Source organism: Pogona vitticeps, chromosome 4 (assembly GCF_051106095.1).
Source record: "Pogona vitticeps strain Pit_001003342236 chromosome 4, PviZW2.1, whole genome shotgun sequence".
NCBI lineage: Eukaryota > Metazoa > Chordata > Lepidosauria > Squamata > Agamidae > Pogona > Pogona vitticeps.
The window spans coordinates 37,910,917-38,021,442 of NC_135786.1; the positions used below are offsets into that span (position 1 = coordinate 37,910,917).

General features: G+C 41.9%; 3 protein-coding genes and 1 long non-coding RNA gene across 10 annotated transcripts; 2 read left to right on the plus strand and 2 right to left on the minus strand.

Moving 5' to 3' along the window:
* Positions 1 to 5,497: 5,497 nt before the first annotated feature.
* Positions 5,498 to 18,810, plus strand: PTPN7 (protein tyrosine phosphatase non-receptor type 7). 5 transcript variants are annotated; one of them, XM_020782543.3, is made up of 10 exons: positions 5,498 to 5,621; positions 7,213 to 7,452; positions 8,642 to 8,825; positions 9,239 to 9,323; positions 10,785 to 10,861; positions 10,957 to 11,094; positions 13,001 to 13,111; positions 14,714 to 14,871; positions 16,192 to 16,305; positions 18,120 to 18,810. In XM_020782543.3, the coding sequence occupies exons 2-10, from the start codon at positions 7,322 to 7,324 to the stop codon at positions 18,211 to 18,213; spliced, it is 1,092 nt and encodes a 363-aa protein (XP_020638202.3). In that variant the 5' UTR covers positions 5,498 to 5,621; positions 7,213 to 7,321; the 3' UTR covers positions 18,214 to 18,810. The 5 variants fall into 5 exon arrangements, with proteins under 5 accessions (XP_020638202.3, XP_020638203.3, XP_078249451.1 ...); XM_020782544.3 differs by having other exon boundaries at positions 16,197 to 16,305; XM_078393325.1 differs by lacking the exon at positions 16,192 to 16,305.
* LOC140706549 (uncharacterized) lies at positions 16,117 to 35,918 on the minus strand. Its single transcript, XR_013545087.1, has 3 exons — positions 26,754 to 35,918; positions 20,825 to 20,875; positions 16,117 to 16,502 (listed from the first exon to the last, which is right to left on the minus strand). It is a non-coding gene; the product is annotated as an uncharacterized LOC140706549 (long non-coding RNA).
* On the plus strand, positions 26,489 to 62,757 carry ARL8A (ARF like GTPase 8A). The gene is made up of 7 exons (XM_020782546.3): positions 26,489 to 26,805; positions 44,468 to 44,548; positions 45,977 to 46,050; positions 54,709 to 54,802; positions 57,754 to 57,821; positions 60,244 to 60,314; positions 60,759 to 62,757. Exons 1-7 carry the CDS (start codon positions 26,683 to 26,685, stop codon positions 60,806 to 60,808), a joined length of 561 nt encoding a protein of 186 aa, XP_020638205.1. The 5' UTR covers positions 26,489 to 26,682; the 3' UTR covers positions 60,809 to 62,757.
* An 8,747-nt stretch (positions 62,758 to 71,504) lies between these two features.
* On the minus strand, positions 71,505 to 87,689 carry GPR37L1 (G protein-coupled receptor 37 like 1). 3 transcript variants are annotated; one of them, XM_072997113.2, is made up of 4 exons: positions 87,615 to 87,689; positions 87,251 to 87,401; positions 82,260 to 83,112; positions 71,505 to 73,754 (listed from the first exon to the last, which is right to left on the minus strand). In XM_072997113.2, the coding sequence occupies exons 3-4, from the start codon at positions 83,034 to 83,036 to the stop codon at positions 72,945 to 72,947; spliced, it is 1,587 nt and encodes a 528-aa protein (XP_072853214.2). In that variant the 5' UTR covers positions 83,037 to 83,112; positions 87,251 to 87,401; positions 87,615 to 87,689; the 3' UTR covers positions 71,505 to 72,944. The 3 variants fall into 3 exon arrangements, with proteins under 3 accessions (XP_072853214.2, XP_072853216.2, XP_072853217.2); XM_072997115.2 differs by having other exon boundaries at positions 87,621 to 87,670; XM_072997116.2 differs by lacking the exon at positions 87,251 to 87,401 and having other exon boundaries at positions 87,615 to 87,649.
* Positions 87,690 to 110,526: the final 22,837 nt, after the last annotated feature.

The following is a 110,526-nucleotide window of genomic DNA, read 5'->3' on the forward strand; positions in this document are numbered from 1 at the left end:
CAAGAGAACGCTGCTTTGCCATCAAGCGTACGTCTTGTTTCAGCGGTGGCTCTTTCTTCATTTAAACAGGCTTGAGATAGCAGCACAAAAAGATATGTGAACCATAACAATCAGGATAAGCCCATGTTCAAATGCTTGTTTGAAAAATCTGAACAGCATGCAAGAGTTAATTTAGGCCAGGATCAGCTTGGTGCAAGACACGGATGCTGCCTATACAACTTCATCACAGAAAGGCTCACTTATACAGGGGAAGGAACACATCCCTCCCTCCCCCTTTTCAGTCACAACCAATGCTGAGTTTTAATGACAACTGAAGAGCACGTTACAATCTAGGTATAGGTTGTTTGCTTTAAAGTAGCCACAGATGGATAACTTGAAATTAATATTTTGTATTCCTATCCATAAACTGGCATGCATATTCTCATTCAGAACACTAGGTCATCTTAATCGTATACGATAAAGTATATGATGCAGTTTCAACAAAGGTAAAACCAAAGAATATGTTATATGGTGTTGGTCTTGATCTGAAATATACTTCAAAAGTGTGAGGTTTACACACAAAGCCCAAAATTATTGGAGAGGTCAAGAAGTGCCTCTGTCCCTCTGATCAACTGACAAGATAATTTATCTAATCAAATATTCCTTAATTTAAAGCACCTTTTAAAACAAAATAAAAAATAAACACACACAACTGTCTTTTACTTGCCCAGCTTTGAAAAATGTTCAGATGTGTACAGATCAATGCTAAGTATTCATCTCCCCAAATTTAAGCATGGACATTTCTGCCTCAGGGCATAATCCCCAAAGAAATAAGACAGTAAATTCACAGTTGGTTTTAATATTAATGTAGACATATAGTTGTCAGCTTCTTCTAAACCCCTGAGTTCTGTACCACTTTGGGCTGTGTGTATGCTTTTCCAGAGTTAGGGTGGCTATGTATCTGGGTTTTACCTTTTCATAGGATAATTCTCTCTTCTCCAAGTCTAGTTAAAGGCAAAGAATCGGACAGAGCAAAGGCCTTGTAATTGGCTGTCAAAGTTAGCACATCAGCAACAGACTAGGCAAGTACACAGGTCACTTTCATAGAATCATAGAATTATAGAATAGTGATGTCAGAAGGGGCCTGAAAGGCCATTGAGTCCACCCTTCTGCTAGATGCAAGAATACAAATCGAAGGATATCTGCCTGGTGGTTGTCTAAGTTTCTCTTGAATGCCTCCAGTGTTGGAGCACTTGCCACCTCTCAAGGCAATTGGTTCCACTGTCTTACAGTCACTTTGTTCCAGTCACCTGGTTCTCTGCTATATTTGTATTTAAATTATAGTAAATAGTGCCAAATGTACATCCGTGCATATACAAGCATTTGTCCATATGTAAAGGTAACTAAATATTTTATGCGAATAAGTATCCTATGTGTTTCCTTGACTCTCTCTCTCTCTCTCTCTCTCTCTCTCTCTCTCTCTGTGTGTGTGTGTGTGTGTGTGTGTGTGTGTGTGTGTGTGTGTGTGTGTGTGTGTGTGTGTGTACACATGCGCATCGTAGGTCCCATGTCTAAAAAGTTCAGGAAAAACTATCTTGATAAATTATTTGATCACGGGAAGTTCCATAATTATTAATCTCACAAAGCCATAATTTGAGACAGACACAATAAGCCAGGAAACTCCCCTCTGAGCAATGCTCAGCAGGTGACGTGACTTTATTATGGTATCATCCAAAAAGGGTAATTTGATTATTTCATTATCAGTCCCTGTGTGTGTGATGTATCCTAGCACTTTGAATCCTCGTTAGGGACACTCTGCTGTCCTTCAGTTCTAGGGCTGTGAAATGCACCCGTTCAGAGTTAGTGCCATTTTCCTTCATGTTTTCAACACCCAATCTTTGTGTTATCAGTTACTAAATCTCTTTATCTTCAGACATTGTTTATTCATAGTCATGTTTCTGAAGGCACGATTCTTGATTCTACCTCTAGGCAGGGTGAGGTGGCTGTTTCAGACAGTGGGTTCTAAGTGTCAAGCCTGCTCAGTAATTATCGTTACAGTATTATTATTTGCTTCTACTGCAAGGGAAGAGAGGGAACTTGTGAGATCTTCTGCCTCATGAGCTAAAACAAATTATCAGGCATTGGGTGCTAAACTGTTTTGCCTCAGGCAGCACAATCTTTCAGACTAGCCCTGCTGTATAGGAACTTCCTCATCTCAGCTTCTTCACAAATTTGCATGTAATGCTTAACTTGTTCTACTTTTGGATTTTATTCATTGGATCATAAATTAAGTGTGGATCCAAAGGGAAGGTTTCCTAACACCTCCTCCAACTGAAATTAAATGGATATAGATTTGGAACTATTTTTTGATATCTTGAAAATAGCTGCTTACATTCCTGCCTTGCTTTTTGGCTGAAAACATTTTCTTCATGCTGCTACCCACATCCTTTTCTAGGATGGCTGTGGCTTGTTCAGAACTCAGTACTTTATTGGTCACAATGGAAAGAAATCCTCTAAATAGTCATTATCTGCACTAGATCTTAACTGCAGTAAGTTTTAACTGTCATTGTGTTTGTTGCTCAATCATGGTGCTATGTAATACTCTGTGGACTTCCTTTGCCTTTTCCAGGCAAATAATTTTGTTGCCTCATACCACTTTGTTTTGTTAGTATATTGCTCTCCTGCCTTTCTCATATTCTTTAAACTGTGAAGAAAACATAACCTGGCCAAAGAAGCAATAGTACTCCAAGCCAAGCCAGCTGAGTTTTCTTCCTTACTCACAACATCTTCAAATTCAAAGAGGCAACAGTTTTAAAAACTGCTCCAACAGGCAGGGAATCTTTAAGGAATGAAACTTCCTAGAAAGGAAGTGGAGATGTCTAGCAAGGAGCTATTACATTTTTGGGGGGATGGGTGGCTGGCTGGCTGTAATCTTGAAATTACAGATTGAACCACAGATTGCCTTAAAGTGTAGATTTTTTTTCTCAAAAACCACCTCATTTAAGGATGTGTACAAATGAACTCATACGGTATAAGTAAACAGACATAGGAATTGACAATCAGGGTTATTCCAGATGGAATTCGTTTGTTTGGTTTTATTTGTTTGTTTGTTTGTTTGTTTGTTTTTTGTCTGTCTGTCTTTCTGTATGTCTGCTTAATATATTGCCTGATTTTGTGGAAACCCTCTGGGCAGTAAACACAAAAGAAATGAAACCACAATAGCATCATCACCCCATCCTACATAGTATAAAATAACAGAATAATATAAACAGCAACAAACACAAGAAAATCATGGCGACATCAAATCAAGCTCCAAAATAAAAATAATGAATTCCCATCTCAGAGGAACTTCTAAAGTTGTGCCTTAACAAGTTTTCTGAAAGTAAGGAGGGATGGAGCCTGGCATACATCCAGTGGAAGGGCATTCCACAGGTATGGGGCCAACACTGAGAAGGCCCAATTCTTAGTTGACATTCTTCTGGCCTCTCTCAATGTGGCCACTCTAAGAAGCAACGCATTGGAGTAACAAGTAAAATAGGTAGCAATTCTTTGGGAGAGACCGTCTGACAGATACCAAGGCCTCAAATCATTTAGGGCTTTATGTATCAGCACTAACACACATATATAGGAATATTTGTTCTTCTATATATCAACCTGATTGTGCACTGGTGATATTAGTATTTTCCTGCCATCCAAACAATGCAGGGTTTAAACAAATACCAACAGTGACAAAAAAAGGACAACATTCTGGCTTTTCAGGTATTTTTAAACTACCTGAGGGTGTGTTTCAATTCATGCCTCAGGTGGAGTTCAAGCAACAAGAACTTCTTGCATCAGAGGCAACTTCCAAAGAAGTAGTCTGTCTCAAAATATTTATTTTCTTTTGCCAGCATTGAATTAGAGATTACTTATCTACTAGAACAATAACAAAATAAACTCTTTTTAAAAAAGAGTTCACGAGATGTTTTAAAAGGTGATTTTGAAAGATATTAGATTTCCAGAATGGATTAGCAGAGAATATCCTCTGCCAAGGGTTCCCATCAGAAGCTTTTAATTTAACACAAATCCATTAAAACAACAGTTATAAAAGCTAAAATCCATCACAGAAGATAATTTCTAAAGTTATTCCAAGATTTCTAAAGATAGGAGATTTCCAGATGAGTAGCAGATGTCTACTACTGTACTTAGGGCTCCCACTGGAAGCTTTCAGTTCAGTGCTAATTTGCAAATTGTATTTTCAAGATTGGAACAGCTTCTTGAAGAAGAGACCCTGGTTAGATCTGGCAGCACCAACTTGGACAAGGAGACAAGAGTAAATGGACGGCCTGGGTGAGCCCTTAGCCTTGGGTTACTAGCATAAATGCCAAGGGATTAATTAATCTAGTTTGCTTTTTCAGACTATATTGGGAGTGAAATCAAAATAAATTTGCTCATACCTTTGAGATTTATTAGAATGAACTTAGAATGCTGCTGTTGCTTCCTAAATGCAGTGGTATCTGAATAGCTGCTTTCATTAAGTTTTAGTTTTCATCAGGGAATCTTCAAGTTTTCCTCTGACAGGTTTATCATGGGACTTAGGTATTTCAAAGGTCTTTTTCACACATGAGTCCTAACCTAATTTTGTTTAAATCCATTTGTTGACATTGGTTTGTTTAAATTGGCCAGCATATGCCTTATATTAATAAATGGTTCTCTTTAGTATTCCTATGATGATGATGATGATGATGATTAATCACATTTATATGAGACATAACAAGTATGTAAAGCTGTAACTTGGTGAACACATGTTCTGTTTATAGAAAACAACTGTCTGTTTGAAGGTATCCTCTGACTGAATGGCTGTTCAGGCCAAATCTCTTAAAAATAGTGAACCATAACAGCATTAAAAAAGGAGAAAGGAGGAGTTGAAAGAAAATGTAAAGTCACTCATCAGCAAGCATCTGGTAGGATCTGATCAACAGGCTGAGCAGGTACACAAGCCACCTGGTCGCAACCTGAGTTGTAGTTCTATTAATATCACATGAATTGTATCTATATATAAAAATTAGTGTATTCCTCTCTCTGCATGTGTATGTGTGTCTTTGATTATTTTGGATAATGCATAAGAGGGCACCCTAGGCTGCAACTCAACTGCGTACTCATCTGAGATTAATCACTATTAAATACAATGGGACCTGAAAGGGTTGGAAGTCCTTTTTAACACCTTGTTTTAGGAGACAAAATATGAAGTGTTGTTTAAGATTTAAGAGTACCACATTTCATAGGCATCTTCAGATGGTGTCTTCAACCCATTAGTGTCTGGAGAAGCAGACCGTGATCTGTAAAAGCTCACAATGAAATACATTTGTGAGCCTTGAAAATAGGTGCAAAGATACCAAGATATAACCTATTTTGTCTGGCTGCCTCGAAACAGCTCGCCAAGGGGCTGAGCGGATGGAACAATGAAGTTTGCGGCCAGTGCATGTGTGGGTGGCTGCAAGGGTGGAGCAAAAGGGGAAGTGTCAAGAGCAGCCACCAGCTCAGTGATAAGGAATTTCCTGTCTTCAGTTTTAAGAAAATATTTCAACCTGCCTGCACATCTCTGACAGACCCAGTGCTTGGCTTACAAACAGCGGGGAAGATGGAGGTGCTGACGCTGCTAGGTGAGTGAATTTTTAACTGGGAGCACTGAGAAGGGAATGAGCAGAGAAGAAAATCTAATCCAGCCTTCTCCAAATGGGTTGGACAACATTTCCTGTGAAGCCCTTCAACACACCTGTAATCTAGCATATCTGATGTGCACCAAACTGGCGAAGGCAGGTTAGCAATTCATTGGACATGTGAGGAAGGAAAGGAGGAGGAAGTGCGGGGCTGTTACCAGGGAGAGGATGGCACCTTTTTGTACAGTCTGATAGTTCTGTCAGCATCTGAAACAAGAAGCACAGATTAAATCCTTTGGCCTGTGCTTCCCTTGAGAAAGAAGACTGGAGTGACATACATGTATATGTACCTTGAAGTGAACCTGATTGCCCAGTTCTCTGATCTTTTTGACCACTAGTGTACCTAAACTAGGTTGTTTTAAGCTGGAATGCCATAAAGAAGCCTCTGCATGAGCGGGGTTTGCCATTTACAGATTTTAATTTGGCCAATGAGTTTATGTGATGACATAACCCAGTGTGTGGCGGCAGTGAAGAAGGCCTATTCCATGCTAGGTATCATCAAAAAGGGTATTGAAAGTAAAACAGCCAACATTATAATGGCATTGTAGAAAATGCTGGTAAGGCCACACCAACAGTACTGGGTACAGTTCTGGCTGCCGCACCTTTAAAAAGACATAGTGGAACTGGAAAAGGTGCAGAAGAGAATGATTAAAATGATGACTGGGCTGGGGCATCTCCCTTATGAGGATAGTCTAGAGAAAAGGCTCCTGAGGGGGAACATGATTGAGACGTATAAAATTATGCAGGGGATGGATAAAAGGGATAGAGGGAAGCTCTATTTCCCTCTCATGCAATACCAGAACCAGGGGACATCCACTCAAACTGAGCGTTGGGAGTATGAGAACAAATGAAAAAAAATATTTCTTTACCAAGCTTGTTGTTAGTCTGTGGAACTCTTTGCCACAGGATGTGGTAACTGCATCTGGCCTACATGCCTTTAAAGGGGGATTGGACAGATTTCTGGAGGAAAAGTCCATCACAGGTTATAAGCCATGATGGGGATGTATAATAATCTCCGGGCTTAAAATGAAGGTACATCAAAATGCCAGATGTGGGGGAGTGCTATCAGGAGACAGATATCTAGTTGTCTCGTGTGCTCCCAGAGGCATCTGGTGGGGCCACTGTGAGATACAGGAGGCTGGACTAGATGGGCCCTTAGTCTGATCTGGCATGGCTCTTCTTATGTTCTTATATAGCTCACTTTTTTACAAGCTGGAGCTCTCGAGATGTGTTGAATGACAGCCCCTGCCATATACAGTATATCCAGCATGACTGTTGAAGGCTCTTGGGATGGGAAGGGTCCTAACTTGGGGAACACCAATGGAACCAGTAAGGGTGGAGGTGGAGGCAGAGTCTTGTTCCTCATGTTCCAAGGAAATCCACATGCTCAACATTCTCCGTGTGAGACTCTGTCATGTTTGGTTTACATGGTGCTCATATTGTTGTCGTGGTTTGTTAGTCCCCAATATAAGCTGGATGGACATTAGGTCAATGTTAGACTTCTGTGATGAATGGTCTGTGTTATGGTTTCCAGGTGCCTCTCCATCTCTGAGGACTCGCTGACCTTTTAGCCTCTGCTCTCAGGGCTCCTGTGACTACCAGTCTTTCCTGTCTCCACCTAAAGTATCCTCTGCTGACACAGCATGGTATTGGCCTGTTCAGCATGCCCCAAAATAAATAGTCCCAGCCTGCAACCTGAGCAAGTGAGGGCAGGAATGGAGAACGCTCCCAGCAACAACCAGAAAGTTAAGAAACATGTGCATCTGCAGGAGAGGTATGTTGGTTTTGCTTAGGTAGGTGGAAGCATGTACAGAGTCTAGTGTGCCGGTTTTGTGTCCAGAAGTCATGCTGTCCAATACCAGAGGAAAATGTGCACATTAAGAAGGCATTGTGTTTTAATAAGGTGTCTTTATGGGGGAAGCTGTTTCTAGTGGTTAATGCATGACATAAAGGACTGTTGTCCTGAATTTATAGTTGGGTAGTGTGGCGCTGCGGGCTAAACCGCAGAAGCCTGTGCTGCAGGGTCAGAAGACCAAGCAGTTGTAAGATCGATTCCACGCAACGGAGTGAGCGCCCGTTGCTTGTCCCAGCTCCCGCCAACCTAGCAGTTCGAATGCATGCAAATGCAAGTAGATAAATAGGGACCACCTCGGTGGGAAGGTAACAGCGTTCCGTGTCTAAGTCACACTGGCCATGTGACCACGGAAGATTGTCTTCGGACAAAAACGCTGGCTCTATGGCTTGGAAACGGGGATGAGCACCGCCCCCTAGAGTCGAACACGACTGGACAAAAATTGTTAAGGGAAACCTTTAACTTTAACTTTAAGTGCACTGATTACTGCAGTATGTTCCAGCTGGGGATCTCCCTTGATGAGTGTAGAAGAATTGTAGCGAGTGCAAAATGTGTATTGTTTGAACTGTATTACACCGCTCCTGCATCACATGCATTGACTGCCATGTTGTTTCTGGGCATAATGCACTTGTTTGTTAGATATGTTGCAGGCTTTTCTAGCCTCTCCATCGCTTTATCTAATCAACCACACAAATGATATAGATAAAATTATCCTCTCATCTCCATTCAGGAAGGATAGGAAACAAATTTATACAGAAAATATATCCTGCTGGCTTGTCTTTCAGCAACTGGTTGAGTGACAGCATTTTCTATGCTGTGATAACTTTTAGAGGAACAAACGTATTATTTTGGAGTTACAGAGAAGGAAGGAAGTAGAGAAACAATTTGTGTTCATGCTTCCAGTGCAATATGTATAAAACCAGAGAGAAGCCAAATGACTTTAAGCACCAAATATGACAATGATAACGATGCCTACTCATTTTTAAAATACTTTCTAATTTAATTTAGTTCAATTTTAAAATTTCACACTATATTTTGCCTTCTTGCTAAATGCAAAATTATTTATTTCTGGGGGTGACATTCTGCGAATTCAGACTTTTCTGCCTTTCAGAAGGGGCTCCAATGTGTCTCTGGTGCTGGACATGAGTTCCCTCAGCAACACTGAACCTATTTTATCAGTCTCCACTCCCAGAGATGTCACAGTGCAGCTCCTGAATACAGCCAGTCATGTTCTTAGTCAGAAGATCCTCCAGCAGAGGACCTGGAGTCTGGAGGAGCTTCAGGAAGAGTTTGCGGTAAGTAAGTTCCAGCTCACATATCTTGACTTGATCCCAAGTGAAATTCCTCCTGTAGTCTATAATCCCTCCACCAAGGCCATCCCATGAAACTTTGCTGTCAGAAGAAGAGAATGGCTGTCACAGCTGCAATTTGTCTCCTAGAATTTGGGGACTGAGGCATCTGTCTCATTTTACTTCATGATAGGGCCAGCTCTGCCCTCTGGAGCTAATTGGAAAGGCCTGAATGGGATTTCTACATAGCAGTCATTTTTTGTGAATGATAGCATATGTTTGAAAAGGAGCTCTGTGAAGCAAGGGCATCTGTTTGAGATGGTAAAAGGTGATCATAATCACCCATCCCTAATTGTTTATTGTCTGTGTTATAAAAGGGGACATGGTTTCAGTGTTTTCCTCTTTTTTCTTCTTAACAGAAAATCCCCTCAAATTTTATCAGTCCAGAAGAGCTGAATATCCCTGGCAGAGCAGCAAAGGACAGATATAAATCCATCCTACCAAGTATGTTTATATTTATTCTAATTATGAACAGAAGGCTGAGGGAACAGGAAGGGAGGGCAAACTACCTATCCATGAGTCCTTATTTGAGAACTGAGAAGCTGTAATGTGGTAAAATAGAAAATATTCTCAAGGCCTGAGAAGCAGGACAAGCTTTCGTAGAGGGCAATGAAACTGCCTAACAACAACAACAACAACAACAACAACAATGTACCATTAAGTCAATTCTTACTTACGGTGACCCTTTCCAGGGCTTTCCAGGTACTAGAAAAGACTCAGAAGTGGTTTACCATTCTCTTCTTCTGGGGGCACCCAGAGACTGTGCAGCTTGCCCATGGCTACACAGGCTGGTTCTTCTCCCAGGAGGCATAATGGGGAATCAACTCCCAACTTCTGGCTCTGCAGTCAGATACCTAAACTGCTGAGATATCCAGCCAACTTTTGTGAATGTAATGATGGTGATTTATTTGGGGAAAACAACAAAAGACTAGAAAGAGGAGTAAATGTTCACATTTGCACTTGAGATCCATTGATTCATGTGGGTCTCATGACTCCCTCATTTGAATTCCTGCTTTTGTTGCCAATGATGTACTTCAGTTCTGACATGAATGTTTAACAGACAAATTTGTTATATATAAGTACATGGGCATGATCCTAGAAATGCAAGGCCACTAGAACAATAAAGTAGGAAAGACTGATTCAAGTGCTGGGGCCAAATACTCAAAACATTGCTTAATAAAGACTGTAACACACAGAATCTCCCAACCAGCATGATCAGTGGTCATATTTGCCAGGAGATTTTTTTTAACGTTAGCAAAAGAGTTTTATTTCTATACAATTGTGAAATACACATTTGTCCTTTTGGCACTGCAGGCTCTGTGTTAGTTGTTACTGAAACTATATGACTTGAATGATAGAAAATGAAGCTTAGAGTCTTGGATGATTTTAAGACAAAACAAAACTGGAAGGGAACAGAATATAGTTAAAGTTACTTTCAACAGAAACATGAAGGAGAACACAAAAGTCAGAATCAGGGTCTCTTAAGAAGTAAGTTCAGGACAAGTTACATTTCAGTTTAACCAATGAATTCATCAAGTGCACTAAAGTGTGCACTGCAGCACAGATGTGGCCATCAAGATATCTGTACAGACATGATTTATGGGATTTATAAATTGGATTGCATTCAAGATGGAAAAAAGATGCATGCAAGTTTTATTCTGAACCAGCTGAAGCAGTGACACATGATACTTGGAATACAGCTGGTCTCAGGGTTCTGAGCCAACATAGATGTTATATTTGCAAGTACACCAGTTATATTTGCCAGGAGGTTTGATGAGTTCTAGACTCAAAAAGTATTTTTCCAAGCATTTATCTATGGGAAACTCTGGACAGCCGCAGACGTGACGGGGGATACCCTTGTCTCAGAGCACTCAAGTGCCACATCTAATCCACGTATCCCTCTAGATCCCCTGAGTCGTGTCTGCCTCAGATTTGCTGACTGCCAAGAGGATGGGTGCTACATCAATGCAAACTACATTCGGGTGAGCCAAAGGGTTATTTGCAAATAATAGTCTTGAGAACAACAACTTGAACACTGCTTCTTATTCATAGGTACTGTTTCTGTCCCACCTTCTAGGGATATGCTGGGCAGGAAAAGGCTTACATTGCTACACAGGGGCCCATGCTGAATACAGTCAATGACTTCTGGATGATGGTGTGGCAGGAAGAGGTTCCTCTCATTGTTATGCTCACCAAACTGAAGGAAGAGAAGGAGGTATTTTAGCAATCTGTCCATTTGCTATGAGCAAGCATGAATGAATTGCCTGCTGGTGGGAGTAGTGTGAACTTGAGGATTTCTTCAGAGCCGAAGCACTTAATAAGCATAGTTGCATACATATGATCAAGGGACACATGGAAAAAGCACCAGACACTTTTGTTTTATTTGAGACCCCATATATAGGACGTTTTTATTATTATCATTACCATCATTATTAGTACTACTGGTAGTCCATAGGCATCCTTCAGTCTCGAGAGACTATGGTAACATGCTCTGTATCGAGGAGTGTCCTCTCCAGAGCATGAAGTCTGGGTAAAGTAATATGGAGGATAGGCTGTTAGCCAAGCAGCAGATTCCCCCCTCTCCAGTGCTAAGGAAATAATATTCATTGTGTTGTTAACAGCTTCTTACCTCCCCCAGTGCTAAAAATTCCCAGAGTGCTCAAGATTGGATTTCCTTTGCATATAGGAGAGTACTGAAAATGTATGATATTTATGTAATATATGTTTATTTACAAATATACAATCACAGAATACTGGAAGCAACAGACTCTTAAGGTAGCAGCAGAACCACTGATTCTGCATCAGGTTCACAAAGGCAACAGCCATTATCTTTCATGCCCACCTTAAGATGCTTCCAGCCTATTTAAAATTCCAGCCAAAATTCTCCCTTTTCTCTGCCTCTGCATCCATATTGTAAAACTGTTTCTCCCTTTCCCGCTACACCAACTTCTGTGGAACGGTTTATGTTAGTCCTAAACTGATAGTTAAAAAGCTCATTCAAAATCAGGAACACATCTCCACCATTACCTGAAACTCAGGAAGCGCAACCCATCTTTAGCAAGCCATCCGAAAGATGGTCTTCCAGGTATTTAGGTCATGAGTTTAAAGGGAAGTTTGGCAACATGGATTCTAAACTATATAGTTTTTGCGTCCACCACTGGGGATACAATTTAAAAAAAAAAAGATTGATCCATTTGCGTTAGTTCAGATGTGTGATCCTTGAACTAATCCAGAATAGGCCCACTCTCATGGGAAAAAAAGCTTGTCTTAACCCCAGAGCATTTCCTGCATCTTTAATTAATGTGGTCACCTTTTCGAAATTATAGAATACTTTAAAAAAGTTTCTCCTCTGTGGGCAAGAAACCTCTTTCTTTTTCTCTGTCTCTCTCACTCTCTTGCTTTTTATTTATTTTTATTTTTTTACATCTTCTCCTCTCTCTATGGACTTTTTGTTTTATTTATATTTATTTATATTTATTTATATTTATTTATTGGACTTATATACCGCCCCATAGCGCTACAAGCACTCTCCGGGCGGTTTACAATTTTTAATTATACAGGCTACACATTGCCCCCCCAGCAAGCTGGGTACTCATTTTACCGACCTCGGAAGGATGGAAGGCTGAGTCAACCTTGAGCCGGCTACCTGGGATTTGAACCCCAGGTCGTGAGCACAGTTTTAGCTGCAGTACAGCGTTTTAACCACTGCGCCACGAGGCTCTCTCTCTCTCTCTCTCTCTCTCTCTCTCTCTCTGTGGACAAGACTCCTATATATCTTTTTATAGTTTAAGAAAGAAGCTTCTCTATCGGCAAGAATTTTCCTTTAAAAATAATAAACTGAGGAGATGAGGAAGGGAAGCCTTGTTTAGGTTGTTCCTTTGTAACAGCATCACCTGCAGGGCTGTAACTTGAACTGCAAACAAGCTGCAGAGAAGGCTCTCCTCTCTGCCTGCATGGCCAATCAATGCAAAGACACCCAGGCACACCTGAATTTCCTGGTGCATCTTCACACCAAGTGAATGCAAGTGAATTCACATTACCTTCATTATGTAATCACACCCACAGTCTGATATTTATCCTGCCACTTCTATTTATTTGGCTACCTGTCCTTTTGATTTCAGAAATGTATCTGCTACTGGCCTGAATCAGAGGCAACCTATGGACCTTTCACCATCCAAGTTCAAAATATTTGCAAGTGTGAAGAGTACACAACCCGTAGCTTTACCCTTCAGGTAGGCCAAGAAAAAAAAATTACTGAATGTTCTTTATGTATTATATGGGAAGTTAAGAGGAAAGAGAAATTTTCTGAAAAGGTTTGGGCAATATATTCCTGTCCCAAAAGCCAATCCTTTTAGTAAGGAGATTAAAACTTTGCATGAACATATTTCTTTTGGAAAGCATTTGTAATTAAATGCTGGTAGCCATTTTTAATTTTACATGTATTGTAAACTTATTTTGTTCTCTTTTTTACATTGTTAGTCACTTTGGGTTTCTGTTACAGCATAGACCACTGCATTTTTTTTGTAGTCTTCCAATACCTCCTGCATTGGATAGTTTCATTTTGACTATATAAAGAGCAGCAATTGGAAACACCGGCTGAAATCCTGTTGCATATTTGCACAAAGGTAACTGAACTGTCATTAAGAAATCTTCATAGGCTTTAGCTGTTGCACACCAGGATGAACAACTCAGGCCTGAGCCAGATAGCTGAAGTAGAGTGGGCTTGATTGGGCTCAACAGGGTTGATTAAGGTCTGGTATGCCATTTGGTGCAATCCTTGAATCCACATGGCATACACACTTCAAGTGACATTATTTTGCTTGCCTCCCTTGAAAGAAAGAAAGAAAGAAAGAAAGAAAGAAAGAAAGAAAGAAAGAGAGAAAGAAAGAAAAAGAAAGAAAGAAAGAAAGAAAGAAAGAAAGAAAATTCCCCTTTCTTGCCTCCTCCTGTCTTCTCCTTCTGAGAGGAAGCTTTCAATTTTCTTTTTCAAAGACACAGTGCATCAGCACTATCCTAATAGGCTTTTATAAAAACTTTGCTTTTCCATCTGCACCTCTACAGAGATGTTTCTACAAAGTGAGGAAGCAAAGTTGTTTTAGCTTTTTGTTTTTGTTTGTTTGTTTTGAGAAGAGCAGAGGAAGTTTTTAATTTCCCAATATCATTAAGTGGCTAAGCTTAACAATACTGGGAAATTGAAACCAGATGGGAAATGAAATCAAGGAAGCTCCACTACGGTTCAGTTCCTGCAATCCCATATGTTGGAAATGAGACAAGAAGGAATGATCCTACGAGCATCTGAAAAAGGGAGCCAGAAAGGTGTAAGTAAGAATGCTCTGAAGATGGACTGGTTTGTTGTGGCAGTCATGTCATCTGGTTACAAGCAAGAGATGCGAACCAGCCCATCTCCACAGCAGAATGAACAGCAGGAAAAATGCCCATGTAATCATCATCTCAGTATGCAACAGACACTGTCTATGAAGATTTCTTAACACTGTAAAGTTACACTGTTTGCAAAACTGCATAACAGGGTTTCAGCTATTAAGTGTTGCACTGTGAAGTCCTCCACATTGTTGTTCCAATGAGTCAGCCATGTATTTCCTATGATACCTTCCTCTTTCCCACTTAGCACCCCCCCCCCATTGCAATGATTGGTCAATATCCCATGGCTACTGATCACAGCTTATTTTTACAGGGCTGTTTTGGAGGGTGGGGATATCTCACCTTCATGTTTGGTGTGGAGGTATATTCTTTTGTATGTGGGTGTTGTTGGTTTGACTACCAAAGCAAAGGCACATGGGGAATAATGATGCTTTTGATCTCATCATGATTCTCAGTTCAAAGATGAATGTCGCACCGTGAAACATATTGTCTTCTCATCCTGGCCAGACCAAAAAATACCAGAATCGGCCAAAACACTTTTGCACTTAGTTTCAGAGGTGGAGAATATCCTGCAGGCTGCAGAGAACAAGGGACCTGTTGTTGTGCATTGTAGGTAAGAATCTTTCCTCATAATCCTGTAGCACTACTCGTCAGCAGCCTGGAGTTTTCCAGACCGAAACCTTCACAAACTGAAACCTGCACTCCAAATTTATATACCTGCTGATTTGACAAACACTTTCCTCCTATACAAAGCATGTGATGGTGTGGCTTAACTGTTGAACTGGGACTTAGGAGCCCCAAGCTTTAGTCTCCATCAGGGCAGGAGACTAACTGGATGACCCTGGGCTAGTTTTTCTTTTCCTTGAGTTATCATAAAGGTAAAGACTTGAGAAGACGACAAAGTGGGAAGGGGAAAAGACTCAGGTATGGTGTCGCTGAGGATTAAATGTGAAGGGCAGAGATGTATGATACCTTGAGCTCACTGGAGGACAAGTCATAAGGTTACAACTACCTTGACAAATACTTTTTGCTCCAAAACTATCATGGCTGAATTCAAAGGATTGTGGGAGTAGATGTTCCCTTTTATATATATATATATATATTTCAGGAGAATAAGGGAGAAAAGATTGTGGGAGTAGATGTTCCCGTTCTCCCCAAACAACATGCCCCATCTTAATGTGTCACCATAACACCACCCAGAGTCACTCCCTCTTCCTTTTGTAGAACAAAGCAAACGATCATACAGGGAAACACTGTTCAAATCATCCCAGCTTTTTAAAAAGTGATAGCCCCCAGGGTCAAGAGAAAAAACACTGAATAACAAGCAAAATGGGCCAGGCTGATTTGCAGTGGCTATTGTATCATGTGTTCATGGAAAAATACATTGAATTCAGCCATGGTAGTTGTGGAGCAAAATCTCAAAGTATTTGTCAAGGTAGTTGTACCAAAGGTAGTTGTACTAAATATTTAACCAAACAACTGAGTTTAGCATTGGATCACATTGTGACTGCATAGATACATCAGTTTAGCACTAAATCACCTAGATATGACAAGAAAGGAGAGCTGTGGATTGCCAAATGGTATCAAAAGAAAGGCCGGGGGCTGTGGGTGCATATCAGATTGCATTGGATTGAGAGCCAATGTGGACGCTAGCACCCAGACAATCTGTGTTCTTTGTCTATTCACTTAAACCAGATATACCCATAAAAGAGGCTGCAAATCAAGCTCTGGCAAAGCTGAATTGTCGGTGTAGTCACACCTTAATTTAGGAGAGAACCCCCTCCTCCACTTCTTTAAAGTATGAGCCAGTTCAGGAAGGACAAGATATAATTATATGTTAATAAATATTTGCTAGTAGTTCTGAAACAAGCAAAATATATCATTTAATATCACCAGATTTCTGTATGTGAGTGTGAGCATGTGTTTCATTCAGTGCAGGAATTGGTCGAACTGGCTGCTTTATCGCTACGCAGATTGGATGCCAGCAACTAAAAGACAAAGGAGAGGTAGACATTTTGGGGATAGTTTGCCAGCTACGTATAGACAGGTATGTACTAAGTGACAAACAGCCTTTTGAACCTGTTCATTACATGTAAAACTCTTGTACAGAGTAGAAGAGGAACTCCTGGCAGTTCTGAAGGAGCTTTTCCCCCAATCTGAAGGCCTCCAGATGTGTAGAACTTTGGCTGCCATCATTGGCCACACTGGAAGGGGATAACAGGGTGACCCAAACCATCTGGAGAGCTGTCAAAGATACAAAACGAACATACACATAGATATAAATACATACTTAATATCATTTGTGACAGAATTTCACATGGCCATGAGATATAGAACAAAAGATTTAATAACTAGGTTGCTTTGTTTTGTTTGCTATAGAATAGAGCAGCCACAATGTGTTCTGAGATGTAACAATTACTCTTTAAGGTAATATTTGGGGGGGGGGGGTTGGCAGGGGTGCTGTTTTTGTTTGGATAAACGATAGTTTTGTTCTGCTGAACTCTCTTTAGATCATCTTGGTGATTTTCTATATCCTGAAAATCAAACTAGTAAAGAATCATTAGTATCTATTCCATGGAGTAAAATTATTTCCTACACAAGTTCACCAACTTCAACTGAAAGCCTTATTCAATGGTTTTGATCTTCTGCAGTGTGCTGGTACAGTTAATATTTAGTTGTGTTCTTGTAGGGAGACATGAGAAATTGTTGAACCCCAGCTTTCCCCCTAACTCACCCATTTTGACCCCCAGATTTTTGTCTGATTTTTCTTGCCTACTAAAATGTTACTGTGCTATAATATGAACTGGCAATGGGGGGGGGTTTAAAAATATTCTTGTTGATGCATCTTTCAATTTTTTAAGGCATCAGAAAGTGTTAGAAGAGAAGGCGGTGCATATTGGTGATGTGCTAAATGGTTTTTAGTCCTTTCATGATTTCTGGATAACAAACCTTGTAAGCAATACTATCAGCTGCTGTTTCTTGATCAGTTTGTAAGCTGGTGAAATTGCAGTAGCTGGATTTAATCTTTTTGAAGTTTCTGTTCTGTTAAAAGAGGTACAGCACTATATTGAAACAACTGTGTCCTTTTGTCTTTGCAGATTTCATTATGCTACAATTTTTGTAATTCTGTAGGATATATTTTCATCTCATTTTATTTACACTCCTCCTTTTTTGGTTCATTTGCATTCATATTTTTGGTGCACTCTTTATTTGAATTGCTTAATGTTTGTGTATTGAGCAAACAAGAGTAATTTAGTAATTGACAAACATGTTTACTTAACCAGGATGATAATGTTAAGAGTATAACATTGTGAAAAAATAATCTCTGTGCTTGAAGAATGATACAAAATGAATGCCATTGGTGACCTCTCTTTTTGACAGAAAATTTACAAATGAGAAAAATGCCATTGTTAAGACAAATAGTTCTGAGAGAGGTGGGATTGGGTAGACTAAATTTCATCTCTGGCAAGTTATCCGTCAGGGGCTTCCAACCTGTGGTCTCCTAGATGTTTTGGACTTCCACTATCAGAACCCTGAGGGATTGACCATATTAGCTGGGATTTCTCAGAGCAGGAGTTCAAAACATATGGAGAACTCATGGTAGAGATTCACTGTTCTAGGATATACCTCAGTTCATGTGCTGATGGGTGTGTGTTCTATTTTACAGAGAACAACATTGTATTGGTAGGTGTTACCTGCATCTGGATTGTTTATGAGCAACATGTAGTTCTCAGTGTCCCTTTGAGTACTTTATCATAAATTAAGAAAATACTACAATTCAGGATGCTCTTTGTGTAAAAATGGCATTGTTGCTGCTGTTAATAAATATGTTGTTGATTTTTTTTTTTGCTTGTATTCTAGAGGTGGAATGATACAAACCAGCGAACAATACCAGTTCCTGCACCATACACTAGCCATGTATGCTTCACAGCTTCCCAAGAGCACAAATTCTTGATGCCATCTTGTGTTAACAAGAGGAAAGGCCTGCTACTGGACACCTGACTTGAAGGAACATTTTTTTAATGCCAACATAGAAAGAAGTATTTATATTTTAACCATTTGGCATGTAGACTAAGCAGAAGAAGAACCACCTTCTTGAATACCGCATATAACTGGAATGTATTCTTCCTGGAAAGAGGTGTTCAATTTTTTAAAAAAACTTTCCGAATGTGTATAAAACCAAATCTTCTTTTCACATTATCTGAAAATAGTTTGTTCTGTTTATGAGCCAGATCCATGGCTAATAAATGAATTCACTATCCAAAAAGCTATGAAAACGTTGAGCTAGAGGACTGACCTTGCTTATCAGAGAAAATGCAAAATACTTTTTCTGTAGCCAAAGACTTGATGGCTAAGGTAACTAAAGGTGGCTAAGTTAAAATTGTTAATGACAGAGGAGAAGCAAAAGTAAAAGAAGAGAAGACTCACCGGAAAAGACAAGATTCACTAGAAAAGGCAGTACAGTAGTGTTGGGAAAAGTGGAAGATAGTATGAAAAAAGGACACTCTGATGTGAAATGAATTGCACATTAAAGGAAGCCTTTAGTTGGCAAGACCTGAGTCAGACTGTTTGGGGTCCTTTGGCAGGATCTTTTTGAAGTTCATTAATTCAAAATGTTGCTGTAAGTCAAAATAGACTTGACAACACATAACAAAATAACAACGTGTTATTTGTTAACTAGAAGGCTTAACTCTGGGAAGTTACTAACTAGCTGTTGCTGTTGCTCCCGCTCTATTAAAGTAAGTGTGAATTGACTCTAGACAGTTTGGCAACAGCTCTCCAGGGTTTCACACAGAGATTTTTCCCAGAGATTGAATCAGAGACCTTCCGCAGATACTCTTCCTTTAAGCGATGGCTTTTATTATGTTGTCCTGACAATGGAAAGAGTATATCCAGTCTTACTCAAAGAACAAACTGCCCTGTGGTGCCAATGGGCCTTCTTCCTAATTTTTCACAGTAAGACCAGAGGTCAAAAATGTTGCACCACTTTTCACCAGAAAGATACAAGAACACAACCAAGTCTTGTGGTGCCTTCCTGACTAACTTTATTTGGCATATATTTGTAGTCCACAAAGGCTGCACCTAGCAAGGCTGTTGTGAGTTCATGTTTGCAATGGGTAAGATTCATGTTAACTATTTAAATGATTCTGCACAAATGGAAAACTTAAGACAACTTGTGTACTCCCTACAGTGTGGTTGAAGGAAGGGAGGAAGGCATACTGTTTAGTCTGGAAAAAAAGAAGGAAACAAACAGCCAAATAAAGCCAGATGCGGCAACCAAAATGTGTTCATCTTGAAAACTATTTGCAACCCCACTAATGAAAAGTGTAGTTGGTTGTCCCCTTTGTTTCTCTAGAGATCTATTACACATACAAACACATACACACACCCCTTCTAAAATCTGAATTTAGTGGACTGCACACAAAATATTTTCTGTAGATATTCTGCCTTATTCTGTGTACGGTCAGGACAACAGCTGCAGCATTTACATGGCTATGGAAGTGCGTATTTTCCTTCTGCCTTTCCATTTCCAAATCTAAAGAGTATTTCACTTGAACTGCGTTTACTATGCTGACTGTGCATAAATAAACTAGTATTTCTATTTTGAAGCTGCTCAGAGAAAGCAGTTGCTACTTATACGCTACTCATACATTTCCCTGGGCGTGTTTGGATACTATAATAATGTACTCTGCTGAGTTGCTTAAATGGTTCAGAGCTTAGATCAAATTATATATTATGGATGTGGAAAAGAATTAAGTGTTTAAGACAAAATCTGCCTCCCCAGTCAGTCCACTATTTCCCCCAATTCATGCTTTGAAACATATTTCTGGTACAGCAATGACTTGACATGAACTTCCATGAATTCTGAACACATGGACATGAACCTAACCTGAAGAGTTCCAAAGTAAGGGAAGCAGAACTCATTTCTGATCATACAAGAGCTGTCATTCCCCTGTAAAACCAGCCATGTGGTCTAGAAGATGCACCACACTTCCAACACTTAAAGCCAAAGTTTTGCCCATTGTTATATTCTCACTTCAGCCAAAAACTGAACTTGATGTTAAAGCTGATTACAGGGACTGTAAATGCACTTCATTAAAGGCTATGGTGGTGCTCATCTTGCAAATGAAATCATCAATGGGATCCTCTCATTCTTTATGATAGTCTTGTGTATGTACGTTAAAGATAATAGACACAGGCTGTTTGGAATCTAGAAATTCAGCAGCATTTCTTGAGCTCTGCTCTCAATCCATCGGATGAGTAGAAGATTAAAAAAGGCTGCAGTGCCCCCTCAATTTACCCCACCCTAAAAAAATTCTTTTTATTTTTCAAAGATCAACATGTTTCCATCTCATTTTAGTCCTTTTAAGAAGCAACAGTCAGTGAGCTTCTTGGATGCCTCACAGAGCATTTGAGAAACAAAAATAACCATTGTTACACAGATTTTTATGTATCACTGAATCCTGTCATTCCTTATCAGTGGCTTTCAAATGTGTTTATTAAAACCTCCTGGTGCAGTCAAGGCTGAGAATAGGACATTGTCTCAATGTTTGCTTTTCTATTACCTTCTTCTTCTTCTTCTTCTTCTTCTTCTTCTTCTTCTTCTTCTTCTTGTGCTAGAATGTGAAATAATTAAGAAATAATGGTCACTTTTACCTCTGTATTTGAAAGGGAAACATAACCTTATGTCATAGAAGTTGGAACCTATAATGGTAAACATTTGAAATCATCGACTTTTTGCCAGAGTACCTTTACAGGATCTTGGCATAATCTAGGGCCAAAATTCTTATTCGGCAGTGGTTCCTTGGTTATGGAATAACCTACCTTCAGAGATCCGTATGGCCCCTTCGCTAGGTATTTTTAAAAGCCAATTAAAAACCTGGCTATTCAGGCAGGCCTTCCCTCTGAGCACTATTTGATCTATCTTCTTTGTCTTTTTCCATCTTGAATGATTATTTATTCTTGGATACTGATGTTATTTTAATTGTTTGTTTTGTCTGATGTACGCTGCCCAGAGTAGTCAAATGACTAGATGGGTGGGATATAAATATAACAAATAAATAAACAAATAGATTAAGATCTAGAGTGGAACCACAACAGACAACAGTGGATTAATACCACCTGCCCCATGTGCTAAATAACAATTGTGCACTTTCTAGTTGGTTCAGACTTACAGCAGCCCTTCTCAGGTTTTCTAGATATAAAGTCCTTAGAAGTGGTTTACCATTTCCTTCCTTCTGGCGAGATTTGGAAGTATGTAGCCCACCCAAGGCTACATGGGTTGGCTTTCCTCCCTCTGGGCAAACTGGGGGATCAAACTCCTGAGCCCCTGCTTCACAGTCAGACACCCCAACTCTGCATGAGCCTAGACTGGGGGAAAAAAAGTCACAATTTTCCCTGGAATTGGCATGGGTGAATTTGAAGTATTTATTATGATCACACAATGTAAAGATCATCCCCTTTTTTCCCCTTCCAACATGGACTTTCTTCTGCTGTTGCTGGGGGCTTCTTCTTTTTCTAATCACAACAATGTGAATGGTGTTTTGCTAGTTTGATCATTTGCTTCATTCAACAAAAGGTTAGGGGTATGACTCTGGGTGGTTTTCTGGAAATGTAGTATGTTGGGGTTGTGATGTTTCGGGACAACCTGTCAGCAATCTTTTTTCCTAGTTACCTACGTATTTTTTTATTTTTTTAAATGAAGTATTGAGTCCAGTTCTAGACCATCTTATTATTGTATTGCTACATTAGTTTAGCATTAGATCACTTACATAAAGACAAAGAGAGAGAGAGAGAGAGAGAGATAAAAATCAGTATAAAATCAAAACAACTCCAACAAACTCCAGTAGAATACAACATTTCCATGTTGTATATGTGTCTTTGTATATGTATGAAGAACTTTGGAAGATGGTTCCTTTTTCCTTACCACTCTGAAACTCTTTTAACAGTCCCCGTCAACATACCCTCTAATGTTCAGCCCTGCTGGGCAGGACTCCGCCTCTTGCACACACTTCATTCCTGTGTGCACGCACATGACCCCACCTCTCCCATGTGCTGGGTTCCATTGTGACTAGAACCTAACATAATTGCTGCATGGAGGAGGAAGACAGCTGAACACAGCGAGGCAGAGATGCACATGCACAAACATATGCTCAGCTTAGCAAGAACCTTGGTCCCAGTGGCTTAACCGCAGACCATAAAAGGAGAGCCAGGGAGCAGCACGAGAGCAATATCAAAGGAAGCAGGGCTGTGGATATGGATTGAATTGCATCTGATTGAGAGACCAGGATGGATGCTGGCACCAAAATAACCCAGAGTCTTAATCTGGTTACCTAAACCAAGTGCAGTCACAAAAAAGACTGTGAACCAAGCTGATGCAAAGCCAAATTGCTCCCGTTTGGTTTACCAATGTAGTCGCACCCTCAATGAGCTATCTGGCCAACTATTCCCCATGTAGAGGTTGGAAGAATTAGCATAAATATAGAAAGATGGACACAGAGAGAGAATGGAAAGTAACAAACAATGTACGAAAGAGAGTCAGGAAAGAAAGAGGGGAAAAGAAAGATAATTAACAAAGAAAAGATGTCTATGAAACCAGCCCCAATCCCCCCATCTATGAAAGTGGGCTCTCCACCTCCTTGAGAGTCAAGGTGAGATTCCCTATCCACATTTCACCTGTGGACTGAGGCATTGGCAGCAGAAATGTGGATGATGCCCTCGAGGCCACAAGTGTAGCATTGGCTGAGATGGGATTTAAGGAGGGAAGTGAGGCAGGAGAGGAGGCTGTTGAGCTGACACTGTGGACTGGGAGGCATTCAAGGCTCAGGATGTACTGTCATTGCTGGAGCACTCAACGCATGGCTAGACCATCCACCAATGTGATCCTAACACCGGACACTGGATGGAGTTTCTGGTGCCACCTGAGGGGCGAGGCCAGGTGATGTGAGGATCAAAATCAGAGATGAGCATGCCACCAGCAGAAGAAGCAGCAGGGGCAAGAGGCCTCACAGCAGAGACCTCCTGGTCAGCCTACTCACAGCCACTCAGTTGGCCCTGCTCCTGCACCTCCTCCCTCTTTGCCACGCTACATCAGATAGCCTAGGCAGGTCCGGGTAGAGTGTGGCCATGCCTCTTGAGAGGATTACAGCATCTACAGGGTGGCTGCCACTGGTGGGGACTATGGAGGTATAGCAGGGGAATTAGCCCATGCTACCCTCCTCCAAGAACAGCTGACTGCAGGCATACAGCATCTGTGTTGCCACATTCCATTCCTGGTCCACCTGAAAGGTGTCATCGAACTGGTAGAGGTGGTGGGGCACCACTCCTCCCAGTAAGAGACTGGGAAAGATTGGGAGTGAACTCTCTGGCACTTCACGTTCTTAAGTTTGTTTTTTGGCCCTATTGGCCCTTTAAGGAGTTCTGTTGCTCAAAGAGCTTGTTTCTGCAAGCACTTGTCCTGTCATTATGAAGTAGGGAGCACCGGAATGTTCACAAAGTGTCATACCAAAAATAGGCAATTGCAGACAGATGTTCTTGGACTAAAATACCCAGAAGCCTTCACCACTAGCTGTGCTGGCCAGGATTTCTGGGAATTGCAGTCCAAGAACATCTGGAGACCCAAGGTTGGAAACCACTGAACTAGAACGTGGCAACTTGGGCTTTGCCCAGGGTGCCAGATTTAGAGGCAATGTTCCTTTCCACAGAAGTCCAAGATTGCCCTGTCCTCTTAGTGTACCACCATAGGAAAAGATATTAGTAAACCAGGCTTCCTGGGCAATTTTATTTGTGATATTTGTGGGGCCGGCAAAGCAAATTGCTAGTAAAGAGCAGAGGAAAAAAATATAGAAAAGTGGCTCCCACACCTGTCCAAATTTCTCATTCATGTATTAGGTCATAACTTTCAAAGACCTCTTAGCACTGCAGAGCTAGAAGGGACCCTGTGGATCATTGAGTCCAGCCAAGGAGGCACAATGGAGAATCAAACTCTCAACATTTGGCTTGGCAGCCAGTTACATAACCACTGACCTATCCAGCAAATGTATCCACTTTTGCCTCCCAACAATCTAAACTAAGTTTTTATGGGCTCTGAAAGCCGAAAGGACATCATTAGGATCTCATCAACCTTATACCTGAACACAAAAAACTGCTTCCACTTAATAACTTGACACTGAGCCCTTGATTTCACATAACAGTGAAAAACTTCTCGCATTCACTACTGTGTTCACAGTGAAGAAAGAGAGGAAAGAAAAGAAGTATCTGTGATAACAACCGAAAACTGATGTGAAAATAGGCAGAGGAAGTTACTGTTTGAAAAATGTGGAAGTAACCCCTTACAAAATGTTTACGAGATCATAAAGTGTGTAATGTTAATGATTATTAACAGCAGTAATGAAAACTGTGTATTCTCCCAAACACTGAATGTTTAGATAATTGTGTTCATTTTGATGTTGGAAAAGCAGAACAGAGTAAATCTTGTCATTTTTTAAAATTGCTGTGCCTGTGGAACCTAGGCACCAATTACTTACGGTACATTCATAAACCAAAATATATGTATCAAAGTTGAAATGAAACTGTTATAGTAAACTGCAAAAAGTTATGTGACTTGGCATTTTTCTAAACTGAAAATTAATAGATACTAAAAACCGGAGGCTTATTTCCTATCCTCTGATAAAGCTAGGGGAGGGGAAGAGCCCATACTTTTGGATAGGAAGGCAAGAGAGACTGGTTGGAAGGGAAAGCTAGGTAAGAACTACAGTGGGGTGGTCCCTGGAGCGTTTTGAGTAGCACGGACTATGAAATCATTAGACCACCCTCTCTGACTTTCTGGTTCCCTCCTAGTTTAGGTACAATCCTTATAGTTGTTGGAAGAGATTTTTCCAGGATCTGTTTTATTGGCTGGAATCCTACTGGTACTGTATGTGTATAAAGCATAATTTGTCACAGCTAATTGTGGCCAAGTGGTGAAGTGCCAAGATACAATTTATTTTTTCTTCCCCATCTTGAAGAATTGGCTATTTAATGTAATAATTCTGTTTTATATTTATTGTTTTATGTGTTTGTAAGCCGCCTAGAGTGGTCGCAAGACCAGATAGGTGGGATATAATAAAATAATAACAACAACAAAACAACAACAACAATAATAACCAGGCAGATGACTGAGACTAGTTAGTCTTCAGGGTGTCACAATGCTTCTTGTTAACAAAGCTAACTTTCTAGTATTTGATGTTAAACATTGGGACTAAAGAACTCTGCTGCAGGACTTTGTCTTGAATACATGAGCAGTGTTATCAGAACTTTTGCTTTCCAAGTTGTTTCGCCGCCGCCACCACCATCATTGTTTGACAATATAATTTTAGCAAACGTTGGAAACATTTATTTTTTGAACAACTCCCAGGATCCCTAGCAGCCACATTGGCTGGCAGATACTAGGGGTTGTAGTGTAAAGAGGTATATTTCAAAGATGAGGAATTTTATGGCCAGGGTGGGAGACATTTTGTTCCTACCAGTGATGTTAAACTAGGTAAGCGCTAGTGATGTAGTCAGAGATCCCCCATCAATGTGCTCTAATTCTTCCAGAGGTCTTTTGTTAGACCTAAACCTGCCTTCAACTTAACCTAGGTACACACCACCTAGGTTTTCAGGAATAAATAGTAACGGGAGAGGCGCAAGAATTCTGCACGCCCAGATTTGCACAAATTGTGCCCCTTCCTGATCCCTGCCATTCCGTACTTGTAAATAAAAGTAGGCCCCATTAAACTAAGTGAAATTACATTGAAACAGATATGCACCCAGTGAGATGCAGTCAGTACAATCATGTCTTGGGACTCAGAAGACATGGCTTCGAATCCTCCCCAGCCATGAGCACTCGGTGTGTATGTGTGTGTGAAGCCAGTAAAACCCTTCTTTAAACATCTCACTTGCCCTGAAAGCCCCATGAGAACAGAATAGACAGGTAGAGGATTCCATCGTCACTCCTTTAATTCAGCCTAGCGACTCTTCTTTGGAGCTTTCCGAACTTCTGCAACGAGCCCTAAGGGAAGTCAGTCAGTACTCAGGGCGATCGCCTTTTATACTTTTATTAGCAGGCCCACAAGGGCAACGTTACCCGCCTCTGCCCTACCAGGCCTTCCAAAGGGCAGATTTTTGAGGCGCATCTTTTCGGTCCTCCCGTCCTGCAGAGGCCGCTCTCGTCCTCTGCGCCAGAGGCCGCCGAGAAGCGAGTCTCCACCCCGGGTCCGGGTATAGTTGCTGACTGACCCCACCCATCAGCAGCTGAGCTGAGCTGAGTGTGTGTGTGTAAGAGAACGAGAGCCCGGAGGCAGCGGCAAGGCCGGCTCGTTCTGGGCGGACAATAGCGAGGCGCTGGGGCCTGGCTGCGCTGCGCGATCAGGGCCGGGAGCAGAGGCAGGGGGCAGGGGGCAGGATGCTGGCGCTCTTCACCAAGCTGCTGGACTGGTTCCGGGCGCTCTTTTGGAAGGAGGAGATGGAGCTCACCTTGGTGGGGCTGCAGTATTCGGGCAAGACCACCTTCGTCAACGTGATCGCGGTAAGATGCCAGCCGCCCTGGGGAGGGGGATGGAGCCGTGGCGGGGGGGGGGCGCCCGGACACCGGGAGGGCCTGGAGGAAAGAGCCCTTCTCCCTCCCTCCACCCCCACCCCCAGCCGCTTTTCTCTTTCGTGGGCATCTCTCCGCCCAGGCAGAGCCGGAGGCCTCCCTCCCATCGAGGGCCAGAAGGGACGCCCCTCCTTAGATCATGTGCGTCCCTCGGGAAGAGGAGGCATTGCAGCCTCCGTCTCCTCCCGAGCGAGGGTTTTTTGGCTCCGGGTCCCGCCTGTTTTCCTGCCGAAAGGAGGGCTTCTGCTCTTCTGCCTGCCTCCCCAACCCCCCTGCTTGTGTTTTGTCTTCTCCCCGCTCCCCATAAATGCCAGTAAGGGGTGGGGGAGATGGCGTGTGCAATGCGGGTAAAGCCAAGCGAGCATTCTCACGTTACCCCCTTCTCGTTTACTGGCCTTCGTGGCAGCGTTTCTGGTGGCCAGAAGATGAGGCAGCTTTTTCTTTTTTTTTCTTTTTCCCAATTTCAGTATTAGTCTTGGATTCGAAAACCAATTCGGAGTTCTGGGCCCCTGTGTCGTTGAATCGAAGTGCCTGACAGGGTTTTGAATATCGTTTTGGGAGGAGGTTGGGGTCTGAGTGGAGAAACTAGGCTCAGGATATAGGTTGGGTCCCTGGTGGGGTGGAAAGATGCTGTTCTGCCTTCTGTGATGGATGGCAATTTCATCTTCATCTCTTCTGATCAGTGTGGCAATTAGGGCCGCTTTGCATGTATATGTGTGTGTGTGTGTGTTTTACATTAGGAAGTAAATTTGAAATTGTAATAGGATTTTCTGTTGAAGCATTGCAGAGCAACTTAAGAAACCATTTTGGGCAAGCAGCGAGATCCCAGTGGTGGAGAATTTCCCAGACAGAAAACCACATCTTACTGAGCCTTGCATTTTTCCCTCCTCCCTACTGTGCCTTCTGCAGTAATGGCTTCAAAGTGTGTGCATTTAATGAAAGATCAAGACAGCACATGGCACAGAGAATCGTGGTCCTTGGGGACAGTGATAGCTGACCATTTTAAGGTTTCTGCCCCAAGGCTGGAACTGCTGGAACAGTAAGAACTATGCTGTTGATTTAGTAAGGCATATTGTTCTAGGTGAGTTTGCGGAACTGGAGTCCTTCCATCTTCTGCTCTTCCTGGAAAGAGGATTGCAGTATGGGTCAGGCCACAATCACATGGCACCTTCTCTGAATACTAAGCATTTTTGTTGGTAGAAGGAAGTGGAATGCAGTCATGAAGGTTAAAATGGCCTATTTCTTCTTCTAATCAAATCATTCCTATATTTGAATCTGTCTTTTCAGTAGGTTCCTGCTTCATTCCACTTTTAGTGGGATGTTAGTTTGGCAGAATTGGGTTTGTTTGTCTAGTAGCTTTCATTTGTAAAAAGAATGTTTTCTGTCTCTCACTATCTCTCTCTAGACAACATCTACACACAATGAGTAGATGTTGTCTAGAAGGGTGGGGCAAAAATCGAATAAATTTTAAAAATTGCAATTTTTTAACCTTTAACTGATTTTTTGAAATTAATATTGGAGGTCTTAAGCACTTTTGACTGTAGTACTTCAAAATCCAATGTTTGCTTTCTTTACCTTGCAGTATAAGATCTGAGGTTCCCATTTGCTTTTGACATCTTCTGTAAAACTTAGGAAGTGGGTGTCTGAAGGTGATGTTTCATATTTCGTCACCTATGTTCTGTTTTGATTTCTGAGTGCTGAAGTCATGACACTGCAGATTGGTAATATGGTAAATAGTTATCCCCTGTATTTAGTCCAGATGAGATGCTCTGTCACTGGTCACTGATTCAGCATTGTTTTCTAGGCAGAGCCATAGTACTGGCACATGGTTTTTGAAGGCTTCAGGAAATCCTTGATTTGAACACGGGACTCTTGGTCCTTCACTTCTGAGTATGTCATTTTTGTCTGCTTTTTAAATTCCCCAACCAGCTTATGGTCTTAGGGTAGTTAAAATATCCATGCCAAGGCACCTGGTGAGTTAGCTGAAAAAGACAGGAATTTGCCCCTGAGCTTCACACTCCAGCATTCACTTGAACTGGAATTGGTTGACCATTCCTTAGGTCCAGAATAAATGGGTAAGGGCAAAACAACTAATTTTCAAAATAAGTTTAACCTGGTAGGTTTTTCCATCTTTTCACCTAAGCCTGTTTCAAACCTTAAGCACTGCCGTATTCTTGATGTCATTGGGACCATGATAGGGCTTAGAGGATATGATGCTCACAATAGCATTGTGACAAGGCCTAGAGGCCCCCCAGGCCTTGCTGTAGGCTTTTAGGAGCCCTGGTTTCCCTCATGCAGGGAGAAGGTACTAAAATGCCTCCAGTTTGGCTCTTCATTGGTGATTTGAACTGCAACTCCTATATAATTCTACCTCATTGGCCGTACTTGTAAGCCAAAAACATCTGGAAGGTTACAGTTGCCCATTTCTGCCCTAGATTCTCATACTACGTGGTGTGCTGGCTCACTAAGAACCACAGGAAATACCCTTTTGAGTGTTCCCAATCGCTGTTAAGGGATTTCAAGAACCCTGGAGAGTATCTTTCCTCATACTTCTTGATATGATTGGATTTTGCAGAAGCATATTGTGGTTGCATCTGAAGATGAACAGAGTTCTTGCTATTGTGTATATTTGAGAATGGAAAGATATGCATTTTAGTGATTGTCAGTGGAGTAAAAATGAACTCATTTTTATCCAGGTTCAGTCTTGGGTTCTGGACTTGGTGTAGATTGTATGTACTGTATGTGTGTGAGAGAGAGCACTAGAGCAGTATGAAAAACTGCATTTTGTCCCTCTCCTGCCACATCACTTATTTAAATGTGGTTCTCTCATCATCTGAAGTTGGCAACATAGTGCCATGGCTTCCCTGCTTCTGATGGGGCTGCCCTGTTTTTTGAAATTTCATTTGCTAAATAGCAGTTTCATTTGCCATGTTTTATTAACATTTTCCCATTGGAAAAACCTGTGGCTTCTCACCAGAAATTGCAGGTGAGAGAACATCAGCGTAATGTCCAAATCAAATGAGCCGTCACTGTTTCCAAAAAACTGATTGTAAATTGTGAAAAATGAGATCAGCGCATAGCGGGGACCTTGCAAAGTACCTTAGCATTATTAAAGATGTGGCATATGGTAAAGTGAGCCAGCTGGCTTATACAAAATGGAGATATTTGGCAATGAATGCTAATTTCGTTATTAGGGATCAATTAGAGCATTGGAGGAAGCTTTTAATTAGCCTGTGGTTATAGCTGCAGGCTCCTAAGGCTGAGGTGGGAAAGAGGAGGATAGACAAGTGCCCAGGGCAGGGAGGCGACTCCCAGTCCCTTGGGTCCTGCCTTTGTGTCTGTCTTCAGGAGTCTTGCTGCTTCCTTTCTGCACAGGCTCATCTACCCTCTGCTGCCTTTGTCTCTTTCTCCCCCTCCAGGCATTGTGCCTTTTGCCATGGTGCTTCCTGTAATCCTTACCAGTATTTTATTTATTTATTTCATTTGTATCCCATCTTCCCTACAGGATCCAAAGTGACTTACAAAAAACATATTACAATAGTAGAATAGTGTTAAATAGAATACCGGGTTAAAACAAATGCACAATACAGTTTAAAGCCATTTAAAAACTAGTCATAATTCTTTAAAAGCAAAAACACCAGCTGCTATTAAAAAGCTTTCATCAACAGCTAAGATCTGTTTAAATAAAATCTCTTGGCCTGTCTCTAGAGCAGTGGTTTCCAACCTTTGGTCCCCAGATGTTATTGGACTAATACTCCCAGAAGCCTTCACTACTAGCTGTGCTGGTCAGGATTCCTGGAAATTGTAACCCAAGAACATCTGGGCACCCAAGGTTGTGAAGCACTGCTCTGGAAGGAGAATAGGAAGGCTTCCTTGGTCAATTTATTTCTCACCCTTTAAGTAATGCCATAGTATTTTTTTTGGGGGGGGGAGCTCTTTTCTACTTCTCCATCATTTTCTCTTCTTTAACCCATCTACACAGCATGTCAGTTTCCGAATCTTCTTTCTGGCAAACACAGTTTTCAAGGGACTGTCCTATATAGCAATTAATACATACAGTACATACATACTTTATTGCTACAGCATCCAGCCATAATCAAACAAAATTGAATGCAGAGCTTCAGGTACATATACTGCAAAAGCCAAATCAAATAAACAAAAAGCAATAAAACAACAAATATAAGACCAATGTCTAAGGGTTTGGCTATCTATTCTGACTACTATGGCATGCCGCCCAAAATTTCGCTACCAGTTCTGTAGTTGTCAGATTTTGATCAATTAACACTTGGTTACAGTAGTCTGTGTCCGATTGGCTTGTCATGTCTTTTAAGAGAGGTGTAGCAACTAATACCCTTGCTTTAGCATAACTGAACAACTATTTAAAAAGAGTGTGTCTTGCCCCTGATCCACTGGCTAGGTCCATACAGATTGGTGCCCAGCCTACCTTGTGTCCCTGTCTACATCCTTGCCACTATTTGTGCATTTCTGCTTGAAAATCTCATCCCATCAACGAGGAAATGACAAGACTGTGTTGTAGACTGAATTGTTAAGCCAGGCCAGTCAAGGCTTTCTAGTCACTAGCTGTCTGTTGAGCTGAGCACTTTGCTTTATTTTTGTTTGTCCCCCTTTTCCAGCTCACATAAGCTTCCTAAGGCAGCTGCCTAGAAGGGGTTGAGTGGAGGACCTCAGAAGGGGAGTTGATTCCTCTCTGAAGGTCAATGAAGGCAACCTGGCCTTTTCTACATTTGTTGTCCTTTCTCTCCCCCGTTTCTTGGAAAGAGAGGGGGAAGGTACACATCCCTAATGTTTAGGATCAGTAATAACATCCAAGCCTTGCCTCCTGTTGTCTTTAAACATCTGATATATAATGGGCACTATAGAGAATGATTGCTTTGTTTCGTTCACTCTGAACCTTTGTGGTATTATAGAGAGAGGAGATTTGCTGGTGCTTCCCTGTAAATGTGTGAGTTGGGAAGTTTAATAACTTGTTCTAAATGTACAAGATGGATAATTTTGGGGAAGCCGCTATCTTCATCCTACCTTCAGGCAGTACCGCAATAATGCTGAGCTATTTACAGGATTGTTTTAGAGATGACTAAATATGAGTAATTTAAACATCCAGGTTGAAAACCTGTTGCTTACCATAGTAGATCACACTAGAGTAGGTCCACTGAATCAATGGAGATTTGATGAGTCAATTCCTTCATAAACCCCATTGATTCAAATGGGCCTAGTCAAGTTGTAACTTATTCTTGCATAAAATAAATACTGTTTTGAGATTGCTAAACATGAGTAGCTCAAACATTCAGCTTGAAAATCTGTTGCTTCGTATAGTAAGCTTCCGCTAGAGTAGGTTTCCACTGATTGTAATCAGTGGAATGTACAGAGGAGTTGACTCATCAGATCTCCGCTGATTCAGTAGCCCTGCTGTAGTGCAGCTTACTATGCCAAGCAACAGAATTTCAGCCTCAGAACATAAGAACATAAGAAGAGCCCTGCTAGATCAAACCAAGCACCCATCTAGTCCAGCTTCCTGTATCTCACAGTGGTCCCACCAGACGCCTGTTGGGAGCACATGACACAACTAGATACCTTTCTGCTGATACTCCTCCCCTGCATCTGGTATTTGGAGGTACCTTCCTTTGAAGCCTGGGGATGACACATCCCCATCATGGCTTGTCACCTGCGATGGACTTTTCCTCCAGAAATCTGTCCAGTCCCCCTTTAAAGGCATGTAGGCCAGATGCCATCACCACAGACTAAAACACGCTAGGAAAAGAAACATTTTCTTTTGTTGGTTCTCACTCTCTCAACACGCAATTGGAGTGGATGCCCCCTGTTTCTGGTATTGTATGAGAGGGAAAAGAGCTTCCCTCTATCCGATTTATTCATCCTCTACATAATTGTATACATCTCAGTCACTCCCTCCTCAGGTGCCTTTTCTCTATAGACTAAAGAGCCTCAAACACTGTAGCCTTTTCTGATAAGTCAAAAACAATGCTGTTACTGTCATGAAGATGTAAAGATCAGATGTGACCAAGGATGATCTCAAGACAGTCTAATTGGAGACAGCCATTTTACAGAACAAATGGGTGCTGCAAGATACAACTCCACTACAACTGGCCTGACCAATATTCCAATTGGTTGCTTTGTGTTTATACAAGAAAAAAAGCCATCTCAGATAAGTCACAAAAGCACTTTGGAATGATTTTTGAATCTCTTGTGGGACTATATAAATTATATGGTAGTTGAAAGTGTTTTATTTGCTTAGAATGATATCTTTTAATTGTTAACACCGAGCCTAAAACAGCCATTGCTCTTGGGCAGCATTCCCTGGCACGCAGCGCTGTATTGGGGGTGCATGGCAGAGCCGCCCGTTTCCTTCCAGTTGCAGTTGGAACCCCACATGTATGAGGTGGACCCCCACCCAGCACTCCAGAAAATTAGAGGGAATGTTGCTCTTCGGTCTTGTCAAATAAAACAGACATTAAGAGGAGGATCAGACCATAGGATAGTTGTTAGTAATACAGTATATTCATTAATAAGGCATTTGGTACCATGGTATTTTAGACAGGTGTAATTAGGTTTGTGTCTTTAAGATATAAATAAACTGGTTTTGAGCCAGGCCAGAAATGCAAGCTTTCCTTCTCTGAGTAAATCAGGTTTTGCTCTTTTAGCGTCTGATGTCATGTTATTTGTTCTCTGCTTGTCCAGCCTGTTTTCCTGGAAGACTCTGCACAAGCCCTGCATGTTTAATGAGCAGAAGGGAGTCATCTGGAGGAGTAAAACCTACAAGGTTCAGGCTAATCTTAGAAACAAGAACACTATTGGATACACAAGTGTAAAAAAAAAAAAAAAGAAAGAAAAGAAGTCTTATGCCCTTGTAAACAGGACTTGCTGAGAAATTGAAACAATTGCTTTGTTTTTCTTTTGTGAGACAGTGCAGGGGTCTTGATCTGAGGCAGGGCAGTAACCCAACATATGTTTAGGCGAACCAGCGTTGTATATGCCATGACAGTAACTTCATCCCAGGATAGGGTGGTGGCTTCATGTAAGATGGAAACAGTTTGCTTGTGAAAAATGGGCAATGTACAGTATTTCCTGTTTCCAATCTACCACTTGTGCTGTTTCTGTATCATCTGTATAGAATTTTTTTTTGGGGGGGGGGTTAATGTACTACATTTTTATTCTACCTTTCCCTCAGGAGTTTAAGATGGTGCACCAGGTTCCTGCCCCTCATTTTATTCTTGCAACAACCATGTGAAGCTCAAGATTCACACAGTCAGTTTTGTGGCTGAGCTGGGGTTTAGATCTGGGTCTCCTTGGTTCTTTAACCATTATGCCACACAGGCACTCAAATTGGCTGAGATATCCCTGCTTTCCCCCCCCCCCAGCAATGCTTCTCTTAATGTTGTATGACTTGATAGTGCTATGCTGCACCATCCTGTTGCGGGACATGGCTTTTCAGACTTCCTCACTGTATCTCATCTGAGTCTTCTAGGGCCTCCAAGCCTCTTCGATCGCTTTTATCGCCTTAAGGTAGAAAATGCAAAAGAAGCAGGCTACATCAGTCATAAGACAAATTCCAGTCTTTTGGGGGGTTTTTTTGGACCAATAAAGGTATCAGCACAATATGGAGTTGATGTTGCATTTGCAATAGTTAGCATCTGAGAGATGGTGTACCATACTGCAACAGCTCCCAGACATGGTGTTTGTGTCTAAATCAAACTGACCATAAGGGAGCCATAATTGTTTTTAATCTTGGGAGACTCCAGCATTGTGTGAACAACCTAGCAATCCTGTTTTCTAACACAGCTCCTTATAAACCACCCAAATTCCTTTTGTGGTTCCCCCAGAAGCAAAAGGTTGGGGAAACAAGGAAATCTGGGAAGAGGTAAAGCAGAAGACATGAAAGAGGCTAGCAGTGAAGGGAGTAGAGGGCAATGGAAGCCAGAAAGGACAGTGTCACCTTACAGCTGCAGTTTTTGTTCTGTGTGAGGGGGACCCAGGAAGCAGCAGGATATGATTGACTTGGCAATTTTCAGTGTACAGTATTGGGTGATGGCAGCAGCAGGAAGAGGACTGAGAGAGGTGGCTGGGTGGAGCTTGGCTTGGCTAGATAGCCTTGTTCTAGGATTCAGCCCAGTTTCCTTGGAGTAAAGATGAAAGAAGGAACAGCCTGACTTGTTGAGAAGCTTTTTCAGTAATGTTTTTAAGTGGTAGTGGCTCCACTGCTGTGACATATTTTAGGTCAGATCCAGTAGTGTGAATGGATGTGGAGGTGTTCCTGATGTTGTGAGAGTAAAGTGCTTTGCATCCATCACCATCTGTAGTGCTGGCAATTACTGATGGAAATTGCAGTCCAGCAACATCAGGAGGTGCCCATCCATGCTGTTGATTGTTGGAATCAAACCAGACAGAACCTTGGAGCTGCTTCAGATCAGAACTTGACCATGGAGATTGTGATGTGTGTACTGCCCTGAGTTTTCTGGATGATAGGTGGGGTTCAAATTGGATGAAAGATTTGCATTTGGCCACTCTTCATTCATGGCAGGACCTGAAACAATTTTTAAAATACTTTTTTGGAGGAGTCGCTGCATACAGCTGCCTCGTTCTCTCCATTTGCCATCTACTCTTCTCACTCTTCTGCAGAGCTATGTAATGGCCTTGTCTTGGCTTTCTCACCTGTGAGTGGCAGTAAATATGGAATGAAGTTTGTGTTTTTTATTTATGCAACAAATAAAAGAAAGTGTTTACGCTAATAACTGTGAGTATACAATACTAAAAAAAACAATGAATAAGCAACACCAAAACACATTCTATGCAGTAAAGTACAACAATCCATTAAAAAACGCCACTTGGTAGCCTTTCACTCAAGGAAGGCTTGCTTGAAGACAGTGGTCTTTGCCCGCTTGTGGAAAGACAATAAAGATGGGCCCAGTTTAGTCTGTTGTGGGAGCATTTCTTTAGTATGGCACTGAACTCAACACGGCCCTTTGTCTGTTCTTTCTGAAGGGGGGTGGTGGTCACTTGGAGAATAGCCACACTTTCTTTTATTTGTTGCATAAATAAAAAACCAGCTTGGTGTTTCTTTTGAATGGTAATAGATTACTATCAGAGTGGAGTTGCCTGACCTTTCCCTAGAGCTCTCTTGTCCTTCAGAAAAAGACAGATTCCTTTCTCTGCAGGAACTCAGGGGAGATCCGATCTTTAGAATATTATCACATGACTTCCCACACCAGGAGCTGTCTTGGTAGGAAGAGTGTTGAAAGTATTGGTACCTGCAATAGATGTGTGAAAGGCACAGCAACGGTGGGGGCTAAATAACTCCTACCAAAGTGCTCAAGACAATTCAACTGAATTTGCTTTGACACATTCATTAGTTCATCCTGCCTGCTAAATTTTGTCAATACTGTATCTAAAATAGTTTATGAAGGATAAGAGATGCTAATCAGGCTATGGTCATCCTGCAAGTGACACTGTGTGTGTGTGGGGGGGCATGTGCCTGTTCAAAACAGGTCAGTCTGTACTTTTAATTCAAGCGAAAAGATCAGTTTGTACAGGATAGTCCTGTGTCCTTAGTTCCATAATTTTCTTCAGTGGCAGAGCTGCATGTAAAGTTGTTTTTGCAGTTTGAGCTAGAAAACAGTTCAAATCCTTGCAGTCCTTTCTCTCTCCCCTGCCTGCAGCAACCTGCAGAGAGATACAGAGCAGCATTTTCTGTATAAAGTCTTTCTCTCCCAAGCTTGTCCTTGGCTCAAAGTTATCTGCAACTGAGACAAAGCAAAGCTGTGTTACTAATCACCCATCCATTGTAAGTTTTGTTAGGTTTCATTGGTTATCTGGGCATGTAAATTACAGTTTCCTGTGATTTATGCGAATAATTACTGTTACCCAGAATATAAATGGTCATGATGGTGGGTGACCATTGTTAAGCACAGCAAATTTGTCCATCATAATTCATGAGTTGAAATCTAAATGTCTAAATTTTTTTAATCCCTGCATTCATTTAAATGTGTTACAGTGGGGTCTTGACTTGAGAACTTAATCCGTATTGGAAGGCGGTTCTCAAGTCAAAAAGTTCTCAGGTCAAATCTGCATTTCCCATAGGAATGCATTGAAAACCATTTGATCTGTATCTGCTGTTTTCCATCCATAGAAACTAATGGGAAGCTGCTATTCCGCCTTCGACCACTAGAGGGGGGATATTTTGTTTCTTTTTTTCTTAGATCAAGAAAGGTTCAGGGAAGGCAGGGAAAATACAGTCCAGGCAGTACAGTACCAGGCAGTCTGAAGACTGTCTCCCAATCCACTCTCTAAATGCTGGGAGGAGTGAGGAAGCAGATAGGCACCCTTTTCACTGGCCAACAGTTAACTGAAAGTTCAAATTTTGCACTTTCCCTGCCTCCCATGTGGTTTTTTTTTCAGTTCTTAACTCAAATCTAAGTATGTAAGTCAAGTCAGTATTTTCCTATGAGAGTGGTTCTTAAGTCAAAATGTTCTTAACTCAAGCCGTTCTTAAGTCAAGACCCCACTGTATATCCTTTGCCATGTGTATTCAAGCTACCAGACATTTCTAGCAAACTATATTTGTAATTTGAATATAAAACCTTCTTGATGGTAGACTGATTCAGATCAGATAGTGTAGTAGATATACTGTGCTCAAATCCTAGTTGCCAGCAAATTGAAACTGCTGGGGCAGGTATGAGCGGGAATGACATCTGAAATTTGATACTGTCTGCCAAAAATGGAAAGATTGCATTATTCCAATGGCCTTTATTTAGCACTGTAGACATTCACCAATACAGTGGTGCCTCGCTAGACAGTTACCCTGCATGACAGTTTTTTCGCTAGACTTTGGCTTTTTGCGATCACTATAGCGATTCGCAAAACAGTGATTCCTATGGGGGAATTTCGCTGGACAATGTTTGGTCCCTGCTTCGCAAACCAATTTTCGCTAGATGGCAATTTTGACAGCTCCCTCCGCACTCACAAACATGTGTTTTTGGGACCTAAGCTTCGCAAGACAGTGATTTAAACAGCTGATTGGCGGTTCACAAAGCAGCTTTCCTATGGCTGATCTTCGCTAGACAACGCCGATTCTTCCCCATTGGAACGCATTAAACAGGTTTCAATGCATTCCAAGGGGAAATGCTTTTCGCTAGACAATGATTTCACTAAACAGCGATTTCAGTGGAACGGATTATCATCGTCTAGTGAGGCACCACTGTAATGGTAAACTCTTTGGAAGTGAATGACTTTCTAGTTAAGAGTTCACACCTGTCCTTAGAAACTTCCATTTGAAGGTTATGAAAAGCCATGAAAAGCTGTGGTGGTTAGACTGCATCACAGAAGCCCCTAAGAATCATGTTCATTGTTCAGGGATTGGGAGAGGTATAGTCAAGCACATTGGGGCCACAGGTTCCCATCTCAGTATCTTTCTAACACCCTTTTGGTTTAACTGTATTTTAATATTAATATCTTAATTTATTGTGATTTTAAATATATATATTTTTCAGTTGTGTGTGACTTTGTATCCCTCTGATGTCAGAAGGAATAGTTATATGCAGTCAAGTGAATTCTAACTTATGGCAACTCTTTTCAGGGTTTTCCTGGTAGAGAGATGGGATATAAATAAAGTAAGTAAATAAGTAATAATGGCTAGTCCTACAAGGTTGGGTGAACCCACACCTTTCTTCACATATTCTTTCAGCAGATATGTGTATGGAGATATGGTTTATAGAAACTAATCATGGCCACTGGTCCCATCACTTCCTGGCAAATAGAAGGGGAAGATAAATGTGTGACAGATTTCACTTTCCTGGGCTCCATGATCACTGCAGATAGTGACAGCAGCCACGAAATTAAATAACGCCTGCTTCTTGGGAGGAAAGCAATGACAAACCTCAACAGCATCTTAAAAAGCAGAGACATCACCTTGCCGACAAAGGTCCGCATAGTCAAAGCTATGGTTTTTCCAGTAGCGATGTATGGAAGTGAGAGTTGGACCATAAAGACAGCTGACCGCTGAAGAATTGATACTTTTGAATTGTGGTGCTGGAGGAGACTCTTGAGAGTCCCCTGGACTGCAAGGAGAACAAATCTATCCATTCTGAAAGAAATCAACCTGGAGTGTTCACTGGAAGGACAGATCCTGAAGCTGAGGTTCCAATACTTTGGCCATCTCATGAGAAGAGAAGACTCCCTGGAAAAGATCCTGATATTGCAAAAATGTGAAGGCAAGAGGAGAAGGGGATGACAGAGTACAAGATGGCTGGACAGTGTCATTAAAGCGACCAACGTGAATTTGACCAAATTTTGGGAGGCAGTGGAAGACAGGAGGGTCTGACGTGCTCTGGTCCATGGGGTCACGAAGAGTTGGACATGACTTAATGACTAAACAACAACAGCAATGAACATTGCTTGTGTGGAGATGAGGTCCAAGCATATCTATGGAAAGTTTTGTAGAAAAGTATTTATTGACTCTAGGATAAAAATGGTAGGTGTTAGGCATGTTTTTTTCTAGTACAGCAGCATGTTGCAATGTTCAGCTATAAGCTTGCAGTCTGAAGTCTAGACTGTGATTCCCAGGAGACTCTGAATCTGCCTGAGACATGTGGCAAAGAGTTTGGTTTATTAAAATTATATCACACCTTTCTGCCAATAAATGCTTAAGGTGGCTTCCAGTGGTATTGTCAGATAAAAAACAAACACAATTAAAACAAATGTTTAAAATGCAATTTTAGAAAATAAACACAACAAACACACTGTTGCCCAACTAGTTAAAAGTCCTGTTCAGCTACAACCTAGCTTAGATGCCAAAGGCTTTTCTGAATGGTCTTACTGCTGTTAGATTAGGGTCTTATCTATATATATTCATCTTGATTTGATCTTATGAATTCAAATTAGGTTGTAATTTTATTGATCTAATAAGTGATGTGGATTCCACTGAATAATGTCTGTAGCCAGAATTCTGTCCGTTTTAGTTCTAGAAGGAAATAGGAACTACTGTATTAGACATAGGAGGGTGTGCTCTGCTTGAATTCTGATACCTTGGTCGTATTCAGAATAATCTATGGCTAGGTCTCTGATCGTCTACTGCATTTGTCTTAGCAACTTAGCATCAGTCAGGCTATGTTGAGTCATGCTGTAGTGTGTGGTGTGTTACTGTCATTAGTGTGAAATTGTCTAGAATTGTGTTAATAAATTTTGCCTCTGTTTTCACATATAGAGAAACACAAAGGACAATCAAGTGCTGCTGGAACTCTCCTGTTCTGCATCATTTTTTGGAGTCCTACACATTTGGATTAAAAGAGTTTTTGACACTGTATTGCAAGAAAGCAAAGATGTGTTCCATGTTTTTCGTTCTGCCATAAATTAACCACCTGACCTCTGTTAAAATGCAGCTGCATAAAGAAGCGCACATGAGAAAAATGATATGAAATAGCAGGTTCTTATCCTTCAGCCTTGGCTCATACATAGAGAAGGATAAATGAGCCAAGGCTGAATGGTGAGAGCCTGCTGTTTCATATCAGTTTTCTAATACAGTGCAATATTTAGCTTTTGTTTGGCCAGCTTTGATAATACTGTGATCTTGGTGGACTACATAGTCCTAATGACTCTGATGTCAGATGTTTGTTGAATAAATTTTTAGAGTTAGAGCACTGTAAGGAAGTTTTCACCCTTCACATGTTTTGCAGAAGCCTCACCCTGCATGGCCAGTGTTGAGGAATTTTGGGGGATGTAGTTCAAGCCTTACAGAGAACTACTTTAGATCAACCTTGGTGCACACAAGTGGACTTCGAAAGAGGCACATTTGTACTTTGAACTGCCAAACTGTCAATTTTAAATTATACTGGTTTGTTTTATAGCTGTGTTGTAAGGATAAATGAGGCAAGGCTTGAAGGAAGAGTAGGATAGCAGTAGGCAGCATGAGTTATAAATCTGAAGATAAAAACTTGAGGGTAGAAGTGGCACTTCATTAATTCCAACGGTTCAAGAGACATATTTGACTGGAAGAAAACTGGGAACCTCTTATTTTCTAAAAAGCACCCCAAGGTTGTGGTTTGGAACTTGTTCTAATGGACCCCTCTGTAAATGAAAGGATGAGAGGACAGGCCGAATCTGGGGAAATATGTGTTGAAGAAGATGGAATGAAAAATAATCAATAAAATCATGGTTCTTAGCATTATTCCTCAACACATTACTCAGTGGTACACAGTGGGGTTGTTACCATAGATCACTACTCCTCTTTGAGCAAACATGATATGTGTGTGTTATCTCAGCAGGGTGTGTTTCTACATTTCCTGAAGTATGGTCCACCCTCGACTTACGAACGTCCCTACATATGAACTTTTCGATTTACAAACAGCTCTGTAGGCAAAAATTGGCATCGACTCGTTAACGGAGCCTCGACCTACAAACAAGGTCGAGGCTCCATTCGCAAATCAATGCCAATTTTTGCCAACGGAGCCATTCATAAATGGCTCCCTGCAAAAAGGCAGGGAGAAAGGGCCGGAAATTCAAATTTCCCGCCCTTTCTCCCTGCGTTTTTGCCTTCAGAGCTCTCAAAGGGTTTCCTCTGATGTTCGGCGGAAAGCCCTTTGAGAGCTCTGAAGGTGCCGATTGCGGCGGCGGGGACCCCCAGGGAGATCTCCCAGGGCTTGCCCGCCACCATGGGAGACCTCCCTGGGGGTCCCCGCCACCACGATCAGCACCTTCGGAGCTCTCAAATGGCTTTCCCCCCTACATTGGAGGAAGCCGTTTGAGAGCCCAGAAGCCAAAAAGGCAGGGAGAAAGGGTGGGAAATTGGAATTTCCAGCCCTTTCCCCCTGCCTTTTTGCCTTTTGAAATGCTGGAGCGGATTAATTCCGTTCCCATGCATTTCAATGGGAAAAGGTACTTCGACTTATAAACTTTTCAACGTATGAATGTTGTTCCAAAATGGATTAAGGTCATAAGTCGAGGTACCACTGTATGAATTAGCCCTTCAGAAATTTTGGAGGAGCTGTATTCTTGTATGCACAAAGTGCTGAGTATGTCATACTTCCCACTATTACACAAAATCATGCAGCGATATCTGTACTCTATACCGTATTTTCCCATGTATAAGATGCTACTTTTTCCTAAACTCATTACACTAAAAATTGAGGGGTGTCTTTTACACAGAAGTAAGCTGAAGCTGAGCAGAGAATAAAACGGCCTGTACCTTGCCTCTGTAAACAGGCTTCCTTCAGTCACAAGGCTTAGCTTCCTACAGTCAGGAGACTTAGGTTCGTCCAGTCATGAGCCTTGTGGAACTGACGTCAGCTGATGCTGTACAAACCATTTGGAATACACCTTGTTGGAGGTGGAGCTTGTAAACTCAGATTCAACAGGGACTCATAATGTCTGATGTTCAGAGCCCAGAGGCTGAATACTCAAAGTTAAGGGTTTTTTTAACTTTTGGGTTGAAAAAAGGGGGGTCTTATAAACAGGGGCATGTTATAAACAGAAAAGTGCGGTAGTTTCTGATCCTTGTCTTCTCTCTCGGTTTTTGCAAATGTTTGCCAGTCTTGAAAAGTCCTTTTTAGAAAAAGATGGTTAAATCAAAACAGAGGGGAAGCAGGGACTGCATGAAAAGGTAGAGGATTTGGTTAATAGTTACATTTCCAGTAAGTGCATGAAATCAGAAGGAGAAATCCTGTGGGCACAGTTACACCAGCATAAACTGGATCTGGACACCAGAAATGATTAATTTAAATGAATGTAAAGCTTCTGTTCGCTTTTTTTCAACTTCTGAGGCTCCCTTTTGCCTGGAGAAGCCTTTGGGGCACCAAGATGGGGAGGGCTCTTAATAATAATTTAAAAATTGCTGCCAGTTTGCCACTGGTGGTCCCAGTTTGTTGTAAATTTTGGAAACATATTGCTGTTTAAAAAAATCTAGAAATTTGATACAGCCACCACAAAAGCACAACTGAAGTAGAATGTATGTTATGAAGAGTACGCAACACATCTAATCTAAAGATGTTGCTTGTAATTCTAATTTTGAGAGTTGTTTGGAGAACCAAAGTAAGACATGAAGATCCTCTGTCTTTGGTAGAAACACAGGCATTCTTTGCAAAATATGTTATGAAAACATGTTCAGTCCACAGAACAATATCACCATTCTTTTGTATTAATCCTTCCTTGGGAGAAATATAGAGGGTAGAGTTTGTCTAGAACCAGCTTTTGAAAGGGACAGCCTCTATTTGAGTAACATTTCCCAAAATAAATGCCTAAAATAATTTTCTTCATAATACTGTATTGTAGCGCTTCAGAACCCCACCTTTTATTTATTTATTTTTGCAGTGTTTCTACAGTCTGGTAGCAAGTAGGTTGAGCTGAGCTAAATTCTGTCTTTTTTCCCAGCACATTTCTGCTCCTCCTGCTTCAGTTAATTGTGAATGTCATGAAACTGTGTAGGTTTTTAAAAATACTGTACCATTTGCTCTTTTCGTTTTCTTGTAGGAAAGACCTTTTGTATCAACAGGGGTGCTAAATGCTTGGTATTAGAGTAGCAAGCCTGAATTGAGTATGACTCAGCAGGTTGTAGTGAGTCGCTCCAGCAAGACAGGCTTGATTTCATTTATCCCCTTTATCCCATGGGGATGAGAAATGATGAGGAAATATGCTAAGAATAAGCACAACTCTGTTGGATAATGTGTGTGACCCTGTCAAGGAAAACATCTTGTGTTTTTCCTCCTCTCATCCCTGATATTTATTCTCTAGAGTACACTTCCTTCAGAAGGAATTGCTGTACTTTAAATATAGGTTACATTTACATTTGAATTGTGCTTCCATTCTGCATTAGTATTCATAAAGTGCGCTAAATTATAGTGACTAACATCTTTAATATGTATTGTCTTGCATGTCAGTGGGCTTCAGAAATAACCCACAACTAATCAGACCCACAAAGCTTCATATAAATGTAATTCAGTTTGAGGCCTGCTGAGCCTTATTCATCCCCACAAGTTTGTGTGTCAGTGATTAAAATATTGCCCTGCCGTACCTGGAGGGGAAGTAGCAGATTTCCTGTAGATCAGAAAATGAATGCGATCTGGGACAGGTCCTGGATAACGTTCAATATGGTGGTTCTGTGACTGGAGCTTTCTTCTTCTTCTTTTAAATACTGTATTTGTACTAGTGAATTTAGGGTTTGGACAAATTGGCTGAGTGATTCTGGAAACTGGAGTCTGAAAAATTAACTTTTGCAAATTTTAGTGAGCCATTGTGAAGCTACTAATATGGAAACATCAGGCTGTATCCCCTAACAACCAAGAAGCTACTTCTTCAGGGATTTTGACACTGGTTCTCTCCCCCTCCTCCATTATTTCTTTTGTGGTATAAATATCAAATACATAATTCAGAATGTGTGAATCTTCAGTGTGTACCAGGCAGGCTTGAAAGGGCTCTCCGGTAGCTGCTATTTTCAGGTTGGGTATAAGTGTCAGGCACTACTCTGATTTCCCTTGTAACTTTTTCTGATGTAAGGGAGGTTTGACTGCTGAGGTACTACATGACAGACAGAAAATGACAAACCTTTCAATGACTGGTCTTTTTAATTTTGTTCTAGTCGGGGCAGTTCAATGAAGATATGATCCCAACAGTGGGCTTCAATATGAGGAAGATCACCAAGGGGAATGTTACCATAAAGGTAAGATGCAAGTGTCTCCCTCTGGTAAATGAGCTGCTAGATTTGTAACTCAGTTTTGGATATAATCTTAATTGTCTAAGGCAAAGGTCTCCAAACTTCTCACATAGATTTTTTTGATATTTTTGAGGGCTGAAGAAACATGTATGTGTGTATACATGCACACTGCTGCACACACAAACTCCCACATGCACACACTTCTGCCCACCTGTACACACACACACACACACCTCTGCCTGCCCGCGTGCATGGGCTGGGTAAAAAGGCCAGGCAAGCCACATGTGGCCCGCAGGCCATATTTTGGAGACCCCTGGTCTAAGGGCTTCCGGGGAGATTATGCTGAAGTTGAAATAAGTTTTGAGTAAATCTCCTGCTTCTTCTATGTGCGGTAATTTGGTGGTTTTGGCGGTGTTGCAGTAGTTCATAAAAATATACTCAGTCCTCAAAACATGGTATAGTAGGGGACATTGGAGGTTAACCCCCTTAGCCACAGTTCTTTCAAGACTAAAAGGAGAGATAATTTGATTAAAACTGGAGGCTGGGGTGTTTAGGGGGAGAGCTTGTAAATTCATTTCACTAAAGGTCTTTTATCACTCATTCCCCTTGTCTTCTCAGTTGATTGCTGCTTATTGCAGTCTTTTGTAAATTTTAAAACTCTCTGTAAACTTGTAGAGTTTAAAATGATAGGCCAGTTGTGTGTAGCTAAATGTGAAAGGACTAAGTATAAAAGAAAAAGTTATTCTGGGTTATGTTAATGCGATTTTCTGAATGGTATTTGATTCACTCAAGTTGGATATTCCAGGGCATCGGCAGGCAATTTGAAGGATTAATTCTGCTCCTGTTAGAGAGAGACAGAAACAGAGAAAGAGAAAGAGAGAGAGCAAGCAGGTGTTCAGGAAACTCTTTTCACAATTCCCATTAAATGAAGAAGTGACTGAAGAGTCCTTTTGCTTAATAAACAACTTCAGTCATAGAAGCAGACTTTAATTTCGTTTTCTTCCATATGTCTTTTAATTGGTGCATTAACTTTACACAGGTATGTTTCTTTATATTTTCCCTTGTACAAAGTCTAGTAGATTTTAATGTATGCAGTAATTTTAATACACAAGCAGTTGTGTATTGTATACTTTTGTGGAGAACAAGTGAATGTGTTTTTTGTGGGGTGGAAGTGGGATTCTCTTGGTCGCCTTTCAGATTGTTTCCTTGGCTACAGGGTGTGTGCCTTGGAATAGGTGTAGATGACCCTGTCTGAACTGGAGACATAGGGGAATGTAGAGTAGGCAGCAGCTCAAGCATTTTTGTCCAGCATTTTTGCCTAGGAGGAAGTGTAGAGTAGGCAGTATGTGAGCCAAGGCACACACTTGGGTTTGCAAATTTTCTCTTTCTCCTTCTCATCTTCATTCTGTCTTGCTACCTCTCCTTTTTCCATAGCTGTGGGACATCGGGGGCCAGCCACGTTTTCGTAGCATGTGGGAGCGGTACTGCCGTGGAGTCAGTGCAATTGTGTAAGTAATTCTTGCCAACCCCATAGTAAGGCTACAAAGGCAAGTAGGAAAAGTACAAAGTTTGGTCTGAGTACTGTACCTCTGTCAAAGAAGGTTTCCATCCACTCCAGTGTCAAAACTAACTGGAACCTGCAGTTTTTGCCAGCTCTGTGCTTGCTGAACACAAGCTAGCTAAAGGTGGTGGCTTCTCTCTGCATCCACTTGTTCAGGAGCAGAACAAACCAGAACACTTCCGTTGTCCTTGGTGCCTTTGAGCTGGAGGGGAAGATGTCAGAGACACAGATGCGAATCAGTCTCTGCTATGTAGTTAGAACTTCTGAACACACATATCCAACGTGCAGTGGGAAGAGAACTGCCACATCTTCCCTCACTGATTTTGGAACCAGGGGACCGGGATGGCACAACTGTATTACAATTTCTCTGTCTGGCGTTCGAACCATCGAGCTGGTTTAGGGGCAGAGAGCTCTCTTAAAAACCTTATTGGGGGATGTCCTGTTGCACATTTTTTGATCGGCCACCCAGGCCACAGGAAGTGCATTGACGCTCGTTTTTAATGTGAAAAGGTTTGATTTTTGTGCACCTCTAAATATGTTGTGTTGCGTGTAAATAAAAATAGTTTGTTTTAGGGTGGCCAGTTTAAAAACCCAGAAATTGGAGACATGTGGAGTTTCTGGAAGGTTTCTCTCAAGGAAACATTGTAGAGACAATAAATTCAAGCTTCTTTGCCTCTCAGTTTTCATATTTGTCTTCTGTTCAGTTTCTTGCATTTTTATTTGGCTGGTACACATGACCTGCAGGTGGATGCTTCCTGAGATGGTATAGCACAGCGCTTTTTGGCGTGACTGATGTTAGCATTTTTAGATATTCAAATGATCAAGTAACTGTCCTTCACGAGATGACACACAAAATGTGTGACTATAACTTGAATGCAAACACAGTGAATGCAGGGCAGATCAATTGCTGTGTTCAAAATACAGTGGTGCCTCACAAGACGAATTTAATTCATTCCATTGTTAATGTTGTCTTGCGAAAAATTTGTGTTGCAAAACGCGTTTTCCCATAGGAATTTGGTTTACGAAGTGTTTATTAAGTGCTCTTTAACGCCATACATATTATGCATATGATTTCAAAAATTTCAATCAAAAAACTAACTTTTTAAACATCATAGAAACACATTTAAATATCAGAAAATATGAGGCAGGAACAAAAAATGGAAAACATTCTTCTAGCAAAGCACAGCCATAGGAACATATGTCTTGCGAGTCATCAGCCCCATCACCAAAACCATTTGTCTTGCAAGTTTTTTGTCCTGCGAGGCATTCTTCTTGCGAGGCACCACTGTACATTGTGTTTTATTTATTTGCAGAATAAAAATAGGATTATGTCAGTCAAGTTTAGGGAAAGTCATTACTTAATAGCAGATATCAAGCTAGAAGAATAGGAGTTCTTAATGACAGTGAGTCGATCTTGGCGGGTTTCCAAGATTATTTATTGCAGGGTGGGGATCCTTTCTCTGCACTACATTCCCATCATCGTTGATAATTGACCATGCTGCTTAGTTGATTATGGGAGCTGGGTTCTAAGAATCATCTGGAGAACTGCAGGTTCCCTATCCCTGTTTATCCTTGATCATATTCTTGAAAGGAAGGAGTATATTCCCTAAATTGAGATATCCATGGATAGTTTCTGAAAGGGTTGAAGCCATTGAATCTGATGCTACAGTTTGAAGACATGGACTTCTTGAGCTATATCATTAGATTTGCAAAGCTGTAGTAGAATTGACTGATATGCATAACCACTAGGAGAGAAACAAGGATGTATATACAGTTCCCTTTCACTCAGTTTACTCAGTGTTTTTCTGTGATCTCAAAGCCATTTTTGGCTTTGTACTTCTGAATATTTCTTCTCTAGAGATGCCAGGTGGAGACTTAATTTCATATCTTTCATCCAGAAGTATTTTCTCGGCCGTTCTGAGTGAAGGGCCCTCTCAATATAACTGATGTTGGTTTCATGCGTGAGGTTTATGATTATTAACGTTCCCAAGCACTGATTTGATTTTGGCCCTGCAGTGACACGTAGATCTGCACCTAGAAAATCTTCCTCTAAGTGATGTCTTTCTTTCATGTCTGTTAGACCAGGAACAGGTATCTTGACAGATCACTCTCTCCTTATTTAGAATTTGATGTCCCCATCCATTGACATTTTGGTCAGATTTTCAGCATTCCATCTGTAACTTGACTTCTGAATTGAGATCAGGTTTATCTGTATTTTGCACATTGATATGGTCAAGGTGGATAACAATGTTTTTTTAAAAAAAAATCACATGGATTTAAATGAATTTTAAAATTTTAAATAATTAAATAACATTGATTTTAACAAAAAAATCAATTTTAAAAAAATTTAATCCTCCCAAATTCAATTATTTGATTAATATAATTTAAACTGCAATTTAAATAAATTTACTCTGGATATGGTGAATCTCTACAATATGCCAGAGCTCATCTGCTCTCTGTATTATGAAGGGGTGCTGATAAGTATTGAGCCTTTCCCAGAAAAAAATGAGCTAGGAAGCTATAAATTGCAGGGTGTATTGGTCAATTTGTCCGTATTCAATGGTGCAAAAATCAACTACAGTGGTGCCTCACTTAGCAACGTTAATCCGTGCAGGAAAAAACGTTGCTAAGCGATTTCATCACTAAACGGATTTAAAAAGCCCATAGAAATGCATTAAAACGCCATTAATGCGTTCCTGTGGGCTTCAAAACTAACCTTAAGCGAAAATCCTCCATAGGGGCAGCCATTTTCGGTGCCTCTAAAGCGAGGCAACACAGCGGGTGGCCATTTTGTTTTTCCGGCGACCATTTTGAAACCACCGATCAGCTGGCCGAAAATGGGGGCTTTGTGATGATCGCTTCCCTGCGATCATCGTAAAGCGAATTTTCCCCATAGGGACCATCGCTAAGCGATTGCTTTTGCGAATGCTTAAACTCCATCGCTAAGCGATTTCGTCACTCAACGGAGCGATCGCTAAGCGAGGCACCACTGTACCTATGATTTTAACTTATCTTTCATGTTCAGGTCCAAAGTGAATATGGCAGCATCTCCAGAAAAGTTCATTGTGGAAGAGCATAGGACCATAATCAAGTTCCTGTTTCTCCAAGGGAAAGGTGCAAGGCAGATCCATGATGAAATGTCACAAACTATGGGTGACAGTGGCCCTTCATATGCAACAGCTAAATGTTGGGTTGTCAATTTTTAAACTGGCCATTTCAGTGTTGAAAGTGAAAAACCCAGTGGAAGGCCTGTTTCTGTCTCTGTGCCTGCAAATGTGAAAGCCATCCATGACATGATCATGGAGGACCACCAAATATCAGCCAAAAGTATTGCTGTATATATGAGAATATCACGTGAGAGAGTTGGTGTCATTATCCACAATGACTTGGAAATGAGAAAGCTGGCAGCAAAGTGGATCCCCAAACTTTTGACAACTAAACAAAAGAAGAAATGTGTGGAGTCATCGGTGGGTGTTTTGGAACATTTTGCAAGAAATGAGTCAGATTTCCTGGGCAAACTGGTAACTGGTAATGAGACATGGATCGACTATTATGATCCTAAGACAAAGGAACACTCTAAGGAATGGAGGCACAGTGGTTCCCCCAGGCCAAAGAAGTTCTGAGTGCGAACATCAGTGCAGAAGCAAATGGCAACAGTTTTCTGGGATAAGAAGGGAGTTCTGCTGGTGGACTACCTCCCACAGGGTTCAATCATCAATTCAGAGTACAGTGGTGCCCCGCTAAACGGGATGGAAAATGCCATTGGAACGCATTAAACTTAGTTTAATGCGTTCCAATGGCTTCTGTACTCACCGTTAAGCGAAGTTTTCCCCATCCGCAGCCATTTTCGCGCCCTTGGTAAGCGAGGGCAGGGCGCAAAAACGCTGTGCGTGGCCATTTTGGGCATCCGGCGGCCATTTTGAAACCGCCAAACAGCTGATCCGCGGGCGTTGCAATGCGAGTTTTGCCCATTGCGGCGGTTGGGATGCCTTCGCATTAGCGATCCCAAAAAAGGGATCGCTATGCGAATTCATCGTTATACGGGGCGCTCGTTAAGCGAGGCACCACTGTATTACTGTGCTTTATTGACGAAGTTGAGGCAAAACATCAAGGAAAGCTCTCCAAAGGTGTCATCCTGTTGCATAACAACGCCTCATCACACACTGCAGGTGAAATAATGGCAAAACTTATCTCCTTAGGCTTTAAAGGGATGCCCCATCCACCTTATTTTCCTGACCTCGCTCCTTTTGACTATTATCTGTTCCCCAAACTCAAAAAACACCTAAAGGAACAACGATTTGGGAGTGTTCTGGAGGCAACTAATGCTGCAAATGAGTGGTTACACCAGCAGTTGGAAGAATTTTATTTGCAGGGACTGAAGAAGCTGCAGGACAGATGTCACAAGTGCATTGACTTCCTGGGGAAATATGTAGAATAGTGTGGCGATTACAGCTTCCTAGCTCAATTTCTTTTTCTGGGAAAGGCTCAATACTTATCAGTATCCCCTCACAGTAAGTGCCCTTAGTGGTTTGGTGTCAGTTTCAGTATAGTTTGTGATTGCCATTAGATGCCAGTTTTCTGCGCTGCTCTCATGGGTCACACGTGATACACAATTTCTGCATCAGGCCACTTTGATACAAAGAGTTGTTTGTATGCTCCTCTAAGAGGCGTGGAAAGCAGTAGGAGGAATCTTCTTCAGGCTCCCATTCAGTTTAGACTGATTGTAGGCCAAGCCAGGTTCTTAATGACAGCTGCAGACATCTATGCTGTAACCGAAAGATTTCTTGTCCTTGATGACTCTTTCATTCTTGTTATCTTTGCTGATTTAAGGCACCTGGTACAGGTGAACAACATGACTTGAACCATTTGGCTGCTTCCTGAAAATTAAAAGCAGCTCCGGCTGAGCCCCCTGAACCTGAAGATACAGCTTGTGAAAACCATCATTGTGTTATGAAAATCATTGGCCCTTGACGTGGCTGTTAAGAAAGTCTCCTTAAACTGCAACTTTAACTTTATTCACTTGTTTGAGAAATCTGGCCCTTATTAAACTAACTCCCATATAAGAAAAATCCAAGTACAGTGGTGCCTCGCTTAACGAGCGCCCCGTATAGCGATGAATTCGCATAGCGATCCCTCTTCCGGGATCGCTAATGCGAAGGCATCGCGTCGGCCCCAATAGGCGAAATTCGCATAGCAAAGGTCGGTAAGCATTTCGCTTACCAACCTTCGCTTCGCGACCCACGGATCAGCTGTTCAGCGGGTCCAAAATGGCCGCCGGAACACCCGAAATGGCCGCGGGCAGCGTTTTCGCGCCCTTGGTAAGCAAGGGGAGGGCGCGAAAACGCTGTGCGCGGCCATTTCGGGTGTTCCGGCGGCCACTTTTGGCCCGCCGAACAGCTGATCCGCGGTCTCGCTGCGGCCGAAATGGCCGCGCGCAGCGTTTTCACGCCCTCCCCTCGCTTACTGAGGGCGCGAAAATGGCTGCCGGACCCGGAAAACATCACTGTACGGTGAGTTTTCTGCCGATTTGGAACGCATTAAACGATGCTTTTTTTGATCCGTACAGCGATGTTTTCACATAGCGAAGGTTAATCCGGAACGGATTAACCTCGCTATGCGAGGCACCACTGTACTTCTATATGAAATTACATACAGTATATTAATGTTTTCACACTTTAAGGTATGTCACTAGAGGGCCAAACTATGCATTTTGATCCTGCAGATCAGAGAGCAATCAGCCCACAGTGTTCAGTTCTTTTGAAAAACCAAAATGGTGGACTCCTTGGCCATTCTCTTGTCCTTTGACACTTTGTTGCCTCTTGAATAGGGCCATGAAGAAGAATTAGCCAACTGTGCAAGATGTCAAGGAGCTTTGAGGTAGTTGAGGAAGAGATTCATTCATTCATTCATTCATTCATTCATTCATTCATTCATTCATTCATTCTATTTGTACCCCGCCTATCTGGTCAAAACGACCACTCTAGGCGGCTTCCAGACAAATAAAAATACAGACACAGATACATGAACACAGAATGAGGATGTGGTGTGGGAGGTGAGCAAGCCATCCCCCAAAATTCCAAAAAAAAAACCTCTTGCAGAAAGAGGCACAAGTTTGCCCTATTATTTATCATTCTGAACTTGTTTGCTCTCTCCATCTGTGCCTGATGATGCTTGTCTTTGAAAGCCCTCTCCTGAAGTATTGTTGAATCACTACCAGTCTTCCTTTTGAGAAAAGATTTCTTATCCTTATTGCAAACTTTGCATTCCAGTTGCTTAACCCCAGACCTTTGCTAGTTTTACCCAGGTCTTGCAATAGAAGCCAGTATCTTAGAACCCTGCCACCCTTCCAGATTTCCTTCCTTTGAGCTAATATTTCTCTATAAAGCAAATATATTTTTGTATCTAGTCAGTTGGTTTACTTATTGTTTACCATTTATGCAGTTCTTTCTGATCCCCCAACAGATTTCAAGCAGTACATGCAATCACTCGGTGTGAATATAATTTGGTGAGCTTCGTCTGTGTTAAGATGTATTATTGTCATGTTTCAAAGCTCTCTTACAGATGTGTATTCCCAGAACATGTACAGGTTCATACATGTGGTCTGAGAGTATAGTGAGCAACAGATTTATGGGAAGAATGTTTCTGTTGGAGTTAGTTGTGCAGCAAAGTTTTATGGGGAGTCTCTGTTGACTCTTGATGAGTTATGTCTGGTCTCTGGCAGAAGGCATCTGTCCCTCCCCAGTAACTCGCAGCGTTGTGCCAGGTGTGGGGACAGTAGCCCTATCCATATAGCATATGGCCCTCTGACATATTACCTTAGGGGAAAATGTTGCCTTCAAAAGAAAAAAAAGGCTCTCCATTACTTTATTGAGGTAATGTTTGTAGTTTCATTAATGTATACATGAGAGTTTACAAAACAATGTTGTCAAAAAAGATTAGACTCCTTCCCATGCAAAGAATATGTAAGCTGAGCTCAGGGTTATATTGCATCTTGCAACTGGACTGCTATAATTCAGCAGGAGTTGGAAAATGCTAAGATGTAGACTGAAAGTGTAGTCTCTAATCTCTTTAGACATCTGGGCTTTCTGTTTCCTCTGTATAAGGTTCTGGTCAGTTCCCAATTGTGCCTGACTACTCAAAATCTTTCTTAGAAGCAGCATAACCTGGATTCAGTTAGAAACCCTGACACTGCATGTTCTATCTTCCATTGATCTGTAGAACTGTATAATACTGAATGCTCCTTAGATCCTCAGATGGTTACCAGTACCTATTATAATATGAAATAACTTGATGTAGGAAATCAGCACTCAGCATTCCATCTTTGCTGCTTGTTGGAATTCTGGGCAAACTACCCTAGCACATTTTGCCTAATGAATAATGCAACATAAATGTAGTTTTCTCTCTGATGAATGAAATCCGCACTAGGAACCAGCAACAAATAACTGCATTGCCCAAGAGCATATGAGAAATTCTTATTGAATGTCAGGATGGGTGTCATTTTTGAGGTCTAAATTTAATCTGTAATAAGGGATGGCAGAGGTGTAGGTAATGAGCAGAAGTTGCAGTTTAGGAGTCTGATAACGGGTGGTTAGTGTGTTGAAGAATTTAAATGTATAGAGATACAGAATGTGCCACTAACACAGAATCAAGTAATGTGAACAGCACTTTCCTCTTCCTGATCCTCATGCATTTAAACATGGGTGGGTGGGTTGGTTAGTAAAATCTGTGAAATAATGCTCCTCCTACAGATCTCTTTTCTGTGCTTTGCACATTTTTGTAAGAATTGCACTTATTTCCCCAGTGGCCTGATGATAGACATTGCCATTGTTCTTTAAAGGTTGTTAAATTGTTCCCAAATACACATGCAATGGCCATCATGTTAATGTATCAACTGAATAAAGGTAAAGGTTCCCCTTAACATTTAGTCCAGTTGTGTCTGACTCTAGGACGCGGTGCTCATCCCCGTCTCCAAGCCGTAGAGCCAGCGTTTGTCTGTAGACAGTTTCCATGGTCACGTGGCCAGTGCGACTAGACACGGAATGCCGTTACCTTCGCCCACCATGGTGGTACCTATTTATCTGCTCTCATTTACATGCTTTCGAACTGCTAGGTTGGCAGGAGCTGGGACAAGCGACAGGAGCTCACTCTGTTGCGTAGATTTGATCTTACGACTGCTGGTCTTCTGACCTTGCAGCACAGAGGCTTTTGCGGTTTAATCCGCAGCTCCACCACTCCCCAATCTATTCAACTGAATAGATTTCTTCAAATTTGATGGAAGTGTAGCAATAACATGTGGTGTCGTCATTTCAGGTCTTCGTGAGGTTTGGGGCCAAAATGAGTGGAAAAGAGTGACTATTGTAATGTGAGCTGTTTTTAATCTAATGAATTATACAGTGTGATTTTTTTTAAGTACAGTTTTTAAATCTTAGTCACTGGGAAATGAAACCAGGCAGTAAATGAGACTTTAAACCATGTAGACTGCTGGGGGCTGGTCAGGTGTGTGCAGAAATAATTTGGCTTTCTTCCTCAGGAGCTGTGGCTGCTCTGTGCTCCTGTTTCTGTCATCTTGAGTTCAGTGCTCACTGCTGTCCTTGTGTCATTCCAGATACATGGTAGATGCTGCAGACCAGGAGAAGATTGAAGCCTCAAAGAATGAACTTCACAACCTGCTTGATAAACCACAGCTCCAAGGCATTCCTGTAAGTTGACCCAGTTCTGGAGAGGCCAAGAGATATGGAGCAAGCAGACAAATCTGAATATGTGCTGCTGTATTATAAGTAGCAATGATTGCTTAGTAGAAAATGTTGCGGGCCTGATCCTGGAGTAAATCCTTCTGGTTTTGTGTGGTCTTATGCCACCTTGCATTGTTGAGTTGTCTCATTCCAAGATACAAATGTTTAAGCTTGGAGAGGTCATTATTTAGAAGGCAACATGATTAATTGGCTACAGAGGCATTATAGAGAGATGAAAGGTCTGTCTAATTTGGAAAATAAAAATACTGTGTAGTGCCTGCAGATGGATCCCGAGAAGTCAGGCTTGAGTTTTGTATGATAAATAGAATAGTTTTTGACATATCCATAGGTTGTGACATGGATTTGAGGGAAATCAGGAAATAAAATTCTATATATGTGTGCACATGTGCTGAGACTTTGATAGATACACACGCATGTAGCTTTTAACAACTCTGTGCTGTTATAAATTAGGACTCATTCTTTCAGGCTTCTTTGCCAGGCAAAAGGATAGCCTGGCTGAGATTTAAACAGCTTCTATAGCAATAAAACCTGCTGCCAAGTAACTTGTTGATTATCTTAATAGGTAGAAGGAGCCGACAAGTACATAATATATAAATATATAGAGTGGTCCCCCACATAACGGGCGCCCCGTTTAACAACGAATCCGCATAGCGATGGCTTTTTTGCAATCGTAAAAGCTATCGCATTGCGATGATTTAGGTAGTAAAAAATCACTTTGCGATGATCGGTAAGCTGTTTCGCTTACCGATTTTCACATAGCGATGTTTTTGGAACAGCTGATCGGCGGTTCCAAAATGGCCGCCCACTGTGTTTTCGCGCCCATTCCTTGCTTACCGGGCAGCAAAAATGGTGGCCCTATGGAGGATTTTCGCATAACGGTGAGTTTACAGCCCATAGGAATGCATTAAACGTGTTTTAATGCATTCCTATGGGCTTTTTGGTTCCGTATAGCAACGAATCCACATAGCGACGATTTTTCCAGAACGGATTATCGTCGCTATGCGGGGCACCACTGTAACTGTATATTTATATTTATACAGTTACAGTCTTTATTCCTCCTTCCTCACAGGATCTGGGTGCTGCAAACAGCCTATATAAAAGCGTACATTTGTTATGTAAAAAAAAAAAAATCAAACTACCCCAAACTTTTATTTCTCAACAAATAGGCACCTGAATTGACCCAAAGAAGGGGTAGGTACCTGCGAAATAGTTGCAATAGAAAGCAGCTGGTATTAATTTTGATTACTCACCTTTAATCTGTATATTTTACTAATTTTTTCTTTGTTGATTTAAAGACTGGTATGGGTGTAGGCATGGGATTTTTCAGTTCTTTTTTTTTTTTTTTTTAAGTACAGCTCCCACAATTCACCACAAACTTGCCCCGTCTGAATTCTGGCAGCTGTAGCCAAAAAAATCTAGGTCCTCAGTACTCACACCTGAGGTCCATCGTGTTCTTCTCTGCAGCAAAGGGAGAGAGTGGGTGGGACTTGTTAAGGTCCATTGGAGCTGCGTGTTGTGAGGTTGGAAGTCTGTCTACTTATTAGGCTTTTTATACACAGTGATTCTCAAATCATTACACCTAGACAAACAAGGTTCTGGCCTATATGTTCATATCTGTCACTTGAATTTGCATGGTTATCAATTTGTGGTGTTTAAGATTTGTGCTTGATTAGAAATTAAACTACTGCAGAATAAAAGATGTTGTTCTTTTAATCTATTGTTTACTTCATCAGAGCAAAACACATTGAAGGCACTTATTTTGATAGAAACAAATTCTTAAGAAAGGTCTTTGGGCAGATTCATTTTGCCTATCTAGATGCTTCTCTGTCTAGCTGCTACAAGTGGAAAGGAACAATGGCTCCTTTCCCACATTTGCTGTGGACCAATGAAAAAACTGGAAGCTTCCCCTTTCTGAACTTCCCTTTATTCATGCCTGGGAAAAATACAGCAAAGAGTGTTTTCTACATACGGCTTTGTATGTAAGACTCAGGTACCACCATCACATTAAACTACTTACTGTCCTCTCAAAGATGCAAGCCTTTGGCCCTCTACAGAAGATAAACCTACATGTGGTTAGAAAACTGTGACAGAGAGGGAGCAAGGATGAGCCTTGTGACCCTGCTCCCTTGGTCATGGCCTTGCTCCCCATTCCTGCCCATTCTCTTGCGTCACCATCACTTAAACTCATAGCCTTAGAGGAACAACTTTTGCAGTATAGAACTTTTTCTTGCTCTTGTAACTTCTAAATTACACAAGAAAATTGAGATTCTAAATTATTTAAGAAGCCCATCCAGTAAGGAGGAGGCCTGCTGCAGAAGTTATCCTGTCTCTGTTCTTTCCCTTCTATGCTTCTACTTGCATGAGGATGAGCTTCTGAATAGGACTATTGAGAAGGCCTCTGTGGGTTTGAGATCACAAGTCTAGAACAGCATAAAATAAGGGTGGTCACTGTTGTACGGAATCCAAGTATATTTCACTATGGAATAGGACAATGCTCTAGTTTGCTAGCTATGCCTGCTGCTGGTAATTCCTCTTTAGCTCTGAAATCCTGCTTAACAGGATCCTGCTGCTGAGGTCCAAAGTACTGCTTTGTTCCTTTTTGTTAGAGATGCAGACATCCATAATCGATGACCTGTCCAAGGTTCATGGCTGCTCTTATTTGTAGGGTGGATTATTAAAGAGACTTGCATTGTATCTACATCCTTCTTGAAAGCTTCTCCTCCTGCCTAGGAATAGAGCAGACTTTTCTGACTTTTCCACACTTGGCAGGTGCTCCCTTAGAGTACTAAGAGATTACCGAATTCAGAGAGTGTCTGTGTCATTGAAAGTGTATGGATTTACCTTACTGACCAATGGAGCTTCCCCAGATAGTTATAGAGGTGGTTCTTCTTCTTCAGGTCCTAGTTCTTGGAAACAAGCGAGATCTGCCTGGAGCCTTGGATGAGAAGGAGCTCATTGAGAAGATGTAAGTACTTGCTGTTGTAATTGAGCTGGGCAGGTATTTGATTCCCCTTGGGTTCAGCATGCCAAAATAAACCTTTCTTTCAGTGTCATATTTGTCTATAGAATCATTAGATTATTCTGTGTTACACAGGAGAAGGGCACTGTTGACAGATCATGGTGTGTACTATGCTTGCAGGTTAATACACATTTGATAATGTGGTTCATATGATTAGGGGTTGTAAGAGTGCTGTCTGATCATCATGTGGGTTTATTTCAGTGTCTTATGTCTGAGTTTGTGCTAGGTGACCCAATATTCTGGTGAGTATGTAGTTATTTTAGATTTGGGTGGCCTCTAAATGATACGGCTAGCATTCAAAATTTCTGGGAGAAGAGCTATTCTGATGGATTGTAGTTCATTCATAGTATGTTTGAGTGGTTTTAAAAGTGAGCTCTGAATCTGTGGTCCTTCAGTTGTTTTGGACCCCAGCTTCCTGAAATCTTAGGCAGCATAGCTAGCTACAGGGCATTCCGGAAGCAGAAGTCCAAAACATCTGGTGAACTAAGGTTGGAGAAGGCAAGTGGAGTTAAGCCATTTCTGGACCTCCTTCAAATGAGTCTGTTTAGTGGATAAAGATGCCATTAATGTATCTCAGGTAGAGGTGAGGCCGTTGGAGACCAGATGTTTTTCAGCTTTGGTCGGAGAATTCAATTTATGTGTTGGCATACTGTTGGAGACCATTGTTGTGGGACCTGAAGACCCTGTAGAAGCTAAAGTAGTTTATGATAAAGAGCAAATGGCAGTACTGGTAGCTGGATGTGCTTGGCATATTATTTTTATTTTGTTCAGTATTGTGTTCATGGTAAAAAGATCTACCGATTTGAATCCAATCCTTGCCCACTTAGTTGAGGGGTAATACCAAGTAGCAATTTCCAGTAGCGATGTATGGAAGTGAGAGCTGGACCATAAAGAAGGCTGGCTGCCAAATAATTGATGCTTTTGAATTGTGGTGCTGGAGGAGACTCTTGAGAGTCCCCTGGACTGCAAGGAGATCAAACCTATCCATTTTGAAGGAAATCAACCCTGAATGCTCACTGGAAGTACAGATCCTGAAGCTGAGGCTCCAATACTTGTGAGAAGAGAAGACTCCCTGGAAAAGACCCTGATGTTGGGAAAGTGTGAAGGCAAGAGGAGAAGGGGACGACAGAGGACAAGATGGTTGGACAGTGTCATTGAAGCTACCAACATGAATTTGACCCAACTCCGGGAGGCAGTGGAAGACAGGAGGGCCTGGCGTGCTCTGGTCCATGGGGTCACGAAGAGTCGGACATGACTAAACGACCAAACAACAACAAAAACTACTGAGTTCGTCTAGGATTTACACACTAGTAGTCTTTTGGTGAATTTTGTCCTGGCAATCATGAGGCTGTGCATGCTTGTATATATCATGTAAATAAATACCTAACTGACAGATGGGAAGACTATCGTTTGTTGTCTGTGTTAAGGTGCTACAAGGACTGTGCTCCCTTTATGTTGTCTAGACAATTGAATGTTAGTAGGGCCTCCAGATTTCACTGTCAAGGGGGAAAAAGGGGGGTAACAAGTGTTACTTGTACAGTATTTAGTACATTTAGCCATATACTGCTTGTGCCACATGGTGGTGCTAGAGGCAGGCTATATTTGTCATGTTTCTTTTCTCTGAGACTGGGTGGACAGTTCCACTGAACTGAAGCACTACCGAAGACCTTGGTGACAGTCATGGGCAAAAATGGAAATACGGTTCAAGAAAGCAACATTTCGTTGAGGGTCGGCCATTTAGAAAACTGGAAGGGGTCAAGAAAGAGAAGGAATAGACTTTCCCTTTGGTTCTCCCTGTACAGCCTATACAGCCAGTTTGAGGACCAAGCTACTTTTCTCTCGCTCCTCTTGTCCTGTAGAATTAGTATTTGGAGAAGTTGAATGCCCTTGTTAATCAGCGTTCTGCAAAAACGAGCCCCTTTCACCACTGAGGAAACTGCGAGCGGAGGTGATTTTTATCCACAGGACATCACAGTTTTTGGCTGCCCTTGCAGGCCAAGCCACAAATGGGAATTTTCTGACCCCTTCCTTTCCTAATAGAAAGACTAGGCAAGGAGTAGGTGTTGTAGAGCACCATTACCCGAAGATGTCATAAGCACTTTTGAGACAGCCACGTCTAGTAAGGTTTGTCCATGCAGTTCTAAAGAGCCTAGATATGGGACAGGGGGAGGGTGGAGGGTGCATGAGTGTTCTGTCTCATCATTCATAGGGAGAACTATATTCACTCTCTTGTCTTAGTGGCAGGGAGGAGGGTGTCTTGTCTCTTTGCTTATTCCACAAACATATCCTGTTTGTGTGCATCATTTTTCCCTGCACACCGTTTTCTCCCTCAGAATTCTCATCTCCCATGCTTCTGTTTTTTCTAAAGGAATCTTTCTGCCATCCAGGACCGAGAGATCTGTTGCTATTCAATCTCTTGCAAAGAAAAGGACAACATTGGTAAGTATGGAAAAGAAGCAGGAGATTTACAGGATCAGAGGTTTTTAAACATGAAGGGTAACAGTGGAGTTTAAATGTCCCCTAGTTTTCCACTGAGTTATTCTGTTATTCTGCCATGATATGAGCAACATAACTCATAACCATAACTGGTTTCAAAATGTCAGTGAATGTCCCTAAGCCTCATGCCCTCTGTACATTCAATGGTGGGACAAAAAGGATTCCTGTAGTCCATGGGATGGAGAACAGAATCCAGTCTGTGCATCCTTGTCCTCAGGAGGAACATTTTCAGCCATGACTTGCAGGAATGAGTGATGAACTCAGCCTGGTATTTGGGAAATGCTCTGTCTTTAGTCCCCTACCTGTTACCTCCAGCTAACCTGCAGACAGATTGGTATGTCCTACCTTTTTACCTGACAATAGTTAATTCTATCTTGTACTTCACAGACATCACCCTACAGTGGCTTATTCAGCACTCAAAGTCCCGGCGAAGCTGAGAGCCCTTTGGCCATGACTTGGATCGGGAAGATGCCATTGTAAAAGCCCAAATGCACCTCCTCCTTACTTTTTTCCCCATCTCCTGCTCTTTCCATCCCTCTCGCCCACCTCCCTTTCCCTAGATGGGTATTTTTAGGGGATCCCAGACTCCTCCTCTGCTGAAATTGAACTCCTGTTTTTATTGTAAAGAAACTGTCTGCCCTCTCCTCCTTCTTGCTCCTTACTCTGGTTTTGGCACTGTTCTGTTGTTGTCGGTGTGTGTACAGTATATATATATATATGTATATATATTATAATTTTTTAATTTAAGCAATTACGCTGTTACTAAATGGGGCCTGTGAGCTCTCGAGGGGACAGCGGCAAATGGAAGGAGCAGGGAAGGACCAAATGCAGTATTGGGAATATCACAAGCAGCCCCAGGACAGTTGGGCCCCTGCTGGGGTGGAGCATGGCTTGGTTTAATACCCTCCCTACAAGAGACTTCCTCTCTTTAAATCTCCCTTCTCCCTCTATGATGGAATCTAGGGCTCCGCCAACTCCGTTTCCTTCTCTGCTGCCCCAAGATGCTCCATGTTACAGATGGGTGATGAGCCCCCAGGAAAGGCTCATAGTGCAGTATTGTTTTCATGTTCAGTCTTCTGGTCTGAGGCTTCAGGGCAGAGTATCATCTCATTCCCCCATCCTTTGAATCCTGGGGAGACGAGGACCAATTCCAAGCAAACAGGGCATAATGTTCTGTCTAAATGAGCTTTAGCCTCTCACTCAGCATGCTCCTTGAGAACTCTTGCGACTGTCCTGCACAGACCTTAATCTGGTGTATGCTGAGTATCTTCACCCTATGCAAGCCTGCTTGCTAGCCTTCCTTCCTGGAGGAGTCTTTCTGTAGGAAAGGGCTTCGCACCTGAACAAAAGTTGACCGTGTGTGACATACACAGTCCTTAAGTGTGTAAAGGCAGAATCTGGACCTGGAGTTTAATGTCCTGCGAAAGAAACCCGATTTGGAATGCCACCAGCTGTTAAGGCCCTGTTCCTAGACCTTCCGTACAAAGATATTTTTGTAGATTGTTCAGCTTGCAGGAGAGAAGAGTGGTTTAGGGACAGTTTCCCTCCACAGGCTTGGACAAGGCATAGGCTGGTGGATGATTGTCTCAGATTCTTAACTCCCATCAGTGTGCATTTCAGAGCAAAAATGGTAGAAGATGGGAGCAGTGCTCAGTTTTAGATCTTTCTCTGGAGTACAACTAGGTCTTTAAGAGCAAGGTTAAGTTAGGCTTTGCTTCTGGGATAAGATATATGAACAGAAGGCAAAGTGTTCCTGTTCTCTCACATACAGCTGTGTGCACATACATACACAGTTGTATGAGACGATTGTACTTTGCAACCTGCTGAACAATAAGGTGCTTAAGTTTCTACCTGTAGGCTGGGGTAGGAAGAAGGGAATGTACTTGACTTATACAGGTTGGTGCAGGCTGGTGTAGCTTATCGCTGCCCTGTATTTGTTTTTGGCTCCCCCAGGATTTCCAGCAGCTACAACAGGATCCAGGAAGGGGATTGTGGGAAGGACTAGAGGGCTTCATGGGTTTGCCCCATTTTGAAGGGCAGCTGACTGCAGGAGACATGTGATCATGTCTTCCTTTACCCAGCTTAAGCTATAGGCAGGCATGAGACTGCAGAGTCCTTCCTGCTGTTGCCTGGCCCTGCCCTGTATGGAGCTGCTCCCCTCGAGGAGGGGGCTTTATAATTGCATATTATTTTTTTCTCCTCTTCATCATCAAATTGCACAAGGAGAACTCTTAATTTTTTAATTTAATGAATTGTAAAATGACATTTATTCCTTTTTTAAATATATTTTTGGCTCATATTTTGACCTTTGTTGGGAAATGAATCTTGTAATAGTACTTTTTTTTTTTGCTTCCTAATAACAATAAATTAACAATTTTGTGTTGGTCGTGGTTGTACTGTGGTTGTCTTTCTTCTGAACTGGTTTGCATTTTCTCTCTTCCTCATTCTGTTCCTTGCTCTGTTTTAACCTGCTGCCTGCTAGAGATGTAGTTTGTTTCCTTTTGGGGGGACTAGAATTGGAGAACTTTCACGGCTTATGCAGAAGGGAAACACCAAACTAAGGAGAGCAAGCTTGTCTTTAGATACTTCCAAGTGTCATTCAATAATTACTAAAAATATTTAGCTGACAGACATGTATGTTGTTGGAGTTTCTAAATTGACTTAACCACCCATCTTACGGCTACAGTAAGATAGTAGTTAAAAGGCAAGCTCAGTATTGCAAACTATGAGGAAATGAAACTGCTGCTGTGCTAATACATCCACATACATCTATGGTATAGCTGCATTTGGAAATATTTGTCCAAGTTATTATCACTGTGTCAAAAACGTTATTACAGTACTTGTAAAGGCGCTATGAAGACCCACCAAAGATGCTATGATTGGATAATTTTGGCCTAGAGGAAGGAAGAAGTAATGTACAGTATTTAATTTTCTACAAAGGTTTATACGGTTATATTACTAGAATATGGGAGAAGGGAATCATTCAAAGAAATTGATTTGTGGTGATACCACAGCAAACAGAAATATTTCCACCTAACTTATGGCATTCATTGCTACATGAGATGCATAGTGGCCACCATCTTAAAATAGGGTTAGATGCATTAATCAAAGACTTTAAAAGTACTGTCACATTTAACCTCAAAGTATATGCTTTGCATGTCATGGAAAAGCCCTTTATTTGCTGTGCAAAGCCTTGAAACAAATGTATGCAGCCTTCAGTGTTTAGAGCCATATGACTAAAACCATCACTCATATTCTAGCTTATCCATCTCCATCATGGTGCATCCTTACAGCTCCATGATGGAGTCTACATGTGCTGGAGTGTTCCCTGCAGAAGGGAAGAGACAATATCCCACAACATGCATAGTTCAAAGTACAGTTGCACAGTAGCTGAAAACTTCTAGAGAACATGTAGCACACTAAGTTTTGCTGAGCTACAACTCCTGTAATACTTCATTTGTGGACAGAGTGATTGGGGCTGATGGGAATGGAGTCCAACAATACTTGCAGAGTTAGAGGTCCACCAACTTTATTCTAAAGGCATATAAATCTCAGAAATGGGTTGGTCGACTACAACCCAAAGTTCAACTGGACATAGCTACTTATCGTTAAATGTAATGTGGTATTCTCCTGAAGGAGAGGAAAAATATGTACTGCCTACTCATATACAATTATTAATGTAATTTACACATTAGCTGTTTCTACCTAGCTTTTCTGGTGTGGCTTTTCCCTACACGAGAGTTTCATTTTTGACGCCCCCTTTCATCCTAGCAGTAAGGAAGCAACAAGCATGTTATTGAGACTGAATGAAGTAACTTCTTCCCAGTAACACTGTACAGTTATGTCCCTGAGTGTGCACTCATACTCGTTGTACACTTCTTTCTCCACTTCTGTAGTAGTTAAAATCTTTGGTTTCCGATTCCCCTTTCTGAAGGGTGTTAGACATTCTGAGGCTATCACAGACAGAAAAGGGGCCAGACACCACTCTTAATATGAGCCAGAGGCTAATGAGATGAGAGCTGTTTAGCAGGAACAAGGAGACAATCCTTGAGCAAATGAACTGATGGCATTTTGGTGGGAGTTGAAGGCATTGTGATTGTCTTAGTCTCTAAGATATGTCACACTTTGCCAAAAATGTCCATGTTGCTGCAGACAGATACAGTTAGCCTTCTGGAATTTAGTTTACCTCAGCAATTCTTTTCTCATATACCAGAGAGACTTGGAAGTTATAGCGAAACCCGTGAGTTTGACCTTCATATTTTCTTGTAGGTCAGTTTCTGATCCATAGTAACTGAAGAGCTAAATATATGAAACTGTGGCTGGATTAGGCCCAAGATTCATCCAGCCAAATGACTGAGAGAATCACAAGTGAGACTTGATACAGCCATTGCAAGGGTAGGTAGCCTGCAACCTTCCAGATACTTTGGATTACAACACTCATAGGTCCAGTTACCACAGCCACTGACCATGGATGATGTGACATATAGTCGAGCACATCTGGAAGGTATAGGGTTGCCTAACATGTATCCTGGGCCTATGGAATGTGTGGTCTTCTCAGTATCTTTGGATACATCCTTGACTATTGCTTCTGTTGGGTAGGCTGATTGGGTCAGAGTTAAACAACATCAGGAGGGCCACAGGTTCCCCATTACTGCATTTAATCCTCCATCTCTTGGTCTTGCAAAGTGCTCTCAAGGTTTTGATCTTAAGGGAATCTTCTCCCTATTGACATAACAGCAGGGGTTCCCTCACCTGGAATATGTAATGAAACCTGCTTGCCACAAAGGAGTGTGGGTCACGTTCCTAGCCATACACTTGGGCCACATGAAGCACTGGCCAGGCCTCACCACCTCCTTGTATCACTCAAGTATGTATGCCATGGAACACAACCAGCATTGCCCTGTAGTTTGGTGCTGCAATGGAAGATAAGCTCTTTTCAGAATTCCTCCGCCTTCCTTGAGCTGCCCTCATCAGAGGCTCATTTGGGACCTACATAATGAACTCATCGGGCGATGTATATTTGTTGTCTTCTAGGTGTTGCTGTTGCTGGTTCTATTTACAGTGGTGCCTCGCTTAACGAGCGCACCGTTTAACGACGAATCCGCATAGCTATCTGTTTTTTCAGATCGCTAATGCGATTGCATTGCGATGTTTTCAATGGCAAAACATCGCATTGCAATGATCGGTAAAGCGTTTCGCTTACCGATCTCCGCATTGCGATGTTTTTTAAACAGCTGATTGGCGGTTCCAAAATGGTCGCCGGATGCCCAAAATGGCCGCTGCAACCATTTTCGCGCCCTGCCCTCACTTACCGAGGGCGCGAAAATGGCGGCGCTATGGAGGAACTTCGCTGAACGGTGAGTTTGGGGCCCCATAGGAACTTCGTTTAATGCATTCCTATGGGGGTTTTTGATCCGTTTAGCGATTATTTTTGCATAGCAACGATTAATCCGGAACGGATTAACGTCGCTATGCGGGGCACCACTGTACTCAGTGTTATAGCTTGATTGCTTTTACTATTTTTGATAGTGGTTTTTCACTAGTTAGCTGCCCAGAAGACATTGTTAATGGCATTATATCAGTAACGTAAGAATAGATGAAATAGTGATATGCTGCTAATGATCTTACCAAGGAATCTGTAATAAGCTTCCAAATTTTAAAACTACTGCTTTAATTGTTTAAAAAGTTTTTTCTTGTGCTTCAGCATGTGGGCAGACAAAAGACCTAGAAACAGTAGTTTTCAGCCATTCATTCTCCAGATGTTTTGAAATTCAACTCCTTGAGTTCTGAGCCAGCATGACCAGTTGCCAGGTATTCTGGCAGCTGAAGTCCAAAATGTCTGGAGAGCCAAAGTTGAAAATCATTATACTGGTAGATCTCTGGGCCATTTGCAGAAGACTGGCTAGAATTTTTTTACAACAACTAAGTGGCATGTACCCATCACACTACAATTGTATGATGTCACTGAAGAAAACTTAGGATAATTAGGATTTTTATGTTGAATGATTGTGAGTTCTGTTCAGCTCTTGTGCTAAAAACAATGTATTGGGCTTAGAATTCTTTAAGTGTTCGGCTTAAGAGGTGGCAGCAACAAAAATCCATCTGCAAGTTTGAAATCTGCATTTCTTCATTGTAATGTACAGTTTCCAATAAAATTTAACTGCCTTTGATTTTTGTTTTCTGCATTCATTCACACTGTATGTTAGGAAAAGTGGCACCACCGTCAAACCCCAAAATCGGAGACCTAGCTGTTATTCTTCCATTTGTGTCTCACCTAGTGAGGTCACCCAAATCTTCCTTCCTCTACCAGGAGCCATCTGGAGTCCAGCTCCCAGTGGAAATATAGCAGCACAGCATGCTTGGTCCTCTGTCTGGCATGCTTGAGTGAAGGAAGCTACCCCTCCTGGCCTCAGCATCTTTGAAATGTTAGACACACTCCCTCCCACCCCCGCCGCTATCCCCCAGCACCATAGTATTCCAGCCAATCTTGGTCTTGAACTCTCCCTCCTTCTTCCATTCCCTCCTGTTATCCATTCTCCACCCCCAGCTCCCTAACCAAATAGAAGACATTGCAACAAACTGAGCATTGTTCTTCCTTGGCATAAGCCAGCAGGAGGAAAACACTGCATGAATAGCAGTTCCCATCTATTCCGTCCTGTCCTGTTATATATTCAGGTCACATCATCACTTAGGCTGCATACAAGCCCCTACCCACCCTGGTCAGCCTTGGATCAAGGGCCTTGATTCAAGTCAGTTGCCACCTCTCACTGTGTATTTCTGTCGTCATTGTTCAGACTTGCTTCATGCACTTGGAATGTTTCCAGGCTTCGTGTAAGGGTAGAAGCCTATGTTGGCAAAAGTTGTCAATTCTCTGGTGTGTAGATCAACATCGGAGATATGGGGGAGATGTGGTTTTCCTCATGTTGTTCAACTGCAGTTCCCGTCGTCCCTGAATAATGATTGTACGTACTGGTTGAGACTGATAGCAGTTAGCATCCAAGAATGTTTGGAAGGCTACTCATTGATTATACATCAGGTTTTACATAAACTGTCACCAAGGAACCCAGTCAGGTGGAAAGATTTTTCTCATATCTGCTCTCCTTGACATTACTGTCAGCTAACAGTACTACTGTCTACCATGCCCACTGAAACTTTGAATGGGATGAGTGAACCGACCAGCTTGTCATTATTTCTACCCACTTATTTAACTTGGCTACTTGTGTAGCTTGTCAGGTTTCTTTCTCATTCACATGTGCAACTCCTTTCTCTTGCCTTCCCTAATATATGAGCTCAGAGAGGACTGTGAACAAGTGAATTGGCAAAAGAGGAGAAATTGGGAATGAGGTAGAGGGGTTATTTTAAAAAAACAAGTTTGCTTTAAGAATATGGCAGGCTCATGTTAACAACAGGGACAGAATCAGTGGGCAAAACAAAGTATGAATTTAAAAGGCCAGAATTTTGAGCACTCGCCAACGGTTTGCATTCATAATTAGGTTCTGTTCATAGTTTTTGTTTTGTTTTTTTTTGTTACACATACAGGAAGTGACTAACAACTACCTCTTTGAAAATTGCCTCAAATCAATGTTGTTTACCATTGGGCTTTTCATGAATGTATTCCAGAGTGTGGACCTGTTTTCTATACCCCATGGAGGGTGAGATGGGGAAACTCTCTTCATTTCCCTTGCACAATTTTGGCTCAGGTTGTTAGTGCTTGTTTATAGGACAAAGTCTTCCAGAGACCACCAGGTTGGAAAGAGTGCATTGTTTTTTTCTGTAGAACCTAGAATGTCTCAGAAAACACTGATTTTTAAACTGGGTTTTAATATAATGATCTAATGTTATTACCTGTTGATTTTTTTAAAATCACATTGTAAGCCTCCTTAGGTCTATTGGAACAAATGTGGGATAAAGTAAATAAAATAGCCTCCTGAAGCAGGGATGGGCAACATACAGGCTTCCAGACCCCAAGGATGTTCTTCAGCACCACACTTCTCCCAGAGTTAACCTTCTTTTGTTCATTGAATGGAAATGCTCAATACAGGTCTACTCATTGACTTGTCAAATGCTGTGCAGGTTAGAACATTTCCCAGAGTTCTTTGCAACATGGGATTCTGTGGAAGATTCGTGGGATTCCATGGCAGACATAGAATCATAGCCAGCATTCAACGAAAACAGAAAATCATTTTTTTTTAAGAGAATGTAAATACATTCTTTCAGAGAGTAATATAGGAATCAGCTGTCTCCACTTCCAACTATTGTAGTGTCTACCTCTTTCAGTGCCCTTTGGCCCTTTTGTCTCAAGCCGGGTGGGTGCTGAGGTTATTGATGAGAATCTGCATCCATTGTTGAACCCACAGCTTCTTTCTCCATTCTGTCCCTCCCCCACCTCAATCACAATGATTAATAGCTCCAGTGCAAAGGGGCTTGTCCCCCTGCCCAAGGAAACAGAAAGTGCCACAGCTGAGTCTGTCAATGAGAGAGGTTTCTTTGGGAGATGCACCAAGTGCGCCTGCCCCAGGACTGCTCCTGTTTGCTAATGGGGGCAGCAATCCAAACATCACTTTCTTTGTATAAAGACCGAGGCTTTGTCTCCATGGCAGCAGGCCCAAGAAGGAACTGTGGGTGTCATTCTTTATACAAAGCCCTCACTGATCCCCCTGCGTTGCAACCCATCCCCTAGCAACTGCTTCCCTCTCTCAGTGATGTTTTCGCTTCTGAGGGTGCAATCCAAAGAGAGCCAAGAACAAGGCACTTTAACAGTTCTGCACAAACAGAGCAGGAGTCTTGCTTAACATAAATGTGAGGACAGGCATAGCTGAAAGCCAAGCCAGCAGTCCTGCAAAGGTGTTTGTTTTACGCCACACCAACTATCCTAGGATGCTGCTTGAACCATGTAATTTGGCATTTAATCTCTGACACCAGGACCTCTTTCTTTCGGAAAGAAACTTCTGTTTTCTCTGAAGACATTAGAATGAAGACAGGATGACCTTTTTATGAAAATACCTTTTTATGTCAAGCTAGACCATTAGCCAATCACTCCTAGTGCATCCTCTAATGATGGTGGGTAGGTTATCAACCAGGGGTCTTTCCCATTAAGGGCTACCTAACGTCCTTTAACTCAGAGACCTTATATGAGTAAAAGATGTGCTGTAGAGGTACCGACATTTGTGTGACACTGAATTAGTGCAGAGTAAAAATAACAATATGGATATCAGAAACATGGGAGGTGTGGATATGCATAGAACTTCCCAGTTGCTTTGGTCAGACATATTCCTTGCACTCCTCATGCTCCTTTTTTACCACCCATTTTCCTTACATCTTTGGTACAAGATCTCTTGATTGTGACTGGAGTACAACTAAATATCCTAGAGAGCAAAACTATGCTGTATGTACACATGGACTTCTGTACGTGCCTTGGGAAAAGTAGCCTACCGTCATTGGCTTCACCTTAAATCTATTTGAGAAGAGTAGCTCACCATTAACACCACCATCTCACAGACCTTCAAAAGAACTTAATAGGTACATGTATATGTGTGTGTGTGTTTGTGTGCATCTCTTTTGAAGGACTGTGGCCTTTGACCTTTTTCTTGAGGGAAGCAAGGAATCTTAGCCCTGGAAACTTTCAGTAGGTATATCCATTAAAACATGGCTTGTTTGCCCAAACTGATAACCCCAACCTTTCAAAAAGGCCAAGCTGATAAATAAACTCTTGGTTCTTCTCACTGTTGTGTGGATCAGAAACATTTGTTCAGACCCAGCTTATGGTCCCAAGCGATTCTTTGCAAGAGGCAAAAAGTATAATTGATTTTTTTGTAATCCCAGAATGGCCAGCCTCAGATGCCTTTGTGTCATGTTGACTTTGAGGAGAATGGGAAGCAGGGGGAGTGACAAGGGATCACAGTGAGCTCATGTGGTAGCATATGGGGATAAAGTTCTCTTATCTCACCAGGAACTCCAGGATAAAATCTATGTCCATAAGGACATAGATACCGTATTTTTCACACCATAAGACACACTGTTTTCCCACAAAACGGGGGTGGAAAGTCTGTATGTCTTACGGAGCGAAGAAAACAGATTATATTTTCCTGTTTTCTTCTCCTAAAAAATTGGTGCGTCTTATGGAGCGAAAAATATGGTTCATTTTTCCCCTTGCGAGCAATTCACCGTACAGCACAAGTTCCAATTCCCAGCTAATCCAAAACATTTTACGTCTGAGAGAGAGCAGTAGATAGTGCCCTCACCTAAGTTGAAGTGCATGGCCACCCAAGTTCTTTGGCTCATGAGGCAGAAGCACCCACCAGACCCTTTTCCATCTCTGTAAAAATTGTATCATTCAGTACCCCTGTAAAAAACGTCTGTGTTGGCAAAACATTAAGGGCCTTTAAGAAGAAGATTGAAGAACACCTTTGCAACATCAGGGATAGAAAACAAGTGCTCCACTGGTACAACATTTTGTGGAGAAGGGACATAAAACATCAGATTTTCAATTCTGGGGCAGTTGACAGAAGGGATAGATGTAGTAGTAAGATCTTTTTAAGAAAAGACTGGATTTTCAGATTACAAATTCTAATCCCGAAGACAGCAGTTCCCAAACTTTTTCAGTTTGTGGCTCCCCTTGATTTACTGGCCACTGGTTGCAGCTCCCCCAATACAATGCTTTGGGGAAGCAGGGGGGGAGGGGAAAGCCCTGCCTAAGTAGTGATTCTACAGAAGTATTTCTGAGGATTCTGCAGTGCCCCTAGGTGAGTTTAGGGGCAACCTGGGGCAGATGGTGCACTGTTTGAGAACTGCCACCCAAAGGGACTGAATGAGGACTTCTATTGCCTTCCTGTTTTCTGACAAACTGTATAACGTCAGTCCAGTATGTCTCTCTAGAGACAGTCCAAAAGCCCTTCGGAATAGATAATTAAAAAGACTTCTCTTCCCATGACTGTTCATTTCAAGGTCTCCACCTACATCTGGTTTAATGTAAGAGTTATTGAAATGGCAGCTTGACAACCATCTCACGTTCCTTGGATTTTTTTTGTTAAACAGATCCAGCTGGACTTCTAAACTGTAAGTCATTGTATTGAGGTTTTTGGTCAGCGTGATTGTATTATAATTGTTCTGTCCTGACATGTATTGTGAAACATGTTAAAAATGTACTTTTATTTTATCTTTAGCCCCCGAGGAAGGCCACAAAACTTAACAGAGGGCTAAACTGTGTTGCATTGTACAGAATAAATATATTAATTAGACATTCTAAGATATTTTTTTTCTTCTGGTTTCTGTCCTTCTTGAAGGAGCCTCATTATTTCTTGGGGGGGAAGAACACAATATTGGGGCAAGGAGCAGACATGATATGGCAGTAAAATATTGTCAGACAGATGGAAGTGTTCTTTAAGTATATACTGTTCTGCAGATTTCTATGTGGCTTTGTGTATTCATCTCCATTTGGGGAACCACTAGCCAAAAGCAACATCTAGTATAGAGGGAGGGTCTGGCAGTGCTGCTGAGTATTCCTAAGGGATGAGAAGGTGTCTTGCCCATTGCGAACAAGGAAGAGACCCTACATTTTCTCTTCTGGGGAATTTGATTACAACACCCAGAATAACCCAGAGCTGGCAGAGTGATTCCGGGAATTGCAGCTCAAAGAGCTAATGTTTGGTGCTCTGGTCCGAATTTTATATGATAATTTGACCTCTACAAAACCTATGATGGTTTTGTAGAACCTACACCAATGTCTTCGGGAATCTTTCTCTTTCTCACTCACACAAACACACACCTCCTTAAAGATGCTGTTAACCCAAAGAAGAAATCTCCCATTGGTGCCCATACAAGTTTGATTAGACACATTGTTGTTTAGCAGTGAGACTTTGCTTAAAATACCCAAACCTTTCCAATGCTTTTCTTGTCAGAGTGTATATATATAAAATACCTTTCAAGAAAATCATGCTATTCTCTTTGCAGGAAGGGAAACTGGAAATTTTGTTCTTTGTTCTAGATTCTGTTTGAGCTCCTCAAACATACAGTATTCACAGAGCAACTAGCCACTTTAGAATACATGAATGATGTTGCCACAGGAAACATGTTTGTTCTATCTAGTTTATCGGTTTATTGATGCTAGGGTAATGCTTAACTTGTGTATATGAGGTTGTCTGGGCTAAATTTTGGAAAAGTGTGACACCACTGGAGTGGAGAAGGGGATAGTGAGATTCTGCAGCAGAGGTTAATGTGTGCTATGTCCTCTCTAAGGCACTCTGAATTCTTGGTCCTTGAGAGGACTGCAGATGGAACTTTACTCAGCACTTCCCTCATTGGAGGTGGCAGCATCTCTGATCATGCCTAGGACCTTGGGGTTTTTTTCGAGGCATTCACAGCCTTGAGAACTAACTGTTCGGCAGATAAGAGAACGGTCTGTATGGTCTCATCACTAAGTCACTCTTATTGGAGCTAGCGTTGGAACAAACTCATGGGTGGCACCAGCTGCATCTCCAGCCAGTTGATAACTAAAGAGAGAGAAAAAAGACAGCTTTTGGTCTCGGGAGAACCTGGTGGAAAAATGCTAATGCTCCCTGGATGGACTGATTGAGCTTAGCAAGGGGTTCCAACGGCCCCTACAGGGGGAGGTGACTCTCGAGGCTTGTCAAAGAAGATCGAAGAGGACATCTCAGTTTTCAGCTTGCCGTCAGAGCCAGCCTCACTGGAGGCAGCTTCCTGATTACACTCCTCACAACAGCAACAGCAGCAGTCCATGAAGGCCTGGCCCAGAGGTTTGCAGAGGCACAGAAGCAGCACAGGTGTCACTGAGCACTTGAAGAACAGGAAGAATTGGTTCACGAGGCTGAGCAGGTCCAAGGTCTGTTTAGCCATGTCCGGAGACAGGTAGGCTACAACGATATTGCTGACGTTCTCAGGAATTATGCAGAGACCGTAGATTACTGTTAAGCCAATCACTGTGCAATTGAGTTGGTTCTCACACTGCCCGTGCTTCCCACCACGGCAATCGGTCTTATCTGTGCTACTGATCCTCCTGGTGACTAGCTGGCAGCTGACAGTGAAGAGTATGGGCAGACAGAAGTAGCATCCAAAATACCACCACATCCTAGCATTTTGGTAAGTAAGGACCAAAGAGTATATGGACTCAGGTAGCTCCTGGGAAGGTTTCATGGTGCAATAGTCGGTTACTACACCCGAGATTGGAGAGGTATCCTGTGCCAGCTGCCACAGCATGATTTCAGGTATGGAAAGGGTCATGGAACCCACCCAGATGACAGCCAACTTGGCAATAATAGAGTGGCAGTGCTCAATGGGCCGGAGTTTGGCTTGCGGACTGGTGGCAGCATGGAATCTGTCAATGCCCAAGGCACAGAGACTGAAGGTGGTTACTCCCAAGGAAGACACCTGCGGATCACAAAAAAACAAAAACAAAAAAACAAGCAGATTGTTACCTGAGGGGGTTCAGCCAACAAAAGGGGAAGCTAGTTTTAAAACAAGAGGAATATATGAAAAGAACCAGAAGAAACACAAAGTAACATTTTTCTATAATGGAGAAGAAGTGGAAAGTGGGACACTTCCCCACACAGGATAGTCACCTGATGTATTATAAAGTCTTATAGAAAATATCAGAATTGCATAAGGAACCAGAAAAGATAATCCTAATCTCAATGCTCCCTGTTGATTGAGACTAGAGGTATGTGGTGTGTGACATTAGATTGCAGGTGAAAACATTTCAGAAAACTATTTTAAGCCTCGTGCCTAAATGAGGGAGACAGAACCCTTACGTATGACCAAATGATTGAAAAGAGGAATCGTTGAAATCCTTTGTGACTCAGTGCCAGAATAATTCTGTATCATTGTCAAGGATTCTACCAAAGCAACTTGGGTAACAGACTCTAGTGGTTAAGGAAAGCAACCATCTGGTACTCAAATTAGTGCCTTCTTTCTCCCTAAGATGTTCTTAGGCTATTCCATATTAAGCTGACACTAAGGACACTGTTTTGCACTAAAATGTATGCTAGTGTTAATCACCTGGGTATTGATTTCCCATAGCCTATTAAAGTATTGGGCTTCTTTTAATACCACAAACTGTTTTGGAAAGGCGTTCCAAATTGTCTGTCTAAAACCCCCTTTGACATCTGCATAGAATTACAATGACTAGGATTACTTTCAGGGTATTTATAAGAGATTATAGTTAATATTGTGCTTTAATATTACATTTGCCAGGTGGATACTGGTACTCTTGTCTTTCTGAAATATTTATCAGAAATAAAAATTATCAAGTATTCCTCTAAGTAGCATTTTCTTTTTTCCAACCCAATGCACCCAACTGCCTCAATTTCTTCTATATTTTCACCTTTTTGAAGTTCACAACTTCAGTACTGTTCATTATATTCTACCTTAACTATAACTACAGGTGCTTTTCTTTCCATTAGTCAACAGGTGGGAAAGAAAAGGGATTATGGAGTTGGTTGTTGCTTGTATGTTATAAACATCTGTCAATTAAGAAACATTGTGCAGAGTCAGAGTTAATGGCTAAACTCCAGTAGTAAGTTGCAACTAGAGTAGGCCTAGTGAGAATTTTACAAGTCAACCATTATCCTAAGTTCCATTGATTCAATGGCTACTCTAGTTGTGACATTACTGGATCTCAGCCAATATCTTGTAACAATGCCTCCTCCTTTTCTTTGTCAACCTTCAGTATTCTGAGGAAATTGGTCTCAGGGCTGGCTTGCCCATGCAGATGAATGTGGTGGTAGAAATTAGACTATATCACCTCAAACTACACTAAGATCAGTTTCAGATATTCCTCTGCATATTCTTATAATTGAACAAAACATAACAAAAAAACAGCATAGCAGCCAAAGGCCACAGTTCTGGTCCCCACACTTCAAAAAAGACATAGTGGAACTGGAAAAGGTGCAGAAGACAGCAACTAAAATGATGACTGGGCTGGGGCACCTCCCTTATGAGGAAAGGCTACAGCATTTGGGGCTTTTTAATCTAGAGAAAAGGTGCCTGGGGGGACACATGATTGAGACATATAAAATGATGCAGGGGATGGATAAATTGGATAGAGGGAAGCCACGCAATACCAGAAACAGGGGGCATCCACTCCAATTGAGTGTTGGGAGAGTGAGAATAGACAAAAGAAAATGTTTATTTATCCAGTGTGTTGTTAGTCTGTGGAAATCCTTGCCACAGGATGTGCTGATGACATCTGGCCTACTTGCCTTTAAAGGGGGATTGGACAGATTCCTGGAGGAAACATCCATTGCAGGTGATAAGCCATGATGGGGATGTGTCATCCCAAGGCTTCAAAGGAAGTTACCTCCAAATACCAGAGGCAGGGGAGTGGTATCAGGAGACACGTATCCAGTTGTCTCGAGTGCTCCCAAAAGGCATCTGGTGGGGCCACTGTGAGATACAGAACATTGGACTAGATGGGCCCTTTGTTCTGATCCAGCAGGGCTCATCTTCTGTTCTTGTGTTCTGAGGTCGGGGTGCGAGGTGGGGGGAATCTCAAATGTCTCTCTCGTTCACTATTTTTCTCTCTGCAGGAAATTTACTATTTGGAGTCAGGAAAGTGTTTAGTTATACTCCACCTGTATTATGAAGTTCTACCTCAGTGGTCTCTTTACTGCACTTTGCTACATGCAGGCCAGGCCTCACTGAGCCACTGGTTTATGCTCACAGACTGAGCGATTAGATAAGAGGGGAAAGCCACTCTTGTGGTGCAGAGACGATTCCCAGGCATAGCAAGTTCTCCCTTGACAAGCTTTTGCTCCTTACATCCTCTAAACAAACCACCCTACCATTCTGCTTTTTCCAAGCAAACTGCATCCGCTCTCTGGGCACCAAATGAGTTCAAGTAAATTTGTTGATGTCCTCAACCAGTCCCTGTTAATTTCCGCTGCATTCAGAACCCCAGGAAAACATTCCTGTGTGCCAAAAGGGAAGAGGGCAAAGTGTGGAGAAGAAAATGCCAAAGGCTGGGTGCATTTGAAAGACAATGAATAAGTATCAGTTGGGCCTGCTTTCTCCTCCCCCAGTACTCTCCATTACAAACACCCTGCTTTCCTAAGCCTCAGGAAACACAATGCCCCCCCCCCCCCCCCCCCCCGGTTTGGACTGCTCTCCACAGATTGCCCAAGAGCTCCAGGGCCCTAATTGCAGGCACCCGCTCACTTCTGAGGGGAACAAGGGCCATTCATTGAGTGTAGGAAGCCTTGGAAATTGGGAAGAGAAGCGTGCTTTCTTTAAAAACCTTCCATATCCTTTTAACTGCAGCCAAATCTGCACACAACAGAACAGTTCCAGGCTGTAGCCTGTGCTTCTGAGCACCACTTCTCACGGTGTTTTTAAAAGATATGAGTAGATTGGCCTCACAATCTAAATGGCACCAAAAATTCACACAAGGTTGACAGTACCCACATTTGCCTCCAAGAGATCACTGAACTGTTGGATAGCTCAGCAATTTAGGCATCTGTCTGTGGAGCCAGAGGTTGGGAGTTGGATTTCCCACTGTGTCTCCCTGACAGGGGCTGGACCTGGTGATCCGTAGGGTCCCTTCCTGTTCTGCAGTTCTAAAATTATTGAGAGGCTCAGGAAGGTTGGAAGTTTAGAGAGTTTCCTAGCAGAGCCGGCATACGGTTGGCTCAAGTGGTTGTGCTTCTCTGTATTATTGTAATAGGACTCAAAATAAGGAACAAATAAATTGTTTTAGATCAAGTTTATTTATTTATTTAACTTATATGCCACCCACTCTACCCAAAGGTCTCTGGGCAGCTGAAAACAAGTAAAATACAATAAAAAGATAAAACAATTAAATACAATTAAAATATATACCCTAAAAATTGCCATCAGGGCCCATAGTTGATATTATTACAATTAAAAGCCTTCTGGAACAGGAAGGTTTTGACCTGGCACCAGAACATCATCAATGTGAGCGCCAGACGAATCTCCCTCGGGAGGGCGTTCCATAGTCTGGGGGCAGCTGCCGAAAAGGCCCTTTGTCTACATGCCATCCCTCTTACCTCCTTGAGGGATGGCTCTTTCAGGAGGGCCCCGGGCTAGATCTTAGCTGCAGGCTAGGTTCATATGGAAGGAGGCGGTCCTTCAGGTATCCATGTGATACCTTTTCTTTATTAAACTATAAGTTATCCCAAAGGATAGTTTTATTGAGGCATTGATCATATGCACATTTAGTTTAAAAAGGGATCATTGGGTTAGCTGCTATTAGGATATTTTTAAATTAAGACAAATGATTTAATCAAAGCAAGACTCTATTTTTTATTTGTCTTTGGGCCAAACTCTGTGTGTGCGTGCGTGTGCGTGTGCGTGCGTGCGTGCGTGCGTGTGCGTGTGTGTGTGTGTGCGCGCGCGCGTGTGTGTGTGTATGGCAGCAGCAATATCTGTTTCTACATGTTTGTCTTGTAAGGTTGAAGGAAGCAGGAAAAAGGAAGACCAAATACTGTACAAGATGGATTGACTCTCTAAAGGAAACTGCAAGGTTGAGTTTGCAAGAGGTGAGCAGGTCTGTTGAGGACAGGACATTTTGGAGACTGTTCGTTCATTCATGAGGTTGTTACAAATCAGGGGTGACTTGATGGCATGTGACAACAACCTGTTCATTTAGAGCAGAAAATCTAATTATACAACAAATGGTCGGGGAGAGGAACACAATCCCCTTGCCCCTTCTTCTTGGCAGTCTGTTCTTTGAACTCCATTTTTCCCCATCTGAGATTGTATCATCTGAGTCAGATGGATTTGGAGAAAACAAGTCCGTCTGACTTGTGGAATGTAGGGAGCCCCACCACACATAAACAAAGTAAACCAGCGAACAAACTATTATCTTACACAGTTTGTCCCTCAGAAATCTATGTGAAGAAATAACCCTTATCATTCTTGTATTAAGAATAATATGAAGAAATAAGACTAACTATTCCTTCCCCTGGTGCGAAGATATCACTATGCTTTTCTCGTGTTCTCTTGTGGGATACATATTTTTCTAATCCCCCATTCCCCCTGCCTAAATGATAAATATAAATGCATGTCCTTACTAGAAAAAAGCAAGCTTTTTGTTTTTTTTATCATGGAGGGAATCAGGTTCTTTGATATGTAAGAAATGAAAGCTTTAGAATCATTGCTTTGGACAACCAGGCATTTTGAAAGGCCAGAACTGTGAATCCCAATGTTTTATTCAAGATGCAGCCAGTCCTTAGAATGAGCACTAACACATTTCCATTTCTAGCAAAGGCAGCATTTCCTAGCCACACCTGTTACTTTGAATGAACGATACCCTTTTTACACTGTAATTTGGGAAATGGGTTTCCTCTCTATGGCCTGCCAACACAGTTTTATCTAGGCAACCTGCAGGATCCCATTCCACATGCATGGGCATTCACATGCACTTATGGCCCATGTTCTAAGCTGTTGGTGGTGTTCCTCTAGCAGTAGCAGCATGAAATTGCCCTGTTGTGAAAACAGGCTGCGGGTGCCTGCAAAATAACATTGGTAAGAGCAGAACAATTCAGCTCTGGAAAACAACATCAACAACAAACCACCACTGGCTGCAAATCAGTTGAGTTTGTTAGTCAATGTAAAAATGGAACAGAATGAAGGCGGCTTATTATTTAACTTTCACAAGTATCAATAGCATTAAGCATCTTGATGATCTGGCATTTAGCAAGAAAATCCCACAATCCGTGAAAACATTAAAATGCCTAACTTGGATTCCATCACTTTTCTTTCATCGTAGTGCAGGTATATGTAGGATGGAGAGTAGCGAACAGCAGCAAGCATAGCCCACTGAGGCCTGTAACATTTGGATTTTCAGATACGGGCAGCTGTGTTTTTTTCCTTAAGCATGCAGCAGTGGCCTCTGGCAGGGATGAGATGTGGGGATTGCATGAATAAGAGCTTGACCCATGGCTGCATTTCCCTATTTTCCTTCAGAAAGCCCTTACTCTGCCCAACTGCCAGTCCTCCTGCCAAACACTACCAAGGGCCCATTGTCTTCCCTGCCTCCTCCATGCACTGAGCTGTTCCCACAGCCAAGCTCTGATTCATTCACAGATGTTCCACCACCTGCGTTGCTCTCATCTTGTCTTGAGCAGAAGAGCTACAGAGTGAGCAGCGAGGTGGCAGCCAAAGTGGCACGTTCCGACCAAGGAACGAATTGCATTATGTTGTGCAATTAAGAGAAAACGAACCTCATGCGATGGGTATCCTTATCGGTATCCCACATGCATCATTTAATATAATATTATGCCAAAACAATGCTAACAAACATGCTAAGTGCATTCCATCTTCAATTCAATGTTTTGTTGTAGACTGTAAACTCCAGGGGGAGGGGGGGCAGGGATCTAGCTTTTGAAGCGGTCTTACTCTGGAACGCCCCAGAGACCCCAAAGACATCATAGCAAAACAAAACAAAATACTCAGCCATCTTTTTGTGTGTGTATGTTTCATCAGTGTATCTTTAGGATCATGACACTGCGCAAATGGATATAAATAATGTTGCCATCATCTTTACTATTAACCTTGCTTCTACAGAATGCTGTATATGAGAGTTGGGGAAGCTATTACAGCCTCTATATAATGTTGGACTCCAGATGCTAGCAACCTCAGCCAGTATGGCTGATGGACACTATGTTCTACAGAGTGTTCATACCTTGCAATTTTACACTGTAGATAGATAAACGTTTGTGCTGGCTTGCTTTGTATGCTACTGGGATTGATTGACGGTTGTATGGGGGAGGGATGTGTGCCAGAAACAGCAGTTATGACAGTTTAGAAATGTGGAAGAATGTGAGTTGATAGGTCTGTGTGGTCCCTAACTTGAGAGGTTCTGCTTGGTATATAAGGATGTGTATGAGAGAGTTAGTAAAAGCTGTGTGTTAGTGACTTAAATTGTGGGTTAGTTACAAGTTTAGGCTGAGTCTGTTTTCGGAAGAGGCTGTGAATAACTGTGCGGTCTGTTTTGATACTTGTGTCGAGTATCTATCGGAAAGTGTTTTATGTTAAAAAGAAGAAAAGTTGAAGTGTTATGGCTGCATGATATTAATTAATATTAATTAATTAATTAATTACATTTAAAGAACCTGACAGCTTGAAACAATTTTTTTTAAATTCTGCTTTCCACCTGCTAACGGAATCTTTTCATTCATTTTTAAAATAATGAATAACTTCTTTTTGATTCACAGCCTGTGTTTATTATTTGTAGGAATAACAATCACAAGGTAGCCCTACATATACATCTGGCGCTAAGAGACTGAGTATATGTAATGTCACCAAAGTGAGCAAGGCTATGTGTCTCCTACTTGTCACAAAAGAGCAGTGTGATGTCAGCCTTTAGCTGTAGTGGTGTCTAAGCAGCAGCATAAGAGTTGGTGATATGGACAATCCAGGAAGAAGTCAATGTCACAGGTTTTAAATGGCAACCCCAAACCTCGTGCAGGGGTTTCACGGTAGTTTTCATTTTGGATGCAGCACATGCCTCCTCTACAAAATAGAGTAGTCAAGTCTCTGGCCCAAAAAGCTTACAATCTAAAATTTGTGGGGAAAATCTAAAATGACAGAAGATGCAGAAAAGAGGAAACTTCTAAAAAGAGAAGTGATGTGGCTGTTCCAGCTGCTTGTGCTTATGTGTGGGTTACATTACAGTAAAGCAGAGATGGGCAAAGTCTAGACCAGGGTCACAGTCTCCCATCCCAAAATAATTCCACACCCAATGCCATTTTCTGCTTCCAAAAGACTCTACAGTAGATGTAAGCAGATACAGGACCCACCACCACCAAAACAAAAACATTTAAAATGAAATGGCAAATGGACATCTAGGCTTTCTGTTTATGGTGGCTGCTGCTGCACCCCCTAGAGATCCTGGGGGCAGTAAAAATTAGATGGTAGCTCAGCTAAGAGAAAAGTGACACCAATGGAAAAGGTTGTAGAGTGGAAGATTTAGCATTTCCTGGACCTTTGCAATCCTTTTAGTTTACAGTTGAGTATGAGGAAGGCCTGTATTCCAAAAAAACATAACACAGTATTTGGTCTTTCACTAGTGCAGTTTCACTCATGGCAATTTCACTAGTGCAGAGAAGCAAAGACAGACAGACAGAGCACTCTAGGCCTGTTAGGCATGTTCTGAAAGACAGCAAACTGTTTTAAAAATATTTATCATTCCACAGCCACCGATTTGATGAAGTAAAAGGGCCCCTTTATTTCAGAATAAAGCCGCTCTAGAAGGGATCCTCATTTTTGCAAATTTTACCCAGTAATTCAGAATCTATGGTGTTCCAACTATTTTTCAACTACAACTCCTATCATTGATGAGTCTGAAGAGATTTGGAGTCCAACAACTTGAAAAGCAAGAATTTTCCACCCCTGCAGCAATCCTACAATACTGTGAGAAGAAAAATTGAGATCTTAAAGAGCAAGGATGGCCCCTGCTTATTTTTGGTGGCCTTAAAAGTAGGTGTGATAGACTGGCATTAAAAAGCATTTTCCAGCGATGGTGAAACCCTTACGTGTTGGACCTCTATAGATGCACCTTTTAAAAGATACAGGTGCCCAATCAGAGGAAAAGGTGGCAATTTGAGTGGGAATAGAATTCCTAAGCATTGAATTGGATCTGTTTGCCTGATCTTTTAACAACAATAATTAGGAAACAGGCTCATGCTTGCATCAGTGCCTTGAAACTCTTGACTTGCTCGCTTCTGCACTGTAAAGCTCTGTTAAAAGTTAGGAGCAGGTTAGCCCCACAGTTAGACTGTAAGGGACTGATTTGTTTTGGTCAGAGGTCAGGACAGCTCTTCACACAGGGTGATAGTATGGCTGAATACCAGTGCAAAGGGATCAGTCCAAACATACAACTTATAGCACAGAGAGGGCAGCAGATAGGTCTCTTACCTCCATGAAGGGCACAATGCGACAGGAGATGGTCCCCAGAAGCCTCTTCTTGGTCATCTCATTGAAGATGACCACAGGCAAGCAAAAGAAAAGGATAAGGAAGTCCCAGAAGGCAAGGCTGGCTAAAATGGAGTTCCAGGCACTTTTCATGTAGTAGTTGTGCCAGACGATACACATCACCGAGAGGTTGCCGATGATGCCCACAGCAAAGACGATAAGGGACAGGAACATGACAGCATAAGCACTGTAAGAGCTCTCCGTCACTGGGTACAGAGGGTTTTGGATCTGAGGGCGCCTTCCCAATGCCACAGTGATGTTGTCTTGGGGCTCTGTGCCCTCATGGACTGCCGGACTTTTTTGGTGGCGTTCAGATGGATCTGTGCTGGATGGCACCAGGGCCTTGGTTGGCCGTAAGTTGGCAGGGTTCGCAGGCCGAGGAAACTCAACTTTGACTCCTGGAACATATTGCTGAACTGGCTTTGATTCTTCATCTTCTGTTCCCCTGCGTGTCCTCTTCCACTTCACCAGGTCTTCCGAGAACAGTTGCCCCTTATAACTGCCAGTAGATCCCAACCATCTCACCCTGTCCAGTTCTCCTATCATGCCGTCTTTGGAGATGAAATGCCTTCTTACACGGCTGTCTGCAGCCCTTTGCTCTCTCCCGGAAAACGAATGATAAGGTTCTTGAAGAAATGAGCCAGCAGCGCCTTCCTTCCCACTGGTCTCCAGAAGTGGTAGGAAAGTCAGCAAAAGTATAGCTGTCCAAGGCAAAGACATTCTTCTTTCTGCACCGAGGGGGGGAAAGGAGCACAGAGAAGCCGACTTGCAAAGCGAGTGGAGGTGGCACTACAGACTGTGAGAAAAAAAAGAAGAAAAGACGGATCCCCACGCTTTGACTTGGGATATTCAGAGGGCAGAGGTGGGAGTTGACCCTGAAGTTTCAGCAGGGATTAAACCATGACAAGGGAAGGGGTGCTTCAGCCCGCCTCTGTCAGCTTCACTGCTGTTCTGCATTCCCTCAGATGTCTGGGCAGAATTTAAAAAACAAAAAAACCCAACGTTTCCCCAATAATTCACTCCAGTGAAACTTTTGTTGAGCCACAGGCCCTCTGGTGGCCAATGGGGGAAGATGCTGGCTGCTGTGGGAAGATAAAAAAAAACCCCACATTGCCTGAGCTCAGAGAAATGAACAGAATAAAGAAACCACCTGCCTCAGCAATAAACCTCGGTGGGATGTTTTCACCCTGCAGGTTAGGAGAGTCAAGGAACTTTGCTTCAGAAATAAGCATAATCTCCGAATCCTTTCATCCCCCCAGCAGGTCAAATTCATTACAGGCCACAGTATAATTCTTAAAACAAACTGCTCATTAGCACATAACTGTGTTTAAAAGAAGAATCTATCAATGTGTTTAAAATAATGACAAAATAGAAAAAGACTCACAGGTTACAGTGCCAGCCAGCAATACCCTCCAGATGTTTGAGGCCTACAACTCTCTAAACAGCATAGACAATTGGCAGGGATTGTGTAAACAGCAGTAAAAATGACAACAACAACTGCATCTATATACCTTCTTGGTTTGGAAGTTTTAGAGCAGGGATGAGCACCTTGCAGGCAATGAAAGCATAATGGCTTCCCTTTGAACTGACTGGGGGAGCCCTGCACTTTAGAGCAGTGGTTCTTAACCTTTGTTACTCAGATGCTTTTGAACTGCAACTCCCAGAAACCCCAGTCAGGACAGCTGGTTGTGAAGGCTTCTGGGAGTTGCATTCCAAAACTCCTGAGTAACCCAAGGTTAAGAACCAGTGCTTTAGAGCATGCTGCCAAATTTCAGCAGCGTCCTGGGGGAAGGAAGTGGTATTTTTCTTTAAAACAAAGATGTATGTAAGGCTTCTGGGGAAAAGAGTCTTTTAAAATAAGATACTCTTGATGTTAAAGGAAAACATAGGACTTTTTTGGTGGTGCTTGCTGGTGTGGCAGCACATTCTGAGCAGTCATGATGGCCATCCATCCCGGATGAGAAGAAAGCATCACATTTGGCTATGGAGAAGGTGGTGGTGAGGACAGGGATGAGGTGTGTGTGTGTGGAAAAAAACAAGTATGGTCAACCCGCAGCCCACAGACCACTGTTGTCTACTTCTTCTTCAGATGGTGAAGCGCCCATGGGATTTCTTTAACACACCATTACAGCCATTTCTCTACTTATATTTATGCCAGTAGGGAACTACTGAAAGTAGGTTGAACTGTGATGACACAAATATAGCTTGAAGTTGCATGAACAAATAACATGCCAGGGATAACAACAGTGTTTGGCACCCTGAAGGCTGAAACATTTATCATGGCATAAGCTTTCATGAGCTTTCAGCCCACCATCAGAAGTCTTGCCTGAAGCCAATCTACCCAGGGTTTGGAGGGCGAGAATGATAAGGTTGTCAGAGAGTGATGAAATGCAGTGCATACTGTCAATTATGTGAAAACCTAAATATATACAGATGAGTTACAGTGGCCATTAACAACTAGTGGTTGTTTTTCCTTTGCATAGGAAAGAAAAAATTGAATTGGAAAAAAATTCTATGACACTTGAAACAAAAAAAGAATGTTTAAGGTCTCACTGAAGGATGAATAGATGGGGTAAAGAGAAAAAGACAACCAGTGCTTGATTCAGAGGCAGCATTGTGTGATTCTGATAAGTGTGCGAGGTACCTCTATAGTACGGGAAAATACAAGTATAACAACAACAACTCTTTGCAAGGAGTTTCAATGTCTGAGAGTAGCCACCATGCAGACACTCTATCTCATGTCTTCACCTTCCCTCCAAGGATGGTAGAATCAAAAGAAGGGTCCTTCCTGCAGATCAAAATGCCTGGACAAGCTTTTACAATAGAATTTTTTCAGATACCTGAGCCTAGATTATCATTCATTCATTCAATTTATATACCACACATCTAGCCAATTGCTACTCTGGGTGGTGTACAGCAAAAATATAAATCATATAATTAAAATAAACAGTAGATAATACCACAAATTAAAAAGACAGGCAGCGCTAAACATTACAAATCACAAATTACAATATTTTTCTCCTCCTTTACGTACTGTCCCAGCTACTTGGGGAGAACCTGCCTAAAAGCATCTGTTTTTAAACGTTTTTTGAATGTGTGAAGGGAGGGCAATTGCCATACCTCCTACAGGAGAGCATTCCACAAAAAAAGTCCCACAACTGAGAAAGTCTGGTTTCTAGTTGTCATTTTCTGGGCTTCTTGGGGTTTCAACACTTCCAGGCGTGAGGTCTTTGAGGACTGAGTCGAGTAGCCAAACTTGGCAGAAGATGTTCAGGCAAGTACCAAGGTCCCAAACAGTTTAGGGCTTTGGACATTAGAATCAAAACCTTAAACCTGGCCCAGAAGTGGGCCAGTAACCAATGCAGGTAAACCAGAGTTGGGGTGATATGGTTGAACTTCCTCAACACAGGAACCAATCTAGTCAACACATTCTGGACCTCCTAAAGCTTTCATAACATGTTCAAGGGAAGCCCCACATAGCATGTATTGCAGTAGTCAATTTTTTAGACTATCAGAGCATAAACCAATGTTGTACAACCAGTTGAGGGGACTCCAACAGCACCCTCAAGACCAGCTCGTTTAGCTCAGGAAGGGAGGCTGTTGGTGGGTGGTACACCAACTTAATTCCTATTCTGTCCGGGGCTCCTGCTTTTAGAAACATGCATTCCAGCCCAGGGAACTGGAGAAGGTGACATCTGGTGATACCCAGAGGTAGACATGTAGACAGTGCAGTCATTATAGAAAGTGAGTTACATGCTTCTTGTACTCTGGCATGTAGTCATACTATTTCGGACCAGCTGATATTTCCCAAAGAGTCTTCAAAGGCAGCCCCCTGTAGAAGGCATTATGGTAATCCAAACAGGATGTAACCAAGACTTTTTGGTTACCGTATGTTATTGCTGAATATTTAAACTATTCTGTACATTTCACTTCTGGTTATATAAACAAATGTGTAAGCAAAACTGGATCAAAAACAACAAATAGGCCAGGTGAAACAAAAAATTATTTAATTGGAATCTGTTAACAATTCTGACACAATTTTTTCAAGCGATGAATGTAAAATTGTAAATTCTCTCAATATAAAAAGATCTGGTCTCTCCTACAATGTAGCACTTATTAGTTATGCTTTAATGCTCCAGTCAAACCCAGTATCTTTAACAAAATTTGTGTGTGCTTTTCTTTGGTTTTTTATTTCAATTTCCTTAACTTAGTTTCCCACCAGCACATGAGCTTTACTTATGAATTCATTTCCTCATGCATGTACCATTTTGCTTTCCCACTGCCTAGACATACATCCTTCCATGTGCTAGAAAGGTTTGCCCCACACATGCAATGCAATTTGCAAAACGTTGCAATTAGAAATCTGTCAACTGCACAAGGAACCAGCAGCTCTCTGAAACATGGGGCAGCTCATAGTGGAGCCAAAAAACATGCTGTGCCCCCCTCTCCCCTGATGGACAGTGAGGTATGTGAGAACAATAGCATGGGCTCACTTCTTGCAAACAGTATTATGTTATTTCATATCAAGGGGAAAGAGAGAGCAGAACAATTGGGACTGAAAGAAAAGGAACAAGTGCAGCTAAACTGAAAATTGTTTCTGGCTACTGATTCGTCCAGGCCCTGAGATTATTTTAGCCACCCAGGAGATTATGCAGGTCCAGCCAGGCATTCCAGCTTCTGACACAGGAATTTTGGGATTTTCTTTCATTTCCTCACATGGGCTCCAGTTTTCTGGATGACATTCTGATTTCTTAAAGGAGCAACACAAGAATTTAGCCAGGTCATAGAGAGGGGAAGATGTAGGTCTTTTCCCCACCACATTCAACTATGTTGCTCATTAAAAATAGTAGGCCATTGCATATGAAAGGTGGCTATTTAACCTCTAAGATGCATCAATAAGGTGGCCTAATGAAAAATATGAAAAGTTCCTATACCTTTAATAGTTGCTGGGAAGTTGCAGAGTTTCAAATTTTTAGTGAAATTCCTTGTGCTGTACAGTAGAAGTACAGGGATTTACAGAGCAGAATAACTTCAAGCTCCCACAAAGTTCTCATTAGCTGGCACTTGCAGTTTCAATAATTCATTCTGAGATATTAATAAGAGAAAAAATTTAAATTTAATTGCTTACAATTAAACAGATCAAATAGCAAACATACAATGACTGCTTTCAGCAGAAGACTTCAACAGACTCACTATTTTCAACTGACTTTTAAGCGAGAAGGAAAGAGCTCAGAGATGCAAGCTGTCTTTGAATTCAGAGGCAGGAGGAAATTATTAGTTAGTGCTAGACAGACTCACATTCACCTCAGCCTAGAAAGTTGCCTCCCAGCCAAACAGGCAGCATGCGATGCTCTTCCCAACAAAAAATTCCCGCAGGTGCAGCTTTTAAAGCTAGCTATTTCTGCTAGATTTTTCTCTTCCACACAACTATTAAAGGTACAGGAACAACACCCTTTTTTTCATCTGTTCATTCAATGCAGTCATCTTCTGCATTTTGGGTGAACGGAATGCTTTACTGCATTTTTCAGCAGTAGTAATCCTTTATGGCAGGATGTTCTATGCTATCAGTGTTTACTTTAATCTGTTTTATAGCAGTGTTACAGCGTTTGGATTCTGTTAACACAAACACACTGCTTTCAGTCAGTAAGACTTTCTGTCTTATTATTTCATAAGGGTAGAGTGACCATATAAACAAACAACCTTGCTGTTGGTAAATAATTTGCATCATTTTTCTGTTTTGCTTAAGATCTTTCAGAAAGAAAGTTTTACAATACCTAGTTCCTAGTTAAGTACAGTACTAGAATGTATCTAACGTCTTTTGCTATTCATACAAAGCTGTAGTAATCATCATTATGCAACCCTTGGTTCTGAAATATTCTGCTCCTTCTTCAGTATTCACTTCATTTGTTCTCCCTTCCACAATTTTATCTAGTACTGAGGATGATTACATCCTGTATCAATAAGAGTAATTTGATAATCTACAGTTATATAGATTATGGGCCCAAGCCCTCACTCAGGAAAACACCTGGCCCCCATCTGAATGTCCGCAATGCAAACTTTCCTCCACTTACTACAGCCAAAACATGGGCAAATAACTGTATTTTATCTCCAAATGAACAAATAATACATTAAAGAGATTAGTAACACAGACAAAATCACAGGTATATTTTAAAGTTCTCATTTTCTCCAGAGGTCTAGATATGCTGATAGCATATCTTAAGAGTGAATTCAAGGATGCAGCCAGTATGTTTTTCTTGTCTTCTAGAAAAACATATGTGCCTTTTGTTGGGGGGAGTCTAAATTCCAGAGTTCTGCAATAACGCCCCAGGCAGAATTCTGGGATTTCTAGTCCACAAAACCTTCTACATATAACTGCTGTTTCACTCACCTGGCATGGGCCTAGGCCTCCTTCCAGGCCTTCCTTTCCTGCTGCAAATCTTTCTCGAGGTACTAGACAGTCTTGTTGTCCTTTATGGTCTATAGAGGGCATCTTCTGAAGAATGCCATATCCCAGCCCATGGAAGACTCTGCTAGCTTCCTCCCAGAAAGCATTTCAGCACAAAGTGAAGGTATGGAAGGAGCCTTGTCCTTGTGCAGGCGAATGAAATGAAGATATCTGTAGGAATGTATTTGTGTGTTAGAAGTCCCAGAATTCTGCCTGAGGAATTCTTGGAGAATTCTGGCAGGAGGAGTCCGAACAACAAAAACAACAACAGCAACAAAAACACCCACACCCACACAAACACAAATGGCATGCTTTTTTGTCTGCTACTCACAAATTTACCTGTTGTGTACAACAGTATGTCTAACTTACGCCAGCAAAACTTTGGTTATTGTGCAATAAAGAATATAACCAGCAGGTGGCAGTACAGGGCTCCTTCAGTTCCTTTCAGGCTCTGGAAATATCCAAGCTGGGTCTTAAGGTGTGGGTATAACTCAAAACCTTGCATCCTTAAGGTGACTTGAGCCAGGAGAATCTTGTGTCCAGTAAAACCCATTAGTTGTCAAATTGCAATAAAACTCATTGAGGTTTTTTAAAAAAATACTACCACCCTCATAGCAACCTTTCTTTCTCACACTCTAGAACGGCCTTTTTAATTTGTTGCTCTCCAGCTGTTTGGGGTGTCGGTTTCCACTGGCTGCTGCCAGCAGGCGAATGGGCCAGGAATGCTGACAGCGGTAGTCCAAAACTTCTGGGAAGGCACCAGAAGGCTATTCTACAGTTTACAATAAAGGTAGCCCTGAACCACAGAGGTGTGGTTGGCACGATGTGCTCAAACTGAAGGAAATACGGAGTCCTGATGGAAGTTAAAAACTTCCTATCTTCTCTGTTTCTCAGAGGTTAATCAGTGATCTCACTGTGAAACAGAATGTGCTAATAGTGCCTGCCACAGTCTTATCTTTTATATATCATACATTTATTACCACAGACCTATTTCCTGCCATTACTGTCAAAGAATGTTAATGAACTTCAGTATATAATACTTGAGCTGGTTTGCTCCAAAGTTTCCCTCAGGATAGTTGGCAGTCATTCCCCTTCTGCGATTTTATCCAATAAACCAAACGATAATATCATGTATCAATAAAGTTGATACTGTTGTGACCTGCTCCCCAACATTTCCCTTTAGAAAACCCTGCACTGGGTGTTGCTCAAAAGCATACTGTAGTTCTGCCTCCTCTTCAGAAGCAGTGAGATTTTCCAGATTCAGCTTCCAAGCCCTTCTGAAGTTTGACACTTGCTGAAAAAAAAAGGAAACAATGTTCTAATAGGAGACTTATAACATATCTTATAAATGGATTACATTCAATAATGCATTTCTCTAAGCAAAACTCAGACCGGAGTTTGGAAAAGTTACATTTTGGTATTATTACAGCACCCAGACTCTCCCAATCAGCATAACTTCCGAAACTTTGGATCAGACAATCTTTAATTAACCTTCCACTTATCAAATGGCCATCTGACCATGGATTTTCTACACTGTGCTACTATAAAACATGACTCTTTTATAGCACCCTTTGTTCACAGGCCAAAGTTCTTACATGTTTGTCTCATTCCTTGTCTCATTCCTGTGATTACATGATCAAAAATGAGAAAGGGCCTTAACATACATCCCAGTGGTGTCTTCCAGTGTGTTGATCGAAACTGAAATAAACAAAGGCAGGCATCCAAATAAACCTAGCAGGACAATCTAGCTATCATTAACTAAGCAATAAAACTCTCTGTGAAATTTAATCCTAGGAAAAAGGAAAGAGATACAGTACTCTTATAAATGAGAGCAAAGATGTTTAATAGTGTGATCTAGGCTATTTATGGGACTAAGATCTGCCTTTATTTCCCAAATAAAAGCCTTTCTTGTACACAATAATTTTGGCCATGATGGCGGCAACGGAACAGATGTAGACTGACTTTAGCTGTTGCTCAATCTTTAGATAGTCAAAACCTTGGTATTATCTCAACCAAAGTCACAAACACGCCCTGCTCTGGCAAACACCAGGGGTGGAAATCAAACCCTTACGTGCAGATGATTTATAAATGGATGTGTCATGTGGATTAAAATTAATCTTTGAAAGGTTAACAACATCACGTCCAGGGGTTATTCTGCTCCGCAGTCTGCCTCTGTGAGGCGGAAGTCAACAGGGTTGGGTCTCTCCTCTCTTCTCTTTGCCATGACTAGAATGCTGCTGGTAAACAGCAGGGGTGGGGAGTGAAGTAACCACGTCAGACAGCAGATTGGGGAGGGGGCAGCTCCAAGGGCAGAATGCTGAACTTTACTGACTTTCCAAGCTAGCTTGCTGCTGCTGGATGTGGGTCTTGGAGCAAGATTCAACCCTAGCCTGTCGGACTGGAGTGAAGAAATGTCTCATTCTTCTCCTCATGCAGTAAAATGGGCTTGGGCAGTCCAGTGAGCTTCTATGGCTGAGCAGGGATTCAAACCCAGGCCTCCTAGTCTGTCACTCTCTCCCCTACACCACACTGGTTAGCCCAGAGCTTAGAAAGTTACTTTTTAAAAAGTAGCAATACACAGTTAATAATAAAGCCCCCCAAAAGTACTTCTTAGTGAAAGATGCAGATTTTAAGAATACTGTATATGTATAACAAAAGGAAAACAAAAAGTAAAAACACAAACTATTGTGATACCTTAAACATTAACAGATTTATGTCAGTGTCAGCTTTCATACATTACAGTCCATTTATTCATTTATTCATTTATTCATTCATTTATTTATTTATTTATTTATTTATTTATTTATTTATTTATTTATTTATTTATTTATTTATTTATTTATTCATTCATTCATTCATTTCATTTCATTTCATTTCATTTCATTTATAGCCCGCCCATCTAGTCATATAGACTACTCTGGGCAGGTAACAACATGTCATATAACAATTGCAATTTAAAATCATAACTATATCTTACTAAAAAACACAATGGTCCAAGATGGGAGAAAACACAAGAAACAAAGTCAGACAGTGGATGGAGGAAAGACTTACTTAAACAGCCAGGTTTTCCGTTGACGTTTGAAGTTCCCCAGGGAAGGGGCCATGCGAACCTCAGAAAGGAGGTTATTCCAAAGACGAGGAGCCACCACCGAGAAGGCCTGGTTTCTTGTTTTTTCCTTCCGGGCTTCCCTCGGCGTTAGACTCCTCAGTCTCACCTCCTGGCTAGATTGAGTGATATGAGTAGATTTGGGTGGGAGAAGGCGTTTCAAGCATACATTATTGGATGGGGCCCCTTTGAAAAAGAATATAAGCACAGAAAAATGAAATTTCATAGTGAAAAGAGCAGTATTGGGACTAGGATAGCCTAGTTGATTGGAGCAGCTGCCTCTGGAGCAGGGACCGGGAGTTCCAATCCCCACTGGATGTCCCAGGAGAAGGGCCGGTTAAAATAATCTGGAACATGTGTGGCTGTCTAGTGGCGTGACATGCCCTGTCACCTGTAAAGCCTCAGACATGTTTTTTAAAAAACATATCAAAGAAGGGGAGCATAAAACTTGAAAACTTCATGTAAAAAGACCTCTAAACTGCCTCCAGAGTCTTTAAAAAATAACTTCTAAAGTAATTATAAAATTGTACTTTTTATACCAGTGAAGTAATTCCAGTTCCACTCAGCCATACAGTACTACTTTATGTCTTCATTGTAAAAAAGGGGGGGAGAGGTAACTTGTGGGGATCTGCAAGATGAGAGGAAGTAGGGATCTTGCAGATGAAGCCTCAGGGCAGGGATCTTTCTCCTCAACCAGCAAGGAGAAAGGAAAAGAGACACGAGACACTCAGAGTGTGGTTTTCAGGATGGGATCCGGATGAATACAGAACAGCCTGTCGTGAGGCACTTGTTCAGTGGGAGTTCTCCTCTCTCGATCCGGCCTCCCCTCAGTTTATTGTATCCCCTACCTTTGAACAAGTTAATCAATACAGAGGTAACTAATTTCTTGAATACACAACAGAATAACCAGAGTTAGAGACAGCTAATTTCCTTGAATACACAGGCATCAGTAAACAGAGTGGTTGGTAAACAGACAGGCTGGTAAACAGACAGTTAATAGTAAACAGACACAGCTAACTTCAAATACACATACAATGTAAACATTCCTGAGGTAGACACTTTACCTACATTATCCAGAGACAATAGACAGCAGGTTAATGATCATCCTTACTGGAAACTAGTGACTTGCAGTTTTAGCATGATGTCTGCTACTAGCATACAGATATATACATTTATATACATTTATAACATACATTTGCTACTGCCATAGATATATACATTTTAAAGGCATACAATTTCCCCACAGTAACTAATTACATATAGCTGCATTAATTGGAATGTACTCATTGCTTCCAAGATCTGAAGAGGAGGACGATGGACAAAAGAACCAGAGGAAGGCAACAGCAGTGAGATATCATGACACATGGCAAAAACAAAAGAAATATAAAAATTAAAGAAGACAAAAACATAGTAGCACCTTAAAGACTGGACTTAATTGTCAAGGGGGACCTTTAGCTTTACCTTTACCTTTTTGTTGTCAAGTCCACTTCTTCAGACCCATCCAGAAAAGCCCACATTAAAATACAGCAGTTATTTAAGGTGACACAATGTTTTTTTAGTTTTTCTTGTGTTTTTTGCACTGACTAACATGACTACCTCTTCTAGATCTCAACAGAACAGATACACATGTCTTCTCAATGCCTGCTTTTCAATTGTAGGTACTAGATGCATTGTTTTAAATAGGGGTAGGCAATCTGTAGCCCTCCAGTCATTTTCGGCTCCCATTTTTTTGCTGCTAGAGAGCTCAGGCTTGATGTGATCTAGAGGTCTTAGACAAGCCACTCTACCTGACACTACCCACCTCCCACCTGCTATTTTGTTGTTGTTTAGTCTTTAAGTTGTGTCCAACTCTTCGTGATCCCATGGACCAGAGCACGCCAGGCCGTCCTATCTTCCACTGCTTCCCGTAGTTGTGTCAATTTCATGTTGGTTGCTTTGCAGACACTGTCCAGCCATCTCATCCTCTGTCATCCCCTTCTCCTCTTGCCATCACACTTTCCCAACGTCAGGGTCTTTTCCAGGAAGTCTTCTCTTCTCATGAGATGGCCAAAGTATTGGAGCCTCCGCTTCAGGATTTGTCCTTCCAGTCAGCACTCGGGATTGATTTCCTTCAGAATGGATAGGTTTGTTCTCCTTCCAGTCCAGGCGACTCTCAAGAGTCTGCTCCAACACCACAATTCAAAAGCATCAATTCTTCGGTGGTCAGCCTTCTTTATGGTCCAGCTCTCACTTCCATACATCGCTACTGGAAAAACTTACCATAGTTTGCTGTCGTCCACGCAGTCAAAGGCTTTTGCATAGTCAATGAAGCAGAAGTAAATGTTTTTCTGGAACTCTCTGGCTTTCTCCATAATCCAGCGCATGTTAGCAATTTGGTCTCTAGTTCCTCTGCCCCTTCGGAATCCAGCTTGTACTTCTGGGAGTTCTCGATCTACATACTGCTGAAGCCTACCTTGGAGGATTTTGAGCATAACTTTGCTAGCATGTGAAATGAGTGCAATTGTATGGTAGTTGGAGCATTCTTTGGCACTGCCATTCTTTGGGATTGAGATGTAGACTGATCTTTTCCAATCCTCTGGCCACTGCTGAGTTTCCCAAACTTGCTGGCATATTGAGTATAGCACCTTAACAGCATCATCTTTTAAGATTTTAACTAGTTGAACTGGAATGCCATCATCTCCACTGGCCTTGTTGTTTGCCATGCTTTCTAAGGCCCACTTGACTTCACTCTCCAGGATGTCTGGCTCTAGGTCAGCAATCACAATATCTGGGTTTCCCGGGACATCCCGATCTTTCTGGTATAATTCCTCTGTGTATTTTTGCCAATTCTCCTTGATGTCTTCTGCTTCGGTGAGGTCCCTACCATTTTTGTCCTTTATCATGTCCATCTTTGCACAAAAGTTTCCTTTAATAGCTCCAGTTTTCTTGAACAGATATCTAGTTTTCCCTTTGTTTTATTTTCCTCTGTTTCTTTGCACTGTTCATTTAAGAAGGCCCTCTTGTCTCCCCTTGCTATTCTTTGGAAGTCTGCATTTCATTTTCTGTAACTTTCCCTATCTCCCTTGCATTTTGTTTCCCTTCCCTTCTCTGCTATTTGTAAGGCTTTGCTGGACAGCCACTTTGCCTTCTTGCATTTCCTTTTCTTTGGGATGATGTTTGTTGTTGCCTCCTGTACAATGTTACAAACCTCCATCCATAGTTCTTCAGGCACTCTGTCCACCAAATCGAGTTCCTTAAATCTGCTCTTCACTTCCACTGTGTATTCATAAGGGATTTGGTTTAGATTATACCTGACTAACCCAGTGGTTTTTCCTACTTTCTAAAATTTAAGCTTGAGTTTTGCTATAAGAAGCTGATGATCAGAGCCACAATCAGCTCCAGGTCTTGTTTTTGCTAACTGTATAGAGCTTCTCCACCTTTAGCTGCAGAGAATATAATCAATCTGATTTCGGTATTGCCCATCTGGTGATTTCCATGTGTAGAGTTGCCTCTTGAGTTGTTGGAAAAGAGTGCTTGTGATGACCAGCTTGTTCTCTTGACAAAACTCCATTAGCCTTTGCCCTGCTTTGTTCTGAACTCCAAGGCCAAATTTCCCTGTTGTTCCTTTTATCTCTTGACTCCCTACTTTAGCATTCCAGTCCCCTAGAATGAGAAGAACATCTTTCTTTGGTGTCAGTTCTAGAAGGTGTTGTAAATCTTCATAAAACTGTTCAATTTCAGTCTCCTCAGCAGTGGTGGTTGGTGCATAAACTTGGATTATTGTGATGTTGAAAGGTCTGCCTTGGATTCGTATTGACATCATTCTATCATTTTTGAGATTGTATCCCATTACAGCTTTTCCCACTCTTTTGTTGACTATGAAGGCTACTCCATTTCGTCTACGGGATTCCTGCCCACAATACTAGATATGGTAATCGTCTGAATTGAATTCACCCTTTCCCATCCATTTTAGTTCACCAATGCCCAGGATGTCGATGTTTATTCTTGCCATCTCCTGTTTGACCACCTCCAGCTTCACAAGGTTCATAGATCTTACATTCCAGGTTCCTATGCAGTATTTTTCTGTGCATCATCGGACTTTCCTTTGAGTTCCAGGCATGTCCTCAGCTGAGCATCCTTTCTGGAGCTACTTGTTCTTGTCCTCCACTCTTCCTCAGTAGCATGTTGGACACCTTTCAACCTGAGGGGCTCATCTTCCAGTGTCATATCTTTTAGCCTTTTGTTGCTGTCCATGGAGTTTTCTTGGCAAAGATACTGGAGTGGCTTGACAGTTCCTGCTCCAGGTGGATTGCGTTTAGTCCGAACTCTCCACTATGACCTGTCCGTCTTGGGTGTCCCTGCACGGCACAGCTCATAGCTTCTCTGAATTACTCAAGCCCCTTCGCCACGACAAGGCAGCAATCCATGAAGGGGATCATCTGCTATATAAGAGTATTAATATTTCCATAGTTTACAAAGCAATAGTATGAATTACTGATATTCTAGATGGAGTAAACTCTAGACAATCATATGATGTTTTATACCACGTCAGCTTACTTGTTAAGAATTTTTGTCTGCTTTGCTCCTACAAAGTCTTCGCCAGTATTTAGAAAGCTTCGTGTAAATGCTAAAAACGATTTTTTGCAGCTTTACAGCCTTTGAAATTGTAAGTAACATTTTCAGTGCTTACTGACCTTTGACTTCTTTGTGGGACGTGCTCCTCTGATAGTGACACAAACATAGTGCAATTTCACATGGGCAGTTTCCTGTAATCCAGAGAAAGCTATTTTTAGCTCCAATTCAGAAAGATTACACAACAAACTAATGTGTCATGGAATATCTGTACTCTCAACAACAGGCTATTGTATAAAGGAGAGCTTGGAGGATGGTAATTAGCATTTCAGGTGTAGTCAAAGGTGGAGTGGGTGTGAGGAATTGGTCAGCCAGCACATAGTGTCACTGAGAAATCTAGGCCAAATTTTGACTGCTAACTTCACTTTTATGTGAGGATGAACCTCATTTTATGGCTCATAGATTAGACAGGGGAATTTAAGTCCAAATTTGTATGTCTGATTAAGCATGCGTTTTCTGTTTTGAACCATTTAGCTATAGGTTTCTCTAAAATAACAGATTATGGGCTCAATCAGATGGGCCTTTGTCCTGCTGTTTTGTTTGCTGTGGGGATGGTGTGGTTCACTCTTTTTTCCAGCAGTCACATGACATAATAGCTTGAGTGAACAAAACAGTTCCCAGAGCGGTTCTACCCACATCCTTTTGAGCCCCTGTCAGGGGATTCCATATTTTTGGTGTGGGTAGGAGCATGTGTGATCACTGGAATGGACCAAAAGGCTGTCGAGGCTCCTTCCAGTTTGAATTTCTGATATCCTGAAGTAAGCCACTTCAGGATATCGGCAAATTGAATACTTATTTATTTATTTATTTATTTATTTTATTTCTATCCCGCCTATCTGATCATATTAGACCACTCTAGGCGGCTTACAGTAAAAAACAACAATATAATTTTAAAACTTTACAGCAGAAGCGTAAATGAAAATAAAGAACAGAATAAGAGAAAGATCGTCAAGGGTTTTCTGTTGGGAAGGCCTGCCTATACATCAATGTTTTTAGTTGTTTCTTAAAAATGCCCAGCGAGGGAGCCGCGCGAATCTCAGGGGGCAAGTTGTTCCAAAGGCGAGGAGCCACCGCCGAGAAGGCCCGGTTTCTGGTCTTTTCCTTTCGGGCCTCTCTCGGCGTTAGGCTCCTCAGCCTTATCTCCTGGCTCGCGCGAGTGACACGGGTAGATCTTGGTGGGAGAAGGCGTTCCGCCAAGTATCGAGGTCCTAAACTGTTTAGGGCTTTATAAGTAAGCGTTAATACTTTGAAATCAATGCGGAATCGGATGGGCAGCCAATCCAATGCGGCCAGAGTGGGGGAGATATGTTGGTATCTTCTCAGCCCACTGAGTAGTCTGGCCGCCGCATTCTGCACCACCTGTAGTTTCCGCAGCAATCTCAAAGGTAGCCCCACGTAGAGCGCATTACAGTGGTCTAATCTCGAGACTACAAGCGCATGCACCAGAGTGGTGAGAGACCCCACATCAAGGTAGGGCCGCAGCTGGGCTATCCGCCTGAGATGGAAAAAAGCGGAACGGACCACGGACGCCACCTGGGTCTCCATGGTGAGCGCCGGGTCAAGATGGACACCCAAGCTACGGACCCCATCCCTGGTGGGCAGGGTCACCCCCCCGAAAATGAGGGAGTTTCCCATGTCCCCAGGTGTGGGGGCGCCCACCCTCAGTACCTCCGTCTTGTCCGGGTTCAGCCTCAGCCCGTTCTCCTGCATCCATTCCTGTACAGCCTCCAGGCAACGCCGAAGGGGCAGAACGGCATCTCCTGCAGTTGGAAAAAAGGAGATGTAGAGCTGTGTGTCATCCGCATATTGATGGCAGTGCGCTCCACACCTCCTGATGACCCCTCCCAGCGGCCTCATGTAGATGTTAAACAGCATTGGGGAGATGATCGACCCCTGAGGGACCCCACAATTAAGGCACCACGGGGCCGAAACATTCTCCCCAAGCTGTACTCTCTGGGGACGGTCCTCCAAGAAGGAACGGAGCCAAGCAAAAGCCCGGCCACCTATCCCCAACTCGGCGAGCCTCCCCAGGAGGATACCATGGTCAATGGTATCAAAGGCCGCTGAGATATCGAGGAGGACCAACAGAGACACTTTGCCCCTGTCGGCCTCCCTCAATAAGTCATCACACAGGGCGACCAATGCCGTTTCTGTCCCATGGCGCGGCCTGAAGCCCGACTGGAATGGATCCAGGGCATCTGTTTCATCCAGGAACGCCTGGAGCTGATCGGCCACCACCCTCTCGACTACCTTGCTTAAGAAAGAAACATTGGCGACGGGCCTATAGTTGCCAATTTCGTCCGCCGCCAAACTAGGTTTCTTTCTTATGGGCCTAATGAGTGTTTCCTTGAGGGCAGAGGGAAATCTACCCTCAAGGAAAGACCCATTAATTATTACAGTAGCCCATTCCGTTGTTGAGGGCCTGGCTGCCTTGATTAGCCAGGCCGGGCAGGGGTCCAAAGAGGAGGTGGTGGCACGACAGCGATCAAGCGTCCTGGCGACAGTGTCGAGCGATACGGGCTTCCTCTTCTCCTTGGCAGATGGGCAGGGAAAGTGAATTTTTTTTGAGGGGAAGGGAAACTCTAATAGACAATTGCTGATGTACTGCATCACTTAAAGAAAAAAAGAAAAAATATTGTCTTTGGTTTTCTTTTAAATGATCATTCAAGAATGCCCATGGCTGGATCTTCAGATTCAACTGCAGCCAGTTTCTTAACCAATCCTTCAGACAAACTGAAGAAATCTTTTTTTTCTTTTTTTTAAAGTGATGCAGTATCTAAGCTATAATCTACCACAGTCTCTTTTTTTAAATTCACTTATATGGCTTCTCTGCTGAGTTGCTGCGGAAGAGTTCAATTTGCCAATATCCTGAAGTGGCTCACTTTTTAAGCCACTTCACAATATCAGAAGGAGCCAGACCAAATAGAGTTGCTTGAACTCTACTATGCCATTTGTAAGCAAGGATCACATCAAATGGCACATTGCACCTTTCCCAGTGCCAAGCTACCCTATTTAGCCTGCACCAACTCGGTAAAAAAAAAAGCCAGTGTAGATGTGTCATATGTCTTCACCATGGTTAAATATAAATTATTCACACTGGGTGAATTGTGTTGGAGAACTAGCATGATACGCTTAAGATTTTATCCTCTGTACTTCACTTACTCTTGTCTGAGAGGTTGCTGGATATGGTAGAAACCCTGATATATCAATATAGCAACAGGTACACTGCTGATGATGTAACTGTTATGCCAGGAAAGGAATTACTAAAATGTTCTCCTGTAAGTAGGGCATGGTAGGATGGTGGAGAACACTTGCATCACAGCCTATGGCCCTTTACACCACAGCTGTGTCAGTGGTACAACTATGCACTAGCCCTGGATCTGGCACAAGGATTTCTCAGAGCCTGTATATTGATGTTTAAAAAAAAAGAGTGTTAAATACTGTACGACTTTAAAGACTAACAGTTTTATTTCAGAATGAGCTTTCTTAGGTCCAAATCCATTTCCTCAGACACAAGGAATGCAAATACTGTTTTCTATATATATGCATATTTCCTTGACCGAGGATCAGTGTCCTCACCTGATTATCGGGACATGTCTATAAAACAACATGTCCACATACACACCCCAGCACTGTTATGGCAGACGCATGATTGGTAGCACATGAGCACCTGATTGTAGCACAGCTTGGCCAAAATATAAACCACAGACAGATGGGTCCTAACTCAGATGTCAGGCCAAAAAACAGAGGGCTATATCCTTCTGGCCTCATATCATACACACATAGTGCTTAGACGATAAAACTCTGGCTAGAGAAACTACAGAGAAAGGACAATTTATACAAACATGGTCTTACTACAATACATATGGGAACATGAACATGCTGTTAAAACTTCTCTGCCTGGAACATTCATGAGTACCTGAATACCCTCCAATACAAAGCAAAATGTGCTGCTTACATACCACCCCACAGTGCTCAAAGCACTCTCTGGGCAGTTTACAGTTTAATTATGCAGGCTACACATTCCCCCCTTCCCTCCAGCAAGTTGGATACTCAATTTACCAACCTTGGAAGTATGGAAGGTTGGGTAAACCTTGAGCTGGCTATCTGAGCCCAGGATCAAACTCAGGTCTTTAACAGAGTCTTCACTACAGTACTGGAGTTTAACCACTGTGCGTTAGAGCTCATCTAGTCCTCACTCTGAACACTCCAAGATGTGCAGAACACTGAAACACTCATTGCTAGGGCTGTGGTTGCTTGTTTTTAATAGAGACTTGGACTTGGGGCTTGGGACTTGGACACAGAGACTTGCCCACATTCATTGCAATTAAAGTAAAGGTTCCCTTGACATTTAGTCCAGTCGTGTCCGACTCTAGGGCGTGGTGCTCATCCCTGTCTCCAAGCCGTAGAGCCAGCGTCTGTCCGTAGACAGTTTCTGTGGTCACGTGGCCACTGCAACTAGACACGGAATGCTGTTACCTTCCCACCATGGTGGTACCTATTTATCTACTCGCATTTGCATGCTTTCGAACTGCTAGGTTGGCAGGAGCTGGGACAGGCGATGAGAGCTCACTCCGTCGTGTGGATTCAAACTTACGACGCTGGTCTTCTGACCTTGCAGCACAGAGGCTTCTGCGGTTTAACCCACAGCGCCACCACATCCCTTATTCATTGCAATTACTCAGCTATTATTTCATTACTCCACACAGAGAGGGTAATGGAGTCTGCATATTAGAAATAACTCAATGTGTTCCTCATTGCTTCCCTGCAAAGTTGCTGCTATCGCTGGCTTTTCTTCTCTCTCACATGCATTGTTATTAAAACAACCAGAAAAATACAGAGAAAAACTCCCTAGTGCCCAATTGTGGTATGGCACTTTGGAAATATTTCTAAAAATACAACACTAAATATCTCCCTCACAAGAGAATGCTTTAATAGTTCTGGTTAATATGCTTCTTAAATGACCATAAGAATAAAATTATTGTCAAAATGTATCCAAAAATGCCTGTGAAAATTATGCTTGAAGGTAAGCACATGTGATTTCTTACATTTAAGTGTCACTCATTATACTTAAAAAGCAATGTTTATGATTAATCATTACATTACTCATGACTCCCAAAATAGCCACTTACTACGTTATTTGTAAATCATTATTCTGAACTCTGGTGTGTAGCATAGGGTAAGCATACTGTGCAAAAAGGGGGAGGTATCCTGTGGGCCTCAGACTCCATCATGCACAGTAAAGCATGCCTGTGGTGCAGTGGTTAAACTTCAGAACTGCAGTCGAGACTACGCTAAAAACTGAGTTAAATCCTGACTCAGCCTTCCATTCTTCCAAGGTCAATAAAATTAATACCCAGTTTGCTAGGGTGTTGTTGTTGTCCTCATAATCATGTTGTGGTCCAAGCACTATGGGGTAGTAGACAAGTCAAAACAACAACATTCATTTCCATTCACTGATTTTTTTTTTGGGGGGGGGTCATGCAGTCATGCCTCAGATCTTCATTTTCTGATCAGAACCAAAGCATGTGGCATAGAACAAACAGCCGCTCCCTTTCAGGTAAGCGTTACTTAAACAGCCGAGCTTTTCTGTAGAAGAAGACAGACCTGTGTTTACCACCTCTGCATGGTTATTTAAGGCTTACCTGAGCAGCCCTTCCCCTCTGTGCAGTGGCACAGCAGTGGAGCACCCAGCCTCTTGAGATCTTTTTAAAAGAAACGAAACCTTGTCCTTAAAAAAAAAATTTAAAGAAGTACAGAAAATGGCATCAGGGTTAAGGAAGAAAAGCTGCTCTGTTGCTCATGACAAATGTAGTCAAAGACACGGATATCAAATGCCAGGAGACTCAGGCAGGCAAGTTTCAGACAGCTCTCACAAACAGACCAGATTACCTGTTGGAGGAAGAAAATTTCCCTCAGAAACTGTATTTAGCTGTCTGAATGTATGACTCTCTCCCAGCAGAAGAGCTTGCTGGTTGGAAAGCACATGTCAACTCTGAACTGGGTGTAACAGTCTAGGAACTACAACTCATTACTTATGAGAAGAACACATAACTTGCCATCCTCAATCGACAAGGGATGATGTGGAGGCAAAGAGATGTACAGTACACATAGGCAGTCACCATCACATGATTTTTTTTTCAGCAGCATTAACCAATTTATCTCCAGTAGTGCTGATTAGAGATGAGCAGGAACTGAACCACAAACCGGGGGGAGGGGGGAACCATGAACTGGGCTTGTTCGTAGTTCCGTTTAGGCACCCTGTTTTGCCAAAAGAAAGCAAAGGGCTGAAACTTTCCCCCCTCAGTGCATAATTTTGCTTCTGCAAAACGGGATGGCTCCCCTCCCGCTGTTCCTGTTGCCTCCCTACCCTGTCTTGAAGCGGTTTCCTCTGCCATCCTAAGAGGCAGCAGGTCCAGCTCCTTGCATGGAAGCCAAGCTTGCTGCCTGTGTGTGTGTGTGCCCACCACTCAACTGACAAGTAGGTGCATACATAGAAGCAGCAGGCCTGGCAGGTCGATGCGCACAGCCATCTGCCTGTTTTAAAAGGAGCCGGGCCTCCTGCTTCTGCATGTCTGCCCTCCTGTCCATTGAGTGGCAGGCTCAGGTGCACAGGTAACAGGCCAGGCTTCCATGCACGAAGTCAAGCCTGCTGGCTCGCAAGATGGCGGCACAGCAGTGGGTTCGAGACAAGGTAGGGAGGCAACAGGGACAGTGGAAGGGGAGGCTTCCCCCTGGCCCAAACCTGAAAAATGAATCGTAAACGGGATCGTTTTTCAGGGGTTCATGATAGTTCATGGTTTGTGGGTAGCCACGAACCATCATGAACCAGTGATTTTCTAGTGTTGATCATGTGTTCAAGGAGAATATGAGGACGGCAAGGAGACCTGAATCCTGGCTTGTGCTTCCCCTCTACTTCTGTGACTGATACTATTAAGGACAGGCTGGATGGAGTTGTGAGCTGTATCTTTTAGATTCGCTTTTCCTTTGAGAGAAATGCACAAGTGGTTTTTGGTTGCGCACTTCTTTCCGCCCACTGAAGCCGGGTATATTTCTATTAAAAATTAGCAAACTCTCACAGCACAAGACAAGATGCTGATTTCATAGTTTTTTGCTGCTGATATGGATATCTATTAAAATGTTCTGTTAAAAGGAACGCCAGACTCTTATGGTTAGTTTATAATATGTGTTTAAAGAAAACACACCCAGTATCACGAGGCTTTTGAGCCCTCCTTGTAACAGGATACAGAGGAAAAGTTGGTTCTCAGGTGAGGCACCTTTCATTTCCAGCCATTAAAAGTGAAACCCAAAGAAGTTCACCCCTAAAAGGCCACTGAATTTCTAGCCCCTTTCTAGGGATTGCAGTGCTGTTTCTTGGCACTCATCTCAGTGGGCTGCATCTTAAATCCCAAATGGATCTCAGCAGGCTGTGTCTTGAAACCAAAGGGACAAGTAACTCTCATGACTACATTGGCAACTGTGTCCATGTAATGTAGCCTGGATCCAAGCCAGTTTGCCAACTGCTGCAACTGATAAACAATCAGTGTTTCCATATTTGTATGCTAGAGGCAGGTTAGCTTCTTTGCCAGAAGGCTCTGCGCCCTACACTACCACTTAAGGACGTTCTGTTGGAACCATTTCCTAGTGAATGCACTAATAAGTGAGCCCCATTTATTTACTTAAAATACTTAAATGCTGCCTTTCTCCTAAAAAGTTTCCAAGGCAGCTTATATATTAAAAGAAACAATATTAGAAGTGGAAATGGTTCATTATTATAATACTTTTTAAAGAATTAAGCAAATATAGTATTAAAACTAGTAGATAAAAACACTAGTAAAACACATTTAAAACAACAGTAAAAATACAGCAGTCCCATTCTGAGAACCTCGTCTTAGCAAGTCACTAAGAAAAAGCCTTCTTGAAGATAAAGGTTTTGTTTTGTTTTTTGGCCATCTGATCTTAATTAGGGGGCCAAACCATGCTCTCCTTGCCACTTCCTAAAACAGCAATTAAGGGAGCCATTTTAAAAATAACTCCCAAATATGCCTTAAAGTCAAATACTGTATGGAAGAGGAATTGCTTAAAAGAGTAATCTTTGCTTTCTGGCTCTAAGAATAAAAACCGAAATTCATAGATAAAAGCCAAAAGGTCAAACCTAAGATATGCAAAAGATGTTGGCCATTGTGGTCCTTTTCTCTTACAGCCAAGCTGGAGAATTGCTAATTGGTTCTGCTTTTGTGGTAGTATTAAGTCCCACTAGATGGGAGTAGAGAGGCGATTTCCTTTAACAAGCATTCTCCCCTGAGGGATTTTGCTACCGATTGCAAGAGCCTGGGAACTTCTTCCAACTCTTCCCACGTGTAAGGAGCAGTCTTGTTCCTAAAGCAAGCAGTGTGGTGCTGATAATACTACTGGCACACTAATGATATCAAAAGCACTATTATGGAATCAATGCCTCTGCCTGTATTGCGCAACTCATTTACATACATCATAGCCTTATACATAAACTATGAGTTATGGTCGGCCCCAGATTCAGATTCAACCCCACCTAATCATGAAACTTACGTGGAGTGTTTGGCTTGGGTAACTCTTAACTCTTCACTTGATTGACCTCATAAGATTGCTAGGAGGACATGTGTGACAGAAATAGCAGATAAGGTCTCTAAATCTAGATGTGCTACAGAACTGAATAAACTTAAATAACAAAGCGTTGTATGCTCATGAGTTTTCTTGGATGGCTGTGTGTCCATGCTGGCATAAATCTGAAACACCATTCAACTCCGTTGCTGTTCTCTGGACATTGCTACAGTAATCCTTAAGGTCATTTCTCACCAGCTGTGAGAATTGTTGTACCTGCAGATAAGGTCCATGAAGGAAGAGGCCTAGTTTTGTGTGACCAGAAAAAGGTTGAGAATGGCTGATTTAGAGTGCAGCAGCTGCTACAAGGAGCTAAAGGATACTATTGTGTATCATGTGGCCTGCCTGGCTCCCTCTAAGCAAGGTTGCTTTCCTCAGGTGTGAAGCAGGCCACTTCCAAAGTCCAGTTTAGATTCAGTTACTGCTCTGTTTGGCTTTCATACATGTATCCAAGGCATGGATGCCACCTTGTCTGTCGCCATGGGCAGTAAGCTATTTAGGGCCATGCCTGATTGTGATAAAAAGTATAGAACCGTGGAAAGATTATTGATTTATTTTGCTGGGTGAACAGATTGTTCTTGCACAGAGCTGACTAGCCCAGTTTTCCTCAGCCTGGGATCCTCCAGATATGTTTGCCTACAACTCCTGACCCATCATCCTCACCCAAATGTTACAGGGGCTGGGGGCTCTTTTATTTGCAGGCACACATCATCCTCCCCAACTCCTCAAAGCACCAATAGTTCGCATTAATTGCCCACATTCGAGAGTGGGGAAGCCTTTTCATCTTTTAGGACTCTGGACAAACATTAACCAGCCTTGAGGCAAATTGACTGTACCTAAGTAACAAGGAACCCTTGTCCTCTAGATGCCAGCTTAGTTCAAAATACAAATGAGTCACCCTCAGACAAGCCGCCCTCCTCCCTTTCTGCATCGTAATAATGAAGAAACATTAAGGTTGAAACAGTTGTCTTGTTTACATGGCCAACAAGGTAGGAGCAAGGCCGTAAACCTGGATGAAAATACCACTAGTTGGATGGTTGCATTAAGACTGCTGCTACAGATGATGTGATCCTTGCAATGTTAGCAGACCATGATGCTTTCTAATCCTTTTTTTGAGGATGAATTTGACCCAACTCCGGGAGGCAGTGGAAGACAGGAGGGCCTGGCGTGCTCTGGTCCATGGGGTCATGAAGAGTCGGACACGACTTAATGACTAAACAACAAAATGTGTAATGATTTGCTTGCTCCTTGTGGACTAGTAGCAAAGCTTGGAAATATTATTTGGACTTTTTTGGGAAGCTTTTTGGCCAAGCTGGTTTACATTTGAGACCTACTTTACAGAGGTGCATGCAAATACGTATGCTATATTCTCCCCATGCAGGACCAGATTTATCATTAGACAGAGTGAGGCATCTACCCCATTTATCAGTTTTTAATTGTTGGAAAAGTAAAAAAGTCATTTATTTTATTCTTATGGGGGGCAGTTCTGCCACAGACAGGAGAAGGTACTTTAAGATGTTTTCTAGATGTGTCAAAATAATTTGGATGGTTTCAGTATAATGCAGAGTAACCTCAGGAAGAGGGTGCCATTTGCTCCTCTGCCTTGGGCAGAGAAGTACTTTGGGCCATTCCTGCCACTGGAAAAAGAAAGAAAGAAAGGCTATAAAACACAGTGAAAAAGAAAGAAAGGAAAAAAGAGATGCTTCAAAGTCTACCTGATATTCCATTTAAATACACAATACACATGGCTGGAATGTGAGAGATAAATCAAAGGGAAATCAAGTGGACAAAGAACTGATAGTGACAATAGTGTCAGGGGAGTAGCTGAGCCAGCCCTTTGTTTTTGCAGGTCAGACAAAAAGTGACCCAGAGCCACAAAGCTTATACAAAGTGAAACTTGTCAGTCTTTGAGGCCTCACAAGCTCCTCGTTGTTGTTCACAATGATTCCCCATTGTTGTTCATAAAGCCTGTTTTTTGATAACTCAATCTGAAGCTAGATAAACCGATGGATACATTTATGAATTATAAAAGTACCTGGGGAAGACAACCTGAGGCACCAATGGAGGGCAATATAAGAAAAGGAGGTGACAAGTTGATTATGGAGACAACAGTCCATTCATCAAAGGAACTGAGATTAAATGGGCAATACAGGAAGCAGGGCAGAAGGCTCAAAGGTATCCCCACAGGGAATGGCAATGTGTGCAATTTACCAGCTAATGCTGCTGTTTGGAAGGGGAGTCTCTCTCTTTATTGTATACATTTGGGATTTGCATAGATATGCAAGAAATTTACCATTGCATTTTCCATTTCATGGCCTTGTGACCCTTTTCGGGTTTTTTTTTACAGGGTAGATGGGGGGCACGCAGAAGGAAAATCGGGCTGTACTGCGTCATTTTGGGGGGAGCGTGTTTCAGATAACTTTTTGGACTTCATAATTAATAGGCATATCAGCCAAGGTTTGTTGTTGTTGTTTTTATTTTGTAAGAAATTTACAATAGAAATAACAAATAATCTTCCACTTTTTCTATATTAACCTGCTGAAACAAAAAACAGCCTGGACATGGATTTTTCTTTGTAGGGACTATGAGTGCTCACGTTGTGATCCTGAAAACAAAATTTTGTGCTATCCATGTGCTCACATTACACCCAGGCTTAATTCTAAGCATATCCTTGTTTCTCTGGCACTATTTTGTACTTGACTCCTCAGGACTTACTGGCTCTTGCAGTTCTAGTTTTTTTTTAAGTGTATTTGACAGCTCTGCATTAAAAGCCTTTCTGTAGGAGCTTGGGAGACTTTAAGCCATGGAAATGTATGTCACAACATGACTACTGAATTTGCCTAGCCACTTGTAACAAAAGCTAGATTATATGTAACCACAATCCAGCATTCTTTATCCCTGGCAAAAGTGTGTATTTTATACTGGAAGTGATGCAGCTATTTTCAGCAGAAGGACTCCCCTCCCCCTTATTATGCAATCAAACAAATAATAATTATATTTTAAAAAATTGTTAATGTAAAATAATTTTAAAACATTAACAAAAGAACCACACATTTACAAAGAGCTTTTTTTAAAAAGTAAAGCTCATCATCTATTAACAATTCTGCCTGTTTAGTTGCAGAGAGAGGTATTTGTCAAGTGATGGAAAAGGGTATGGAAAAGGCCAACCTAGTCTTTCGAGAAAGTGAATTCCATAACCCCCCTACCCTGCCACGTCTATCTTTCTGTGGACAGCTGAAGACCCATCTTTGCAGGCAGGCTTTTAGCAATCATGATTGAGTCCCTGAATGTCTTTTTAAAGTTAAGACAGCTTTTAATGTTTCCTTGCTTTTAATTATTCAATTGTATTTTAATCAACATATAGTTTCATTATTTTTTAATGTTTAAGTTATTATATATAATTAATTCTGTTCTTTTTAATGTTGTGAGCTGCCTTGAGTCCCTTTATTGGGAGAAACAGGCCTAGGCCACAATCCTCTTCTATAGCTATGCAAATAGCATACATTTTGGAGAAGAAATTTCCCCAAGTTAAGAAATTGCTGTAGGCATTAACAATTGCATGCTGGTTCATACAACACCATATGCAACTGATAGGTTCTATGGTGATTTCTTAACTTGGAGCAACTTGCTTTAAATATTATTCTGCTTGTGCTATGCCAGCATAAGTAGGTAAGAAGATTTTAGTCATTAAGTGCAAAAACTTACTGACAAATAACATCATTTTTATATTTAATTTCCCCAGCTTCACTTTTTCATTTTTCCACCTCCAACCACATGGCCGTGGTTACATATGCCTGGAATTTCAGGTAACATCATGCATCTTAAGTCCATAAAAGCTCCTGTTATAATACATTTGTTGATATTTCAGGTACCACAGGACTGCAATAGACTAATTCAGCTACTCCAGAAATTTGTTACTCTGAACTGAGAGGCTTTTAAATGGCAATCTGCTATAAGGAGCTTTTCATACCAGAGTTTACTTGCCTTGTTTGCTTTTCAGAGCAGATTAAGAGCTGGGGGTGGGGGAAGGAAGCCTATAGTATTGATTGTTTTGAACACAGTTATCTTTCTAGGATGTGTTATGTGTAATTATGTTTCACTGACAACAGAGAGCAAAGAAGCATTGTCATCTGAGACTTACAAATCCATATTCCCCAAGCACTTTGTTGAGATAAAATAACACTTGTTGCCACAAAGGGATTAAAGTGTGTTAGTGTGTGAACATACTCTTAAGATGGAACCAGCCCATCATGTTTTACATCAAATGATTGGATCCCCAAATTGATTTTATGCCACTGTGTTTTAATTATGTTTATAGTATTTTATTCTTCAGTGCTAATTTTTCCATGTATCAATGTATTTTTTTCATCATTTTGTCACCTTGAGAGGATCCATGTCCTAAAAAGAAGCATAAAAATAGTGTGAATAACAACCTGAATGTATGTGAATCTGTGTTCCTGATAGACACAGGCAGTTTTGGAACAGACAGATTTCCAGCATTCCGGACAGTTTTATTGTATAGCTCAGCAGTATCGTTCACTATCAAAGATCAATACCATGACTATAAGTCAGCAGCTTACCAAATGCAGTTGTTATTTCTACCCTAGCAATACCATGACAAAAGAAAGCAGCTAGTACTCATGTCATTATCGAGAAGTATTTGTGCCTGGATGGTCTCACTAACACTTTGGATGAAGCAGCTGGACCCCTGACAAAGCATATTTTGTAGTTATATACATATGATATGGTGGAAAGAAATCTCTGGTTGTGCAACTCCATACAACACAAACATCACTACATTCAAAATGAAGAGGAAATGGTGGCACATGTACAGGTCAGAGCAGATCTCATATGTCTGATGTGAAAGGCAAGCAGGACTGGTGTGTCAGAAATCTCTAGTAGAGATATAACTTTATTATTCAGGAACATCCTTTCTAAACATTGTTTCTCAACCTGGGGGTCATGACCCCCAAGAGGGTCACAAAAAGTTTTATGGGGAGGGCGTCACAGGTTGCCTTGAATGTCATTGTGAATCAGTGCTGCTTTGTGCCAGTAAGATGGTGTCATATGTATAAATTACTGATGCTTCTTCCACCAATGTTCACTCTTTTTAAATTGGAATCTAGTCCAGCTTTTTGTACGATATTTTTTTTGCATACAAATTGAACAGATAAGGAGATAAAAGGCATCCTTGTTTGAAGCATGTACTTGCAATAAACAGATTGTTGACCTCCCAGACCTCCATGAGTCATTTTCCCGCTTCATTTCTCAGCACAAGACCAGATTTTTTTGATGACATTTGTTTCTGCTTTGTTTCTTATTTCAGTCACCTATGATTCTAAGTATATCTTGTTCTGGTGTACCCCATTTCTTGTTTTATGGTTTCCAGCTTATCTCGACTTATTCCATGT

Coding starts and splice junctions, on each gene's coding strand:
- ARL8A (XM_020782546.3), top strand. CDS start 26,683: ATGCTGGCGCTCTTCACCAAGCTGCTGGACTGGTTCCGGGCGCTCTTT. Junction 26,806..44,467: donor CCTTCGTCAACGTGATCGCG/GTAAGATGCCAG, acceptor ATTTTGTTCTAG/TCGGGGCAGTTCAATGAAGA. Junction 44,549..45,976: donor AGGGGAATGTTACCATAAAG/GTAAGATGCAAG, acceptor CTTTTTCCATAG/CTGTGGGACATCGGGGGCCA.
- PTPN7 (XM_020782544.3), top strand. CDS start 7,322: ATGGTATTGGCCTGTTCAGCATGCCCCAAAATAAATAGTCCCAGCCTG. Junction 7,453..8,641: donor CATGTGCATCTGCAGGAGAG/GTATGTTGGTTT, acceptor TCTGCCTTTCAG/AAGGGGCTCCAATGTGTCTC. Junction 11,095..13,000: donor AACTGAAGGAAGAGAAGGAG/GTATTTTAGCAA, acceptor TTTTGATTTCAG/AAATGTATCTGCTACTGGCC.
- GPR37L1 (XM_072997113.2), bottom strand. CDS start 83,036: ATGTCTTTGCCTTGGACAGCTATACTTTTGCTGACTTTCCTACCACTT. Junction 73,755..82,259: donor GCATTGTGCCCTTCATGGAG/GTAAGAGACCTA, acceptor TGTGATCCGCAG/GTGTCTTCCTTGGGAGTAAC.